The 144,179-nt window shown below is 43.8% G+C and overlaps 1 non-coding gene and 2 pseudogenes across 1 annotated transcript; all 3 read right to left on the minus strand.

Moving 5' to 3' along the window:
- Window positions 1–24,020: 24,020 nt before the first annotated feature.
- Window positions 24,021–38,043, minus strand: LOC143388968 (xaa-Arg dipeptidase pseudogene; annotated as a pseudogene).
- Window positions 29,277–29,373, minus strand: LOC143387601 (small nucleolar RNA U13). The gene has a single exon (XR_013155064.1). It is a non-coding gene; the product is annotated as a small nucleolar RNA U13 (small nucleolar RNA).
- A 22,522-nt stretch (window positions 38,044–60,565) lies between the features above and the next one.
- Window positions 60,566–117,062, minus strand: LOC143388812 (death-associated protein 1-like; annotated as a pseudogene).
- Window positions 117,063–144,179: the final 27,117 nt, after the last annotated feature.

The following is a 144,179-nucleotide window of genomic DNA, read 5'->3' on the forward strand; positions in this document are numbered from 1 at the left end:
TTAGGTTTCTGGAGTTTTTAGTATAGAGCTCTTTCAACTCTTTGGTAAAGTTGATTCCCAAGTATCATATTTTTTGAGAATATTGTAAATGGTGTAGTTTTCCTCATTTTCTTCTCAGAATATTTGTCACTGATATACAGAAATGCCTTTGATTTATGGGTGTTGATTTTATATTCTGCTACTTTGGTGAATTCATTTACTAGTCCTAGGAGTTTTCTGGTGGATCTTTTTGGCTTTTCTAGTTATAGAATCATATTGTTTGCAAATAGTGCTAATTTAAGTTCTTCTTTTCCAATACATATCCCTTTAATTTATTTTTTCTGTTTGATTGATCTGGCCAGTGTTTCAAGGACTATGTTGAATATAAGTGGTGAAAGTTTGCAATCCTACCCCTTTTCTCTATGAATACATATAAAACTGTTTATAATTATGTATTATATACAATATGCACATATATGATACATATAATACATAAACAAAACATTTTTATACACATGATTGGTTATAGGGCTCCCTTTTAAGTACCCAGTGAAGTCCTTGTTTAGTTTATAACAAAGAAGACACCAGCCAAAACTAATCTCAACCCTCCTTTACAAATGATTCTGAGGCTGGTATCAGACGTGTGGTCAGATTTCCATGTCATTTTATAAACACAGAAGAACATGAGCGATAGAGGGATTGGGCAGAGAACTATTTCATTGAGGACACAGAGTAAAAGGAGGACAAGGAGAAATATAATTAGTTGTGTCACTTTGCATTGTCAGAAAACTGGAATCTGAAATTCAGACAAGGAGGATTCAATCTGTTATACTTGGGCACGTGGATGACATGGGGCCTATAGTGAAATGGTTATTACAAGCTTTTGAAAAAAATCATATGAGTAGCACATAATGGCTAAATAATCAATATGTACACAGTGTCTTCCAAGTGGTTTGTGAGCTGTGGACCAAAGCACATACATGTATTAGGAGCCTTGATAAAATTACCCATCAGTGCCCTCTACAATTATTTGCATTTTAAAGGTGAGAAAATACAGATTTCTGGATAATAAATGGTAAGTCAGCAACACACAGAGAACTACACAGAGACAGAACTCTATAGAATCCCTTCAAAGGCTATTTTGTTCCTGATATAAGGAATGTCTGTCTGGAGAAATATTATTTTCTCCCCATTTTGAAGACAGTGCCTAGAGAAGACATCCCAGGAGCAACACAAATGTTTTTCCTTCTTTAATGTTAAGAAACTCTTCAAATAAAGTGCTGTTATCCCAGATGTGTTATGAGTATAAACACTTGGAAATTATACAGTGCAAAAGAGCATACCACAGGCCCAGATGCTAAGTATGACTCAGGAAAGAAATAAATCAAAAAGGCATATAAGACATTTAATAATTATGTAACTATTACTAAAAATAAATGTCCTTTTATTCAATAAACAATAAATTATGTATAGATATTTCAAGGATTTGCCAAATCTTATCCCATATGACTTTGTAATAAACTCCAAAATCAAGATAATAGAATGCATAATTCAGTGTCAAAAACTTTCAAGGGAGAAAAAAACAAGTCTTCAAGGAAGAGAAGTGTATATTTTAGTGAATGTCATTCAACAATTTATTTACTAAATGATTTTGAGGAAATAGATTTACTTTCCTGCAGCCTTAAGGAAGGGAGATTTTCCCCTATTTATTTTTCCTGTTGGAATTTCCCAAGATAAGCCCTAGAATTCTATCAGAAATGACCTATAAAATAAAACAGAGAAAAATACAATACATACTGAGGGAAAACAAAAGAGCAATTTGTTTTTATTAATTAGTAAAATGATTTTTTTCTTGAAATAAAACTATATTTGCCTTTTGGGGTTTAGTTTTTTAATCCTTGTAGCCAGGTACCACAACAGAAATGCAGGGAAGATCCTTGAACTTCCAATTAATACAGGAAATAATCTAAGTGTTCAATAATCATAAAAATTCAACATCTTTAGCATTTAGAGAAATATCAAATGAAATCCAATCATAGACAAAATTGAATAGTATTGATGAAAATACTAAATAAATGAATACTTGTAAACTCAAGAGCAGTTTAAGTTATTATTATCTATTTGTGGAAATTGTATTTCTATTGAAGATACATGACACTCCCCATCAATGAGAGTTACTTCTCAAATCACAGCATATGTGACCATGAAAACACAAAAGACCACAACAGTACTCTTCCAAACACTTGAAAGAGATAAATAATAATCTGTGGGGTAAATGGACACTAGGTTCCGGTCTCATTTTTGGTTATAGTATATCCACTTTAAAAATAGTGTAAAACACTATGTTTAAGGTTTGTATAGGTGTAATATTCATGTGGTAATTCACATGTACACAAGTTTAGAAAAAAATATTTAGGAATTGTGAGAAAATAAAAATTATCAGAAACAAATAAAAGACTCAATTACACATTCCGTATGTAGATGATAAAACTCGTCATTATAAAGATGAGAATTTTACCCAAATTAACCTACAATATATTACCACCAAAACTGCTTTGTACATATATGAATATATCACAGGCAATTGTACCTTTATGTGTATCTATAAAGCAGTAATTCTTTAAAAGTATAAATAAATGGAAAAGAGGAAAAGGTAGAAAAAGAGTGAAAGGGGAATTACTGGTAATGAAGTGGGGCAAATTATATTCCATGCTTATATGATTATGTCAAAATGAACTCAAATAATATGTAACTTAATGCAATGATTTTAAAAATCAACATGCGTTTCTTTTAATAAAATAAATAACCAAAGCATACATTCTTAAATATATATATATATATATATGTAATTAGACAATAAATTTTTCAATTGTAAGAGCAAAAGAAATACTTATCAACCCTGACATTCATGTATATTATGAAATTATGCTATTACAATAATCGAGGAATCACTATATGAACAAATCAGTATATGAATCCACATATAAGTAAAAATTACATACTTAATTGCAATTGAAAAGTCTAGATAAATCCAATCTTAACAAGACCAATCTCAGCAAATTAGCTAGAACCTATATCAAAATAAAAATTAAAAGTTCAAGTTGTATAGCTCAGTGGTAAGTATCCCTTGGTTCAATTCACAGTAATGTTTAAGAAAGTAAAAATGAAAACTAGCTAGCTGAGGAACAAGCAAGGTGCTATAGACCACAGGTCCTCTCCTGAAGGAAAAGGGCATGTAAAAATTTGATTATTATAACCATCCCACCTGTCTATAACCAGCATCTGGCAAGAGCCTAGGTTGCAGATGTACTCCTGCCAGATAGTATTTCAGAAAGGGACTGAGGATGCCCTGCAAGGATAAGGAAGTCTGTGAGAGGTCTCTGCCACGCATATGCTCCCCACCTGGATGAGCCAGTAGGATTGGGGGTGTACTGCCCCAGTGGAATGCTTAGGACTAAAGTCTAGAGAGACTGCCTGGAGTCCCCATTTGCCAGCACCTGTTCCTGCCACAGCCAGGCCCATCTCCCTTCCCCAGCTTCCAACAGTCTCCCTTCCCCAGCTTCCCTCCTAAGACTCATGATGTCATAGCACACTAACCATTTCCTTGTGCTCAGGAGCCAGGCCTGCTCCATAGGGATCTCCACCACCTGTACATCAGAGCAACCTAGGACTCCCAAGCATGAGAGTGAAGCCTGGAGTTGAATGCAGAAATGGCAGACTCAAGAGGAAAGGACCAGATTTCAGATTCATATATATTATGAAATTATAATTATTTATATAATGAATATTATGTATATTTACCAAATCATAATTTGATTAATAATTTGCTTCTGGGCTGCATGCAGGATTGGATAGTTCTCACTAAGTGCTCTTGATTGGAATATGGCTTCACACTGTTCCCTACCAGTCTGAGACCAGTGAGCCTTCTTTTTGAGTGACAGGAAATTGTATCCATTTCATGCATGAATAAGGTCAGTTTTAAACGTTCTTGGTTGCAGCTTTTTTTTTTTTTTGAGGTCTCAGATTGCACACCACAGCCTCAAGCTGCTGCTATTTTGGGGAGCAGGATAACTGAGATGGAACTCAAGGGCACTCAACCACTGAGCTATGTCTCCGGCCCTATTTTGTATTTTATTTAGAGATAGAGTCTCACTGGGTTTTTTGGCAGTTATCTATTGCTGAGAGTGGCTTTGAACTCATGATTCTTCTGTCCCAGATTCCCAAAATGCTGGGATTATAGACATGCATCAGGTGTGCCTAGTCAGGCTGCTGCTATTTTATGGCCAGATTTCCTTCCAGAAGTTGGATCTAGCCCAACAAGCAGAACAAACCTTGTATAATAAGTAATTTCAGTTTATGGATTATATATGCTGCATATTATTCATGAAGAAAACTAATATCATGACAATTATTACAAAATTTCACTTAACTCTTGTGCCCTCTCTTCTTCTTAGGGGACAGATTTCATGTTGAACTGGAAAGCAACCACCTAAAGCAACAATGTCCAATGTAAAATATGTAAGGCTCAGAGTAATTTAAATATTTCTAGTAATCCATTAACAAAATAAAAAGAAACAGTTGAAAGTAGTATTAATAACATAACTATCCTACCCAGAATATTATCTTTCTGTGACAGATAAAATACTACTAATGAAGTATGTGTGTTTTGGGAACTATAACCTCGAGTTTGACTTTCTCTGTCATCTCAGTTCACAGGAACCTCATTCCAGATTTTAGAGCTAGGGGTCCCTTAACATCAGGAACTTAAAGGACCTGATCATCTCTTTACATGATAGAGTCGAGGGATAGAGTTCCCTACTAATATTTCTCCTCATGCCCCCAAATTAGGAGAAACAATGTCCTGATTGTGAGCAGGAAGCTCCAATCCATAAGTGTCCAAAAGGAGATTATTTTTCCCACTTAATACTGATTACAAGTTCTTTCCCATTGCAGACATCAGGTGGAAAAAAAGATGGGATTCCAGGAGGTTAGGAACATATCACCTGCAGTCTTCCACAGCCTTAATTCTATTGTTTAAATACATGAAATACAAACTTTTTGGGCAATTTGGGCTTAGACCAAATGGCCAGGCTATAATATCTGTTTTCTCCTGTGGACAAATTCTCACAACTCATATGCAGGTGGACTGGGACTAAAGATGAGCTGTATCTGACTCCAAATCCAAAACACCTGCACAAGATCACATGACCCTTACAATATTGCTTATGTTTATCACACTTGGGAAGTAACAATTATTTTAAAATGCCAGAATTGTAGTGTATGCATATAAAATCCAGCCCTATCTATTACATAGTATAACACAAACAGAACATGCTCATATATCTGTGTCATCTCAGGGTTTCCATTTCAGGATCCAAGGAACCTTGTTTCAGTTTACATCAAAGGCAAACACCAGCTAGAATTTAACTCAACACTCCTTTCCCTATTAATATACAGGTTGATATTGAATATGTGGTAAGTTTAATCAGGGGTTACTGATTATGAAACAGGCTGATCTACAGGGGTGTTAGTGACCACCAAGTCCTATGCTTTTAAAACAAAGAGGGACATGGGCTATAGAGGTATGCAGCACAAGTTTGTTTTAATTGAGGCCAAGATAGGACATGTAATTAATGGCAGTACCATGAAACATCAGAGAATTGGAATGTGGATTTCAAACAAGGAAGTGTTCACATATTATATTTGGGTGTGTGGATGACCCAAGTGCCAATGATGAAAATTGTTAAAAGGTTATAAGCTTCTGAAAGAAAACTGGGCCAAAATTTTGTCTCAGTGGTAGAGTGCTTGCCTGGCATGTACGAGGCACTGAGTTCAATCACCAACTTCAACCATGCAGATGGCAACCTCACCTCAGAATAGCAATAAAGGGTATTTTCTGAGAAGCCTTTGGCTTTGACAGGTCCACCCATGCCTCCTGGACCTCCTTGAGCCCAGGAGGAGGCAAATCTATGGTGGAAAGGAGGAAGGAAGGATATCTCAGATACAGATTTTGACCAGAGGAAGCTATCACACGGCTCTCACTGTCAGGGTCTTTGGCACCTCCAGTTATAGAGCTAATGCCTCCTCCCACACTCTGATGCCTGCATCAAGGTCCAGCCAGGCTCAGAGGCCAGTCCAGCAGAGCAGGATGTACAGAAGAGTTGTGAGCTATGTCTCAGGAAACCCTTAACTCCAGCAGGACCCAAATCCAGACTACCAGAGACACAAGCACAGCTGGCCTGTGACAGGCTGGCCTCGCAGGAGGGGAAGGGGAAGGACTGGGAGTTGAGAGGCCAGAGATGGTAATGAGGATTGATAACCTGGGAACCTTTGCTTCCATACAGCATACATAAGGCAGGTTGCCATTTATACAGTCACATGACTGCTATAGCAGTCCCCTAAATTGCTGCCCATCTGCCCTCAAGGTCCTCCTAATCTAGCCTGAGACTTTGGCCAACACATGTAGGTACAGAAGGCTTCTTAACAGCAGAATTTACACTGTGGAAGGTGAGCTGATCCCAGGTCCCCAGAAATGAAAGAATGATAGACACCTGACATCACCTCTTCACACAGGTGTGTGTGCACAAGGAGGCTGCCATGACTGCCCTGCCCTCCCTGAATGTCAGCATGTGCACTTATGCATACCCATCAAGGTGCCACCAGGTAGCATGAATGTGGCCAGCAGGAGAGCCTATTGGGGTGGTTACAGAGAATTAGAAAGGCTGAGGGGAAAGCCTCTTTGGCATGGAGTGACCAAACTGAGCAAGGCCCTCAGCTTCCAGAAAACTCAGTCAACCTCCATACTTCACCACTGTCCTCACCCCCTCCCACACAGCCCCTGCTGCTCATGCCTAACCCAAGATGGCTGTGCTGGCTGCTATTGTGGATGGGGCTGTAATGCAGCCATGGGACAAATTGTAGCCTCTAGGAGAAAGGAGGGGTTGTCCCAGGTATACCAGTCCCACTCCCACTGCAGACTCCAATGCTTGGGGGTCCAACAGAAAGACTAAGATGCATAGACATGGGGTAATCCAGTGAGTTATAAGGGGGGTGTGGAGGGGTAGGAGATAGAAGGAGGAGGAAAGTCCAAAGCTATGGAAAGAACCAGTCAGGGGTCTGTGGTTGTGGTTCAGTGGTGCCTATCACATGTGGGGCCCTGGGTTTAACCTTCAAAACCACAAAAATACATAAATAAAATAAAGTTATTTTCTCCAATTATAGCTAAAAGATATTTACAAAAAGAACCAGTCAGTATTTCCTTTTGACTCCCCTTCTCTTGGGAGACGTTTATTACTTTGTTACCTTTTGCTCTTGCAATAAACATTCTGGGTTTTTGTTTGTTTGTTTGTTTAATTATTTGTGTCCTGTTCTTCAATTCTCTGCAGAGGGGAGAAAATGGACCCTTTAGTAACAGAGGAAGGAGGATCCTCTGAGCCTGGATTCTAGGTTCAGACTAAAGAACACAGCAACCACACTCTACATAAAGACAAAAAAATGAATGCAGCCTTTGGATCCCATAGGCAAGCAAAGTGGTGGAAGGCCTCTGGAAAAGTTCTTCCATATTGGTCAGAGAGAGAATGTGCAGGTAAAAGAAAAAAATGGAGATTTTGCCTCTTCCCTTTGAAGCCCAGCTCCAGGTGCCCAGGCCTCAGGCTTCTGAGCCACCCCATCCAACAGCTCTGGAGCATGCAGTCCCCTATACACCCCCTGCAGGGCGGTTCTCAAGTCTGCGTGGAGTGGGGAATCCACTGATGGCCTGCAAGAGGGCAGAAAGACCAGTCCAGCTTTGACTATACTTGTGGTGCCGAGGGCAGAGGTCGTTCAGATCACAGCTTCCTCCTTCTTCTCACCCCATCCTGGCCTGGATTTCCAGCGCCTAGTGGATTAGTTGTATCTTGGATACTTTGTAGCATTGTGCTGTCAATTCTGGCCTCTCTTCCTTGGTGGGTCTGGTTTGGGCCCACCAGTGGAAGCAGGTGGGGGGGGTCTCAAGGCACCATGGTTGAGTGGCATTCAGGCACCAGGGGCGGGGTAATAGGGATAGGACCTTGGAGCTTCAGAAGGGCAACTGGGTGGGGGTCTCCAGGGGCTTAGAGGTCAAACCTGAAAAGCAGAGAGCAGAACCTTCCAGGAAGTGAAAGTGTGGCTAGAGCCTCACCCTGGAGCTGCGTGCTCTGAAAGGTAGGAGAACCAGGTGGGGTCCACTACAGTCTGGAAGCCCAACAACCCACCTGTCTTCACAGCACCCCCTTCACCCCAGGCCAGCTTATAACAAGTAGCTCTTTTCTTTCCTTGCTTAAGGGTCCCATCTGAACTCCACCTAACCTGTCCTTCCCCACAGCTGATGGTGCAGTAGGGGAGGAAAATGGGATCCTGAGAGGGCTCAGTCCCTCTCCATGGAATGTCAGGAGCCTCCTTCAGTAAAAGGGACAGTGAGATTCTCACTATGTGTAAGCATTTGATGGATTGTATGTATATAATATCAATAAGATCAAATACAATGCATGTTTGTACTCGACCCAGACACATATTATTGAGACGTTTATAGATTGACCATGTTGGGTAGATTGACTTACTTCACGGAGCATAATAGTTTCTAGATTCATCCACTTACTGGCAAAAGACATAAAGTCACTATTTCATGTTTATTTATAAAGATATATTTTTAGTTGTTGATAGAACTTTCTGCTTATTTATTTATTTATATGTGGTGGTGAACCTAACCCAGTGCCTCACAAGTACTCTACCACTAAGCCACAACCACAGAGAACACTTGATTCAGTTTGATATTTTTCTGCCTATATTAACATGTTATCTTTAAATAACATTTTAATGTAGAACTATTACTTTTAGTCTTTTGCTCCTAGAAATTCATTGTAAATATCTCTCACACTTACTTGGAATGCACAGAACTATTTATTTTGTATTGCAAAGGGTGTTCTGTAAATATGATACTTTAAGTCTTTCATCAGAAATTATTAGTTAATCATCTGTTCATTGCAAACATGACAGTAAAACCATATGGGACAAAAATCATAAGTAGATAATTAAAGTTAGCATTGTACAGCTATGCAATGATATTTAAATTCATATAAAACATTGAATTCAGAAATTGTTGGTACTGGAGATGGAAACCAAGACCTCACACATCCTGTGCAGGTGTTCTACTATGAGCTATAAACCAACCTGCTCTATTCAAATTATTAATCTATTAGAATGGTTACCCCACTGATGGAAGTCAGGGCCCTTGTAATCCAGACTTTTCACCTCTTAAAACTTCAGCACTGCCACCTGAGCTTTGGGGAACATTCTACACCCAAACCATGACATTTATGAAAACAAAACTAAAGTAAATGGGGAAATCTTTAGAACCTATGGTTAAGCAAAGCATTCCCAGATTTGACAATGAAATGAAACATAGAAAAGTGAAGATGAATAAATTAATAAACTTCTGTTCAGTGGAAGCCCTGATTCAGTGGATAAAAATATAAGTTAAAGACTCAATGAACATGCAAGCTGCATGTGGTGGCCATGCCTGTCATTCCATAAACGTGGGAGGCTGAGACAGGAGGATGGCCTATGACTCAATTCAAGGGCAGCCTCCACAACTTCCTGAAACCTCATCTTAAAAATAAAAAAAAAAAATACTGGGGATGCAAATCATCCTAGGGTTCAATTCTCAATACCCCACCCACTAAAAGAAAAAAAGAAAAAATATATATAAACTCCACTTTGAGCAAAGTGGAGTTTATATATTTTGAATGTATAAGGTATTCTCCAAACTCAACATAGAACAAAAACAAACAATCCTAAAAAAAAGGCAAGACTCGAGGGCATTATGCTCAAAGAGAATACAGTCACAGGGAATGTGTTCAATGAACTTTGCCATAAGGATTCCTGAACTACGATGAGTGGGTCAATGGTCAAGGCATGAGATTGGTACATCCATGGACCAGGCTACCACTTAACAAAGAGAAAATACACTGCTGACACACAACAGCTTGGACAAGTCACCAGAGTCTCATGCTGAAACTCTCTGAAAGGAAACATACCACCTGAGTCCACTGAAGCAACACTGGTCAGATGACCAGGTCGCAGACACAGAAGACAACTTCAAGGCTGTCAGGGGTGAAGGATGTGCCAGGACTGGGAGGGACAGAGGTGAAAAGAAAGGGAGACAGGCCAGCTGCTCAACACCAGAGCCCTTCTGCACCCTGACTGTGCTGCTGTCAGCATCTGATAAGGCCACAACACAGGGTTTCAAGATGAGTTCACCCAGGAAGGCTGGGTAATGGGCAAGGGGTCTCCCCACCAATTCTGTCTCAATGTGCATCTGAAATTACCTCGGTATAAAACAATTAGCCCTTTTAAAGAGCTGAGGCTTCAGGATAAAACTAGAAGGCCCTGCTCACAGGACGAAAAATACTGAAATAACAAAGTTGAATGGTCGAAGCACAGGGCCAACAGCAGCTGTGAATCACTGGAGGTGATCCCAAGGGCATGGGCAAGAGGGCTGAACCCTGCTCCCTGCTGAAACTTCAGCCTGATCTTCCGTGGTATCTATGGCACCCAGCCCTGGAAATCCACACTTCGCCTCCAAAACCCTCAATGTGAACTTTGAAAGTGGCTGCGTTTCCAGGGAGACTGGCTGGGACGAGTCTGTAGAGAAAGCGCCTGGCCGCACCTACTGTCTGCCCATTTGCCAGCACCCCTGTACCTGCCTGTACTCACACAGAGTCGCAACTTCTTCTCTGGGGGTGATTTCCTCAGCCAGCCAGAATGCACTAATTGGCTGCTGTCCATGCTGCCCGCTGCCCGCGGTGATAGACCTGAGCGCAGAGTCAGTTGCAGAGGCTGGGAGAGGAGACCTGGGCATGCTTGTATGCTCACTAGCCAAGGAAGTCCTCAGCACCAGGACCCCCTGGCCAGCTGCCTTATGCACGTCTGACGACCTTCAGGACTGCCACAGAAATAACCCCTTCCCTCTGAGAAGGAGGGGGTGATGCTGAAGGCCCCCTGAGCCTCGAGGGGCGGGGTGGAGTGACTCTGCATTTTCTAAACCATCTGAATGTTAACATAGAATACCCGGTACAACATAAACACTATGTAACAGTTTAGAAATCTGCATGGTTTGGCTGGGGCGTTGGTGTGTGATGAAGTCAGGTGCACCCAATTCATCTTTCCCTAGAGGTTGGTCTTCTGCATACCTGTGGACATTTTTGCAACATTTTTGCCATCAAGACTGGCAGTTAGTTGGGGATAGGTCAGATTAATTCAGGAGCTCCTCTGGGTCTAAATTCCTTAAACAAAAAGTCCTGGATTGTTGGTTACAATTCCATGTGGAAACAGAGAGTCTTGGAGGGATAATGTGGCTCCATGTCTTCTGTGTACACATCCTCCTTCTCTTGCTCTCCTATCCCCAATGCTACTGTGAAATGAACCTTCATTTGCAATCTATTTTAGTATTTAGAGGATTGAAATGAAACTAAGAGTATTTTTTTTAACAGAGAGTCCCAGCCAATCATAGTAGGGAGGTCTGAATTGACCAAATGAGACAAACACCATGTGCAACCTGCAAAGCTGAGTTTGTAACCAGTTGAGTTGTTTTTGTACCTCACATATCTTTTCTGTTTGTAAATGCCTCCTGATCCTGTGGCCCTATTCTTCTACTTTTGTGCTGCTGGATTGTGAATTGTTCTTTTTTAAAAAAAAAAAAAGTTTATTCAATAAATTGCTTTGCTTCACTTGGTGAATTTTCTTCATTTAAAAATGACATTTGGATGTTTATTATTTTATTTTGCCAACCTTTCCCATCTCTCCCCCCTTCTTTCTGCAGCTTGTGGTAACTACTAGACTACTCTGAACTTCTGTTATTCTTCCTTCTTAGGTATTTTTAGAATTCTATTCATCTAAATGAACATTATAGTTTTACACAAAGTGCTCAATTTTTAAAGAAATCATGTTGGGATTTTAAAAGAACATGTATGAAGCTGTATAAATTAATTTGGAAAAATACATTGTAACAAAAATATATATTCCTTATTACTCAGCCATAAAGAAGAATGAAATTGTGGCATTTGCTGGAATGGATGTGTTATGGGAAGGCACTCCAGGAAACACTCTTAAGTTTGAATTTCAAATCAAAAGAGAGTTTTATTTACCTTGCCAGGGACTGTCACCTACCATAGAGACTCAACCTCTGTAGGAGGACAGCAGCTTCCTGGTCCATCCAAGAAGAATATAAGCACAAAACCTACAACTTAGTGACTTGCTGAAAATCATGTAAGCTAGACAATCAGAGAAATTAAAACATTAATATGAGGGACCTGTGGGCTCTAGGCAGGACTGGAAATTTCTAGTCAGCAAGCAAGTGATAAACAGAAGCACTAATGAGTAGTTGAATGAGAAATAAACATATAGAAATAAATGTGTTTTATATGTATTAATCATAACCAATTAGGAAAAAAACATATAGGTAAAAACATTGCCTTCATAATAGCTATAGCATAATTATAATACATTAAAATTTTATTGATCTGGAAGAAAATTATAAATCTTTTTACTGAGATGCTTAATAGACCGCAAGTCCTCATAGGAGGGAGGACACACGTCTGGAGAGAAATGCCATAAATATTTGGTTTTTGCTTAGTTGATACAGGGTCTATGTTGCCCAGGCTGGCCTTGAACTCCTGGGCTCAACTGATCCTTTTACCTCAGCCTCCCAAGCAGCTGGGACAACAGGCATGCAGCACCATGCCTGGTTAATAAACCTTTCATGGCCATGATTCTGTTTTATATTTTCTTTATAGATAACTTCTTACTTTTTATATGTTAAAAAATACTAGAAAGGTCAAGCAGCATAGGCCCTCTCTTCATTCCCTGACCCCAACTTAAGCCTCTGGAGATGGGGCTGCCCAGGGGACTCCGCTGCACAGCCAGATTTGGCAGTGACTCAGAAGCCACTTTTTGCAGAACAGAGACCTCTGAATTTCTTAGCATTCCTGCCAAGGAATAGATTTCAAATAAATACTTAATTTAAGATTTTTAATAATTCAAATTATTGAAGAAGCTGTACTTACACAATTTCAGCATTGTATTCACAAAATAGTTTTGTGCAATACTGTCTGAATTATTTTCCTCTATAGTGAAGCTGCATAAAAGATTCTACAGCAACCCAGATGCTTAAAAATGAAACAGAGATAGTTCCATTACAAATAAAAATTGTGCATAATATAGTCATTTAAAATGTACCTATATAATTATTATGCTTAATGTAAAACAAAACACATACAAATAATTGTTTCTAATGGCACTACTGCAGGCAAGGCAAAAGCTCTTTCTTGAAGAGTGACAAAAAATCTTTATTTTTATGTAAAAAGCACAAATATACATTTAGTACATAGATTGATGGTGATCTTATGTTGGTATGAAAATTTCAACAAAGAAGCCCAAAAATTTAAGAAAAAAAAAATGTTTCAATGAGGATTTCGTGGTTGAGACCTAATGAACAAATCTGTGAAGAAATTCTACGTATGATCTTTAAATATCAACATTGGTATAAGACCAGAATTACATGAAAGTTTCTGTAAATAGATGGATTTCACAATAATCAGTATTTGACAATTTTGCACGAAGAAGTAAAATACTGAGATTGGATAATAAGTTCAACATCAGACTGGGGGTGGGTATGCACCTCAGTGATAAAGTGCATGCGTGAGGCTGAGGATAGCATGCATCGGTTCAATACTACAAAACAAAACCAGTACCAAAAAAAGTACAATGTTTTTCTTCAGATTAAGGCAAATGACAGCTCACTCTACCAGATTATTTCAATGTGAACTGGTCTCTTCCCTGGATCCTCATCATGCCTGTATGTACATCATCTTTTGTCTCATAAAGTTTAGGAAAAGGTGATTGCCCATTTTCATCATATTATTCTCCTGCCTCAATAAACCTAGACCAAAACACCAAATGCAAAAAGAAAGTCCCCAAGAGCTCAAAACAAGTTATTTTTATAACAATTGTGGTTATAAACATGCAGAATTACAAGCTGGAAAAGGATCTACTTTTTCCTTAAGTACCAATAAATCCCCAATATCTGGAAATTCCTGCTGTCACATTGTTCTTTATATTTAGGAGACCCCCTCCTATTGCAACTGAAGTTTACTTGGTATTGCTCCTCCTTCAGTAGAAGAGTACTCATAGTTATTTATTAAACTGACAATCTCTTACTCTGAGAAGAAAACTAGAAACTTTATCACAATATGCTGAGACTGACTTGTTGCTCATGTTTTCTAGTAAATGTGACACGTGGCCCCAGAGTCAGTGAAGACTACCCAGTCACCACCCAGTTACCAGCTCATTATGATCTCTCTCTCTCCACCTTAAGCCACTTTGATAAGCAGGAGAATAAGGAACACACACTTGAGCACACAATCTGATCTCTGCAACCTGAGGCCGGACCAGCAACCTACCCTTCTGGGGAGATAAGTGTTCCTCTCTACTTCCTGTTACTGTCGTTCTTGCAGCAACCCTTCCCTAATGGATTTGCCCCATCACAGGAGCAAACTGAGGGAATGCAACAGAAAACAGCTGGTGAAGCCTCCAGGAGATGAAAAACAAAGTGCCCAAATCCATCTGCCCTTGCCAGGAAAGAAGGTGAAAAAGAGAGAGGCTGCCCTGCACCACCACACAAACCTACAAAAGAAAAAGGAAGATTTTGTTTTTATGTTTGATGTCAAGAATCTCTAGTCACATAATTGGACCAAAATTTCACTCTGGAAACCATCTCAGCCTACAATTTATCTTACAGAAGAGGAGAGATGTCACCATCTGGACCTGCTAAGCTAAACACAGTCTCCCAGTTAAAGAATTTCAGGAGGAATACAGGTCTCCCAGATTCTGTTCCACTGTTTTTCTTACTACAGCAGTCCCCTCATCCACAGTTTCAGTGCTCACTGGTTAAATAAAACTTGAACATATTAATAGGAAATTTCAGAAATAAACAATTCACAAGTTTTAAGTTATGCTCCATTCTGAGTATTTTGATGAAATCTCACTGTCTCCTTCCATCTCATTCCATCAAGCCCAGAACATGAAGTATTCCTTTGTATAGTATACCCATGCTGCATGTGCCATCTACCCATTAGTCACTCAGTAACCATATCCATTACAGAATTGGTATTGCAGTTGCTTATATTCAAGTAACCATTAATGGCCCCAAAGTGCAAACTATTAAAGTGTATTATTATTATTATTATTATTATTATTATTATTATTCATGTTATTATTAATCTTTTGCTGTGACTAATCTATAAAGTAAAGTATCATAAATATTAATGTACATGGAAAAACCCCGCCTATATACACAGGTTTTCACTTGGGGTTTTAGAACATATCACCCACAGGTTAGGGGGAGTACTATAAAATCATTCTGACTCCTTAACTAATAAAAATTTTTAGAAAGTAAAAATTTAAAAATACATTGCTTTAACTTCTGAAATCAGAAAGCTTACAAATGATTGTCAGTCATGTCATGTGTGAGATTGATATAAAACTGTAGCCACATGTCTTTTTCCACCCTCTAAGTTTGTTTACTTCCTGTCACAAATGGATTTTGGCTCTATGAAGATGTGTATTTTTATTTGTTTTGCTTACTGCCATATTTCCAGGACCCATCACAGTGCCTGGCACATAATAAGTCTTCAAAAACTAATTATTGGGTGGTTGAATGAATAAATGCGTGCAGCTTCTCTTAAGGGGAACCCCTTCCACTTAAGTGACATCCCTCGACATCGTGACTGAAACACAGGATCATCATACTCAACAGATAATCAAAAGCCTAGCAAATCGTGTGTGTGTGTGTGTGTGTGTGTGTGTGTGTGTGTGTGTTTATTTTTCACATCCCCCTTTGTCCATCACTGGAACCTACTACTTTGGCCATGCTGGTTGTGGCATTACACAGTGGATGATGGGCACTGATATTGCAAGAAGTCAAAAAGGGAGCAGGTCATAACATGGTGTAAGCAAAATACAGAAGCATGCATTGGGCCTAAGTCTAAAGCAACCAAAAGGAAGATGTCAGCACTAGACTGAAAACTCCAAGCCCTCTGCTGAAGTGTCTACACTGGCTGAGGATTTAAAATAATTTTCTCATTCCAATACCCAAGACTATGACTCTAATGCCTGGATTTGGATGTTGAGCCATTTCCAGTTTCCCCACATTGATCTTACGCAACCAGTCTTTGTATGGCTATCTTCCACCTTGTGCTGAAAATCCTAACACCAGTGATAATTATAAACAACTGGCATTACCCATAAAGCCTTCATCAGCTTAGGTGACAAAGTATGCTACACTGTGAGTAGTGTTCCAAGACAAAGTGATTAAAGCACATATAGAACATAACTGCCCCTCTTCCAGTATGCATGGCTTTATTTCTGTATCTAGACACTTGCTGTTATAAAAGTCTTTCACTGCAGTATTTAGTTGTGGATAGTCAAATTCACTTCCTTTAATAATAATCCAGAAGCAACCTGGATTTACAATCTGTAAAATTTTTAAAAGGCAGATAAACAATGCATAATTTAAAAGTAGAACCATAAAATTATAAACCTTACAATCATGATAACTACTTTTAGTATAAGTGAGCAAACAAATTCTTAACAAGTAATTTTGTCTTAAATTGTTAGACCAAAGGTAAATACCAGACTGTATAAGCAGCAATAAGTAAGTCATTTTCAATGATGTGCAGAGATGCCTTTTATCTCCATATTTTGAAAATATCCATAATTATATTTACAACAGGGCTCACAACTATATTTTAAGATTTTTTTAAAAAAAGGAAAAATAAGTAGGAATACAAGTAGGACCAGAGGAATACATATATTATACTCATATTAAAAAAGAAGTAATGATAAAAACCAAAATAAATATAAACTATTACCTATAATGGGACAGAGAATAAATTTAAAGAAACAGAATCAGAGTCAAACCTGTTGGAATATATCATGCTACATGTTATTGTTATTAGAAACCCAGATTCTCATTGTTGAGAGACAACATGAAAATATAAAAATTAAATTTGAATTGACATTCTAAGAATTTATGACTTTTCAAATGTATTTCCTTGTTTTGCCTAATGAAAGGTCTTAGAAGCAATGTTGTCCTAAATTTTGAGATCCTAAATGCCAAGAAGCAGGAACACAGGTATTTGTAGTCATATTATTCCTACTTTTCCAATTATTTAAACATTTTTATAATAAAAAAATGTAAAAAAGAATATTGGTGGGCTGGGGATGTGGCTCAAGTTGTAGTTTGCTCCCCTGGCATGCACAGGGCGCTGGGTTCATAACATAAAAAATAAAATAAAGATCTTATGTCCACCGAAATCTCAAAATAAATATTTAAAAATTCTCTCATATCTCTCTCTCTCTTTCTCTCTCTCTCTCTCTCTCTCTCAAAAAAAAAAAAAAGAACATTGGTCATTCTAATTCTAGTAATGATATCTTCAGGTAACAATTGTAAACCCTGGGGCAGGGGTAATGATCTGAAGTCACTGAAGTGGTGCTCAAAGCAGACAGGTCCTAAAAGACATTTGACTCCTCAAAGAAGGAAACCTCACGACAGGTTTTCGTAGCTTTTCCTAGAAGACCTCCCACTGCTCTGACTCCTTTTCTTAATGTTGGAGTGATGGAAGGGCTCTTCTTTTTTCTCTTTATCCCCATCTCCTGCTGGCTCACAATTGCCTCAGAGTCTATGTATAAGCTTTTCCTTTACTAGGATATTAGTTTCTGTCAACCCACCTCCAAAGTGTAATGAACATATAGACCTATGTGATTCCCAATGTTAATAGGATCTTCTGAGGGAGATATTTTCTGACGTCCCAAACTTTATCTGGTTCTGTTAAGATAAAGAAAGCTTATTAAAGAAATAAGGAAAACTATTGTAACACACGCTTCCCATACTACTGTTTACTTCCTCCTATTTTCTCGTGATAAAGGGATACACCAATTAATTTTAGGAGGGGAATATCTACCAAAATGTTCAATAAAATGTTTAATTAAATTTAGTTACATTAAGATAAGGTGGTTTTATTATCCTATGATTTGAATTTTCCCACCTACTTTTGAGAAAATGGAATAGACTTTCTGTTATACAAGAGTATAAAATATATGGATTGCATTTGTCTTGAAATGTGGTTACTGCTTGCTACATTGAAGTTTGATGTTAACATTATGTGTCAACGTGGCTTGAATAAATCTCAAAATTTTGATGAAATTCCCATACAGAGGTTGCTATGAAGATTTTTTTAGATGTGATTGATATTTAAAAAGACTTTCAGTAAGATAAAATACCTGTCATAATTTGATCCAATCATCTGAAGGCTTTATGAGAAAAGACTGACTTCTTCTAAGAAGCATGATTCTGCTGCCAGACTTCCTTTAGACTGAAAATACATCATCATCTCTTCTCTAGCCCACAGGAGTGCTCTGCAGATTTTAGAATCATCAATATCATCAAATGCCTAAAACTAAAGCTGTATCCCCACTACTCCCCCTCCCCCTCCCCCTCCTCTTCCTCCTCCTCCTCCTTCTTCTTCCTCTCTCTCTCTCTCTCTCTCTCTCTCTCTCTCTCTCTCTCTCACACACACACACACACACACATGCAAACAATCTATTGATTCTGTTTTTCTAATGAACCTTGACTAATACAGAGAGAACAGAGGGAAGTAAGAAAACTAATTTACCAAGTGCATGAATCACTCTTTCTACTTGTTATTTTAATTCCCCAAGAACCCTAGAAAGTAAGTTTAATTATTATTGTAATTCAATTTATTTATTTATTTATTTATTTATTTATTTATATTTTTTTATTATTGGTTGTTCAAAACGTTACAAAGCTCTTGAAATCATATTTCATACATTTGATTCAAGTGAGTTATGAACTCCCATTTTTAACCTGTATACAGATTGCAGAATCACATCGATTACACATCCATGTTTTTACATACTGCCATACTAGTGTCTGTTGTATTCTGTTGCCTTTCCTATCCTCTACTACACACCTCCCCTCCCCTCCCATCTTCTCTCTCTACCCCATCTATTGTAATTCATTTCTCTCCCTTGTTTTTTTTCTTCCCTTTTCCCTCACATCCTCTTATATGTAACTTTGTATAACAATGAGGGTCTCCTTCCATTTCCATGCAATTTCCCTTCTCTCTCCCTTTCCCTCCCACCTCTCATCCCTCTTTAATGTTAATCTTTTTCTCATGCTCTTCTTCCCTCCTCTGTTCTTAGTTGTCCTCCTTATATCAAAGAAGACATTTGGCATTTGTTTTTTAGGGATTTGCTAGCTTCACTTAGCATAATCTGCTCTAATGCCATCCATTTCCCTGCAAATGCCATGATTTTGTCATTTTTTAGTGCTGAGTAATACTCCATTGTGTATAAAATGCCACATTTTTTATCCATTCATCTATTGAAGCGCATCTAGGTTGGTTCCACAGTCTAGCTATTGTGAATTGTGCTGCTATGAACATCGATGTAGCAGTATCCCTGTAGTACGCTCTTTTAAGGTCTTCAGGGAATAGTCCGAGAAGGACAATAGCTGGGTCAAATGGTGGTTCCATTCCAAGCTTTCCCAGGAATCTCCATACTGCTTTCCAAATTGGCCGCATCAATTTGCAGTCCCACCAGCAATGTACAAGTGTACCCTTTTCCCCACATCCTCACCAGCACTTGTTGTTTGACTTTATAATGGCTGCCAATCTTACTGGAGTGAGATGGTATCTTAGGGTGGTTTTGATTTGCATTTCTCTGACTGCTAGAGATGGTGAGCATTTTTTCATGTACTTGTTGATTGATTGTATGTCATCCTCTGAGAAGTGTCTGTTCAGGTCCTTGGCCCATTTGTTGATTAGGTTATTTGTTTTCTTATTGTTTAATTTTTTCAGTTCTTTGTATACTCTGGATATTAGGGCTCTATTTGAAGTGTGAGGAGTAAGAATTTGTTCCCAGGATGTAGGCTCCCTATTTACCTCTCTTATTGTTTCTCTTGCTGAGGAAAAAACTTTTTAGTTTGCGTAAGTCCCATTTGTTGATTCTTGTTATTAACTCTTGTGCTATGGGTGTCCTATTAAGGAATTTGGAGCCCGACCCCACAATATGTAGATCAGAGCCAACTTTTTCTTCTATCAGACACAGAGTCTCTGATTTGATATCAAGCTCCTTGATCCATTTTGAGTTAACTTTTGTGCATGGTGAGAGAAAGGGATTCAGTTTCATTTTGTTGCATATGGATTTCCAGTTTTCCTAGCACCATTTGTTGAAGATGCTATCCTTCCTCCATTGCATGCTTTTAGCCCCTTTATCAAATATAAGATAATTGTAATTTTGTGGATTGATGTCTGTGTCCTCTATTCTGTACCATTGGTCCACTCACCTGTTTTGGTACCAGTACCATGCAGATTTTGTTACTATTGCTCTGTAGTACAGTTTGAAATCTGGTATCACTGTACCTCCTGAATCACACTTCCTCCTTAGAATTGCTTTTGGTATTCTGGATCTTTTATTTTTCCATATGAATTTCATGATTGATTTATCTATTTCTACAAGAAATGCCATTGGGATTTTGATTGGCATTGCATTAAACCTATAGAGAACTTTTGGTAATATCGCCATTTTGATGATGTTAATTCTGCCTATCCATGAACAGGGTATATTTTTCCATCTTCTAAGATCTTCTTCTATTTCTCTCTTTAGGGTTCTGTAGTTTTCATTGTATAAATCTTTCACCTATTTTGTTAGTTTGATTCCCAAGTATTTTATTTTTTTTTTTGAGGATATTGTGAATGGGGTGGTTTTCCTCATTTCCATTTCAGAAGATTTGTTGCAGATATACAGGAATGCCTTTGATTTATGCGTGTTGATTTTATATCCTACCACTTTGCTGAATTCATTTATTAGCTCTAGTAGTTTCTTTGTAGACCATTTGGGTCTGCTAGGTATAAGATCATGTCATCCACAAATAGTGATATTTTAAGTTCTTCTTTTCCTATCTTTATGCCTTAATTTTTTTTGTCTGTCTAATTATTCTGGCCAGTATTTCGAGAATTATATTGAATAGAATTGGTGAGAGAGGGCTTCCCTGTCTTGTTCCAGATTTTAGAGGGAATACCTTCAGTTTTTCTCCATTTCGAATGATGCTAGCCTGAGGCTTAGCATAGATAGCTTTTACAATGTTGAGGTAAGTTCCTATAATCCCTAGTTTTTCTAGTGTTTTGAACATAAAGGGATGCTGTACTTTGTCGAATGCTTTTTCTTCGTCTATCGAGATGATTATATGGTTCTTATCTTTAAGTCTATTGATGTGGTGAATAACGTTTATTGATTTCCATATATTGAATCAGCATTGCATCCCAGGGATGAATCCTACTTGATCATGGTGTACAATTTTTTGATATGCTTTTGTATCTGATTCACCAGAATTTTATTGAGGATTTTTGCATCTAGGTTCATTAGAGATATTGGTCTGTGATGTTGGCCTCATAGAATGAATTTGCAAGAGCTCCTTCTTTTTCTATTTCCTGAAATAACTTGAAAAGTATTGGTATTAACTCTTCTTTAAAGGTTTTGTAAAACTCTGTTGTATACCCATCCATTCCCAGGCTTTTCTTGGTTGGAAGTGTTTTGATGGCTTCTTCAATTCCTCCTTTGTTATTGGTCTGTTTAAATTGTGTGTATCTTTCTGACTCAATCTGGGCAAATCATATGACTTAAGAAATTTATCGATATCTTCACTATCTTCTATTTTATTGGAATATAGGGTTTCAAAATAATTTCTAATTATCTTCTGTATTTCTGTAGTGTTGTGATATTGCCTTTTTCATCCCGTATGTTGGTAATTTGAGTTCTGTCTCTTCTTCTTTTTGTTAGCATGGCTAAGGATCTGTCGATCTTATTTATTTTTTCGAAGAACCAACTTTTAGTTTTGTCAATTTTTTCCATGGTTTCTTTTGTTTCAATTTCATTGATTTCCACTCTGATTTTAATTATTTCTTGCCTTCTGCTACCTTTGCTGTTGTTTTACTCTTCCTTTTCTAAGGTTTTGAGATGAAGTGTGAGCTCATTTATTTTTTTTATTTTTATTTTTTTCTTTTTTGAGGAATGAACTCCAGGCTTTGAATTTCCCTCTTAAAACTGCTTTCATTTTGTCCTACAGATTTCAACATGTTGTGTCTGTATTGACCTTTATCTCTAAGAATTTTTTGATTTCCTACCTTATGTCTTCTGTAACCCATTGATCATTCAGTAACATATTGTTCATTTTCCAGGTGATGCAAGATTTTTCCTTCCTTCTTTTATCATTGTTTTCCAATTTCATTCCATTATGATCAGATAAGATGCATGGTATTATCTCCACATCTTTATATTTACTAAGGGTTGCCCTATGGCATAATATGTGGTCTATCTTTGAGAAGGATCCATGTGCTGCTGAGAAGAACGTATACCCACTTGATGATGGTTGATATATTCTATGTATGTCAGTTAAAGTCTAGGTTATTGATTGTGTTATTGAGTTCTATAGTTTCTTTATTCAGTTTTTGTTTGGAAGATCTGTAAATAATTTCAGATACAGCAGGAATTAGGTGTTCAAAAGACTGTAAGTGGAAGATCTAACTTTTCAAAAGCGAGTTGATAGCTCAGAGGGCCCAAGTGACTTGCTTATTATACCATAAAGGCCAAATGGACATTTTCTCTTCTTCCCCTTCCATTTCTGGAATGCTTGTTCAAAGCTGAGGACTTCCTTTAAAATAAAGTACATTGGAGATTTACTGCAGTCCCAGCTTAAAATATCTGTTTTACCAAATTTTTTTCACACATTCTTTTTTTTTAAAGAGAGAGAGAGAGAGAGAGAGAGAGAGAGAGAGAGAGAGAGAGAACTTTTTAATATTTATTTTTTAGTTTTTGGCAGACACAACATCTTTGTTTGTATGTGGTGCTGAGGATCGAACCCGGGCCGCACGCATGCCAGGTGAGCACGCTACCGCTTGAGCCACATCCCCAGCCCCGTCACACATTCTTTTTAGCATGTTCAAGAAATTCACACTAAAATAAGAATTATGGAAAACCTGTAATAATTTTTTTTAAAATATTGGGTTAGCAGGAGGCTTAAGAGACTCAGAATTCAGTGCAGCCAGGTGGGGCAAGCTGGCTTCTGAGTGGGAGTCTGAGCAGACTGCTGGCTAGAGGGGCAGTGGAGGACTCTGAAGTTCCAGAGTAGAGTAGGTGCCATGCAATGCTCCTCCCCGAGTTCTCCTAGAACACTCAAGGCTACCATGCAAATGCCTTAAAGGAAGAGTCCAATCCTGACCATCCAACATTTACCCTCTTACTGTAACATTGAATTACCAATTACTTTAATGCCACTTCCCAGAGTTTATCTTGTGTAAAAACTAGAACATTCTCATTTTTCTTCAAATGGTAAAACTAAAGTTATTCTTTGTATCTGAGTTTCTAGTTGTTACCCATAAGCATTTCTAATTAAAAGCTACTTTTATTATAAATAAAGAGATTTTTTGAAGCCAAAACAGAAATATTTGAAACAAACTTTACCTAAATTTAGACCATGAACTTTAAAACTACATTAAATAAGTTTACCACTCTGTACCACAAAACCATTTTGTGGGTGTCAATTCTGTATATAAGGTTTGAAACCTCTTGGACCTTTTAAAATATATAACATATAAATTTGTAAATTATTATACAGATTTTGTCAATATTATTTTGACAAATCATGTACCATCCATCTTAAGCAGCAGTATCACCTACCAACTCCTGAAATATCACAATTCCATCAAGTATAGATTCACCCAAAAATTTCATTTTAGATATGAGTGAATATGTTTTCACCATACCCTGTTCTTACATATCAGGTAAGAAGAATTCGATTCCTTTAAGATTAAAAACAAGCATGTTCTATTCATTAAAAAAGATTAAAGAAAAAAATCATCACTTCTTAATGATTCATAAACCACTCCTAAGTCTCCTTTTTATTCTACTGTATTTAAAAATTGTTCTTCCTGAAGTTTCAATTTAAAGTCCTCTCTGATTCTTTCCAGCAATTCTGGTTTAAAAATAACATCCAATGCAGTCATTGCCAGAGCCTTGGCTGTTCGCAAAGTGTAGAACTGAGCTTCTTGTGATCCTGTAGCTTTAGTGTACTCTTCAGTATGATTCAAGGCGTTGGATCCAATGTAAAAATATGGATGAATTCCAGGGACCACAAAAGAAACATTTCCAAAATCGGTAGATCCTGAAGTGTCATTCAGCATTGTATCTTCTGAAATGAACTCCATTCCCAGCTTTTCTCCATTCTCCATGTAAGCTTTCCATAGGCTCTTGTTGGGTAGAACATTGTAATAATCATGTGCTCCACCTTTAATTTCTACTGTGCACCCTGTAGCCAAAGCTGCATATCTGAAGCAATCTTCTGCCTTTTTGGTCAAAACTTGTAGTTCTTTCAATGAGGGTGCACGGAAGTAATAAATTAATTCAGAGTAAGATTATTTGGTTTTACACCACCATTTTTTATTATACCATGAACTCTCCAGGTTGGTTTGATTTGCTGTCTTAACACAGACAAATTGTTGTAGGCAAGAACAGTAGCATCTAAGGCATTGACTCCTTCCCAGGGGTAAGCAGCAGCATGAGATGCTTTTCCATAGTATTTCACAGTCACATCATGTCCGGCCACATCGGGTAGATAAGCAGCATTTTCTTGGGATGGATGGGCCATGAAAACAACATCGAGGTTTTTAAAAGCTCCTGCTTCAATTAGATCAATTTTGCCACCACCATCTTCTTCTGCAGGGATTCCCAGGACACTTACCTTTACGGAAGGAGGAGGGCCAGGGAGGCTCTCAAGGGCCCCCCTCAAGCCCAGAGTGGCCGCTGCCCCAACCTCGGCTGTGAGGTTGTGACCGAGGCGTGGCCGATGCCGGGCATTGCATCCTACTCGCAGAGGAAGCCCAAGTGCAGTGCGCACCGCGTGGCGCTCCGGGTCTCCCATTCCACACCAAAGGCGATCGGCAGCTTATAGTGCGGCTGCACCACCCAGGAGGCGGCCGGCGGCTCCTACTCGAAGAAGCCCATCAGCACACGGTGGGCACGGTGTTCCTCATAGGCCAGCTCAGGCTCGCTCCAGATAAGGCTTGGCTCAGGGCCCCCAGCCGCTCAGTCGCCTCGTCAATGCGCTCTGCCGCGCACAGTTTCAGCAGCTCCAGCTCTGAGAAGCCATCGCATGCACCCCCGACCTTCGGCCGCTCCCCTCCGGGTCTCAGCGTCCCCAGGTCCCGCAACCTTTCAGGACTCGGCCCGCTAGCTCAACCGCACAGAGCGTCCCGCCGCACTTGCTCACTTATTATTGTAATTTAAGAGGAGAAAAACTGAGTCCCAGAGAAGATAAGAGGTACTTTCCTGTGTAATGGGAAGCCATGCAAAGAACCTAGCATGACAGTCTTCATGCCTTCTGCCATTCTTAGATTACCTTTCCGTGAGAGGCACTGACTAGGGAAATTTGTATTAGCCAGAGACAGCACTATGCTCCAAAAATAAGAGAGACTCTTTGGATTAGAGAAGGGCAAAAATAAACCTGAGTTATTGTTGGTAAGCTGTGATTGTTGCTTTGGTTTTTTTCTGACATTGTGCTGGTTTTCAGAGATTATGAGATAGCCCCCCATTTTAAAAACAAAACACAAAAAATTATTTCTTCATTCCATTAGTGAACTGAGAATGGTTTTTTATTTTCTTTCAAGTTTTTTGCCCAATTTTCTTGATGCAGCCCCCCCTTAAGTTTCACTAAGGCTGGACTAGGCCAAACCTTTGTCCTCCAAATGGAGCATGTGTTTCTATTTCAAAGTCTGAGGCCCACATGTACCTTGGGTAAGAACAATGAATGGAAGAGTTGCCAAAATTATAGTGTCCTAGGGGAAAAGCAATGTAGACTAATTGTACTCTCTAAATAGTAAAATAAGGAATAGGCTTCTTTGCTCAAAGCCAAAATTATTTCTGTATATCTCTAGTATTTAAAAGTTTTCAAGAAAGCATCCCAAATTTATTCTTAGGACTATCAAATATGATGGCCTTAAGGCACCACACTAGAGATAGAAATGAATTTGAGTGGATGACATCTTATTAAATAGAGAGAAAGAGTTTTCTGATGTTAATATAAATGTACACTTTGATTGATTTTTTTGGAGACCCCTAAAATATTTTATTTTTTTTTAAATTAAATCAAGATTGTATCAAAATATTTTAGATGAAAACATGAGTTAGTTAAAATATTATAATAAAATCAAATCTTTTGTAAATATTTATGTCACTATATTTTTATTTTGGAACTGGTTTTAAGACTGAACTTAAATTTTATAGCAATGAGTTATCAATTTATTATTTCTGATTTTTTTCTCTTTTGTATTGATCACCAGCAAAACACAAGCTTGCAAAGGAAATGTCAATATTTCAGACTAAGCAGAATGGAGGCTTCCCCTAACTTTTCTGACCTTAAATTCAGAAGAAATATATTTGATAGGAGATATAGAAATCAAAAGCAAAAAAAGAAAAAGAAAATTACCTCAACTGGGCTTAAAACCTGAAAGTAGTATTTAGAGCTAAAAAATAAATTTGAGTTAAATGCATCTTAGAATAAAAGCAAAACCAATATTCCAGTAAAGAAACCAAACCATAAATGTAAGAAGGAAAAAATAAGACAGTTCATCGGAAAAGCTAAAATTCTAGTAGAAATGAGATTAGAAAGAAAAAGAAGATGCAAAATGGATGAAAATGAAAAGAGAAGATGTGTGAGATCTAAATGCTGTGAGAGTTTCATTTGGCAAGGCAGAGGCTCCACCATTGCCTTCAGGTTGGATGAGTCCCCAGGTCTTTCTAACGAAAGAGCAATATGTGACCAAGTAGCATATTGTGATTTCCTCATTTCTCTCTAATGATGATGCTTTCAAAAAGTTCCTCCTTAGTTCTGTTATTTGGAACTTTTTCCCAGTCACCAAACTCAAAATAATTATTAATTGGAGAAACTTTTTTTTATGAAAACAAATGCTGCTCTTTGATGATTTTCTCTATTCATGTTATTTTTAATGTTTTTACAACTTATTTCTATCTTTCCCCTTACTAAACATGAATAATTTGTTTTAATTAATTTTAGCATTCACATGAAAGAAAACTTTGTATAGATTTATTTATTCAGAGTTTTGACCTTAATAACACTCTCTGGGAATAAAGTTATTTTCCATCATTTTGTTATTGTTGTTGTTTTTTCAAATGAAATTATGCTCTTTTTATGCATGGTATTATATTTGAAGATTGCTAATGCAATAATGAAGCCATAATCAACCTAATTCATAGCCAAAAATGTTGTTTAAGCACCCACCAATATTGTGACAGTCTTTTAAGCTACATTTTTATGCACTTCCTTTTGTTTGCTGTTTTTTCTAGGGTCTTGAATTTCCAACTAGACTATAAAATCCTCCATGATAGGGACAGTATTTTAATGCTTTTATGACCTCCATTGATATTGGTATAGTGTTCAGTAAAGTGTGCATTTGAATGAGTGTGTGTTGAATTGATATAGTTCTTAAACATGCATATAATTGAGTCATGTGATGTCTCTGAGTTGCCAAGTTTTTGAGTTAAACAGTACTTAAATGAAAGTAGCTAGCTTACATAAAAATGATAAGATTCTTCTAAAATCTGATCATTCCTAATTCAATTTGTTAAAAAAGATGCATATTTCAAGAGCCAACAATTTTAGAATATCACTTATTCAATTGCATTTTTGCTATTTGACTTTAGAAATCTTAAATAAATTTTATTTTGTATACATCTTTTCTTTTTGGCAAAGAGTATACATGAAGAGTTAGAACTACATACATTCATTTTTGGCAAGAATTCTTACTATATTGGCAAGGTTCAGTTGTTTCTTTTAAGATATTTGTATTTCTTAAAAGCTTCACAACAAACAATAACAATATGTGAATTATGTGAAACTGAAGTTCATTCTGTATGTTGTGTATAGATTTATCTTTTTATATACTAAAATATTTGCTTTCCTCAGCACATTTGTACTGGATCTGCTGCAATGTAAACCTTTGGTAGCTCTCAGTTTTCCTAAACATTTTTTTAAAGTTTTTTTGTTGTTGTTGTTGTTGTTGTTGTTGTTGTTGTAGCTCAGAATTCTTTTTGTGTGTGTGAAAGTTCTTGATTTAGAATTAAAAAAATGTGTAAGAATTATAAAAAGTTTCAGATCCATGTTGTTTTAGAGATTTATTGGTTAAAAAATAACTTTTTAGTACTCAAAGCTACTCTTTTTTTTAATATTTACTTTCTAGGTGTACATTGACAGAACACAATGCCTTTATTTTTATGTGGTGCTGAGGATCAAACCCAGGTCCCACCTGCTCTAGGCGAGCAAATCCCAGCCCTCAAAGCTACTTTTTATGTGAAGTTGCCTGTGTGCTTCTCTCTTTCTCTCCTTCCCTCACTGAATCTTGATTTCTATGTTATCTATTTGTCAAAGCCATCAGACTTCCATCTGTTTAATAAAATAGGTAAATGAAACGTTAGTTTTGGTATAATTAGTTGGTACCTTAATAGTTTTAAAGAATTTTTTATCTATTTCTTTTAGTATTTATGCTTGTAATAAAAATTAACATTGACTTTCATACAGATACTATTAACATTCCGAAAATGGTGAATTCACATAATGAAAAATTTTGTGTTCACTTTTATGTGCAAAATACAATAATTAAACATTTTAGGGTAGTTTGTCAGGGCTATTCTGTAAATTTTCATCCAGGAGATGAGTCCTGAAGATATTGTGAAGCAACTGTGTTCAGGGAAGTGAAAATACAATATACTGGAATTATGTGTAGAGGGTAAAGAGATCAAGAAAGTTCATATCTATCATTATTTAGAGTTAGACTTCATCCTTTAGTTGGTATATAATTGTAAAAAAAATAAAAAATAAAAAAAATGAAAATTGAACAAGACAGTATGTTAAATTGAAAATTGAATAGGACAGTATGTGATATGTATTGGGAGGTAATAAGAAAGATAATTCTTTTTGTTCTTTTTAGACAATTTCTAGGGTGGCTCATGGGCCCCAGGAGGAGAGATCAGAGTAAGGTGGAATTATATCACTTATTAAAAAGAAATAAGAACTCAAGAGAGAAAGTAGGAGTTTAAATTTACCTAATAAAATACCTTCCTTAGCCTTTTTTTGACAACAGGTAAGTAATGTGCAGATGTAGTGACAAGGCACATCTCCCACACCAGTCACATGAACACCCAATAATCATAACACTTATGAACCAAAAGTATATTTATTCTATTTTTATAAGTTATAATAAAGATTGTTGTCATGATGAAATACATGATTAAAATTTAATTTTTTATATAGGTCATAAAATTCATGCAATTATATCTTGGTTAGTATAACAGATTGAATCATATCATAACTTTATCATAATCATATCATAACTTCATGATATACAAAGAAATTTGATGTCAGGAAAATAACTAAAAGAATGGTCTGAATACTTCTTTTCTGCTATTTTTTTCATTTTTTCTGAACTTTTCGTTCTGTTATAATTCAGTTATCAATTTCATTTATCAATGGACATGTATGAAGTTCTAACATATATTTCAAACTAAATGTACTTGAGAAGTTCACTTGAAGTATGCACTTTAGTGTAAAACAGGAAGTTATATAAACTTATCTATGTCCTTCTCGATTCTGACCATCCTTATTGCTATTCTCCTTTCAGTACTCAGAATCAAACTAAATATCTCTGCTCAGTCTTTGTCAGTACCAGATTTAGTATTTGTGCCATTTAGTATTTATGCCCTATCAAGTTTATTAACCTTTTTGAGGCCATAGATTCCTTCTATGAATTTTGCTTTAAAATATTTACATCATAAAGTAATTTTGAGACTTAGATAAAATAAAAAATTATTTAGAATATATAGTGCCTCAAAGAGATGCTAACACTCTATGTCAATAATATCTTGGTGTATCTTTAATATTACTTGTTTGCATTTTAAATCCTATCAGAAATATGTTTTAAAATTTATTTTTATAAAATAGAAAAAAATCTAGCACTGACAAAGATTGAGCATAGACGAATTTTAATAAATTTGAAATTTTTAATAAAAATTTCTGTGTTATCATCATAGGTTTTTTTCTCTATATGTTTTACCTTATCAAATTAAACAGCTAAAATTGATATTTCTAAATATGAAATTAAAACCAACTGTGGCTCTACAGTGATCTTTAAAGAATGTTATAATTAATGATGTTCTTATTAAGATAGTATGTCCAGATATCTATGCTAATTTTCGATTTTGAAAGCCAAGGTGAAGAGCATATGCATTAAATTTGACATTAGGATAGGATAATTTTTCCTCAGTTTGCCCTTGTTTTAAATAAACTATTCCCCTCCCACTGTGGCAAAAAATGTGTAGAATTTATTCATACTTTACTCTTCAAAAAGTTCTTAAGAGTAAAGGAAATGTCATTTAATATTTTATGACATAGTAGTTGAGGAAAAACTATGTGAATTCTCCTTTAACATCTAGATGAATTTTCCCTCTCCTTGCATCCCCTTAATATGTGGAAGAGCTAATTAAGGTGTGGAGCATTACAGAGTATTGTATGGATTGCTGCAATTAAGTGCACATCTCCAAGCAACATAGAGCCATTATGCAAAACCATTGTGAACAGATGATACATTAATAGCACAGTTCTGCTGTGTATCTAGTCCTTGATACTGAGAAATACTGCAGTTGAGATGGAATATGCAAATAGAAAATCCACACAAGGTCAGAGTGAGAAGGCCAAAATGCCACCCTTTGTTGGTTTCTAAATGAGAAATCCATTTCTGCTGCATAATCAAGTTAAAATAGAAAAAGAAATCAGTCAAAGAAAATTCAGATATTTCTCCTCCTTTTTGCTTCTTTGTAAAATAATTCCTTGACATTTGCCACTAGAGATAAATAGAAGAATTATTTTCACTGCGTATTATTCCTCTGGGATGATTTTATACTTTTATTAATTTCCTAACATTTTCCCTCTTGTATTTACTCTAATGAGAGAAAATGGTGATAAACCATTACTCAAGAAGTCATCCATGATCATTGTTCTATTTATGCTTTTCCACTACCTGAGTTACCTTGAGAAAGAGTCTTTTCGTTCTTTTCTTTCTCCATCTTAAGTACAACAATAATAATAAACAAATAAATGTATATACTTTATTTTCCTAACAAGATAAAATGATTAATAAATGGTGAAATGATTTTTATTTAGGTAAATAAATTTGTAGTTGTTTCTCTTTTGTGTTCATCTCAGGTGCACAGGGGTCATCTCATGATTTTCTGAATTTTGTCTCATGCTATTCTCCTAACTCACCTTTTTCTTATCCTTCATCCCTAATGCCCACTTCTCGGTTTATGCAGATTTCTAATGAGTTTTATGTATGTACTTGAATAAATATAAATATATCTCACTAAATAAGTCTTCTGTGCTTAATTCATATAGCTAAAATTCAATTTTATACATTTGAAATTGTACAAATCCAGTATAATTATCTTAACATTGTCTCCAACTTCTCCTGATTATCTCTAATTCTGGCATTTCTGTGAACAATGTCAAAATAAAGCAATCATGTCTATGTTTTTTCCAAACTTTTTCAAGAATTGCTCTAAACTTAAATCTATGAGTGAAATAACTGGAACAAAGGATATATTACATTTAACTTCATTTATAGTCAGAATAATTCAATGATCTAAATTTTCATTTAAGTATTAATTTTGTATACATAAATTTAGAGTATTCATATATTTAAAGATTTTCTGAGCAAGATGTAGGTACTATTTATTTTATGTCTTGAGATATATGGATCTCACTTTTTTAATTTTAAGAGAAAAAATTAGATTCATAGAAAAATTGAGGGAAGTTACAGAGACTTTTTATATACTCCTTGCCCCACATGAGCAGAGCTGCCTCAAGTTAACATTCTGTGCCACTAATAATATATTAGTATTTGTTATGAGTGTGTGTGTGTGTTATAGTCCTTGAAATTATACTGATATAATCAATATCCAAAATAGATAGTTTGTTGGAAAAGACAAAACTCTGAACATAGTAAAAAGATCAGAGATTGCCATCTATTATTGAGAAAGAAGTAAGCAAAGAAAAGAGGATTTGGTGGGGGATGTGTGGGTATGGTGTATTGAACTCAGGGGCTCCCAACCTCTGAACCATATCCCCAGGCCTATTTTGTATTTTTTATTTAGAGACAGACTCTCACTGAGTTGCTTAGCACCTCAACATTGTTGAGGCTGGCTTTGAAATTCTGATCCTCTTGTTATAGCCTTCCAAGCTTCTGGGATTCAGGTATGCACCCATACATCTGGCTGAGAGACAAGGATTTTGAGGGAATTGTAACTATTCTGTATGATATTCCCATGGTGGAACAATAGATTAATTCAAATTATAGTAGAAGCTTTAAAATAATAGTGGCTAGACAGAGCTTTTAATAAATAAATATTTTACCAAAACTGATATTGAAATGGTAAGAAACATACAAAAACATGCTGTCATTAGCATTATGAAAGTAAAAATTGAAAGCACAAATCAATACTGCAGAAATGGCTATCATCAAATGAAAATATTACTGAGTGTTGTCCAGAATGTGGAGAAACTGCATCACTTACTCATTGCTAGTGGAAGGCAAAATAATTCCAAAGCTTGGGGAAACAGTGATTGATTACAGCAAAAGCTGTGCCCTCTGAACCTGGCCCCAGGCAAATAAAACTGTTTCCTGCTGTCTTCAGTGCCTTACCTCTTCTGTACCTACAGCAGTAATAGTTTAAGATTTATATATTAGTCTGAAAACAATCAATAAATAATTAGAAAATTTGCATTTTCCACTTTATGCTAAAATGTACTGGGCATTTATTACATGCCAGACACTCTTCTAAGCCTTTAGCAACATTTTCTCATTTAATTTCCCTAAGTTATAAGTTTACCTATGAGAAAATTATGGCACATAAAGATTATAAATTTGCATCACTTATAAGTGGTGGAAGCAGATGTTGAATCCAAACTATATGACTTCAGAGTTCAGGCATTTTTAAAAAATCCTTATTTTGCTTATTTATTTTTATGTAGTGCTGAGGATCAAACCCAGTGCTTCACATGTGTGAGGCGAGTGCTTTGCCACTGAGCCACAACCCCAGCCCCAGAATTTATGCATGCAACTATTCTGCCTTACCTTTTGATAAGTCCAGGACATATATGACCCATAAGACATTGTTTAATGACCTTACAAATTACAGTGTCATAAATACTTGGGCTCCTTTAGTTCTCACATATGAAAATTGCTGAGACATTATTAGTCATTTTTCACATACAATCCCTAGCTTGTAAGGGATCCAGCCTAACTCCCTGCAAGATCTAATTGTCCATGTAAGATTAAAACATTTTTGAAAAAATGATGCCCTCTTCACCAATTCTCCCTACCTGCCTGTCTTCCTTTCTTTCTTCCTGCCTTCCTCCCTCTCTCCCTTCCTTTATGCATTTATTTTTTGATGTGGATACCAGAGATTGAACTCAGGGACATCCAAACACTCAGCCACATCCCACCTGTATTTTGTATTTTATTTAGAGACATGCTCTCACTGAGTTGCTTAGTGACCTGCCTTTGCTGAGGATGGCTTTGAACTTTCATCCTCCTGGGTTGGCCTCCCTAACCAAACCACTGGGTGACAGGCAAACACAACCACTCAGGCCATGTATTTATTTTTATTCTGACTTTTAATATCTGAAAAGATAAAACTTCAATGCATATACAAGACATGCATAATACCAATTGCAGGAGGGATATAACACAACGGTGCCAGTTAAATCTTTGACAAAGCATAAGCAATCTTAAGTTAGTGTGGACCTAATTAAACATCATCAAAATACATATGTGAAAACCAGACAGAATTAAAATGAAAAATGGACAAATCAGTTATCGTACGCTGATGAGAACATTCATTCAGGCCTGTGACAGTCATCAGTCTGGATGTACTGGTTGGATTGGGGGGAAGGGTCTCTTGGGAACTGGGTTGGAGCCAGGAGGCTCCAGCCAGGCCCAAGCACTCACAGACTGCAACCGCCTTAGGACCGTAGCCCCCACAGCTCACCTGGAAACTCCAGCACAGATGGCCTTGGGAACAAATCCCACAAATTTTCAGCTTTCCATTCCCAATCAGATCAGGCCTAAGTTGTGTTTTGATTTTCACGATTGCATTTTAGAATATGAAAATGGAACATAAACCAAATCTCAAAAATTCTAAAGAATGAATTCATGGCACATATCTTCTCTGAACACCATGAAAGCAAGCTAGAGGTGAGGCATGGTGGCCTCTGCCTGTATTTGGCCTGGGGCAAGCAGAAGGTTCCCATATTAAAAACCAGCCTGGGTAACCCAACAAGATCCCTATAAAAAAGTCTGTGGATACAGCTCACTCATAGAGGGCCTTTAGGTTCCATTCACCTCCAGCATCTTAAAAGTAAATAAATATTTAAATAAAAAATAATATGTGTCAAAGAAAAAAATCATAATGAAAATTAGACAACTTTTTTTAAAGGCAGTACAATAGTTTTAACTGAATGCTGAATACCTAATAATAATGAAAAATAAGGAAGTAGATACAACTGTGAGACTGAAATGTTAGAGCCCCAGAGCTTCAAATGGAAGCCTGGGGAATTAAGGAAGCAACTATTCATTTCAAGAAATAAGAGGGGGAAAACACAACTAATTAAACCTAAAGAAAGTATAAACTTGTAAATTCACATATTTAAGGGAGGAAATATTGGCATCCATCTTTCAGGAAGTCTTGAGCAGACTGGGCTCTGTGGGAATAGGAAAGAGGGGTAAGCTGAAGGAGCGTTGAAAAATTCTACCAAATAATGGCTGCATGCAAAGCACTGAGATGGGTGCTGTATCCACCTCTGCCTTGGTTCTGAGCCTCCCCACTCCTCTGCACTCATCCATAGGTCCACTCTGGGCATCAATTTTTTCCTTGTCCCTTCTGCTCCAGGTGCTTAGAACTTTCCTCTTACTCCTGGACTGGCCTCTGTTTCATCAGAGCCCCTGGGCTGCCAGATGATCAACAAGGGTCAACCTGACTTCAAACACATACAAACTTTCCACAGCAGGGACACAGCTTCTGCCAACTCAGGCACAACTAGTATGACAGACATGTTTGTTGAACAAATGCTCTTACTGCAGAGCACCCCACCAACGGAGGATCTCCACACCTGGGAGTTGGAGCAGCTTGTGGGTGATGGATTTTCAGACAGAACACTTTATCCACTGCCTAACTCAGTTCTGCAGAATACTCTCCTGAAAGTAAAGCCACAGACATGCCCTTCCAGAGGCAGGGAACTCTTCTGCCTGTGCTCTCTGGCAGTGAGTTTGGCTTGCTGATGTTCTCCCTGCTGAAACCTGAGTGTTCTCATTCACATCTGCCACTCAACTGAAGTGGGTTCCAGAGCTTCCAGGGAAGGAGACAGAACCTCTTATGTCCTCAGTTCACTTTATTCATTTTCCATCATTTTCCCTGGAAATACTTAATAATAGGTGAAGGACACAGGACTAAGAATATGAAATTCCATCTAATCAGGGAGTTAAAACAGTTCAATGCTGATAACAAAAATCTTTTACTGACTCTCTTACTAAACCATTTATCAGAATTTTGGTCATTGCTAAACTTTTTGTTTCCACATGTATTTGATTACTTGAAAAGGTAGGTAAGACAATATGTAACATTTTCTGTTTTTTTTTTTCCCCCAAACCTCAAAATACTTTCCCTTTGCTGACATTATTTCCTTTCTTCTAGGTAGCTAAATTGAATTATTATTTTTTCATGTTCTTTGTAGGGTATAATATGTGTTCCATTTTTGACACAAAGTATGTGAGAGCAGATAAAAGATGATTTAAAAATTAACTTGCATTGGAGTGGGGAGGTAGCTCAGTGGGATTGTACTTGCCTAGACATGTGAGGCCTGGGTTTTGTTTGCGAGCACTGTAAAACAGAACAGAACAGAACAAAACAAAAAACTTACCTCTTTTTATTAAAGAAAAACTAAAATTACTACCTTCCACAAATTCTTCTTAGCTTTAGATAAATTTTCCTATTTTTAACTTTATTAAATAATCCATGGAGATAAAAATGTTAAATGTATTCCCAACTTCACATGTAAGAAAGCCTAAACTGTACAGAGGCTGTGACTCAATGGTAAAGCAATTACCTAGCTTATATGAGGCACTGGATTTGAATCTCAGCACCACATATAAATTAATAAATAAATGAAGGTCCATCAACAATTTAAAAAATAAAAAAGCCTATTCACAAAGTTATTATAGAACATAATTAACACAAGAGTGAAGATTAAAACCAAGGTTTACTGATTTTAACCTAGTAGCTTTATTCTAGAAATTGTGTGAATTTTAGATTATATCATAAAAATATATGGTAAAAGTATACTCATTGGAAGAGGAGACAAAATGACAAAATATTTCACATGGAAATACAAGAAAATGAGGTCAAAATAATAGATATTTACTTCTACGATCATGGGAAAATGCTGTAATGTTTTATTTTGAAAATGTATTCTATATCTGATCATGAAATACTGGTGCCCAAGGTCAGGCTGGTTATTATGACTATGCAAACTTTTATTCAAGGACAATATTTTAAAGTCCTGTGGAGACCTATTGAGTTGGAATATTTAAAAGCTGAGAATTGAAATTTTTAAAAACATACATTAGGCAATTTGTGTTTGAAAACATCTGGTTTCATTACTATATAAAAGTAGCAGTTTTTCAAATTTTGATATACTAAAAATATAGTATTTAGAAATGTTATTAGTATGTATATATTTACACTTAATTGCTCACTTTAATGATTTTTTTTACATTGCATGGAACTAAGGATATGCATTAGATATATTATGAAGTTATATTTGTGATAAACTTATAAATATTTGTTGAAATGTATCAGAAAAAACCTATAGAAATACACCATATGGCCATGGGTTTTACACATTATTGTTAATTCTACAGACATGGCACGGAGATGCCACAATGCCAGGGACCCAGAAAAGACAACCTCCAAAGATAACTGAGGTCAGGGTTCACTGACTCCACAAATACTTCTTAAGCACCCACAGCATTCCCTGCACTGGGCTGGGAGCAGGCAGGGACCAGCCCGTAAAGGGCTCGCAGTCCAGGTCTGTCTCTGGTTATGACCCCCAAGGAGCTGTGAGCAGGCATCTGGGAAGAGGGGTCCTGAACCAGCAGGATTAGGAGGGCTTCCTGGAGGGTGGGCTGGAGGAGCAGAGAGCCAGAGGAGGCAGAGGACGCATGGGCACCCTGGGAAGAGACCAAAGACCAGGGCGACTGGCACACTGGCACGGGAAGTGGAGCAGGAGACGTGAAGCTGGGCGGCCGGCACCTGTGGCTCTCGCCAGGCTTCCTGGGCCGCCGTGAGGAGTCCAAATGCAGAATGATGGGCAACGGAGGGTCCACCTAGGAGTCCCCAATCAGGGCCATTCTGCTTCCCTTGAAGCTCCACCAACACCCGCTCCTGGAAGCTTCCAGGCCCAGGGGAGCTGCCCAGCAAGCACCGTCCTCTATTGGACCCTGGGCCCTGAGGAGGCGGTAGGTAGGAAATCAGCCCAGGGGCAGGCAGAGCATAGAAGACAGGCAACACATGCATGCCTGGGCACATGGCTCTTCTCAAGCCCCAGAAAGGTCCACAGTCTTGCTCCCCACAAGAGGGGCCCTGTCGCAAAGCTTGGGCACTGCAGGGGCTTGGGGAAGATGGACGCTCCAGATCTCCAGGCGATTCATGATGGCACGAGGAGTCATGAAGTGCTGCCCCCAGGCTTGATGTCCCTTTGACTTTGTACAAAGAGGATGACAATAAGCTACTCATGGGGCCGTTGTGGGGTCAAGTCCCACAGGGATCCTGCCTCTCTGCTCACTCAAGTCTTCCTTCTCCTGGAAACTTCCTAGGATTGAGCCCCTGGAGTTGAACTTGACTTTTCTGCTTCTCACTCTGGAGGGCAGATGTGTATGTTGTGGTGTGTGCATGCGCATGGGCTTTTGAGTGAAGCTGTGTGTTAATTCTTCAGAGCCGCCTTTTCCCTTGGATATGGCACAGTGCCTAGGGCCCATACGGACATAAGTGGCCCACAAAAATGGACAGGGTTCACGTGTGTAAAAATCAGAATGAGCTGGTGCAGTGGCAACTCAGGAGGCTGAGACAGGAGGACTGCAAGTTCAAGGCCAACCTCAGCAACTTAGTGAGACCCTAGGCAACTTAGTGAGATCCTGTCTCAGAATAAAAAATTAAAAGGGACGGGGATGTAGCTCAGTGGTAAAGCATTCCTGGTTAAATCCCCAGTATCTACCACCCCTCAATTATTTTAAAGTGAGGATGACTTTTTTTTTAAGCTCTGAACCAGTGTCTCACAAAATTGCTGAGGCTGGCCTCAAGCTTCTGATCCTCCTGGCTCAGCCTCGTGAGTCACTGGGATTATAGGCCACTATGCTGGCCAGGATGACTTCATCTTAATAACAAAATAAGAACACCACTATGCCAGAAACCTCACAGAATTCCCCACCAGCCCCATAAACTGGGGACTATTTCTGTCTTCTTTTCCCAGACAGGAAAACAGGCTCCAGATGTCACAAGCTCAAGTTCACCCAGCTGTGAAGTGGTAAAGCCAAAATGTGAGCTGAGGCCACCTGGCTTCCAGGTTTTTGAGGGGCAGAAGTAAATGCCCAGTGTCTGTGTGAGTGTGTGAGTGTGAGGCATGCAAACCCCTCCGTTTTCACATCTTAGTGTGAACAATAGTGCAAAGCACAGACTTTGGAGCCCCACACCCTGCATGCTTAGCCGAGCTCTGTCAGGCACTTGCTTTGTGACTGCAGGTCAGTGACCTCACCTCTCTGGGCTTCTGTTTCCTTGCTTCCCTCAATCAGTGTTATGAGAATTCAGGGGGTGAATAAAAGCACTTTGGAAGAATTGGCTCTTGTGATTGTTGAACCATTTGTGTGGGTGCTTCTGCCGGATGTGTATTATTTTTGGAAGGGGGGACTGAGGATTGACCTGGGGTCATTTAACCACTGAGCCCCATCCCCAGCCATTTTTATTTTTCATTTTGACCTTGAAATTGAGATCCTTCTGTCTCAGCCTCCCAATTCTGGATTTACAGGTGTGGGCCATTGCACAATGCTCAGGATGTGTAGCACTTGGCCTGAATGTTTGTATGTCACCATGATCTCGGCTCTTGCAGGTGGTGCTTGTGGTGTGTGTGAACATATGTATCCCTGTGCATCTGAAGTAAGGTTTAGCAGTCCCCGGGTGTTTTGGGGTCCATCCCTGTCCCTGTCATCTGTACATCTGAATTTGTCTCCTGTGTGTTTGGACACGTGCCGTGTATTCATCGCCACGTGATGGTGTGTTCTACATGCGGGTTTGCCTGTGAAGCAGTATCTGTGATCATGTGTGTGGCTGCTTGTGGGCAGATGTCCGAGTACCCTTGTGGCCCTGTGGACTTTGAGTACACACAGCAATGGCTTCGTGGAAGTTACACGCTGCCTGTGCTTGGTGTGAAGGTCTTGGGCAGCCATAGTAAGGATTTGTGTCTCCTTTATTCCATGGAAGAGAAGATAAGGGGCTTGGTACAGGAGCCTAAGGGGTCACTCCCTGTCTGATGCCAGTGCCGAGTCATTACCTGCTGGTGGCTGCTGTGTCATCTCCTAGTCCCTGTCTCCCCTTCCGGACTGGTAGCAGACAGAGGGTGCATGGGGAAACCAGGTGAGACTAGGCTTTAGTCTGGAAATCCCAACCACCCTTATCACCACCCCATGTCCTTCTAGCCTTCTATAGCTCCCAGTCTCCTCTCCCAGGAATTAAGACTCTCCTGGGAATTAGGAACCACTCCTTCCTCCTGTTTGGCATCAGAACTGTTGTGTGGCCAGGCACAGTGGTGCATGCCTGAAACCCTAGCAGCTGGGGAGGCTGAGGCAGGAGGATTTATGTTCAAACCCAGCCTCAGCAACAGCAAGGCGCTAAGCAACTCAGTGGGACCCTGTCTCTAAATAAAATATAAAATAGGGCTGGGGATGTGGCTCAGTGGTCAAGTGCCCCTGAGTTCAATCCCCGGTAGCCCCCCCCCCCCAAAAAAAAATGCTGTGTGGCCCTGAGCCAGGCATTTCTCCTCTCTGAGACTTTGAGAGTCAACATATTTAAGGTGCTCCTCCATCGGTGCCCAGGATCAGTCCAGGCAGTGCACTGGGAGTGCCAGGGTCTCTGGGACTCATGCAGCAGCTGGTGGCACCTTTCTTAGTGGTGCCTCAGAGTTGGGGACTCTGGCATCAGAAATACTTTAGCTAGACTCTTGAACCCTATTTGTTGACCAGGTTGCCTCAGGTAAGTTGCCTCTGAGCCCAAATTATGCACTGTGGGTGGTTCTGGCTGATTGCAAAGTTTATATATGCCCCACAGATGGAAGCTACAATGACACCAGTATCATTTACATCACCCCAGAGAGAGGGTTTTCAGGATATATTTCACTCAGCCAGGCAGGTGGCAAAAATCCTCCCACGCAGGGAGGAAACAGAGTTGGAGCGCTCAGCCTGCCTCTGAACTGCGTTTACACCTATAATTCCACTACTGAGGAGAGTATGGCAGGAAGATCTTTTGAGCACAGGAGTTTAAGGCCAGCCTGGGCAACATAGCAGAGACCCTGTCTCAAAAACATGAGTAGGTGGTCCAGAATTTGATAATTCTAGGTTTAAATTTCTTGTAATAGAGCCAGTTGTGGTAGGATAGGCCTGTAATCTTAGTGACTCAGGAGGCTGAGGCAGGAAGATGGCAAGATCAAAGACAGCCTCAGCAACTTAACCAGGCCCTGAGCAATTTAGCCAGACCCTGTCTCAAAATTAAAAAATGAAAAGGCCGGAGCATGTGGCTCAGTGATTAAGCAGCCCTGGGTTCAATCCCTGGTACCTAAATAAATAAATTTCTTACAATGAGATCTTAATCTCTCTAAGTATCATTTTTCTGTCTTATAAAATGAAGATTTTTTTCTCCCTTAACTTCCAAAGTTGTTTTAAGGATTATACGTCTAGTATTGGAAGACTTAGTTGAGGATCTGGTTCTTGCTAAGTGCTAAATATATTATTGTTGTTGTTGTTGTTGTTATTATTATTATTATTATTATCATCATCATCATCATAATTTTCACACCCACTCATTTTGGCTGTCTCCCGATAAGTCTATAAAGCAGGAAGGAGAAGACACCAACACCATCGGCCAGAGACTTCACCCAGTTTCGTCACTATTTACTCCAAACCTGCATGCCTTCCAAAAGTGGGACCCCAAACACACACCCTTCGCTGAGCAGGGAAAAGCACAGCTGAAGGTCAAGAGAGGGGAAATATTTACCAAGCTCAGCGAGTCAGGGCAGAAGCTGAGACTAGCCCCAGGACTTGAACCCCACCTCCACTTTCACCTGGAGCATCACAGCCCTTCCAATCCAGCTTGGGACTCAGTTTCCCCACCTACGTGGCTACACAACACTAATTAGGGTCTCCTTTTGGAGATCTTCTCTTCCTATCGAGTGGGGGTGCTGCATCAGCGGCAGACGGGAGGGTGGGGGAGCCAGAAGTAAAAAAGACCCTTAAGTTGGGGTAGAATCCACAGCTTCACCTAGCTTGCCACAAGCTCCTCCCTCATCAGCTGAGCACCCAGCCAGGCAGTGCCAAATGGCCTCTAATATGTGACTTTCAATACTGGGTGCCCTGAGGACCACCAGGCAGTTTGTCAACATTTCATGCCTTTACCCCTACTGCAGATGCTGGCAGTGTGTTCTTCTGGGGGAGAAGAACCCCAGTGTTTGAGTTCCCAGGAGAGTACACTGCAGCTTGTGTTGAGAACTGCAGCTTCTCCTCTCACTTGGGGGTTGCTCTTCCTGGACACCCACCCTGAGCTCCCACAAAAGGTTCTAACTTTGTAAGAATGTCAAATTGTCATTGGAACAGCCAGTGTTAGGCAGTGTCTGTTCTGGCTGATTTGGCATCTGCCTGCCACTGCATTGCCAAGTAATCCTGGTTGCTAACCACCGTGGGACCTATGCACTTGGGAATGGTATGGAGCCCCACATCCCGTCAAGCCGTGTCTCTACTGCTACCTGATCAGAAGTGCACATTCTTGGTCCCATCCGTCCCCCTACCTCACATGACCCATTGTCAGTGTCCAGTGATGGGTAGACTGTCAACAGCGTGACAGGTGATTTCTTCAGTTTCTGTTCTGGGGCCTCCTCTCCTGTTTGTTCCAGTCTTGACCAGCTGCACAGGACGCACCTGACCAGCATGGGACTTGGCCAGCAATACTGCTGGTGTCCACAAGACAGCTCTAGAGATACATGCGTTTAGAAAGTCTACTTTCTAAAAAGTAGACTTTTTTCAGAAAACTGGGGTCAGCCCAGCAGTTTCTTTGGCAGACATGAAGTTGAACTTGCCACATTCCCTGTTCCATAGGAGTGGCCATGACCTGGTGGGCTTCATGAAGTAAGAATGACAAATGCATGGGAGAGCTGACTGGCAGGAGGGGAGCTGAGGTGTACCCCCAGACAGAAGAACTTGTCTGTGAAGCCCAAAGGACTCAAGTGCAGGAAGTGTCCATTCAGAGCCTGGTGCAAACTCTCACCAGTCCCTCTCTCCAGAATCAAATCCCTGTGGGCTGCCTGGGGAGGCCCTTCTCTGGGATGTCCTCGGGTGGGGTCCAGGTGACTTCTGGACCAGGTGCCCAGCACTTGTCACTGTGGCTGTGTGGAAGCATATTTGCCAGCAGTGTTTTCCTACAAGGACAATGTCTCTCCCCTCTTTCCTCTCTCTAAGGAGGAGGCTTTTGCTCTTGTTTTCTTGGCCTCTTTGGAGTGGACTACACAACAGCCAGTGGACACTGTGCCCAGTCTTGGGTAGGCAGTGCAGGAGGTCAGGAAGAGAAGTCTGGATGCTTCTCAGCAGGTGGCCTTTGGAGTCTCTCAATTTGGGGATCTGTGGGAGCACAAGGACAGATATCCTCAAGTGGGACCCTCCTGCACAGGCTTGATAGTGTCACTGAGACAAGGGTGGGGGAGGCAGGTGGGGGCAGCAGCTGGGCTTGTGATTAGCTCCACCGAGAGAGTGAGTAAGCTGGATCACCTTGAGGAGGCTTGTGGGGCTCAGTGAGCCAGTCCCTTCTTAGGCAACATTGTTAGGGTGACCTTTTCTGGGTATGGCATTCGCAGAGAAGATATGATCGTCTGGTCCCTAAGGTGGAGAGAAACTGCCCCTGGTCTCCCTGACAGTCCAGCTGGCGTCATTTGTGTGTGTTTTTACTGCTTTGAAAAGTGGCACCTCAACACTGAGGCTCCGCCCTCCATTTATCATCAGGTGCTGATGGGCGAGGACCCACCACAAATGTACCCTCCAGCTTCCACATTCCTTCCCTGAAATCCTCTTTACCTTCTCTTTAGTTCCCCCTTCCTTTTCTTTCTTGGCCTGTTTTCTTCTCCCAGTTTGGTTAAACTCCTTGCTCATCTTTGGCACCAGCTGTCCTGAGGTCTAAAAAAATCAGAACAGAGGTTCCTGAGAAGCATTATGGTGGCTCTGCTGCATTGTCAGGTCAGGACCTCTGAGTCCCCAAGGATGAGTGAGCAGCAGGCGCCGCCTGCCACTCCTGCACTGGGATCCCGCCTCAGGACCCAACCCCTCCCACTTTTAGGAAGGGTGGCCTGGTCTGCTCTCCTGACATGGGACAGCACAGAGGGTGCAGGCTTGGGGCCTCTGCTTGCACCCAGGGTGTTTATTAACTGTAAATAGTAAATTTCAAGTTGACAGGTATCTTCTCAGGGATTTATATATAAATATAATTAGGAGAATGTTGAAGTATATTTTAATATATTTTAGAGCTTGAGTAAATTATGATTAAACTGGACAGAAGAAATATTTTGAAAACTTTGTTAATGCTGCTGATTTTAAGTGAGGTTTCTGGAACTTACCCTTCGGGAGAGATTTCCTTGGTTACTGGAGATTGAGGGACCCTGGCAGAGGAATTGGCTGTGGGGTGGCTGTGAAGTAGCTTCTGTGTGAGAAGAGGTGGCTACTTGACAACGCAGATGGGCTCTTCATGGCTTCTACCTCTAGAGCTAGCTACGCCAGGTCTGACACTGCAGATACAGAGTGATGCTGATGTGGTTTTTCCCATTTGCTGTATGCTTAAGCGTCCCGCAGGCGGCCTGGTACTAGCCTACCAAGAAGGAGCAGGGAGAGTCAGAGATGCTCCTCTCTGCTTGCTGTAGAGAAGTGCCCATGTCACATCATGGACATCCTGGGAATCACGGACATCATGGTTCAGCCTCTCGGGCTACCCTAGCAGATTCCCAGCAGCTAGATACCTCAGAATTGCAAGGCCATCACCACCTCCGCTTTGGGCACTCCTGAGATGACAGCTCATTCCGTGGCTCAGAAGAGTTTGTGACATGGGCTGGAAAATGGGATTTGTGATGCCTCTGTCCGTTCCTTCCCAGCTGTCAGCAGGAACCAGACCTCTGGAGTAGAGGCTGCTGTGGGTGAGACAGAGGCCCAGGAGGGGGCCAGATCGTGGCCCAAAGTGATGGAAGGGCTATCATCTCAGACAGTTGGAAAGCCACAGGACTCCCAACTTCCATGAAGAAATGACTCTTGGAGAGTGAGGGAGTGAGCCCAAAGCAAGGAGAGGGTAGGAAGTGCCCTGCATGCTCCCCCTGTCCACACTACCTAAAGCCAGAAGACCCTTTTTGTATAATTTGCCTTGACCTAAGTTTGTCCTGGGGAGTGAGTTACATCCTGATGCGAGTCTCCAGGTGTACCATTAACACTACGCTTGCTTCCCACTCAGGGGAGTGGTCAGGCACTACTGTGCCCTCCCAGCACAGTTGGTCTGTTATGTGATGAATTACTTTTTCTTTACAGTACTTGGGAAGTCACCTATCTTCCACGTGTTTGCTCAGGATCCCGGTCTTCCACAGCGGGTAGCTGTTTGAATTCTGGACCCTGCTGCCTTGTTCTTGGTTTGCTGCCCACAAGAAGCACACAAGCCCCCACCACATTTTGAGCCAGGCAGTCACCTGGAGGGCCTCTGTCTTCTAAGGAAAGAAAGGATGGAACATTGATCCTGTTCTTATTAAGATTCATAGGAAACAGAAAGTTTCTATCACAATAGATCCTTACAACAAGACAGTCATGGTTATTGAGGCACGTGGAACTTTCACTGCAGATGACATTAGCCACAAAGAACTTAGAACAAACCTAGTTCTTCCTAAAATGCTGATTGTTTAAGTTCCCACCTCTGGATGCATTTAGAACTTGTTTTATGCACCTATATAATAACTCTTGAGTCAGCGAGTTATTTCTGTGTCCTTGGGTTCACATTTCTTCATTAAGATTTTAAATAAGTGGCTAAAAAATCCCTCTGCTTTTTTTTAATTTAAAGAAATGGAAGAAAACAAAATAAAACAACTACCTGCATAGATTTGACTGATTTTCAAGGGCATTGAATACCAGTGCTCACACTCAATTTCCTCACTCTGCCTGCAATAAGACTTCTGTGCAAAGTGCACCCCTGTGTGCAGAGGTGACCAGGCACACACATGTACATGCACACCAGGTACACACAGATGACCTCAAGGGAGACCAGATTGCCTGGAAAGGTGACAGTGGCTCCCAGGGAGTGTCTAGTTGACCCGCTTGGTCAGAAGAATCATAAACCTGAGGGCTCCCTGGGAGTCCAGGTAACGTGTCTCTTTTTGAAAGATGACCCAGGCAGTTTGAACAGAACCACTTTGGCTGGTTCTGTGAGATCTCTCTGCCTTGATCAAGGCATCTGACCATCCGTTTTGAGGTCTAGAAGCTGGTTTGGAACCACTTAACTATGGTTACACTCAATGGGAACCAAGTGCATGATACCACACTCCCAAGAGTGGTTCCTAGCAATCCCAGGAACCCTCGGTGGATTCAGACTCTTGGTTTGAATCAGATTCTTCATTCAAATGAAGTGTCAGAGCTAATTTTACTGGGATTTTCTTTGCTCAGAAGACAGATGGCGTTTTCTGGGTGTCCCAGGATCTGTGTTTTTAAGCAGTGGTGTCTTTGTGATGGGTTAGGAATGGAACAGACTTTTGCATAGGGTGCTGGGTTTCAAATTTTGTCATTTTGGTATAAACGGGTCTTAGAACCTGTTTTCTGCATGTAAAGCTATTTTGTTTATTATTTCTGTAAACCCAGACTTGATAATGTAAAGCTATTGAATATGGATATAATTGTATACATTTCAGAGTGTTTTATTTTAAGGTGAGAGTTTCGTTACAGTTTATAAGAGATGTTTTCTTATTTAGATCTCAGGGCTATCTTGGAACCTTCAGATAAATGTGACCCCCCTCCCCAGCAACTTCAATTATTGATATTCAAAAGGTTCATGATTTTTAAGTTAAATGTGATATTTTCAGCAGAAAGAATGTTTTTTTTTTCCTTTTTAACTTATGACAAATTCTATTGAATATTTTAAGTCTAGAAAAAAGATGTGGTAGTGTAAAAACATGGGGAAACTGTAGCAAAAGAATTAAAACCACTTGCAAAATAAACATATTCTCATGTGATATTTGAATAAACTTGTGTGTATAAATTACAAAAGATATATATGGTATATTTCAGGTGATATTTTAATTGAACCAGATTTGTGCTTTCTTATTTCCACACTCTTTCACTTAATTTTTCCAAGGTAACTGTTTAAAATATGTCAATTCCCCATGAGTACTTTCTCATACAGTGAAATGATGGTGAATTGAGATGGTATTTCTCAGATGCTCCCATAGGCCGGAATTCACAACACACACAGAAGCAAAATAGAGCTTCCTTTTACCTATATGGCATGCTGGATGTGTTTTGGGGGACCTTTTAAAATAATTTAAAAAGTATTTTATTAACTTTTTGGGGAGTGGGTACCAGGGATTGAATCCAGGGGCGCTTAACAACTGATCCACAGCCCCAGCCTTTTTAATATTTTATTTAGAGACAGGGTCTTGCAGAAATGCTTAGGGCTTTGCTAAATTACTGAGGCTGGCTTTGAAATTATGATGCTCCTGCCTCAGCCTCCGAAGCTACTGGAATTACTGGCATCCACCAATATGCCTGACCTTTTATCTACTTTTTTTTCAATAATTTTACTAAACCCAGGGATGCTTTACCACTGAGGTATATCCATGGTCCTTTATACTTTTTTTTTTTTTTTAAATTTTGAGACAGGATTGCACTAAGTTGCTTAGCTGATGAGGCTGGCCTCAAACTTGCAATCCTCCTGCTTTAGCCTCACAGGTCCCTGGGATTATAGGCATGTGCCACCACACTCAGATGGAACCAAGTTTTTAATGTGATCTTCCCGCTCTTGTATAAACAAGATCCCAATGGACGAGCAGTTTTGTTCATTGTCTGTATTTTGGGAGAACATTTAGATCCCTTTCATTCAATTTCTGCATAGTATCCCCAGGAGAGGTGAAGCATAAATGTTCTTGGTTTTTACTGTTTATAAATAAGGAAGGTCCCCGTACCTATTTATTTGTACACACTAATGAGTGTTTTTAAAAGAGCAGAGTGTAGAAGCAAATTTTTCCTGGTAAAGGAAATATGCATGTTAATTTCTATAGTGATGTTACAAGCCTCTTTGCATAGGCTTGGCCTTGCACTCAGCCACCAGCAGGGGGCGAAAGGGCCTCTCCCCTTGCAGCATGAAGTTTTGGAAATCCAGTGGTGAATTAAGGCATCTCTCATTGCCTTAATTTTCATTTCCCCAGTTATTGGTGAGGTTGAGTATCTTTGCATGTTTCTCCAACAATTTTTATTTTCTGTTTCCTAAATTCCTTATTTATATTTATTCTTCATTTTTTACAGTTTAGCATCATTTTTGATGATTTTTTAAGGTTTGCAATGTATTTGGTGAATTAAACCAGGGGATACCTTTTGTATGTAAACTTAATTTAAATCAAATTTGTCAAGCTTTTTTTATATTTACATTTTGTGTTTCTCTAAGGAGGCCCTTTCTACCCCAAATCAGCAGTTTAATTTTTCTATAATTTCTTCTAATGATTTATAGGCATTTAGTTTTTTTTTCTTTTTAGCTCAAAGAATTAAAAATACTTCAGCATTTAGCTTAATTTTTAAATTTTTTGTTTTAATTAGTTATACATGACAGTAGAATGCATTTATGCTCTTTGATATATCACACATAAATGGGGTAAAATTTCTCACTTTTCTGATTGTGCATGTTGTAGAATCACATCAGTCATGCAGTCATGTGTATACATAGAGTAATAATGTCTGTTGCATTCTATTATTGTTCCTATTCCACACCCCCTCCCCTCCCTTCATTCCTCTCTACCTAAAGTCACTCTATTTTTCTCTAGTGCCCCACCCCATCTTATTGTGAATTAGTTTATTTTTGATAGGACTTGAAATAATTAGTTCCTATTTACTTGGAAGTTTAACTCTGATCTTAGGAAGTCTAAAGTCCAACTCATTAAACAACATAATAATACATGATTTTTAAGGAAAGACCCAAATAGGTGATTTCCTCTTTAACTTTAAACAAAACTTTGTCCTAGGGTAGAATCCTAATTGGAGGTAATTGGTGCTTGCTTATAAAATAGTCAATGATATATTTGGTGGGTGGAAATACTAAATGAGAAGTTAACAGACAAGGAATGGACCTTGTAAAGTAGTCTGAGAACTGGGACATGAAAAGAGAGAGCGAGAGGCAGGAGGAAGAAGATGGTGGTCTTGTCTCTGGTTTCTGGCTGGAATACTTGGGGGCCTGGAAGCACTAAGCTCCCCCCTGCAAGCTGGGAGTGTGGTGGGTAGAGATAGGCCAGAGCTTCCCTAAGGGTTCACCCTGTCCAGTGGCCTTGGGAGGAGTGTGTGCCTTCATAGTGTGGTCAGGAATGTCCATGGAGGCTTCTGCATGCAGGCGCCCTTGCCCCCTGATTCACCACAGAGCTTCTGTTGCCACTGGCTCACAGGTCACACCTGATGTGTGCCTCGGTGAGGACTGGGCAAGTTTCCAGCCAGGGCCATGAAAGGCAGTCCTGAGCCTCCAGTATGCCCACAGCTGTCAGTGAAAATTGCTCAGGTAGATTGCCAGTTTGCAGCCACTGGCTCCATGATCCTGAGGGGTCACTGCCCCTGCAACAGGGTTGGCCAGATGGGTCTCTGAGCAGGTGTGGAGAGTGCCCAGAGGGTCATGGGCAGGGCATGCACCGCTGCCCACCCACGTATGTTGCATGCTGCTTGTTGCCCTACTGTGTTCAACTCTGCCCTGCTCTCCTTAAAAAAATCAACAGAAACTGAACAAAAGTTGAATGTTTTCATAGCTAGAAAAAAATATGTGAATAAAACTCAAGTCCACCTTGATATTTCACAAGTGTGATTTTTAAAAAAACAAGAATATCAAGAAATTAGCTGCAAGGAGATAACTTTACCTTGTCTTTACCTCCTACTAAGACAGAAGCCTGGTCAGTGTCACAGCTGGGTGAGAGTCTGGATAGGGACTTGGTTCACAGACCATGGTGAGGAAGCCATTTCCCTATAGTGGAAAGGGGACTGTCCTCATTTCCAGGTCAAAGGAGTCCGTCAGGGAAGCCACTCAAAAGCCTGGCCTCCCTTTGTCCAATATGGATCCTGCAAAGGGATCTGCTCTGAACACCTGCTACCCTTTCTCCCCTATGGTGCAGCCCTGACCTCCAAACAGCCTTGGGTGATCAAGTGCAGTTGCAGATGAGAGGCCCTTTCTGTCTCCATCCTACTGGCATGGCCTCCCCATGCATGATGCATTCTCCTCCCTTGAATTAAATGCAGTGTCTTCTTGGGGTGACAGGAATACATCAGGGGCAGGAAATGCCACACATGTCCTCTTCCTATCCCTGGCTCTATAGGTCCTGGGTCTGAATGCCCCTATCCTCATACTGAGCCCTGAGAGCAGGACTCCACTCACTGTCCCAGTCCTGGACTCAGGACTAGGAAGCCCTTGAGACACTGTGGCAACCTCCACATTCTTGCAGATTAACCCCCAATACCTGAACCAGTGGTCTTCAAATGGTGATCCCAGCAGTATCAACAAACCCAGAAAATTGTCAGAAATGTGTGTTCTTGGGCCCCACCTGGATTACTTGGGTTGCTACAGCAAATCACTACAATTTGGATGACTTGTAACAACAGAAATGTATTTTATCACTGTTCTGGAGGCCAGAAGTTCAATGAGCTACATTCCCTCAGAAGCCCATGGAGAGGGTCCTTCCTTGCCTCTGCCAGCTTAAATGGCTACTCATAAACCTTAGCCTTCCTTCGCTTGTGGCAATATTGCTCCCATGTGTTCCTGTCACCACGTGGCCATCTTCTGTGTCTGTGTCTGAATTTCCCTTTTCTAGTCATTGGATTAGCATCACCCTATCTGAGTGGGATCATGTTTTAACTGTATTACATGTTTAAGGTCCCTATTTCCAAATAAGCTCACATGGATACCAGGGGTTAGGACTTGAATGAAATTTGTGGGGACACTGCCACCCGAGTATACTGACTCAGAGCCTGGAGACCTCTTGTCCACTTCATGCCCACTGGATGCAAATCTGAGTGCCTTCCTTGCCTGGACTAATTCTTGTCCACCTGTGGGTGAGGGAGGGATTCCTATCTGGGTTGTGAGTGGAGCACACAGCACTGGACAGATGAGAGCAGCAGATAGAACCACAAATGCTCACAGTCTGGGCGCGAAAGACCCTGCAGGCCACAATGGACCACATGGGGAGCCAGTGGCAGAGGGCATGCCAGGAGGTGGGCATCCCCTAGTTTCTGCAAGAAAATGTGACTGCATTTTGGGAAATTGCAGGGATTAGCAGGCCCTGTGTCTGGTTGTGGGACAGGAAGGCTGCTGGCTATTTGTCCACAAGCTGAGTGGGGGATGAAACTTGTGGTTGGACCATAATGGTCTCTCCTGATTCTATCAGCTGTCGAGGAGGCATGCGATATTAATTTTAGGTTCAGGTCTTACATCATATTAATTTGTAAAATGTACCTCAAATCCTTCACCTGTCATTGGCTGTCATCGGTGCCCAAGCTCCAGTCCTCCCACGCAGAAAACCATAAATCCGACCCTGATGCCCTCCAGCTCAAAACCTGCCACTCCTTTCTGCTGCACCTAGAGAAAGACCCAGCCTCCTTCCCTGGCCTTGAGGTGAGCAGGGAGCAGCCTGCTGTGCTCCCTGTGTCTGGGATGTCCTGAAGATGAGAGGGGATGAGAGGATGAGAAGGATCTCCCAGCAGATTTGTGCTTCTCCCTGTGACACAGGTCTGCCCGGCCCTAGCTCTGCTCTCCTTAGGTCCTCTCCTGGACACCCAGCTAAAGCTTGACTCAGTCTTTCTGCCATCTCACTTGTTCCCCAGTGGCACTCTGTGTGTTATCCTACCTGGTCTCCACCCCACACCTAGCAAAACCTCCTAGGGAGCTGGAGCCCCATCTTTCTCCTTCCCAGGTTCTAGAGCGGGGCTTGCACCATAAGAGTTGCTCCATTTAAACTATGTGTTGCTGGAGAGGTGTCCTGGCTTTCTGCTGAACTGGGGCCATGAGCTGAGTCCAGCTCCCATCCCCTAAAGGGCAGCTTGGACCGCAGAGGGCAGAGGCCATGGGTCAGATCTGCCCCCTACTAGCCATGGGGTCCCAAGGGCAAGTCACTGAACTTCTCAGGGTCCATTTCAGCATGGACTGTTCCCACTTTTAGGGTTTTCATGATGTAATTAATTGACATAGAGATCATAGTAAGGTCTTAACAAGTTGGTGGCCACTGATCGGTTGTGTCCTACCTTCTTCTGTCAGACTCCAGACTAAATAATGGACTTCCATAGACCCCAGGGATGACCACAGAGACATCCACCTCTTGAGTCAGGATCCCAGGTAAGTGAGTGGAGATTGAAACATGGTCCTCCACCTCCCACACCCACCCACTCACCTTCGTCAGCTCCAAAGGCTCCTTGACTGCACACAGGCCACATTCATGGCTTCCTGCATCTTTTTATCCCAAAATTAAAGATGGATAACAGCTTGTGCCTGCACCAAATGTACTTTGTGTCCTCAGGGCTAAAGCCCCTGCATCCCACAGCAGGGCAGGAGCAAGGAGAGGTCTTGTGACCCTTTGGGCTTCTACCTGGAAGCCTCTTGAAAGCCAGACAGGGCAGCACCCCCTCCCAGGTTGGGCTGGGTAGCTTCTTACCCACACTTTTGAGCTGTGTTCTTCCCAGGAGCAAGCCCCATTCAGGGAGGTAAGCAGAGGCTGCCCCTCTTTGGAGCAGTTACTGACCTCCCCACCTCTTCTGTTCAGGGGTCAGAAATGGCCTGCTACCTGTTGGTCTGGGCAGAGCAACTGTCCTACTAAACCCCTCTACAGACTTTGAAGATGAGGCCATGTTGATGGAGGTGCTTGCATTTGACTAAGGGGATGTTGAATGACATTGGAAATAAGCTAAATCATCTCTGAAAATATGGCAATGTAGAAAATACTAGCTTTATTAGACCCAACCTGGCTCTTTTCCCAGAAAAGCATTGGGGAAAGAAGATTCTTGTCTTGCTTAATTAAACCAGATGACAATGGACATATCCTAAGCTATGTGCAGAAAGTCTTTGGAGATAGACTGATGGGTTTGATCCTGGCTGCATGCTTTCCTTGTGATCCTGATTTGTGCATGAATCAGTGAACACTGAATGCCAGTACCTGTGCTACAGAGGGCTCACCTCAGCAGATTCTTTGCCTATTGCCTTGACTGACAGTCCTGGGGGTTCCCGATGTCTTCCCTGCCTCCCTGCCCTCCAGGTGATCAAGAGCATCTCTCAAGGCCCCCAGTGAAGCCTGATACAGAGTAGAGAAGCACAGTACTGGCTTCAGCAGGGTGACACATATTTTAAGACCTTCTGAGTTCTAAGGATGTCCATAAACATCTCCCCAGGGAGAATCAGGCCAATCTGCTCAGCTGGAGGCCATGTATGAACTCTGGTGAGCTGCTCTGAACTAAGCATGGTCTTCAGAAAGGTAGAGAGGGGTCCTTGGTTCCTTGCTCCTGGGTGCAATCATGTTCCCAAAGAATCTACGTTCCACCTTGCCATATGTGCTGTGGGGTCCTTCACACAGGGACAGTGTCCTGAATGGTCTGGACCAATAGCTTTCCAGTTTTGGTGAGAGGGAGGAAGGTGTCTGCCAGGAGGAGTCATCATCTCCCCGGAGCCCTGTGTGCAACCAGGAGTCTTGTCCTTGGTCCTCCCAGGAGAAGAAGGACAATTCTCTCACCTGCCCTCCCATAACCCACCACTTGGAACTGGGAGAAAAGCTTTAGACCTATTGCAAGAGTCTCTCCAGCTCCACAACCAGTGGTCCTGAGCTCTGGCCCTGCAGATCCTCAAGGGTGGAGCCTGCACTGGTATATAGACATGGAGGCTGCAGCCAACAGAACAAGTGTCTAATTTTTTTGATCTTTCTTTTCTCATTCATCGGAAAATAAAACTTATGCTACTTTCTTAAAGAAGTTGATTTTCTTAAAGAAGCATAGGCTGTTTTGGGGAAGCCAGGGCTAAAAATGCATGTTCAGTCTCACTAAGCCACAGACCACTGCCCTTGGTTTCCCTGTACCCTCCATCAACTAATTGGATCCCCCAAGAGGGAATCTAATGTGGGATCCCTTACCTAGACCAAGCACAGAGGGTGATGTTCTCCTGATCCTTGAGGGCCTGAGGTGGCCCATGGGGCCATCTGATACTCAGGTCTTTATTTCTGTTTTGTAAAAGGATTGGGGGTCCAAAGTTAGCCAAACTGCAAGGTGTGGGGGCACAGTCCCCAAGATATGCTCACTTCTGATGAAATAGCATCATCAGATGCTTGGCGGGGTGGGGGGTGTTCTCCAAACTGTCCTCAGCTCCAGTAATTTCCTAGAAGGACTCAAGAACTCAGGGAAATCCACATACTTATGGGTCACCCCTCAGTGCTGAGGGCTATGTACAGTCCCCACACTTGGACTCCACTACTGAGTGAGTGTGAGGAGGTGGGAGCACTCTCCCTGAGTCCCCCTGGCTCTGCACCCCTGGTGATGGCAGCAAGGACTTGTGTAGGGGACATATGGTCGGGATGGTGCCAGGAGACAGGATGGAGACCAGGCCACAGTCCCTGCCTGAAGACAACTCTCCCTGCATGAGCTTCTTTCACGCTGCTGTTCTACAGGGCGACACTCATTTTCCTCTGTAGCCATATGTCCCTTCACCACATGTCCTGATAACTTTAAGGTTAATCAGCTCAAGGCACTCACGGTTCATGGTAGAAAATAGGCTGCAATCATTTGGAAAGACGTTTCCAGACCTTTCTTTGAGAAAAATTTAAATGGCTGAAAGCCTGTATTCCCTGGATGGGTATGCGGGGGAAGCCACCAAGGACATTTATCTCTGCTCTTCTTTGTATCAATCTCTGAGAAAACAGTCATTATGCTGGGAACCACTGAACGCTCACCCGAAGGAACAGAACTGCTCCACCTAAAGTTTCCCACTGCATCCCACCTTTGTGTAAAACAGATTCCCCTCCATAAAGTCTGCATCTCAGTGATTTGCTGTTTTCTGCTCCAGGGACTGAAAACCCACAAAAGCTTGAGCTACTTCAGCCACCTCCACTGAGCGCGCACTCACCTCGGGAACATGTATTGCTTGTTTTCAAGATTCCAGGTTGAGGGCATTGGCCTTTGCTTGTTTACTTACATTACTATAAGCCACGGATGTCTAGAACAGGGCCCAAAGACTTGTTGGCCTTGGCATTCTGGACGTTTTGGATGCTATCATTCTGTGTAGAAGGACGTCCATGCATGTGGAGACATTGGGTAACACCTCTGCTCTCTGTGCATTAGATGCCACTAACTGGCCACCCTCCTTCCTGTGTCAACTAGTTCTGACAACTAAAATTGTCTCCAAACTTTGCCCAAATTTCCTGGGCACCAGCATCACCCCCAGATGATTACCACTGCTCCAGGAATGATGAACATTGACATTATCATTCCAATCATGTTCCGTGTTCTCTGTGAGAGGAATGCCTGCAGGTTTGGGGTAATTTGCACAGGAAACTGAGCCCTTATGCTATAAAATGTTGGACTTTCTCTTTGAAGTGACCATTGGCATAGCAGAATGACAATGTTGAGATGTAATCAAAAGACTTTTAGGTCTTCTGGGTTGAGTCCCAAATCCTTCAGATTATATTAGTTCATAACATCAGATAGTGTTGGGTCTTTTCTGGTTGACAAATTGGATTTTTTTTAAAGCAAGGAAGTTGGATATATAATATTTAGGATTAAAGGGGAGAATAAGGGGAAAATTATTTTCTCTTGCCCTTAACTGAATTTTAGAGAGTCTGTTTGCAAGAGCAAGGTCAATGTTAGGCAGAATGTGTGAAGACACCTCATTAGGACCGATGTAAAAACAGACTGATGCTTAAAGACTCAAAGAACAATGACCTGCAATGGACTCTTTAATACATTTTTTTAGTTGTAGATGGACAGAATACCTGTTTTTTATTTATTTTATGTGGCGTAGAGGATCAAACCCAGTACCTCACACATACAAGGCAAGCACATCACCACTGAGCCACAAACCCAGCCCTGCAATCAACTCTTTGCTTAATTTTATGAGTCAACTAGGCTGCTCCATAGAGCCCAGATATTTGGTTAAACATTGTTCTAGATGTTTCTGCAAGGATGTTTTTGGATGTGGTTTACATTTAAATTGAAGACCTTTGTAAAACAGATTCCCCTCCATAAAGTGGAGGACCTCCTCCAATCTTTTGAAGTTCTGAACAGAACAAAACCCACACCCGCTTCCTGAGCAACAGGGGATTCTGCAGAAGAGAGCCCCAAGACTTCACTGCAACATAGCTCTTCCAGGGCTGCCAGCCTGCCAGCTCACCCTGCAAATAGAGAATTTGCCCAGTCTCCATAAGTTCATGAGCCAATTCTTTAAAAATAGTTTGTGTGTGTGTGTGTGTGTGTGTGTGTGTGTGTGTAGTCACATGCCACTAAGGACAGGGATACGTTCTGAGAAATGCATCCTTCGGTGATTTTGTTATCTGCAAACACCTTAGACTGTACTACACAAACCAAGATGGCAGCCACATCCCTATGCAATAGAGGTTTATAGGCCTACCGCTGTATATGTGGCCTGTTGTGGAACAAAACATTGCTATGAGGTACATGACTGTCTATCTACAACATCTTATTGGTTCAGGTTCTCCAGAGAACCCTGACTAATATAACCATTCTGAGTACATTTCAGGTACTCAAAGTTTCATGGTTTGCCACCATCACCCACTAACCTCCCTGTTCTTCAGGAGCATGTGGTTATAGCGGCCTCCTGGGAAGGTTACAAAATGTCTGGGGTTTTGTTTTGTTTTGTTTTTATCCTGCAGAGGCCAGCAGAATGCCAAGTCTTGGGGGGAAAAACTTTACTTGAGTTTGTAAAAAGAAGCATTTAACCAGTGCAGCATCTGTGGAGTCAGGAAATCTGCAGAACAGTGGAAGAACACCATGGGCTGTCCAGGCAGGAGGCAGATGTTTTAAAAATAATTAATTCATTACAAACCTTCTAGGTCGACAATATCTGCCTTTCCCCACAGTCCCTGCTTGTTCTCTGGCTGTCTTAGCTCAAGGCTCCTCCCACCCAGGCTGTGCCCTCCACTTGGCTGGAAGTCACTCCCATGTCTCCATTGCCAGGTCTCTTGCAAATGGTGGACACATCTCACCCTGCAGCTTTGTGGCCGTGTGCACATGGGTGCTTACCTGACGCCTGAACCTGGGCTTAGGGAAGAGCCAGGACTGGTTGTATAGTTCTGTGCAATTGTTTGTGCCCTTCCAGTCAATATTCGAGTTTGTGACACAAGACTTAATCCTCTGGTCCATGACCTTGCACCAGCCCACCCTGGTAACCACGCCTAAGTAAAGTGGATTTTTTTTCCTCCAAGGTCTGTCCCCGGTCAGTGTTGGAGGAAGTCCTAAGATTGGCTGGAACAACTCAACTTGCGGTCCATTCTACTCTCAGTTCAGTCTTTCAAGGCTCAGATGGTTTTGAAACATCTTCAGCTGCCCTGTGTGGTGCACGCTCTCATCTTTTCCTTGCCTCTTCTGCAGAATGAGAGGCTTTGCTGAGAGCCTGAGTTTGTTCTTCTGCAATTGGTACCATTAGCTGTCCTCTTCCTGACCGCAACACCATTTCCCTGTGTCCACATCTGCTTATGTCCCACTCATTTTCTCCTCAAGGGTAGGCTCATGAACTATGGGAACCAGGGGCAGACAGCTGTCTGCAAAGGGGGGCATCTGCCCCTTTGCACCCCCTTCTAGTCTTTTCTCCCCACTCCTTCAGATGGCTCTGCTTGATGACCAGTGGCACTGCCATGAACTGAGCATGGCAGGTGCAGTGATTAAAAGGTGACTTACTAAAGGAACAATTAATGGACTGGTGTGGCCAGGAGTTTATCAAGAGGTTGGTGCCCTGGGTTGACTAGTGTCCCCCCAAAAAATATTCAAGCACTGACTCCCACTGCCTGTAGATATGACCTCATTTGGAAGTAGGGTTTTTTCATTTGTAATTGGTGAAGATGATGTCACATTAGACCAGAGGAGGCAAAAATCTAATGACTGGTGTCCTTTGGGACATTTGGACATAGATACACACAAAAGGGAATGGCCATGTGACTGCAGAGTCTGAGATGAGATTTATGTTGCTCTGAACCAAAAAATGGCAAAGGTGGTGGCTGCCTGAAGCTTGGTGGTGGGAAGGAGCCCCTCTTGTACCTTCCAAGGGAGGACAGATGTCCTGCCAGCACCTTGATTTTCAACTTCCAGACTCCAGAATGGGCAAAGGATGCAATTCTGTTGTTTGGAGCCACTCAGTTTGTGGCTCTATTATGGCAGCAGCAGGGAAGCTGCAGGGGACAATGGTATTTCTTAGTGACAGGGAAACCCCCAGGGTCAGTCCCATCCATGTCTGATGTTTGTGTGGTGCTTCCATCCACCACTGTGGATTGATGGAGAATATTGACTGCCCCATGACACAAAATAAGTAAGACCCTCAGCTCTGTCCCCAGGAGACAGGATACACACATACAAACAGCAGCTTCCAGAGGCAGCCGAATATGACAGAGAGGGCTATAGGGAGTTGCATTGTGTGCATAACGGTCACGCCCAAGCTTGGTCCATCCAAACCTTGCAGCTTCCAGGGAGAAAATTTCAGGGTTCCCTCCCAGCTCAAACTCAGATTTGGTCCTGCACCTCTGGGTTGTCTGCCTCCTGGTCTCCTCTGGGACGCCTTCTCATGCAGGCAGATGTTTGGCATATAACAAAGAACCAACTACCGACTACCACCCCTAGGCTTACTACAAATAATTCTCTTTAAAATCTTTTCCCAATGGGCCTGCTCAGCACAGAGCAAGCCCAGCTGCTGGGCCCAAGTAATACATTTCTACCAACTATATTAAGCTTTTTTTATTTTTTGCCAATCTCAGTAGATGATTATGCTCCAGGTGTTCAACTGTTCAGATCTGTGACTGGGAAATGATTTTTTGAAAATAATCATCATGTATGTACATTTGTATTTCTACTGAAACCACCTGGCATCCCCAGGAAAATGCAAAAGGGAATCTCTGAGATGTGAGAGAAACAAGCCATGAGAATTGATGCCGGAGCTTTATTAGAATTTCTATTATTCTTGCAGTAGGCAATTGATAGACTCATTCAGAAAAGCACTTGCTTTCAGGGATCTAGAGTCCACAGTCGCGTGTGCAATCTAGCTTGAAGTTTACAGAATGTGCCTCTGGAAAAACTGGCATGCCTCTGGCGGCAGGAGGTCCTTTCAACAAAACAGTGGCAGGCTACTCCTGTGGCGTGTTCCTTGGCAGTACTGCTAGCCTAGTCTGGGTCTCCAGAGACACCCTCTGTTCATACCTACATTTCAGCGATTAAGAAATATGAAACGTGGGCCTTGAGGGTTATGCCCTGGCATCCCAGGAAACCAATGCTACCCATCAATGTGGTGCTGGTCTTCTCCCTCAGGGAAGAGGACAAGCTGACCCTGACCAGCTTGCCTTGGTTTTTGCCACCTGGAACACATGCCTGGAGTAGGTACCAGAAAGGCTGGTCATATGAATGATGCCCACAGTGCCACCTGGACCTGCAGCAGACTCCACTGCTGGTGGGTGGGATGGTCACGCACACCCTCTCTTGAGCAGTGCTCCAGAAACTTCTAATTTGTCTGCTTTTTTGGAAAAGCAGAGCACACCATAGCCTCAAGACAAGGACTAATCTAGGGCATCTCGGGGCAGGAGACACATGTAGAAACTGCACAATCTGACGTGCCCAAGTGAGGGTGGGTGTGGGCAGATGTGTGCCTGGGTAGGAGGGATTCTGGTCACAGAGGGAGACAGACCACGCTCGGGTGGACATGGTGATCCCTGGGGAGGCAAAGGGCAGGCCTCAACCCCGTCTCTCATGCTTTCAACTCTTGTGTGAAGCACCCCAGAGCTAGCTGTGTCCTCCTTCACCCTGGGCAGTGGTCACCTCCAGAAGGCCAGAGCAGCCCTAGAGGTGACTGCTGAACCAAGGTCTGAGGTTTGTCTCCTTCTTCCCAGATCCTGGACTGAGACAATGCTGATCTCATTCTGAGACATGTTGCTGAGATGCTCCTGGGATCCCCTGCCCACGTCCTCAGCACAATGGCCTCTGAAAAGAAAGAGCCTTTTCAGAGCTGACCACATTCCTTTGCATCCTTTGATGCTTAGGAACCTGGTACTGAGACCCCTTGTTGCCCAGGGAGGGAATTTAGTGTAAAGTGACTGTTCAAAGACCCTCCCTGAGATCTGCCAGCCCAGACCTATGTCATACAATCACATGGCTGTGCAGACTGTTATGTTTTTACTAAAAAGCATGAAATGGTTGCACTTTTCCTTAACCTTATTGAATCTTGCCACACTGTGCCTTCTTGTTCTCAGGACCACAGGCAGGACTTCAGAACATTGTGGAGACAGAATTAGGCTAAAGGGTGAAGGACTTCATTTTACTTGGGTCTCAGCAAATTCTGCTAATGGCTCTTCTGGGGGAGGGTGTGAGGATCTTTCAATGACATCCCACCAAGACTCCTAGGACACATTTGGGGTTTGAATGTTTCTAATTTTAAATTTGGAAATTTAAGACAAAGGAAGGGGTGCTTGGCTTTGTCTTAGATTTACCAGATTGAGAAGCTCTTGGAGAAGGTGCTGGGTCTCTATGGGGGACATCACAGGGAAGTGAAGCCAGGACTGCCGGGGTGTCAGGGTGCAGGTGCTCCTTCACTTGCAAGGCTGCTGGATATGCTGGGTCCTGGGGGAAGGGTGCTTGTCTATGGAGGCATGAGGCTTCTGGTGAGCCACCTATGCAGCCACTGGGGGGAAGTCCTTGTCACTCTGTCAGGAGACACAAATGAGTCACTGTGAAAGGGTGGGCTAGGTGCCAGGCCCACACCCAGTGTCCACTGGTTTTTTGCAGGGAAAACAGGGACTGAGGGGCAATGGAGCTGTGACCTCTCCGCAGCGAGGAGCCCCTCTCCTGTGGCTTGGGGTGGAGGCTCTCAGGGGGCCTCAGGACCAGGAGCCGGTGGGGGGAGGGCAGCACAGGGACTGTGTTTGCTGGTTCTGCCCCAGGCCACAAGACAGTTTCACAGCAGGACTTGCTCTGCCCTGAGCTGGGTGCTAGCACCTTCCCCTGCTAGATCTTTGTGATCATAACCACATTAGGGGTGAAAGGACCAAAACCTGAGCCTCAGATTTGCCATCATGACTGTGGGCCTGGCCTGGGTGCTGGTGGGGAAGGAAAGGCACAGGAGAAGGGGCATGGCTGTTTTCCAGGGGGTGGGGGGGGTCAGTTGGCTTCTTGCACCAACAGTAGGCTGTGACGAGGTTGGGGTGGGCGAGAGCCCCGGTGTGCTTGGTGGAGCCATGGCCATAGGTGGCCTCACACTTGTGCTGGTGTGGCAGACATGTCTGTCTGTCCCAGGGTATCTGGATGACTGTGGCTACAGCTCCATCACAGAGCTGTCCTCACTAGTGGCCCTTTCTTCAGGCATGGAGTGATCAGGTCCTGGATGTGCGGAGAGCAGCAGAGCACAGGTGGTATTATGGAGAGAGCCTGCAGACAGGCAGAGTGTAGTCTCCCAAATGAGGGGGATTCAAAGGGTTAGGGTGCAACTAAACCATGGGTTTAACTCAGCAGAGGGCAGAAGAAAGAGCCATCACTAGGACATAGTGGACGGGCGTGGCTATGTGCTACTAAAGCTATTCATGGACACTAAGTTGTATTTCTTAAATTCTCTTGTGTCATGACATGATTCTTATGTTGATGTTTTAATTCATTTAAAAATGTGAGAACACATTTAGTTGAGGTCACTGAAGAGCGCCTGCCCCAGGGGATGGTTTGTGGAGCCCTGGCTGTCTGCAAAAGGCAGGGGCAGAGGCAGGTGTTCCTGACCATGGGGCAGCCAGGTCCCCTCTGCAGCAGAAACGGGCTCCATGAAGGAAACAGGACAAAAAAGAAAGTCACGGGCCCCAGGTGGGGGGGGGCAGGGGTGGGCAGCACTGCAGGTTAGTCTAGGAGGGGTTCCCAAGAACCGGCATTGGAAGGTGGCACGATGCTCCCATCTGATGTGGGAGCTGCAGGTGCCACAGGGCAGGTGGGCGGGCGAGCTTACCCAGGCGATGTCTCCGGAGATGTACACGGTCGGCTTAGGCAGGCTAGAAAACAAGGAGGGAAAGGCGGGTTTAACAGGCAGCCATGGAAGGCTGGAACGATGGAGGCTTCAGGCTTCGGGACTTAAGAGGCACAAGGAGTATGGGAGCAGACCCCTCCCTGGGTGCTGGTGTCCACAACCAGGCGGTGGGGCTCTAAGTCTGGAAAGGCCACTAGGAAGCTTTTCTCTGAAGTGAGTCCAAGCAAAGAGTGAGAGAGGAAAACAGGTGGCAGAAGACACAACCCCAAAGAACTTCTTTTGGCTTGTTTTTCCATCAGTCCTTAAATTCTCATTGTGAGGAAGCTGGGCAATTCTGATTTCATGGGATTGTGGAAATGGGGAAGTAGCTTCGCTCTGGGGTGAATTTCCCTTCCTCTCCACCAAGGGCTTCCCTGCCCAGTGTCCCCATGGACACCATGAGTTCCAGAAACTTCTAACCAGTGAGACCCCACAACCGATGCAAACTCCTGGCACCTGTGGACAAACAAGCATCATGGACTCAAGGTCCTTATGATGGCAGCTGTCACTTTTTCACCTGTAAATTAATACCCATCTTCCCAAACTGCCAACGGTACTGAGAGGGCAGAATACGGCACCTTAGTAGCATATGATCCTTCATGAAGAGGAGACAAACCAAAGCGTGTTGGTGATGATCACTGTTAACATGCAGTCCATGTCTGTGGACAGATGCACATGTTTTTCTTAATAATTTGAGCCTCCAGCTGCCCTGGGAGCCTCTCAATGAGATGGTCCCATCATGGCTGCTTAGTGGCCTTTAGACTTAGGGCTGAAGCAGAACTTAGCAGTAGGAATGACCCCAGTCCAGTCATTCCAGGGCTGTTCGTGGATTCTAAGCACCCACAGGAGGCCACTCCTTGGGCCTCTAGCCCAGCCAACATACCCCTGCTCACCTGCCGAGGTTTAGCTGCCTGTTGGCTCTTGCTCACTAAGGGAGACAGTCAGTGAAATGGGTAAGGAACTCAGAGTAAAGAACATGCTCTGACAACAATAGGGTGACAGTGGAGAGGGAGGCTCCATGGGGTGCAGGTGCGCTGGGTGTGGCCAGCTTTGTGTTATGTTCTGCACAATGTGGCTTTTTCGGCTTTGGGGGAGGGAATTTCTGGATAATTATACCTGAAATTGATGGACATTTGTGGGTTAGGGAAGAGAGGAGGGGACAGATAGCAGTGGCCTCCCACAGGGTGGGGATAGCCCTTTGGAAAGGAATCCAGAAATGGTAAATATTAAGCACCACAGAAGTAAATATCAAATTTTTATATTGAATTATCATTAAATATTTTTAAATGAGTAAATACTGATGAATAAAGAAGTGAAAATTCAAGTATCACCTTTCAAACCTACTTTGGTAATATATGTTTTAAAATGAACACTGCCTCTCTGTGCGCATCCAGATCACACATGATGGGTACCCATCAGTAGTGATGGGCATGCATCAAGAGCATCAGGCAAGCTCTCCCATCACCGGAGGCCACTGGGGCTCTAGGGAGTCAAATGGACTGGAGGGAGGGCAGATGTGTGCATGGTGTCTGCCACAGTGGCTCAGAAAGTGGCTGCGGCCACACCAACCCTGTGTTTCAGTGTTGCAGCCACAGCAGGCCCTGTTCGCCCTGTTGGGGTTGGTGTTTGAGACTGAGGAATGGTCGGCGTGACTCAGAATCTGATGGCCACAGTTGAAGGGACGAAGAACAGAAAGGGTGTGGACCTAACTTATGTGCTCCCCTGAGGGCTGATTCTGGCCTGTAGAAGGGACAGTGATGGGACTGGGGGATGAGCTGTGTGCAGAGCAGACTTTCGGTGCGATCTAAACACTGTGCATTCTATTAGACTAGCAGGCTCAAGGGTAGGGCATCAGTAACGCCTCAAAGGCTCCATCCTGCATTGCTCTTCTCCAGTGCCTCTGTTTGGTGCCAGTCAGAAATAAAATAGTAAAAGAAATGAGGCTAATTCCTGCATATGAGCCATGCTCGCAGGCCAGGCTTTTACTTTAAGATGATACTTCAAAAATTAAGAATCGTGCTTGCACGTGCAGAGCCTTCTAGCCACGAGGAGGAGACTGGGGGTTAGTTTAAACAAGGACCCCTGGTAAATAGTCGGGTGCACCACCATGCTTGGGAAACACTGGCACATTAGATTCCATCAGGGCCCATGCCCAGAGTAACCTACTTTCCAGGTTATATACAGTGTGAGAGCTGCTTTGAGGATTTATGTAATCTGATGAGATCATTCTGACAGGTGTTGTTTTAAAGATGCACCATTATTCTCTCTCAGGAAACGGAGACAAGGAAGACTATCCTCCCTTGTTTCCCTCACCCTCAGGTCTTCACAGTCTCATGCAACACACTTACTGAACTCCAAGGCACTGCAAGTCAGTCAGTCTGGATTGGAGTCCCGGGGACACTTCCCAACATCAGCAGGAACTGAAGCTGTGCCACAGTGGGGATGAGGCAGCTGCTGAACCTGGTCCCATGTTTCCACAGCTCACCTGATAATGATCACATTAAACCCTCAACAGGGTCACTGGTCTTGACAGAATTCCCTGTTCCTTATTCTCTAAATTTCCTTGGTGAGTAAAGCTTGGCATTTTATGGACCCACAGACAGACAGGATGAAGTGCCAGAAACAGTGCTTAGGGAGTGGCACCCTCCCACCCCAGAGAGCAGTTGACATCAAGACTGAGTGCAGGGACTCAGTTCCCCTAAAGCCCCAAAGGCTGAAAACCTGAATTCACATTCTTAAACTCCGCTGGACTTCAAGGCAGCAATGACTGAAGGCAATTCCAACACACTGTATTCATGCCCCATTTACCTCCCTCTCAACGTGTGATTAATAGATAAATAACCAAAAAGATGGGGCCCTTTTTGAGTGTTCTAGGACTTTGGGACTTCCTTGTCAGTAGGGGTCTCCAACAACATGGCATTTCTGCCCTGCCTCTGAGAGGTTCAAGCCACACCTCTGGCCTTAAGGGCCAGATGGGAACTTAGGGCTGACAGGGGTGCTCTTGTGCTTCTGCAGGCCAAGGGTCTCTGGTGACATGACTTAGGGCTCCTGTACTTTGCCCAGAGGCCCTTCCCAAGTCTACCCTCTTCAGTGGGACAGCCCTGCCAAATTTGGGGAAGTCTACCATGGCCTCTGGTACATCCCAGGCTCAGGGGTGGCTTCAAGTTCCTTCACACCTGCAGGCCCCTCCCTAACGCATTCCAGTGTGGTTTCCAGCATAGCCCAGAACCTCCCCATTGCCCCACAGGTACCCACGCAATCCTCACAGGGCACTGACTTTGACACTGCTCTCCCTGGGCAAATGATTTTGAAAGGACCCATGGCTGATAATTGTCACACAGCATGGCTACTGCTAGGCAGCTGTGCTCCAGACAACCTACTCGGTGCCCTCTTCCCCTCAGCCAGTGGTGTGAGGTCCTCCTTCACCCTGGGGTGTGCTGCACTGCCCTTGGAAAAATGCAAAGCCCTCGCCACCCCAAACAGGATTCTGCATAGCAGGGAGGGTTCACTGCCCTTCTGACTGGTCAGCCTGTCCTTCCCAAGCTTGCTGATAAGAACTGGGGTCAGGGTGCTACGGTGTAAGAGGATTTGGGGAGGGGGAGATGCATACCATGCATGCATGCACATCAGTAAACCTGGAAACCCAGGTGCAGCACAGGTCCTAGGGAAGGCCGAGATGGCGGCAGGGGCAGAACCATTTTCAGGTTAGTAGTTTTGACATGGATTTATTTTCTGCAAATGCTTTTTCATATTCACAGGAATACCTTCTAAAAGAGCCAGTGGAGGTGTTTCTATAGAAGACACAACAGACATCTTTACACCCTTTTCTTTCATTTTTTAAAAAAATTTTTCTTATGGCAGGAGCCTAGAGCATGCTAGGCATGCACTTTACTACTGAGCTACATCCCCAGTCCAACACGGAGCCTTAATGCATAGTTCTATAGTCTTTTCTCAAGGATAGGGAGATCTTAGGTGATAATAGCTACTACTTATTGATCATTTACTGTGGGCCAGGCTTAGAGTGAAGTGCATTATTTAGAATTATTGCATCTAAGATTCTCAGTTCAGTGGTGTGAGGTCCTCTTTCACTCTGGGGTGTGTTGCACCACCCTTGGAAAAATGCAAAGCCCTCCACCACCCCAAACAGGATTTTGCATAGCAGGGAGTGTTCACCTCTCCATTTTCCAGGTAAGGATGATAAATCAGAGATGGTCAATAATTTTTCCTGAAAGCTATACAATAGCTAAGTGCTGGGAGCCAGACTTGGGACAAAGGCCATCCAGGGTACATGAGTGTGGCCAGGAGCCCCACCCCCTCATTTAAAGGGACCTCAAATTATAGGTCGGTCTTCTATGAATTAGAGTGCATATATTCATCTAAATGCAATATAAGAGTGTCTTGTTCAACCAGCTAGTACATTAAGTCTATCTAAATTTTCATTTTCTAATGTGAAATGAAGTTTTTCTTAAAAACTATCATTTATGTCTATAGCACTTAATTGGAATGCAGAATACTTCTGCTCACCTGAGTCTCCTCAGCAGGTGTGATTTCTATTTAAAGGAGGAAACAGAGGGTCATAGGGCGTTGTAAATGTGTTCAAGATCCCAGGGGCAGAGCTTGGAGGACCTCAGGCCACACTCTACACACCTCATAGGTCTCCATTACCAGGCTTCAGGAATACAATACATTCCTAACTGACCAGTCAAGATGCAGTGGTCAGGTTCATGTGGAAGGACAGGAGGAAAGGTGGCAAACCCACACCTTCCAGGTGGGCTCTGCTATCAGACATCTATGTTCAAATATGAGTCTGCCAGGGACCAGCTGGTGGGCAGGTGCTTGGCCTTTCTGAGGCCAGGTTTCCTCCTCTGTGTAATGGGCTAGCAGCAGATCCTATCACACCAGGTGACTATATGCTTATGAGTACACACACACACACACACACACACACACACACTGCTTAGTACACAGAAAGCACTCCATCAATGTTAGCCGTGGATGGTGACAATGACAATGACAACACATCCCCACCCAGGCCACAGAACGAAGCCCTTGACTCTCAGGCTTTGAAGAATGACAGGGCAGAGGGACTTAAGTGGAGCAAAGCTGTCCCTTCTCTCACCAGTCATACTCGTTGTTGTTTTGGTGTCCAGAAAATTAAAAAGCCCAGTAAAGTAAGACCAGGTCAGGAAGATATATCAAGAGCTAAAATTAGCAGGAAAGCATTTGTCTTTCTTCCCTGGATGCAAAGAAGACAAATGATCACAGGATGTGTTCTGGTTACTTATCTTGCATCTCACAGATTTAATACACAGTGATGGTCCAGGGTCACTGTGGGCCTCTACCTCTAGCCCTACACAGAGGAGAGGATGTCCTGACAGGTGAGGGCATAAGGGCTTGTGCCCAGCAGTTCTGCTGCTGCCCCTGCAGAGCGCGGAGCATCTGAAGCACAGAGGAAAGCTCATATTTAGTGGCAATAACTGTATTAACAGACTGTATAAAGTCAGTCTAGAGCTGGGCATGGTGGTACATGCCTGTAATCCTAGCCACTTGGGGGCTGAGACAGAGGGATTCCAAGTTTTCTAAGGCCAGCCCTGGAAATTTAGCAAGATCCTTTCTCAAAAAATAAAATAAAATAAATCAAAAGGGCTGGTGAGGGAATTCAGTGGTATAGAGCCTCTTGGTTCAATTTCCAATATTGGAAAAAAAAGTCTTGAAGTTGCTAATTTTTCTTCTAAATTATAATTTGAGAATGATTTTTTTCTCCTTTCTTTTCTTTTCTTCCTTCCTACTTCCTCTTCTCCCTTCCTTTCTTTCTGGGGTGGCTAAAGAATTTTGGGTTTTCTTAGAGCATCTCTGAGGAATGCTAGGTTGCCCACATTGAGTTTTCTCTCTTTCGTTCTAAGCACCATGGGTACCACAGGGTAGGACTGGAGGTGTTACAGTCAGAAAAGATCCCCCAGTGCCACACAATGTGGATTCCTCTGTCTCCACCCCCATCCTGTGTATCCCTAACAATATATCCCCACTAGCACACAGCAACAGCATCAGTAAATGTGCCAGAGAGGATCATTTTTAATGAGCTGTTAGGGAGGCTAAGATCAAAGGCAAGGCACCTGTTTAAAAATGAAGCCATTTTGTTCATGTGTTTTATGAAGTGGCAGCACAGAAGGAAGACAGTAGATGCTGGGGGTGGGGTGGGGAGCCCCCTACTGCTCTGCTCCACTGCTAAGCTGCTGGAAGACCCCTGCCAGTGGCCACCAGCCCCCAGCCTGCAGGTGTCTGAGATGCTTGGAAAGGCTCTCAGGCCTGCCTGGGAATTACCTGCTCATCACACAGTGAGGAACAAGTTGTGTGGTTGTTGGAGAGTCTGTATGACCATGTTACATGTATTAAAACTTTACAATTTACTCAATTTCAGTAAGTACCACACTTAAAGCGATTCCATCTTTTATTCTGAACACATTGATGTTTTAGGCTCCTTCCTTTGAATTTCAGTTATGAGGAAGTGCCAGTGAGTAAGCTGTGCTTATTAGACAGCTGGTGAAAATCAGAGCATTAATCTTTCCATCTTGAAATGGGAGCTTCAGGTTCAAGGGTCATATTTTACAATGGTTTTGGGGAAGAGGGTAACCCCGGTTCAGAATGCAAAGTGTGTGGTTGGTACAAGACAGCTATTATGACTTAAAAATGAGAAGGATTATGTAAGTAGAAAAATTTCACAAGACAACTGCTAATAAAATTCCTATTAGAAAGGACATGATAATCAAATATAGACACTGAGAATCTTATTCTCTGCATCTCATCCCATCCCCAGAAGCACATGTGGCTGGCTTTAAATGGGACAGCTGTCACTAGGTTTTTGCACAGAACTCAGAAATAAAAGAAGAAAAAAGTGATTTCCCTGCTCTCGTGTGACTTCAGCTGCTCTCCTGGTGGCAGGAGTGTGCATCTAGCAAGGGTGAAGCTCAGCCGGGGAGGGTGAAGCTGAACTGGGCCAAAGCCCAGTACACTGAGAAATGGAGAGAGCTTTCTTGCTTTCCTGTTGCTGGATCCACGGTAACTGTACCTTAACCCCCCTTCCATGTGCCTGCGGTAGGGGCTTGGTGACCTGGGAGAGTAGGTCTGCCCAGCTGGCAGAAGAGCTGCTGACAGCAGTGGTCTCAGGATGTGCAAATCCAACAGCTGTCTGATTGGAAAGGCCAGTTCTGGGGACCACCTCAGACCACAGCCAGTGCTCAAGCCTTTTCTGGAATTAGCAGAAGGGGAGCAGAGTCAAATATGAAGGAAATCAAACACTACCAATTCTGCTTCCTTTCAACAGCAGCTGGTCGGGAGGATTTCTGTTTCATCCAGGAGCCCACGTGCCCTGGATGTTCAGAGCAAGCAGTGATGGCAGAGCATGGAGTACAGCAGCGTGGACTGCAGGCAGACTAGCACCAGGCCACTTCGGCTATGGGGTCTTAGTGTACTCGGAGCACTGAATAAAGTCCCTACCCCCTGATGCTCTGATGCTGAGTCAGCATGGGTCAGTTAGTACCTCTGTCCTCTGCACTAACAAGCGTTTGGTGATCACACACCATACAGGGTTCTGGGCTCAGGGCTGGTGTGAGGACATGGATTGGTCCTGAAAGGCCCTTTGAGAGGCCAATGGGACAGCTGTGAGGTTTGCCAGATGCTGGCGTGGGAAACAGGTCATCAGGATTTTCTGGGAACAGGGTTGTCCCTGTGTCAGTGTGGACAGCATCTGTCACAACCAAGAGGAAACTGTCCTTATGGGTGGGAAGAACTTCCACAAGTCTGAGCCTCTGTTGAGAGTTAATTCCCTCCAGTTCCCTGGGACATCCAGGGAACCACAGCATCTCTTTAAACTTCTCAAATGAGGGTTTCAGGGGAGGAGTGAAGGAGCGGGTCATGGGCAGAACAGGCGTCAAGCCATGCACCACTTGCAGGCTGTGGCCCAGGGCCTCAACCTTCCTGCTTTCCCACGCTCCCTGAGGGGATGCCTGGGGCCTCTCCATGCTTCCCAGAGGACAGCCAGGTCCCATCATACCCATGGGACAGTCAACCTGCCTTGTTATCTGCAAAATGAGGAGGCAGATGAGAGCTGGAGGGGCAGTCCCACAGGGGGACATGAGACCAGGGCTAGGAGACAAAAGACGAGTGTTCTCACCCAGATCCAGACTGGAACTCCTGGAACTTCAGTTTCCTTCCTGAATCAAGGAGCCAAGCAACTCCTCTGGAGCTTGCAGGAAGGAGTTTGGGGAAGGTCAAATGAGCTCCCAAACATTTGGTTTGTAGCACATGCAGTGTGATTCAGGAAGAGACCTGTTAGTAAGTGACATGTCAGTGGAAGCAGTTGTAGAGGTGGAATGAGAGTGTGGGGACAGCAGGACAGGATGAAGGCTACAAACATCAGAGTAGACAGGCACTGTCCTTAGGTGTTGAGGATGCTCTCAGTTTGCACTCAGGCTCTGGGACCACAGGGTGAAACTTCCCATCGCTTTGCAGGCAGGATGGGATGAGCAGTGCCCTGCAGGACACTCGAGGAGCTGAGATGCACCCTGCCACAGCACAGAAAGGGGACCTGGAGGCTGGACACGACTTGCTTCCAGGGAATGACAGGGCTAAGTATTCACTCAGAGTTAAGAAGTTGGAGGAGAACTTATATTTATAGATCTCACTTTGAGATCGTGTGTGTGTTGAGACCCCAACACTGGAAACTCTCCTGGTCATCAGGCATGGGCCAGAAGACTCACTGTCCCACTCCCAGCCTGGCTATTATAAGCAGGGGGGAGTACAAGAACAGTACAGCTGCTTTTCAGAGAAATTTGGGAACAACCACTGGCCATCACCAGCCAAGGCCACAAAGATGACTGACCTAGAATGTAAACTAAATTTGGGGCCAACAGAGGAGATGGAAGGAGGCAGGGGGTTGTGTTGGGGAAGGGCATTTTCAGTGGCATGCTCTACCTGGCATTGTGGAGTAGAGGACACAACAATCAGCATGAGAGGAACCTGTGCCTGCTATCACCTATGCTGTGCTTGCCAATCAGATACCGTCACCAAGCAGTCCTCAGGGCCTGCCACAGAGCTAGGTGCTGCAGGCTCAGTGGCTACCAACACAGATGGGCCTGCCCTCCTGGAGCCTAACTAGAACAGGGTGCTGGGCTCCACAGTGGTGTGGATTCAAGGCAGCCTTGACCTGCTCTGCCTACACACCCAAGGCCCCTGTGCCTCTGGATCACATGCTACTTTTCAGGTAATGTCACTGTCTTGTATTCTGCCATCCAGGACCAGAACACACTGCCTGCCATCTACCAGTCCTTGTGTAGACAACAGGACAGAATGCAGAGACTAGCACTGTCCCAGAAAACCTGCTGTGTGGCCTGAGCTCTGGAATAGTAGGCTGTGCCTGTGCTGCCCTGTTTTGAGCATCCAGGGAAGGATCCAGGGAGAGGCAACCCCAGGAGGAGAAGCAGGGAGTCTAGCTGGGGCACCTGGGTGCACAGCCAACACCTGAAGCATCTGTTTTTGATGAAGACTTTTTTTTCCAAGAAAATAAAGGGCATTGTGTCTAAAATGAGCTACCTGGGCAAAGCCCCCAGAGAAGCTGTTTATATCTCTGTTGCTTGTTCTGCAGGAAAGGTGAGGAGGGAACACAAGTACAAACATTTTTCTGCACTGTAGTTTCAGAATGATTGCAATGGCAGATGGCATTTGTATTTGTCTTCCACCCTTTTCTTAAAAAAAAAAAAAACCCAAAACCAAACAAACAAACAAAAAAATGGCAACAAATGACCTGCTGTTTCTTCTCTGACCAGTAGAGGAGACACTTCACTCAAGAAGACAGACATAGGCCTCAAGTGTTCTGCAGGTTGGTCATAGGATCCCAATTCCCAGAGTAGCTGGGTTCAGGTATCTGTCCTCTGTCCTGGTATAATTACTGATAGTGCCTTCTTTCTCCCTCAAAGGTATTCCAGACTACATATGCTGTTGCAGTCACTCCAGGTTGAGACAATTCCAGAATGATCTTCAACTTTACCAGGACTCTCAAGAGTTTCACTTCTGGTGGGAAAAATGTTGGCATTCCCTCTGCCTGGCACAATCTTAATGTTTGAGGCAGCCAGGGCACCAGCTTCAAAGGCTGGCTCACAGTCTCCCTTGACCCTCCCAGGGCAGACCTTTTCCAACTGTGTGGCTACAGTAACTTCCCACTGCCTGGCTCCGCTTCAAGGTCAAGGACAGGATAAAGTTTGCAGTATGCCTAGAATCCTGCCTGACAGATGCTCAACAAATGCTGTTAGCACCATGAGCATGGAAGGCCAGTGAGCCTTTGATTGGTATAAATTTGCAACAGAGGCCAGTGGGTGAATTCACCAGGATGGCTAACTTTGTAGCTCCCTTCTTAGAAATGAAACTCCTTGTGCACAGTGAGCCTGAAAGTGCTGCAAGAGAGTCATCAGATGTATGTGTATGAGGGTTTATTTCTGTTGACTACCAATCTGGCAGAGCTGGATCCACTGGTGATGGGGCACTGCCTTGGATTTCCCAAGCAAAAGGGCTCTTCCTGCAGCTTTTGCTGGACCTTGAAGATTTCCAACAGTTTTTCTCCCTCTTAAGAGGGAGCCCAGGCTAAGATGTACTTCTTCAAACAGTCTCAAGTTAAACTTGAGAATTATGATGGAACCAAGTTCAATCTTAACCAATGAGGTCGCTTAGCTGGGGGCAGGTAGGGAAAGAGGGTGTGTACCTTATCAAAGACCCCTTCCAAGAGACTGAATGAGTACATTTAAAGGGGGAAAAACTCCAACTGCTTTCCATGTGGCAACTCCAGGCAGTGGTGACAGCACAACATTCCTCAGCAGGACTCTCGCCATATTTCCCAAACATCTGGAATGGTCCCAAAGATACAGGGGCAGACTTAAAGTCAGCTCACCCTGTAAACAGCTCAATGTGTTCTCAGTGTGTGATGTCACTAATGACAAACAACAAAATTCAATGCAAAAGGGACCAAGCCCCCCGTGCATTCTCACAGGACTAAGACCTCCTGCCACAATTCTCACCCTTAGCCAGGACCACCTCAGCTTCTTCAGCCTGAAGGATGCACATCTTAGTTTTGAAAAGTTCTCCTTATCCAGGGCCAGCCAGGTCATCATGTGTAACTACTAGGAAACAGGTTATTTCCCTTGACTTCCTTTTCTCCATGAGCGCAGCTAACAGGAGCAAGGCACCCAGAGCCTGTGGGAATGACTCTGGAACTGAAGGCTACTTATGAAGGATACTCCCCAAGTAGAGGGCACACGTGGTGGACACAGTAGGGTTTTCCCAGGTCTCTAAGCTGCTGTAATTCACTGAATACAGGTGGCTATTAATTCTCAGGCTGAGACCTGAGACTGGCTGTCTTCCACAGAGCTGTGGCAGCCCTGGGGAGGGCAGGGGCCCCTCTGATTCCTGCGAGTAGGTTTATTTACTGTACACTGGGTGACTTCAACTCAGGGACAAATGTGCAGGATTCTATTTTAGAATTCTGGAAACATTATTTCAAGGGAGTAGCCCAGTGAACTTAGCTCCAAAAAGACTCTTTCCTTTGTCAATTAAAAGAAATAGACAAAAGAACCCACAAGGGATAAATAAATTATTAAACTATTAAGACATTGCTATAAATATGCAATGGTGATTCAATAATTCATAATGGACTAGTACAACAAGATTCTTAGGTTTCATAAAGCATCGCTGCTTTGGTGTTGCCAGCTTCCTGGGGCATGGGCCAACTGCTTCTCTACCCAGCAGCCTGGGTGCAGGGGTGCCAGGGAGCCTGTGGTGGGGGCAGAGCAAGGCCTTGCTTTGTGATGTTTCCTGTAGGGTATCGTGCACTCTACGAGCTTCTGCTAGATCCTGTTTCCTGTTTTGAAAGTGCTGATCTCTACTCACTAACCTGACTTCATGGACCGCCAGTGGGTGACAGCCTAGTTTGAAGGAACAGGTTAAAGGAGTTTCCATTTCCTATGTAACCACAAGCAGTGAGTGATGTCACTGTGACTCTGCAGGTCAGTTCCTATGCTGCAGGTCTCTTGCAGGAATGGGGTTTGGGACAATAGTCAACAGTGACCACCATCACAGGTTCTTAGAACCTGTGACCAGACACATTGGGAGCACAGGGGATCACATGTGCTTCTCAGTAGGGGAATCATTTCTCCAACAGACTCAAGCCTTATTTAGCTGAATTTCACCAATTTGAAGTTTGTGCTCATTGGTTAAGGGCCATAGACAACACAAACAAGATGGAAGAATATTAAAATCCCCCAAGAAAACAAGGTTGGGAAAACCCAGCAATATTCTGTAGTGAAATCTTGCACACAAATAATTGATGTACTTATTACAAATAATTATATTTGTACATTGAATCATGCATCCTGTAAGAGTAATTTACTGGGTCCCTCTGCTAGACAAGTCTGAGCCACAGTGTGATCTGAAAGTAACACCACATTTCCTTATAAATATTTTATAATTTGGATTTTTAGAAAGCAGATCAAACTGCCATTCACTACAATTAATACAAGATGGTGAGGTTCTATAGCACAAGGGCATACTTCATAAATGTTTCTATGTTTGCTATTCAGAATATGCATAAGTGTCCTATAAAGAGCCCTAGGAATCACCTGCCATGGAAGACAAACAGGAGCCCAATCCCAGCACCCAGTGGGCAAGGTGCAGCTCCGGCCTGTGCATAAGACCCCAACCCAGCACATGAGGGAAGCAGGAAAGAGGTAAATAAGCCCCACTGGAGAAGTTTGATGAGGGTCCTCTTGCCCAGGTGGGCTCATAAACATTCCACTGGGCTGCTTCATGGTCAGGCAAGTTTGCAAGGTGTGGGTTAAACAGGGTGTGCAGCTTTCTCTCAGGCAGGCACACCCCTTGGCTGGGTTCTAAGCTAGGATGGGCTGTGAATTCCCCAGAGGCAACACTCGGAGGATCTGTGTCTGTGACCACTGGCCAGAACTCTTCATCAGAGTGCTTGACATAAATGGCTAAGAAAGATGTCACACAACAAAGAACATGCCCACACTCCACAAGGCAGTGACAGGGCTGAGAGTCACCTGTGTGTACCATGTCCCAGGTGATGCCTCAAAGGGAACAATAAGGTCTGCTGCCCCAAATGCATCAGCTTTTCTCTCTTATTCATTAGGGCAGTAGGTCAAAGCAGAGTCCCAGGACTTAGGCATCAGCACTAATTCACCCAGGAAACTGAACTGCATATTCTGAAGCCACACCCAGGCACCTCCTTTGGAATCTTGGGGCCAGTGACCTGCTTTGAGCCAGCCCCTGGTGATGCTGGTGTGGCCCAAGGTTGAGAATCTGGCTCTGCTTGGAGGATCCAGTGCCCACAGGAAGGGGCATTCCTGGGCGGCCTCTACCAGTTCCACCTTTAGAAACAAATAAGGGAAAAGCCACTACCCAGGGCCAGGCAATGAGAAAAACAAGGAAGTGCTTTTCAGTTGTCCTCCCTCCCAGCCATTTCTAGAGAAATCCAGTCCTGAGGCCCTGGGTGGAGCTGAGCAAATGTGTTTCAGAGCCTTCTGCTGGCCAGGTGCCATTCACAGAGAGGCCTTGGACAGCCTCGATCATAGAAAATCCTATGGGAGGACATGACAAGGCTCAGAACATTGCAGACTCTCCAGGTAGAGTTTATTTGGCAAACACCACGCAGCAGCAATGGCAGACATGGGCAGGCCCCTGCTCTCACCCTACACTTACCCCACTGCATCAAGGTCCTCCTGGGAATCGGGTCCATGGTCACAACACCAGACAACACCGAAGGGACTGTGGGAGATTCTTAGGGGGATCAGGGTGGCCAATGGCTCTGTGTGGAGTCAGGCTGCCTTTGTCACTGGGTCTGGACACCTAGTTGGATAGTAGGGAGTACGGGAAAGCTCAGAGAGGAAGGGAGAGAGGGACCAACCTGGAGGACCGGCCAGTGGCCAGGCAGTATATAGAGAGTGAGGCCAGAGAGGCATCTCCAGGGAGGACAAATGCACGCAGCCTTCTGAGAACGATGGTGGCAGCGGGTGGGCTTATTCTGCAGCCTGAGCCTGGCTTGGCTGGGTATGGGCAGCTGGTGGCTTCCATGGGAGCCTGGGCCCTGCCCTGGGGAAAATGCCCAGGTTGGACAGCCAGTGTTCCAGCTCCAGCCCCTCCCAGGGTGACACACACGACCCCTGAGGACAGGTGGCCTGCTGCAGAGCACAGCCCTTGTCCACCCATCTCATGGCTTCCCCTGACCTACGCCAGAGCTGGCGAGGACTCTGTGGTGGGAACTCTGTGGTGAGGAGGTAGGTTAAAACACACCCGTCAGCACACCCAGGCTTAAAGGCTACTCAGTGCTTCAGGGAAGCCAGGAAGGGGCGTGTCACCCTGGTGGGCGCTCAGGCCCAGTGCTGTGTGATGAGGAGCTGGGGTCAGGAGGAGTTGGGGTCAGGAGGCGGGAAGGGGAAGGCTTGTGCATTTTACCCGTTGTGAAATGGCCCTGTGTCAGGGTTGGAGACACATGATGGCTGAGGCCCACTGAGGCCCCAGTGTCCCTAGTGGCTCCCACCCCACAGGGGCCCCAGAGTGCACACAGGCCGAAGAGGAACTGAAGATGAGCAACCAGCTCAGGAGTGGGGATTCCCACTAATGGAACTGCAGAGCACCTGCTGTGAGGCTTACTTGAGTCACCAGACTGTGACTTTGGCTACAAACATCTAGACTTTTTATCACAGGCACAATAATCCCCTACACACAGGGCTGCAGGCGCACACACACACAGTGTGTGTGTGTGTGTGTGTGTGTGTGTGTGTGTGTGTGTGCATGCGCATGAATGTGTGGGTTCATGTTGAGGAGACAGTGGAGCAAATGAGAAGTGGGTATGGAGGAGAGGCAAATGGAATTTGGTTTGGGACAATCCAAGCAAGATGTCTTGGGCATGCGTGTTGGAGTGTAGCCAACAATGTGCTGCCACAGGGCAGTAATGGGTGCGAGATGCACAGGGGCTCTCTACAGATGCACTGCCTGGAAAGCTGAAGTTGAAAGGAGATCCCACTGAGCATGTGTGAAAGGACAGGGGACAGAGAGGAAATGTCATGTGGCTGATCAGGAGCAACTGAGGGCGTTGGTTAAACATGAGTGAATGTGGGACTCAACCCCTTGAATATTCAAAATCTTTAAACATGAAAGAAATCCTACCATGGGTACATGCTTCCAGGCTTGAGGACAGGGCAGAGGACAGGGTTACACTCCTCTGCACATTGAAAGGCACAGTGAGGGCTGGGCAGAACCAGGACTCAGCATGGCCATGGTACCTACAGCTGCTCTGGGAGGTGGACGGTCTCCCACAGGAGTCGGTCTGGAGCCTTTAACTTCATCATCCACAGAGGCCTAAGGAAGGGTATCAGGGACCCCTCATCATCCAGGGAAAATCCCACTGGTCTTCATGTGTGTTTTCCCTCCCTATTTGCGATGGAAAACATTAATTTATACTGGCAGTGAACATATTTGCCAAGAGCCTCTTAAGTGAAGATGCAGGTTCTTTCCTCAGAGGAGGTACACACGGGACTCAGAACCATCAGAGCTCCACGGAAATCCAGACCTTAGGAAAGTTGTCTGATGTCACAGAAAATCAGAGGAGACCTGATAGGAGTTTAGACATGCATGCTTTATTATAAAATGTACCCAAGACATAAGGACAGATCACATCCAACACATCCAAAAGAGGAACCCAGGGCACCCAGGAACCAGGCAGGGGAACCAACTAACATCCAGTTGACCATCCCTACGTCTCTGCTTCCCCCAACATCTCATTGGTACTTGGCATTCCCTCTCACTAAGAGATAGTAGCCCAGTTCCTACTTTAGAAGAGAGGGAAAGGAGGGCCACACCTAAGACACTGCAGAGGCTGAAGAACTGTCATCAGACATCCCATGGAAGTGTGCTGCTGTACCCCAATCTGTGGCAAACTCCTGCAGTAACAGAAATGCTGGCTGAAGTCCAAGGCTCAGGATGGCAGTGGGAGTAACTCTCTAGCCTGTCCACTACTGACACTCACCCATGTCAAGGGCCACTCAAATGCCTGGCCACACCTGCTCCAATCCACCCACAGGGACACAGAGCAGAGGCTGGATCAGTCCTGGTTCCCAACTCAGTGCATGTTGACCTGGAGAGACCCCCACACACTGGCTTTAACAGGCAGCTCCTGAGGACCTAGCAAATGGCCTTCTAAAATAGCTGCTGTGAGACTTCTAGGTAAATAGCACCACTCCAAAGCAGCAGAAGGATGCTACAAGTAAACACAATGGTGGGAGGCGGTGGGTTAAGGAAGGCCTCAGGAAAACCAGGAAGTTCGGGCAGGTTGCTCTCAGTGGGTGGAAACCGGCAGCAGCCTTCACACTCCGCCTCAGGGCGGGAACGCATGGTGGAGTTTCAGCACCAGCTATTTATCACCTTCTTCACATGTCGGCTTGTAACATGTAACAATTAATTTGATGATCCCAAACTGGGCCTGACAGGATGCCTTGATGGTTCCCCGGGCCTAGATTTAGCAGAGATACACACCCTTGCTGATTTCTCCTGCAGAGGATGCTGGCATCAGCCCAGGACAGCTTTCCCTCATTGCCAGTCCTCTCGTCTGGGGACTGCCTCCTATGGACCTGCTCCCTGTTCCTAATCACATGGCCACTGTCAGGACACACAGGCTGTAATGGGCGTCTACTGACCACTTAACAGTTTAGAGGCAAAGAGGACATGTGGGGAAGAAATAGAAATTGAGTGCTGTCAATGGAGAATCAGAGGGAAACAGGCTCAAACTGTGGTTTGCAAGGAGCAAAGCAAATCTTCTCTGATATCTAGATACCTGTAGGGAGCAAGGAAAAATAATATTATCCAGCCCTTCTCCCCAGAATAACTCTAAACTGTTGATGGCTGCATGGTGGCTGGCCATTGTCTGCCATACCTCACCTGGACCCAGATGCCATGGGAACGCCACCCTAATGAAAACCACTGGGGTTGGTCCTCAGCTCCTTCCCCACAAATCCTTTAAGACCATCCTGGGGAGGATGACACAGCAGCCACCATCAGCAATGCCCTCCCCAAACCCGCCACCCAGTGAATGATGGCGCTTGCCAATTTTTTCCTAAAATTACTATTCCCCAGAATGCTTTAGGGAGTGCAGTTAGGAAGGAGCACACAGAAATGGGTATCAATAACAGGAGCCACTGATCCAGGCGCTCAGTGCTCCAAGTACCGAGAAATCCTCTTTACACGTCTTTGTGCTTCTGGCCATTGCGGCCACAAATTCCCAGCCATTAGATGGGACAGCTATCTTTCAGAGCCATGTTCCCTGGTGAAATGAAATGTCAAAGCCAAGGAAATCCAGACAGACACGCCTTGCTTATTTGCTCTCTCTCTTCCCTCTTGCCATCATGTTCTACCCCAAGAGTGTAAGTTATTAAAGATAATAAATATTAAAGCATTCTCCAAATATTTAGTTCCTCTAAAACAGCATTTGTGACAGACTTATGCTGACAGAGGGGGACATATATGGTATTAATAGCCCACCAGATTTAAAAAAAAAAAACTAGGAGAATGATAATAATCAGAGAAACTAATTCAACTCTCTCTCTACATATTTCTTTTTCTATCTTATAAATATAGTTTGATTCATGCAAGGACACTGGCCGGTGGTGGGATTACCCACCTCAGGTCTTTTATCAGGAGATCAGGAGTTTTATGGGGGTCTTGCACTTCATTCACCCCATGCCTCATAAGAAAAATGCAGCGTATGGAACTTTGCAAATAATGCCAGCTGCTGTGGTCAGTAAGTAGAGACCAGGACTCTGTTTGTGAGTGAGCACCTGGGGAAGGCATGGCAGAGAGGCGGAGAAACAAGCAGTAAGAGGACCAGGCAGGAGATCAAACAAAAGAGGTCCTGAACATTTTTAGTAAAGAAAAAGATAGCAGAATCTAGTCACTAATTAACACATAGCATTCTCCAAGGAGAGGCTCTAGCCCAGGTTGCAAGCCAGAAAGCAAGAGAATAAAAGTGTGAAATCCAGATCCCCTCACATCAAACACCCTCCGTCTACCTTGGCTATACATTTCATTATGGCCCTTATCTCCACCCTCAGCAGTTCCCACAGACAGCCCCGAATTGGCAGAGCTCCCAGGCTTCTGAAAACAGGCTGGTCCATCCAGCTGTGCATCACGGGGTTGTTTGTCATCCCCTGCATTTGCCAAGTGTCTATTTGGATGGTTATGGAAGCAAAGGTCAAAACACAAATGACGCGTTGTTTGGGTGCGGAAGAGAAAGAAAACATATGGCACAAAAGTGAACCATGAGACTGGTTCAGAGCTTCCTCTGGTGCCCAACAATTGTTTCACAATCATCTCTGGTAAAAACCTTAAATTAAAAACATTTAAAGCACAGCACCTCTAATCCTGCATGACTGAAATAATTTTTGAACACCTACCCAGGACCTACCCTCCCATGAAAGCTGAGCAGGACCAGCCAATCTCAGTGAGGACTAGCCAGGCTCTGGGGGTTTCTTGCAGGCTAACTTCTCTTTTCTTATCTTCTTCAGCGTCTAGTGAGGTTCACCCTCATTAACAGAAAACACACAAGAATGAGGCTGTTATTGATTCAGGCTGTGCTTTTAATTCTTTACATAACTTTTCATTTTTATCTCGTCTTGTTTTTATCATAAAAGCCCTAAAAGAGGAGCAGACACATGCATAAATTGGCTACAGCCATGAAAACAGGAGCCACAGCCCAGTGATTTACTTGAGCACCCCGTCTCCAACTACCTTCAGGCTTGTCCCAGGACCCTGGGGAGCCCAGGGCTCCTCCCCTAAGCTCAGGATGCTCCCAGACAAAAAGTGTGAAATGCACATTTCAGGAGGACAAGAGCAGACTCTTTTAGGGACTGTGTGCACCTAATTTGCTTAATTCAGGGTCATAACCAAGGTCTCTGATTAAAAAAAAAAAAAGAAGTTAGAAAGACCAACAGAGGAAGGGCAGAGCTGTCTGGGTTGCTTCAAGGTCATGCCCCTGGCAAACACTTTCCTTTTCTGGTTCCATTCCCTCAGGGATGTGGGCGGGCAAGCTCAGGGACTCCAAGGAGGCAGGGCCCTTCTGCTCCCTGGGGCCTGGGTTTTCAGTGCCTGTCACCCAGGAAGTGGGCACAGCCAAGCTCTGTAGGGCTGGTTTCTCCTTCCAGGAGAAGAAGGATCTCACAGAGCTCATAGGACCTGCTTTTCTCCTGTCCCAAGGGGGGTCCCTCACCCAGCACCTGGCTCTGCCTTACCACAGCTGGTCTGGTTTCTTCTATCCACCCCCACATTTGGACCCCTGCAAAAGGAAACACAGTTTTCCAATTCCTTAGCAGCTCTTGTTGGGGCCCAGAGGTGCCACCCTTTCCATTTAAGGGTAGGGACCCGCACGCCACTAAAAGTCATCATGAATTCATTAGCAGGGACTCATTAGTAGGTTGTACTAACTCCAACTTCATTTTTGTACTTTCCCCTCCAGATTTCCTTTCTTGGAAGGTTCCTTGGGGAACTCCACTTTCTGGCCTTGAAATCGAGGTGGGGGTGTCGCTGTGCCCGCAGGCAGGGCCAGGCATTCCTCTGGGATGGTCCTTTTGCTGGCTTTGGGACTCCTGGTGTGGCGGGTGCTGGGGAGGGGGCAGTTCCACAGAAGTGATGCCCCTGCACAGCATCCTGCACTGTCCTGGTACCTTGTCAAATCACAAGCCCAAGCTGATGATCAGAGATAGAAAATAACAGAAACTCCTGCATCTTAACTGAGCTTGGGTGGAAGCCGGTGCCTAGTAGTGTACTCTACTAGCAAAAAGACCTCTGAATTTAAAATAGCAGGTAGAATTGCAGGTGTTCTTCTTAAGAACCACACCCCCCAGTGCTTTAGAAAAGGACTACCAGCTGCTAGAAGAGAAATGGTGGGCGGAGGAGTGGCCAGAGCCTCTGCAATCCACACATTCAGACTTAAATATTACTTCTGACAGTTCACTGGATGACAATGGGCACATCCTCAGCTTTCCACAGCAGATCTCCTTGACCATCCAGTAAGGTTGTGTCCACACCCCTGTAGGATGTGAAGACAAAGGAAGGCTAAGGATGAAAGCATTTGCCATTATTTGGCTTCTAGACTTTCAGAATGATGCTAAATTGATTGTTTAACACTCAGGACAATATTCTAACCTCCTCTTCCCCAAGGTGACACGAAGATGAGACCTAAGCATAAATTCAACAGGCTGAATGTCACACATTTCCAAAATACAAAAAGTCCCATGGGGGGAAAAAATCCAGTTCTGCTCTACGAGCAGCTCTCACTCACACTGTCTCCCAGTTCCCCTCCAGAGCACCTGTAAACATGGGGGTCGATCAGAAGTGTAATTTCTCAGGCACAACTAACAGGTAAGTTATTCACAAAGCATTTCTTCTTTCTACAGCGTGTGCATTACAGAGACTGGGGCGTAGGCCTTTAAGTTTTGCTGCTAGTGTGGGTGGGGGAGGCCCAGACAGCACCACCATGGCCAGGCTGGACAGAAGTAGCCCCAGGCCCTGCCCAGAGCTGCTAGTGCAGAGCCTGAGTTTTGACCTGGCTCCCAAGTGATTTGCAATGAGAAGCTCTGCTCACTCCTCAGTCACACAGAGGAGGCAGCTCATGCAGAGGTCATGGTGCTGGCCAAGAACTCAGAAGACCAGGATTCTGATTGTTTAGCCTCTGAACTTGCCACAGTGTGTGTGTGTGTGTGTGTGTGTGTGTGTGTGAGAGAGAGAGAGAGAGAGAGAGAGAGAGAGAGAGAGAGAGAGAGAGAGACTGGGTGGGGGAAGTCAGAGAAAAGGAACATTTATCACTCACAGCAAAAATAGACAAACCAAACCCCCAGATACAAGTGGTGGGCTGGCATTTGTTCCTGGAGCACTGGTTCCCACAGTGAGAGTGACAGGGGATCACCTGTGCATGCAGGGCACCCTCACAGGAGAGGGATCTGAAATTAGGGAACCCTCATCTTACCCAGGGCTCTGCTGACCTCCCTCCCTCTTGTGTGGAGAGACATGGACTAGAAGGGGCAGAAAGTATGCAGTTGTCCTGGGAGGTGGCAGTGGGAGGGTTACTGCTCTGGGTCATCTCTGGGGAGGGAAGGCTCTCTGAGCTTCCCTGGTCTGAAATGTCCCCTTACAGGAACACTATTAACCCAGCTGCATCTCTCTTTGCTCAAAGAATCCGGAGTGCAGGAACAAGAGATGTCTGTGGAGAACTGATGCCTGGTGTGTCTGTGTCCAGATGACAGGTGGCTGGAACACAGCAGGGGACAACACTGCTCTGCCCCAGGAGCTAGTAGCAGAGGGTGCCACAATCAAGTGGCCCTGCTGGGAGAGGGGAAGTCCCAGGTGTCCTTGGGAACACCAGGCCACCAAAGCCTGCCTCCCCCACCCTCAGTCCAGGGAGGTGGGAGAGATGCTATTTGGGAAGGGTCCCCAGGGCTGCTGACTCCCAGCTGAGCTCAGTGTTCAGAATGGCAGGACAGACAGGTGTGAGAGGTACATGGGAGGGGGCTGCAGCCTCTTTCTTGATACCCAAGGACCTGGTTTATTCTGAGGTTCTGGTCATGGGGGACTGGGGAGAAGGAGAAATAAACACCAATTTCCTGATCCTGGTGTGGTTAACTCAGAAGTGAGGACCCAATAAGACTCTGAAAAGCCAGGAGGAGAGAGAAGGAAGAGGGAGAAATGGCAGGGCTTATCGATTGAGAGCAGATCTGACTATGATTATTAAGAACAAGATACAACATCAAGGAGGTAAACTCTTTTTATAGATGCAAGGGAGAGTGAAGTTTTATTTATCTTTTGTTTATTCACTAATAGTATTTATTGACAAATATTTACTCTTGTTAATTGTTTGTGTTCTTTTTAATCTGTTGGGAGTTTGATTTATTTATTATTCATTTTTATAAATTTCCCATTCATTCAGACAGTCTGTATTGGGTTTTAATTATCATGCTTACTTTTAAGTATGGAGCTACTTAAAACCCTGGGGAAAGACTTAGACTTACCCAGGTACAAGCAAGAAAGATACAGTGGGGACCCTGGTGGCCCACAACATAGTCTTCTGCCCTACTCTTCAGAACTTCAGGGAAAGGAGATACAGATAGATGTACAGAGCCGCAGATCCTGGGGTTAAGGAGGTAAAGCAGTGATACAGATTTATGATCTTACCGATTCTGAGTGTTCTTTAGAAACTTGGACTGCCAGTTAAGTCTAGGTGTGGAGAGTCACTAAACTCCTACATTCCAATTCATGGCAAATCAGGAAAACCTATCTTGTCCCCCAAATGCAACTGTTTGACTGTGGCCCACACAGCACTTGGGCCAGGAGCCCCTAACAGACACTGAAACCTTGGAGAGAAATATGCCCTCATGATACCCTTATGAGAAAGGGGGAGGGGGAGGGAGAGAGAGAAAGAGGGAGGAAGGGAGATAGAGGGGAGAAAGAGAGGAGGGAAGGAGGGAGAGAGGGAGAAAGGGAGGGAGGGGGAGGGAGAAAAGGAGGGAGCTAGGGAGAGAGGGAGGGAGGGGGAAGGAGAAAAAGAGAGAAAGAGGGAAGGAGAGAGAAAGGGAGGGAGGGAGAGAGAAAGAAGGAGGAGGGAGGGAGAGAGGGGGGAGGGGGAGAGAGAGAAAGGGAGATGAGAGAGAGATGAGAGGGGAAGGGAAGGAGGCAGCCCCGTCCTCTCTCCAGTATCAGCACCAAAGATTCTGCCTTTTTCAAAATGTCCATGGATGCGCTGCCTCCTTACTAGCACAGACTGCCTGTGTAGCAACCTACCAAAATTCTACGTGTGCTTCTAGGTTCAGAGAGAATCACTTTTCCCATATAAGTTAAATCTCTTATTCGTTAGTGACTAATGTTAACTGTCTGAGTTTTTCTCTCAACGCACAAAACTTACTTAATATTCCAGGTGCTGTGGTTGGATATGGTTGGCGTGTGTCTCCAAAGGGTCATGTGTTGAACTCTAGTTGCCACCTTGAGGTTTTAGAGGGTCGAGACTTCATCACACCACGGTGGTGCCTCTGGACGATTAGGGATAGATAAGGTCAGTGTGGTGGGGGCACCATGACTGAATCCTGGTGGCTTTATAAAGAGAGGGGCATAGACCAGAAAAGTCACACACACACATGTACACTCCTGGTTCTTGCCATGTGATACCATGCACAGCCTTGGCATTCTGCTTGCAAGAAGGATATCACCGGATATGGCCCCTTGGCCTTGAATCTTTGGAACCATGAGACAAAATAAAACTTTTTTCATTTATCCAACCCCAGGTAATTAGTGAAAGTAATGCAAAACGGCTTAATACAGCAGGATCTCAACAGTGTTTTTCCCACAAAGAATATAGATTTCAAAACTTTCAAAACAATCCCCTCATGTCTGCTTTCTGCTCAATCCCTGTGTAGCTGCAAGTTAATCTTCCCTACAGAGGTCAGGCTGTTGCTAATCCATAGGTGGGAATGCTAGATGAAAAGAATGAGTTAGTGCTTGTAAGTGAAATAAACTTTACTCTGGACCATCATCTTTCAAAATAGGCCCAGACCTCAAAATGTGTGATTTCTGCTGCATCGTCTTGGCATTTCTTCCTCTCCCTTCTCTTCCCTTCCTCTCCTTTCTTGCTGTCCTGACCCTCAATGAGTGAGCATCCATTATTTTTCTCAGTTAGTCAGGCTGCCTGAAGTTGCCTGAATGCCTTCATCATCACTCTGGGAGGAACTGCTACAAAGGAACACCTAGCAGATGTCACTCACAATCTTCTTATTCTCCGCGTGAATAAATTCCAAGTTATCTAGTTAGTGGTGGGAGTCCAGGTTTTTTGACAAATTCTTGGCACACTGAAGATGGTACTCTTTCTCTGGTGCTCTGTGGTTTTCCATTTGGGGATCTGTTTTATAGAATACCAGGAAGGTGGCAGCCAACCAAACTCGGACCAGAACAACTCTGATGTGACTATGTGCTATTGGCAAAATCCTTAGCCTCCGACCTGCCATCGGTCTTGAAGCCACACCCATAAGATTGCATTCTGGCTTTCTGTTAGCAGAAAACTCATCTTTGTGGTGTCCAAGTCAACAGCAGTGTGGAAGCGCGCTGTCATTCTGGCACACAGCAAGAGCATAGCTCAGAGAGCTCCCGCAGGCTCCTGGGCCCACAGACACTGCCTGCCCAGCCACATCTGGGACATTTGCTCAGCATCCGTCTTTATTTCTCTCTTCCCACATGCCATCTGCACATGCCTTGGCTGTCACCACAGTGGTTAAGAGCACTAGATCAGGCTGTCTTCCTGTGCAGTTTTCTTAGGAGTTGAAGCACCCAGTGCTCTCTGCCTGCTCTGGTTTCTTTGTAGCACTGATAACTTCACTTGCCATGGCACAAATTTGATCATCTGTATGCGTATCACCCCCACTGGACTTTAAGGTCTGGGAAAAGAGGGATGGGTTTTATTTTGTCCACAAACATGTTCCCACTGTGTAGAAGAGTGCCTAGTGGATAGCAGGTGTGTACAGGGGCCAGGGGACAAGCGTATGGTCAAGGACCGTGGAGAGGGCCACGTGGATGTGTGCACCTTTGGAAATAGGTAATGGCTGCTGCTGAGAAATTAGTGACCTGACCTCTCTGTCCCATGCCTGTCTACTGGACATTGGGGAACAGAGGATTCTAGGAATGCACCCATGCATCTCTATTCTGTGCCGATGGTGCATGCAGGGACTGAACTTTAAAATGATTTGGCTTTCCTCAGAAGCCCCAGTTTTCCACTCTGTGTGCCTGGGCACTGCTGTGTCAACCTCTGGGTTCAAGTGTGTGTATTCTGGAGACAGGTCTGACTTTCTTCGGGACTCTACTGGGGACACTGGGAAGGGAATCTTTCTGCAGCTTTTGCTGGAAGTCAGTTGTTCTCAGGGCCCGGGATGAGATGCTGACCTCCTGCTGCCAGCCACACAGGGTAGGATCCTGAGCCCTGGTCTGGAACCCTGTTCCCACGTTCTTTTTCTAGGCTCTGATGCACGACTCAGCTGCCCTCCCTGGACTTCACTCCTTGTCTGCTTATCTGGAGCACCTGCTCATCCCATAGGTCCACGTAACGTTCCTGGCCTGGCCTCTGCCTGATGCCTGGCCTATGGGACTGGTCTTTGTGTCTAACTTCCCCCCCATGCTCTCCAATGAACATTGTGGGCCTAAGCCTGTCAGCCTCATTGGACTTAGGGAGTCACGTGACCCAATCGTGGCTGATGGCTTTGCCAGGGAGGTTCCAGAAAAACTTGTCTTGCTCCTAAACAGAGATGCAAGAGATGCCTGTTTTGTCTTTTGGATCCCACTTGTCTGGGTGTGAGCCTGGACTGTCTGTGGCAAGCCCCCTGTAGCTGGGAAGCAACTCAAGGAGGAGCCCCAGGGACCCCACCTCTGCTGCAGCCAATGCCATGCTGGCCCTTCTTCACAGAAGCCGGCATGCCCGCACTACCTGACCATCCGCCCTTGCTGCACAAGGATGCCTGGCTTCCCATCTCCCCCAAGAGCACCGTGGTATTTTGGGGACTGTGGCCATGGCCCCCCAAAAGCCATGTCCCCCAGAAGTGAGCTTCCACTTTCCCAGCTTAAAAACTTGGGCTAGACCAAAGACTCTTTATACATAAAGCCTTTTGTTTGGGGAGGAAACATTCATAGGACATGGTATTCACCATTTTAACCATCTTAAATTTTGCATTCACTATTAGATAGTGACTGGTCATCACTATCTGATCCTGGACACTTTCTCTGCTCTCAGAAGGAGCCATACACAGGCACTACCCAGCCATTGGCAACTACTGATCTGCTTTCTGTTTTTATAGATTTGCTTCTTCTGGACATTTAACATAAGTGGAATCAATTAACGTGTAAGCAGTTGGGTCTACCTTCTTTTACTTAGCCTAATGTTTTTCAAGGTCCATCTGAGGCTGTGACAGCAGTCACCACTTCATTCCTTTTTATGGCTGAATAATATTCCACTGCATGGATAGATCATTTGCTTACCCATTTATCAGTTGATGGATGTGTGGCTTGTTTCCATTTTCTGGCTATTGTCAATAGTAAGATGATAAACATTCAAGAACACATTTGTTTTGAACACTTAGTTTCAATTCTCTTGGGTAAAACCTAGAGGTAGAATTATTGGTCATATGTGAATGCTCTTTAGCTTTTTTAGGAGCCATTTACAATAGCAGCCAGTGCTTCTTTGTTGTCTTTTAAAATTATTTTTTAAATAATTTAAAATTATTTTTAAAGTGATAAAAATACATAATAATACTTATCATCTTAAACACTTTTAAAGTATACACTTCTGTAGTGCCAGGTCTATTGACATGGTTATGAAACTGAGCACCAAAAGTTCTCGGTCTTGTGAATCTGGAACTCTGGATATATAAAATGCTAACTCCCCACCCCTTGCCCAGCCCTCGGTAGTCACTGCCCTACTTCCTAATCTATGATGTGGCCACTTTATATGTCTCATAAGGGGAATTATACAGTATTTGTTGCTTGGTGACTGGCTTCTCTCAATCAGCTCCATATCTTCATAGCTCACCCATGCCGCAGCCTGTGGCACGATTTCCTTTGTTTACCCCCATCTGTCAATGGACATCGGGCTGCTCCCTACTCTTGGCTATGCACACAGTGCATCTGTGAATGTAGGAGACCTTGCATTAGGATACCTACTCAGAAGTGGGTGGGGGTTTGCTTTTAGCATGAAAGAACTCTGTGGGTCCTTACTGTTATGGTTTAGATGTGGTGTCCCCCAAAAGCATATGTGTGAGACAATGCAAGGTTTAGCGGAGAAACGATTGGATTATAAGAACTTAATCCAATCAGTGGATTAATCTCCTGATAGGGACTGTGTGGTAGCTGAAGGCAGGTGTGGCTGGTGGAGGCAGGTCCCTAGAGGTGTGGTTTACTTTTCATCTGTTGAATGGAGTGTCTCTGCTTACTGATCATTATCTGAGCTGCTTTACCCTGTCCCACTCTGCTGCCATGATGTCCTGCCTCATCTTGAGCCCTGAGGAATGGAATCTGCTGTCTATGGACTGAGACCTCTGAAACTGTGAACCCCCAAAGAAACTTTTCCTCTTCCACAATTGTGCTGGTTGGGTCTTTTAGTTGCAGCCATGAAGAAAGCTGACAAGACACTTACCTGGCACATATTTTGCTTTTGGTGTCTGAATCCTTATGGATCTTCAGCAAAGTCTTGGATTTTGCCCCGTGGAGGTCCCATTTGAGAATGCTAGGTCTGGGGATCCCTCAGGTGGGTCCAGCTCTAAATCTGATGAATCTACGAGCAGTCTCTGGGTACAGCTCCACCTGCAGCCTTCCACATTACCTCCTTCAGTCCACATCATTTCTATATTCATGACTGTAGCCCAGTCTGATGTACACAACCAAAAATCAAGTAAACACACTGCCTAGAGAGAGCAGAGAACCTGCAAAATGTGGCTACAAAGACTAAGAATTTTCTTCACCAACACTGACACTGCCCCATTCACCCATTTTCACCAGCTGGAAAGTAAGAAGTAATTATGCTATTAAGTTACATAACTTTCAAAGAATCAAAGTCTAAGCTAATTGTCACTGATGTGCCAAGTATCTTCAGAGTGCTGTGTGTTTCTACACAGTTGAAGTCAATGGAGTTTGCTTAGATGCTTAAGTTTCAAGCAAAGTAATTTTGATGTAATAAGCTCAATAGAGGGCTCTTGTTTCTATGTTGTTATTATGTATTTCATCCCATAAAATCCAGTTGCTAGACTGCAGATTTAAATTTGGCTCACACCTTTACATAGAACATTTCTGATAGCCACCATACAACAGAATCAGAGAAGCATCACTTTTTGGGCGAGGCTGACTCCAGCACAGATGTGCAGATCAGGGTCTGGGAGGAAAAGCCCCAGGCTGCATCTCCTATCTGTCTCTTCCCATCTGACAAGAAGGGCTCTCCTAGTGTGAGGAGGCTCAGAAGGTAGTAAGTCACACCTGGTTTCCACACCTGTCATGCAACCAGATGTTGTACAAACACTGCCACAAAGCCTCTTGCCAGCACCAGGGTGAGAAAGAAGCCGACCTGCTGGGCTTTCCTTCCCCCAGATGCGAGGAGTCCAGCCCAGATCCTGGGACATATGGGTGCCCATATGCTACACGGCTGCAGAGCACTGGAACATGCCAGACCTGGGCCTTCCTCTGTTGCCCATCCAGCAAGAGGACGAATCAGAGACGGAGATCCTGACAGCACAGAAGCCATGATTTCTAGTACATGGTGACATGTTAGAGGAGAAATAAGTGTCTGCATCCCGCACATCCTGATCTGCCCTCACAGGTGATGCTGGGCAAAGCTTCTTAAAACACACATATCACACTCCTGTTGATTGTGCTAAAACACATGTGTCTGCAGGTTTTGGAATGAAATGTTTAATTTCTACCATGCACAACAATGAAACTGTATTGGGATCACCAGGAGGCAAGCAATGGCTAAGGCAATTCCTCCTACTTAAGAAGGCTATGATTTAGATGGTAAATTGAGATTAACATGAAAATATGTTCTGTTCACATTTTTTTAATCAAAGAAACAAAACAAATTGTGTTTTGTCACTGTTTACTATGTCACTGTAAAAATTGTCCACAGACAACCTGTTTCTCAGCTGGCCCCATGGTCCTAAAGGCTCCTGAGGAAGATCTGGGGTCACCACCCTCAGGCTGTGTCCCAATACTTATTCTCAGTGTCTTGAAACTCACACGGGACCATGTCTGAGGGATAGAGTGATTGAATTCTCTGGTTCTATCTTCAATGTATCCCAAGTACAAGAATTATGCCCAAATGTTACATTATGAATGAATTTAAACTAACTTTTATAAAATAGACAAGTGGATTAAGAAAATTCCTGAAAGCCAGGTGTGGTGGCACACGCTGGTAATCCCAGCAGCTTCAGAGGCTGAGGCAGGAGGATTAAAGCCAGCCTCAGCAACTCAGTGAGGACCTAAGCCACTTAGTGAACCCTGCCTCTAAATAAAATATACAAAAGAACTGGGAATGTTGCTCAGTGGTTAAGCACCCTTGGGTTCATTCCGTGGTACCAAAAAAAAAAAAAAAAAAAAAAAGAAAGAAAAGAAAAAGAAAAAGGAAAAAAAAGAAAGGAAAATTCTTGCAAAAAGACACTCTGGATGCTGAAGTTGATCTGTATACAGCACAGCAAACAGTACAAGAGGAATGAGCTCACACCTCCTCTCATCAACAGCAGCACAGATACCAGGGATCTAATCAGACCTGACAAGGAGCACCCTTCCCTACAAAACCCGGAATTACCCGGAAGGTCGTTAGCAATTCAGATTCATATCCTGAATCATTAATGAGAAACTTCACCTCAAGGGTATTTGGACTTTATGATCTTAGTTAAGGAGAGTGTGAAGTCACAGTGCTTAGCAACACATTTAAAATACTGCTTATTTCTCCTGTAACATGTCACCATCCATTTTTTATACATATTACAACCTACACATGTGTAATTTACATACGCATGTATGTTGGAGATGAATGCGGAGCACATTCCTTTTAACTTGAAAGGCAGGCTAATGGATCGGCAGAGCGTCTGCCTGATTTGGAAAGCAGGCTGCCACATTGCTCAACGGAAAGTGCTGGCCCAGGAGGAAGAGGGACTTGTTTGCCAAGTAGACCTCAGTTAATAAATTATTGTGCAGCCATTCATTACCCTTGGGATGTTAAAGGACCGGGGGAGCAGGGCACTGCCAACCAATGCCTATAGCAGGATTGTGCCCTAAAGGAAAAAAAAAGTATGTCAGAAGTCCTAACCCCCAGAACCTCAAAATGTGACTGTATTTGGAAAAAAGGTTGTTGCACATGTAATTAGTTAGGAGGAGAGGATTCTGAAGTAGGGTATATGCAATAGGCCAGCTCTCCTTCTGAAAAGGGGCATTTGAAACAGACATGTGCACAGGGAGAAACGGAAGACTAGAGTTCTGTGGCCACATTCAAGGAACTAAGGTGGCTAAGAGAGGTCCCTGGAGCAGACCCTCCCCAGCATCTCCAGGAGGAGCGCAGTCCTGCTGCTACCTTCAAACATAAGGCCTCCAGAACTGAGAATCAACAAATTTTATTTAAACCACCCAGTTTGTGGCACTTTACTAGGGTAGCCCCAGGAAGCCCACTGCGGCCTGCTGGCAATGAGACTGAGTCAGGGCAATGGAGAGATGTGGCTCCTAGGGCAGACTGTGGGGATAAGGCAGACGCCACCAAACCTCCCTCCATGGCCTCTGGTGATGCCACCTCAGAGGTACGTAGTGTGCAGTTGATGCTCTCAGCGGAGCTGGGCTCTGGCGAGGGATGCAGGGCCTGAGCTGGCTCTGCCCACCTTTCACTGCCCAGGTTACCACAGGCAAATGATGACCTGCACTGCTCCCTGGCTGGTATGAAAACTGTTCACTTCAGCAATGCCCCCTTTGCCTACAGAGTTAGAGCATTAATTCTGAGGCTCACATAGACCATCCCAATGGAAGAGCCACCTAATAGCCACTACTTTTCCCATTTTTATTACCAGGGCAGACAGGATATTTACTACCATTTTGTGCTGCTATAAAATTTACCTTTCAAATGCTTTGATTCTGAGCATCTCGCTGTGCCTTCTGAGACCTTCATTACTGAGGCATGTAAGTCCACAAGCAGGGGACAACCAATTAGCTACCTCATAAGGACATGGTATGTCATACAAGACACTGAATACATGGAAAGGCTGCCTTTGGCAGGACAGGGCTCTATGGCCCCTATACACCACACCTGGGCTGGCTGTTGCTGCCTTGTTGTAGGGGATCCAAAGCAACCCTGGACTTGGTGCTGACTGGCGCTTAGTATCCTTGCTCAACTGACATCTCTGCAGATACCATAGGGAGAAGGATGTACTCTTTAAAAAGGCAGCCAACAACTAGCCTTTATACAAAATATGACATTGGGACTTGTGGGTGATATGGACATTGGTTCGCCACAAGGAGCCATTAAAGTCACACCTGTAGACCACAGCATTCCCAGGAAGGTAGGCCATGAGATCCCAGCTGGCTCATAGCAGTGCCACTTTTCAGCTTCAGAGATCTAAATATTTTATTTCTTAACTATTAATTTTATCGAGAGAACCTTTAAAAACTGCCATGGATCACAACATGGCATCTGTTTTGGGTTCACTTGTATCTTCCAAAAAAAAAAACATATTGAAGTCCTAAACCTCCAGGCCATCAAAATATGACCTTACTTGGAAATAGGGACTTCTCAGATGTAATCAGTTAAAACGAAGTCATCAGAGTGGGACCTGATCCACTAAAAAGGGAAAATTTGGACACAGAGACACACAGAGGGAAAATGTTGAGAAAGACAGAGGAAGAGCACCGGGTATAGGCAGAGAATCCTAGGGATGCATCTCCAGGCCAAGCAACGCCCGACAGCCAGTAAGTCCCCAGAAACCAGGGTGATGAAGGACACAACCAAGTTAAGATGGCGCCTGGCAGTATGCCAAAAGGAGTGGTTTGTGAAGTAATGCCAGCAAGCCAATAAGATGATGAGGATTCCTTAATGACTGACTGCTGTGTCAAGATGATGTCAATTAAGTTAAGCTGTGTGTAATTAGTTGGGTATATGTACCTCTGCAGTCTGGCAGAGAGGCGGCTCCTGCTACCCTGGGTGCCCGCTACTTTGAGTTATCAGTTCCTGCTGAGTTCACTGGCAATAAAGTAGTTCCTGCTTCAACCTTCAAGTTGCTTGTCACCTATCGGTTATTTTGCCTAGCCAGACTTGGGCAGCCTTGCCGGACTACAGCACCAGGGAGAGGCCAGGAATTGGTCCCTCCAAGCCTTCAGATGGAATGACCCTGTTGATACCTCCATTTCAGACTTCCAGCCCCAAGAATATTGAAATACTATCCAGTTTAAGGTATTTTGTTAAGGCAGCCCCAAAAATCTAAAAAGCATACCCTGACAGTAATAATTGTTTCAGGCAAAATCATTAGTAAATGCTAACGTAGCAGGTCAAAGTTTGATGAGAATTAGAACATTTAAATAGCCTCAGAGTTATTTCCCCACAAGGCAAATATTGATAACAAAGGGAAAAATAGAAAGTTTACAGAGGAGAATCTTGGCAGAGACCACCTTACTTAGGTTGATGAAGTGGACACTGCCAGGAGAGGGACATGAAGACATCATGTGCCTTCTGATTTGATGCATCCTATAGATGTGGTAACCCTGCTGAACACGCCTGGACACCATCATGGAGAAATATCAGAGAAGTCAAGTTGAGGGACATTCTACAAAATAAATGACTTGCACTCTTCAAACACACTGAGGTAATGAAAGGTTGAAAAAAGGCTGGAGGACCGCTCTAGATTGGAAAAGACTAAACAGATATAACTAAGTGAAGTTTTTATCCTGGATAGAAATCTGAGCCGGGGACATTAATCAAATCTTAAAAGTCTGCAGATTAGATAATTACTGTTTTGATGCTAATTTTCTGATTTTAATGCTCATGGGATACTTGTTTTAAGTAAGGCAGTTGAAGCATTCAAAAGTAAAAGGCTTTATATCTGGAATTCACTTTGAAATGATTCAGGGGAGAGTTCATGTAGACATATGAAGATCTGGATGTATACAATAGTAAGAAACAGAAGCAAACAAGGTAAAAATCTTATCATGCAGGAAGTGTGGTGAGGAGTAGATGATATTTTTTTTGGTACTTTTTTTTGCAACTTTTCTGTAGGTCTAAAATTATTTCAAAATAATAAATAATGATTATCTGGGCTGGGGACATGGCTCAAGTGGCAGCACGCTCACCTGGCATGTGTGCAGCCCAGGTTTGATCCTCAGCACCACATACGAACAAAGATATTGTGTCCACCGAGAATGAAAAAAAAAAAAACAAATATTAAAAATTCTCTCTCTCTCTTTCTCTCTCTCTAAAATAATGATGAAAATAATAATGATTATTCTTTGTTGAATACCTGAAATGGCTTGAAGCCTTAATATATATTTCAAATATAATTCCTGCCAGCACTCCAAACCTCACCCAGAGTACTATGTAGAGAGGCCTGGCAAGGTAGGAGAGGCAGGGGAGCAGAGAACCTTCCACTGCATGTCAGTATCACACAAGGGGCCTGCTGATGTCTGAGACCAGGACAGGAAAACAGAGACAAATCTCAGCACTCAAAATCTAGATCATAAGTAGTGGGAAGGTTATGATTCCACCTTCAAATCTTAACTTGAAATTTGTGGCCACTTGAATCCAACTAGACAAATGACACAGCCCTGGCCCATTAGAGACACTATATTGGCTCAGTGCGTGCATGTGCGTGTGGGCACACACACACACACACACACAAATGAGCTTAATCAGAAAGGCATACTATTTTCTGGACTACAGTAAAAATCATTTACATCAGTCTCCAGTGTTCTTACTTCTGCCACTGCCATTCTTTCACATATGAGTTATTACTTCAACTAAAAGTTATTGGACACATGAAAAGATGATGTGATCCACTGTAAAGAAATAAACAGTAAGTTTATTTCTTTAGAAAACAGACCTGAAAACAGAACCAGAAAACATAGCCCAGATGTTGGATTCATCAAGTATAAATCTAAAAATAACTATGATAAAAGTTTTAAAAGATAGGAAATTTCAGCAGAGAAATGGAAATGATATAATTTTTAAATTATATTTTTAAATTTTAATTTTAGGAATTTAAAAAAATTTAGTATACAACCAGAGATATGAAAAATTGTGCTCTATATGTATAATAAGAATTGTAATGCATTCTGCTGTCATGTATAAATAAAATAGAATAATGGAAAAGGAAAAAAAATAAGTTAACTCTGAATTTTTAACTCTGAATTATTTTAAAGAATTTTTTAAAAATTTAAATGTTAGAAATGAAAAACAGGATATCAGAAATGATGAATCTTTTTGAGGGACTTAGAATGAGACTGAGTACAACAGAGGAGTGAATTGGTAGTCATGAATACAGGCTAATGAAAATTAATCAGAAATACAAAGATGAAAAAGAATCAGGGCACAGGAAAAGGACAGAGCATCTGAGAACTGAGGGCACACTATTGGTTTAATGAAGCAACTGGAGTCTTAGAAAAGGAAAGTGAAGCAGAAGCAATTTTTAAAAAGTTAATGGCTAACAATTTTTCTAAATGGATAATATTAAATTATAAACCCAAGAAGCTCAGAGAACTTTAAATAAGACAAATACAAAGAAAATCATGCCTCTTGTATCACAAACTATTGAAAAACAAAAACAAGGAGAAAATCTTGAAAGGTAACAAAGGTAAACAATAGGAACAATGATAAGAAATTCCACTGATTTCTCACTGTATACAAAGGGGTCCAGAAGACAATGGAAAATCACATTTAAAGTATTAGAAGAAAAAAACATAATTGGGAATTTAATAGTGAAAACATCTTTTCAAGGTTAAAGTAAAATAAATTCATTTTAGGAGACAAGCAGAAAGAATTCATCCCTAGCAGATGAGTACCTTCTTACACTGTATTGGTACATTTTCTGTTACTATAATGCAATCTAAGGCAGAATAACTTTAACGCAAAGAGGTTTCATTTTGGCTCATGGTTCTATCTAAGGTCCTGGGTCTTCATCCTATATAGATGTTCCTGCTGGCAGAGTTCCAAGGTGGTGCAGGGCAGCAAATGGCAAGAACAGAGTGCAGATGTATGGGGGTCTCCTCTGGTCTCCCTCCCCCTTCTTAAAAAACCACCAGAATCAATTATGGAGGTTTCACCCTCATGACCTTATCTACTCCTAATTGCCTCCTAGAAGCCTCACCTCTAAACACCATAGTCATATTAACTTATCACCCTCCTAAGACCTCACACTGGAAATTAAATCTCAACACATGAACTCTTGGGAGACACACTCAAGCCACAGCCAAATCAGAGTGCCTACACTATGAGATGTTTTTGTGGAAATACATAACGAACCTTTACAAATACTTCACATATTTCTTTAAATCTGCTTAAAAAGACAATTGATCTTTAAAATAAAAAAATGATAACTGGTTGTAGCCACTAGTGTGCCAGAGCTGACTGGAAGCATCTCTTCACAAGTTCATGTTTAGTAACATCATGTTGCTCACTTAAAACTGGCCATGGTGGGAGGTTTTACACCATAAAGATAGTAACTGCCACAGATTAGGGCTTTTGTGCTGCTGTAGAGTGAGTGGTGAAGTAGTTATCTGCACATTATTTCTTGGAGTATAGGTAGAAGTAAAGAATCTGACAACAGCACAAAGTGGGGAAGAGGAAATTAGAAGTATACAGTTGTAAGGTTCTTAATTGTTTATGAAGTAGAATATTTTTTGAAGGTAGACTAAATTAAAATAGGGGCTGGCAAACTTTTCTAAAAGGGCCATATTGTAAGTGAGTAGTCCATCTTCTCTGCTCACAGATCACTGTTGCTATGCACTTGCCTACTTGCGAACCCTGGAGGTGCTCACAAGGTCGCTCACAGATGTTCACACAAGCAGCAGAACTCAGTCTCAATATGCACTTCCCCAGCTGGGGTCGCACAGGTAACCCTTGCCTTCTTCATCCCGTAAACACATGTCCTGTTCATGGTTTCTACTGTAAAGGCACTCTCTCTGTGTTGTCTTGTAACTAATAAATATATTGAGGAATACACTTTGAGACCATGCAAATATTCTTGTCATTCTCAAATTTACACCCACAAATCCTAATTTCCACTGGTGAATTTTGCTTATAAAATAACTATACTGGGCTGGGGTTGTGGGTCAGTGGTAGAGCACTTGCTTAGCATGTGTGAGGCACTGGGTTTGATCCTTGGCACCATATAAAAATAAATAAATGAACAAAAATACTGTGTCCATCAACAACTACAAAAATATTTTTAAAAATTACTGTAATGTTTGCCTACTGTGGATATTCTACTTCCCTCCTTCTTTTTTTATTAATTGGAATTATTCAGTAAAGAAGAGTTGTATTATCCCTTCCTTCATTGTTCATGTTAGCATGGACTTGTGGATATTAATTTTGCTGTGGCAGCTGTATATTTTTTGGCAGATTGTTTCAACTTTGGCATTAAGAAACCCTGTGAGTGGGCCTCTGTGTGTTCTGCCACACCTGGGCCTTTCTGAAGCACTTCCTTATGTTCTGGCATTATAAATGCTCTGGCTTATTCTAGTCCTTTCCTTGCTGTGATCCTGGAATCCACAACTTCTCCAAGGTACCTGTTCCCATGACTGTAGAAACCATGTAGAAAACAAGATGTCAGCCCTAGGTGCTTATGGCTGCATGGGTGTTGGTTTTTAGGTCCCCTCAGTGAAGAGAGGCAGGGCATAGAAGCAGGAAATACTCATATGTATATTAACCCCTCATCTTCATTTATTTTGGTGCCTATGTATGTATATAAATGCATCTTCCATCCACCCACCCATCTAAAACCATCAGTTCTGACAGTTACCTCTACCCTCCATCAATCAGCACAAAGTCCATTTCAGTCCTCCCTCTATTTGTGACCCCTTGTTCTGGCAGTGAGAAACTTGATCTACAACATATTTATCAACTTGTTCAATTCTAGTATATACTTAGAGCTACCCCAACCCCCTGTGGCAAAACTGTTTACTAACTGTAGTACGACATTGGGGTGTGATGCTTTTTTATCTTCAGCCTTACAGTATCCAACCAAAATGTTGTTTTACAAAGTTACTTAGGTAACCTCCTACTCCCTTCTATGTGGTCATATTAATCAATTATAGTACAGTCAGCCTCATCTGTTACTGTTTGTATGCAGGTTGGATCCCCCACTCCTGCATTTGGTTAATGTCAATGGTTTGCTTATTTCTTGGCTGTGTGGAACAATACCATGGTTCAAGCACAGAGGGACGGGAAAATCGAAGATTAGTGAGGAGCTGCTTGCTCCCTCCTGATCCTGACTGCTCATCCCATGCAATCCTTCTTACTACTCTTTATCCTCCCAATCTTGGTAGCAACAAAATACATTCATTTGCTGCACATGGTAGCCCACACCTGTAATCCCAGTGACTGGGGAGGCTAAAGCAGGAGGATCACAAGTTTAAAGCCAACCTCAGCAACTTAGAGAGGCCCTAAGCAACTTAGTGAGAAAAAATTTAAAAAGGGCTGGGGATGTGACTCAGTGGTAAAGTGGCCCTGGGTTCAGTCTCTGAACCCAAACCCAAAACAACAACAAAGTCAACAGTGCATTCATTTCTGGTTTACTCTTTCTGACACTCATTGCTTTTTAATGTCTTGTATTAAGCCTGGTTCATAGTAGGTCTTCCATAATACTCAACATTAATCGTTTCCTTCAGTGAATCCTGACTCTTGGAGCCCATCCCACACCTGCAGTTTCTCCTGTTCACAGTGAAGCTGGGCACATCATTTTATTATGCCCAACAAAAGGCTCTGAGGACAACCTCTGCTTTTCTCAATTGGGTCATTTATGAGATGGAATCTAGCAGCCAGCCACTCAGGAGAGCACAAGTACTCTCCTTGGATGTGAAGACTCATAGATGGCTAGAATGCAGCCTGATGGGAATTCTTGGACAACATTTTCATATTCCGGCCACTCAAAACAACTTAGCAACATGAGATTATTTTTAAATTTCTGGAAAATTACAAGATTAAAGGGAGCAAGAATTGCACAAATATTTGCAAAACAAAAGTAATTACTAGTAAAGGTCTTGGGATTTCTATTGGTCACATAATAACCTTTTCAATGCTCCAAGTTTTCATTTTCTCTGTAATCAGTGTATGATTTCTTAATGAGTGGGGAAGAAAGCCACCAGAAATGAGTTGGTAAATTAAGAACAGTTGTAAATATTTGGGAAAGAAAACAAAGAGTTTCTAAATGTAGATCTATGTTGAAAGAGGAAATTGGCACCCAACACAATGCACTTATCATGATATCTGAAGAACTTTGCATCAAAACACAAAACTTTAGGATTGGGATATGACTGAGTCATAGGCCATATGACATTTCCAAGAGGATCATTTCATGTTTTACAAATTCTGCAAATAAAAAGATCTTCCCATATGTAAAATAAAACCAACCCCCTGAAACCTTGTTGTAAGCTGACAATTAGACCATCTCTGGATGTGGAGGCTGAAGATGGGTAGGACTATGGGTTTGAGAAGCACAGACAATGTCATAGGTAACCTCAGAATGATGAGGTTGAGAAAGGATCCAGACAGCAGGCTATGTTGATCAGGGGCTTCTGTAATAACTTGAGATTTGGCTTCTGTTATAGTTTAGTTCTGGAGCCCAAAGGCTCATGTGTTGAAGGCTGGGTCCCCAGTGCAGTAGTGTTCAGATCAAGGCCTTTGGTAAGTGATTAATCACCTATGTGTTCATAATTTCATGGCATTTGGGGAGGTTGTCGATGGGGTGGGGCCCTCTTGTCTTGGCCCCTTCCTCACAATGCCCCCCACCCCCACCTGCTTCCTGGCTGTCATGAGATGAGCATCATCCTTCTGCGGTGCTCTTCTGCCACAGTGTTCTGCCTCACCTTAGGCCAAGAGCAACAGAACCAGCTGCCCATGTATTGAAAAGTCAGAAACTATGAGCCAAATAAGTCTTTCCTCTTTTGAGTTGTTTCTCTCAGGTAGTTTTTCACAGTGGAAAGTTGACTAACAAAGCTTCTAAGTCAAGACTGACTCAGGGATCAATCCTGGCCAGGCCACTGACCGGCTACCTATCACGGTGTTACATAACTACCCTAAGCCTTCTTCTTCATCTCTACAAGAGGCATATTAACACCAAGGTGTAAGTGGCATTAAACCTGTTGTGAAATGGGAATCGGCAGGCATAGCTTCATGGCTAAGAGTGAAGAATCTGGACCCAGCTGCCAGCACTCTGCTACTTACTTGCTGTGTGACCTTAGAAAACTCACTTAACTCTCTGAGCCACCAAAAAGAGAATAGAATCTAAAATGAAGATAATAATCACTAATCATCTTTGAAATAGTGAAAATAACAGAGCAGTTATGAGAATTCAATGAATTAAGGGGGACAGAGCACTTAGAACTGGCAGATTCCCTGCTCTCCATAAGAGCTAGCAATGATTACCAATTATTCAACTACCAACAGGAAAATAGAGTGGGAGTGGTGGTAGAAGTAAACGGTTATGCAGGGTCCGCGGCCTGATGTGGGGTATTAGGAGCTGTGTTGACGACACAGGTCAGAAGCTCCCTGCACTCCGTGTGTTCTGTGTCATGTGGTTTAACCCATGCTAGACAGGGTGAAGAGGACAAGAGTGACACACTGCAGCTTAGCTGCAGAGACTGATAAGCAAAGTCTCCAACTGTGTCTGCAGGCTCAACACAGCAGCTAAGTCAAGACAGACCCGGGAGGAGGTCCTGGTCAGGACAGTGACGGGCCACCAGTCACTGGATTGGATAACCAGCAGTCACCTGTGGCCTGTACTATGTAGTCAGCTTGCTTTAAAATCTCAGGTCTACACAGAGAGAGAGAGTGATCTTTCTGGTGAAGGAGATAGATCTGAAGTGCTGGGGAGAGCCACCTTTTCCATTTCCACTGTTCATCCTCTGGCACGGTTATTTAAACTGCTCATCTTCCATATATGCTGTATTTGATTTCAGGGAAAAATCAGTAGAAAGAAAACTGACAAACCATTCTGCCCTTATTTCTAAGCATGCATATCTGGCTTCTTGGCACTTGACTGGGCAGGGGACGAGCCATGTGTTCTTGCCCCAGGGACACTCAGAAAGGCACCTTCCCTACCCATGCAGGACCTCACTCCAGCAGCACCTTCTCTCTCTTAACCTCTTCCTGCATCTTGAGGAAGGACGACAGCAGCAGGTGTCCCGGAGGAGGAAACCGCTGCAGGCCAGATCCTCTTGCCCTCTATTCTGGAATGTTCTGAAATTGTGAGTTTCCCTAGGTCCCCTATGGAGACACTATTTACAGGTCCCTACAGGTGAGCATTCACCCACCTGGCTGAAGGTCAGTGAGCAGCTTGTGACAGGTGCATGTGCCCTGGCAGCTGGATGGTGTGTGCAATACTGCATCACATGTGCATCACTCTCTAAAACCCCAACCTTTATGGAGCCTGAGACATCCTGGGCCCCAGGGTGTGGACCTGGAGGAGTTACTGCTTCCCCTGCAACCCATATGCAGCTCTGGAAAACTGTCAGTGAGAAATAATTGTGGAATTTTCAACTACTTTCTTCTTTTAAAACCACAATTCGGGTATACGCTGAACATGTGCAGGGCTCAGAGTTCAACCCCAGCATCAAACAAATGGACAAAAAGAGTTAAAAAAAAATAAAACCAGGACTTAGGCTGACCTTTCTTTGACATTGCTGACTCAATTCAAAATGGGAAATGATTGCACAGAAACTTCATGCAGATGTCTTCCCCTCAAGTAGCACTTGATTGGGTCTGTACTCTGTGGTCAGCTTGCTTCAAAACCTTAGTTCTACACAGAGAGAGCGCAATTTTTTGGGTGAACAAGAGGCTAGAATCTGAAGCACCCATACAAGGCTTATGGAAAATGCCCAGCGGGGGATACCTGCGACCAGACACATGGTACCAAGTATACCTGCCTTCCTGTTTGTATACACTCCCAGGAGTCCCCTTTTGGAAACTTGGCCTTCTCTGAACCCCACTAGACTGCATTTAAATGACTGCTCTATTAACTGGGAAGGAGCATGATGTGGGATCCCATTTCCTTGTGTGTAAATTGGGGAGAATACTACCTGCTGCTCAGCACTACAGGAGTGAAATGAAGTCAGATCATGTACCTGGCCCACAGGAGCAAGAGCTCACTGCTACCACATCCTCCTACTCTCCCACCCTTTGTTTCCTCCTCGGCTGTCTGGAGACAAGTTATAAGCAGAAAATTGGATGTTCACATTCTTCCTTGTGGACACCTAGAGAGGTGCATGTGTCTGTGGTGCCTGCTTATACATAGCAAGGTCAAGCACAGCAAAAGACGAGGCCCTTGAGCCAAGCTTGAACTCAGAACCTCCAAAGAAAAGAGGTGCCCAACAGAAAGGTAAGCAGACAGGTTCCAAGACCCAAAGGGGTGTCACGTAAGGTTTTCCCATAAACATTTCTTAAACCAGAAATTCTCCATCCCAGCTGCGCAGATGGCCAAGATTCAACTAGTGTAGTTTCTCAGGGTTCCCAGGGGTTTCAGAACTGTAGCTCCAGTGGAGAACTGCAGTCCACAGATTATTAGTACACACTTCTATGGAATAGTAAATGGAAACCTAGAGTGTAAAGAACCTGCAGTCCCAAGAATTAACCTATTTCCTCCACTCGGGCCTGGAGGGAAATGATGGTGTCTTTGTGCCCCCCACCCCCAGAGACCCAGGAGCCACAGTAAGCTTCTCCAGGGTCTCCTGCTCCTGCTGGCACAGCCCCTTGGCTTGCAGGAAGGGAGGGGGCCCTGACTTACCCAGGGCACAGACAGGCTGCCTGTGCCTGCCAACATCAGTGCAATCCCTGCACCTGCCTGGGCTCATGAGTTGTCAACAGAGAAAATGGTACACTTTACATGCCCTGTCTCCTGCCCAAGTGGCAAAGAATTCTACCTCATTGACAGGGAAAGCAAGAATACACAGCACAGGTTCAGCTGCCCAGGAGTTATCAGAACAGAGTAAGGACAAACATTAATGTTTAACAGAATGATTGTTATTTGCAAAGTTTGTTAAGAGTCACCAGAGGGGGGCTGGGGATGTGGCTCAAGCGGTAGCACGCTCGCCTGGCATGCGTGCGGCCCGGGTTCGATCCTCAGCACCATATACAAACAAAGATGTTGTGTCTGCCGATAACTAAAAAATAAATATTAAAAATTCTCTCTCTCTCTCTCTCTCTCTCTCTCTCTCTCTCTCTCTCTCTCTCACTTTCTCTTAAAAAAAAAAAAGAGCCACCAGAGGTCTCCCACCTGGGGCTTTCCCATTCCTGGTCATCCTTGTCTCTTTCTTCCTTGGTGTCCTAGCATGTGGGAGTTTCTGCACAATCCACATTCCACCAGCTTTCACTGAAATGAAAACAAAAGGCAAGTATGATTAGTACAGATGGGAAACTGCCTCGGAGGTTTGCCCAGTGGCCACAAGTCAGTTTGGAGACCCTGGCAGTAAAAATCATTAACCGGGGGTAGGGGGTAGTGTGGTTTGGAGGAGATTCAATGTGTTACCTGTGCAATGCTATCTCTTACTCCAGATGTTAGAAACTTTCCAAGACTCTGGGGTCCCTTTTTGGTTACCTTGGTGTGAAGCATGCGGAGCAGTGGCTGCTTAGTTCTGCATATCTTATTGATATAGGAGCTCCCTAAACCCTGTCCTACTCTGTGAGCATTATTTTCTCAAATACCAGTGATGCTTCTGATAGGTGACATAGCTACAGGTGACACAGAACAGCTACTATATTAGTCACAGAGCCTGGTCAGGAGTGGCAAAGATGTCCAGAGCAGCCCTTCCCAGGCTGTGCTATGAAACCCTCCTATTGGCAGATGTTCATTCTGTTTTCAGGAAAACAGCCTAATTGCAGTTGGGTATGGTGGCACACGCGTGTAATCCAGCAGGCCGGGAAGCTGAGGCAGGAGGATAGTGAGTTCAAGCCAGCCTCTGGAACTTGGAAAGGCCCTAAGAAACTTAGTGAGACCCTGTCTCTAAATAAAACATAAAAAATGGATGGGGATGTGGCTCTGTGGTTAAGTGCCCTTGGGTTCACATTCTTCACATTGGGTTCAATCTCCCCCACCAAAGCTTCATCAAGATCTAATTTATGTACAATTCATTCATGTAAATTATATAATTCAGTGGTTTGAATGAATTCAAAGTTATGCAACCATCACTACAATAAATTTATGTCACTCAAGCAGAAAATCCCACACCTATGAACAGTTGTTCCATTTTCACCTGTCCCCCAGCTCCCAGCAACCAGTTACAACAGTTACTTGGGCTGGTCTCTTCTGAACACTTGGAATAGAAATGGAATCATAAAACACATGGGCTTGGGTGGCTGGCTCCTTCCTTCTCAAGGACAAAACACTCCATCGCACAGACTCACTGCGTTCCATTCCTCTGTTCCTCACATGGTGGATATATGGGTTGTTTCAACTTTTCAGCTGTTATGGATAATAAGCTTTGAACACATTTATGTGACTTTTTCTGTGTACATATTTTTATTTTCTTAGGTTTGTACCTAGGAATGAATGACTGGGTCACATATTGACTCTGCTTTACACTTGTGAGGAACCAGGATTGCTTTTCAGTTGTGCGCCATTTTCCATTCTCACCGGTGTGAGGACTTCTGCACATGTGTCCATGCTTGTTATTGTCTATTTAATTATACCTGTTCAAGTGGGTGTGATGTGCTATTTCATAGTAGTTTGATTCACATTTGCCAAACACTAACATGTTAATACTATCTTACAAGGAGAAAGAGATTGGGACACGGGACCCAGGATCTAATGGGTGTAGGAAATACTAGGCTGAACAAAAGCAAATGGGCTTCTTGTAGAGAGATTTTGGGGCCCTTTAGCACACTAATGTGCAACATGAAGCTTTATGAGGGGCATGGAGCATGCAGTCTCCCCCAGATGTTTCTTTTTTTTTTTCTCTGTGTGTGTGTGTGTGTACGGACGCACTGGGGATTGAACCCAGGGGAGCTTTACTATTGAGCAACATTCCCAACCCTTTTTTTAAATTTTGAGACAGGATCTCACTAAATTGTCCAGGCTGGCCTCAAACTTGTGATCCCCCTGCCTCAGCCTACCAGGTTGCTAGGATTACTGGTATGCCTGGCCCCAGATGCATTTGACTCAGTTTTTGTTTTGATCTATTTTGGGTTTTTGCAGTAATGATGTTATCATCTTTTAGCACCATAGTGTCCCATGAAATAGAGTTTGAAAATACTAGCCATATATCCAAAAAGCTGACCTCACATGGTGGTATAGAGCTGAGGGTCTCTGAAGAAGCTGCAGCCATATAGAAGATCTTGCAGACTGCTTGACTGGCTGAGCAAGAGAACTGCAACTGTGGAGAGATGGAAGATTTCAGATCGGGATCCCAAGCATCTTGGTATTTCTTAGGCTCTTTAGTAGCCACTTAATTTCAACTCCTTTATCTGCCATTATAACTTCAGATAAAACTCTCAGAATAAACCACTAAGCTTTGCAGACCTATAAGCATCCACCAAGCTAAGCATGTTTAAGGTAATGGCTAAAACTACAGGAAAGATTTTCTCCCTCTGCTTATAGCCAGCCTACCTGATGACCTACCAAATGTTTGCTAAATGTATTGATTAGGACTTCCCTTGTTTTGTGGCTGTAAAAGTTGCATGGTGAAATATGTCATGCAATGCCACTTCCCAGACCACAGTGACTCTTGTTTGGCTTAGGATAAACTATTTTCTTGTTTCATTTAAAGCACAATTGTTATTTTACATGGAGAGTGGTTGCTTCATCAGCATAAAGGGAAGAAAACTCCAAGATGGAGACATTCAAAAGAGGGAACAGCAGTTTACACCACGGGCCTCATTTACCAACTCTCAAGGAAGGGAGTGCTTGATGGAAAGAAGGGCTGTTTTTTTTGTTGTTGTTGTTTGCATTTACCCCAGGTTCTTGATGCAGGACTTAGGGAGTCCCACCCTTGCCCTACTCAGGGCAGCTGCTGGGTCTTCGGTCATGAAGCAGTCACATCCCACAGTATCGTACATTTGTCACTCCAGGTCTCTGGAGTCCCAAATCTGGGTGGACCTTGCTGGTTTACAAAAGTCCAGGGCAAGTTGATGATGCTGATAAACAGGAAGAGACTGTGAAGTCACATTCGCCTCAAATGCTCCAAGTTGATTAGTCTTAAATTTCTCAGACTTCAGGAAGACGATGACGCTTGCTTCTCAGGGACAATGGTACCGTAGCAGCTGTCCCTCAAATGAGGGCAAAACAGGCATCAAGTAAAATAAAGGGTTGTGTTTAAACAGTTTAAACAGTTCCCATGCTGGTCTGGGATTGGAACCACAATCTCCCTGTGCCCCACCACTTCTTTCATGGAGTGGGTGCATTCTACTTTGGAAAGAAAGAAATAGGATCCTGTTTAGTTATCCGCTTTTTATCCTAGGAATTCAGTTCTAATCATTTTGCATCTGACTGCGAGAGCTTATGCCTTGTGGTCTCCAACTCATCAGGTCTTTACTTGATATGCTCTGCTTCTTTTCTCATGTTTCCCATTATAATAAACTTAACCATTTGGGCACACTTGTATGTGCACTTAGAGCTGTATATGCACATATTTTGTCACATGGGGCCCTAGGAGTCAGTCCTCCTGTTGGTTTTTGTCTGCTCCTTCTTGCTCTCATGCAGGCAACTATGGATCACACACTTGACTTCACCAGGCCGGTCAGGAAGATCTTATGGGGCCCATGGTGTAGACAGCAATTCTTTCAAGAAATGCTGCTTGTGTTTCTACTAGATCAAGAGAAAGGTGCCTGAAAGTCCTTACCAAGGATTTCTGAGACTGGAACAGCCAGACCAGACAGTGTAATCTGAACCCCACGCATAGAAGCCAGCCTCATTTACCAATTCTCAAGGAGATTTGTGCCTCCATTCAGAGCCCATGCTGACATCCAAGGCTGCAGGGGCCCTTCCTTGCCATTCCAGTGTGTTGCTGGGGAGGGTCTCCTCTGTCATATCTCCCCCAGGGTTTGGCTTCTGAGCATGAAACATTATGCTGGAGTCTGGGGTCTGTGAGCCAACTATCATGCTGTCTGAATTTCAGTTCCTTGTTTTTGATTTCTAAGGACTTTCCTCACTTTAAACTCAGATTTTAAAAAAAAAGATAGTTGAGTATAGGAGGCTGAGGAAAGAGGATCACAAATTCAAAGCCAGCCTCAGCAACTTAGTGAGATGCTAAGCAACTTAGTGACACTCTGTCTCAAAATAAAATACAATAAAAGGGTTGGGAGTGTGGCTCAGCGGTTAAGTTCCTCTGAGTTTAATATTTGATAAAGAGAGAGAGAGAGAGAGAAATCTACTATTAGTGGACAGCTTTTAAATTTAAGATTTCCCAGCCTGTATAGTACTCCATTAGAAATGGAGTTTGAAAATAAAATTCTGCAGTACAGTAAATGACTTTCCACTCTCTTGAAATGTGGAATTTGAGAATTATGTTTTTGACCAAAAGAGAAGCTAGAACTGTCCCCTGAATTTTTTTTTCTTTTTAAAATTCTTTTCATAGTTGTACACAGAGAGCATGCCTTTTATTTTATTTACTTATTTTTATGTGGTGCTGAGGATTGAACCCAGTGCCTCACACAAGCTAGGCAAGTGCTCTTCCACTGAGCTATAGCCCCAGCCCCCATGAAATGTTTTTCACAATATATTTTCCTTTTCTCACACCTTGATTCCATGCCCTTCAGAAATTGATTAGAGATTTTGTCATGTTACACCAAAATGCATATGTTGAAGTCTTAACACCTTAAATAGTGTGTCTTTAAAGAGGTAATTAAGTTAAAACTAGGTCAGATCCTGATCCAATAACACTGATGTCCTCATAAGAAGCGGGTACAGTGGTGCACGCCTATAATCCCAGTAACTTATGAGGCCGAGGCAGGAGGATTGTGAGTTCAGAGCCAGCCTCAGCAACTTAATGAGGCCCTAAGCAACTCAGCAAGACTTTGTCTCTAAATAAAAACATAAAAAGGGCTGGGGATGTGGCTCCGTGATTAAACACTCCTAATCCCCAGTATCCCTCTCCCAAAAAGGAAGAGATGCAGGGAATGCATGTGCACAGAAAAAAGGCAGAGAGAAGAGCCAACTGCCAGCCAAAAAGAGGCCTCAGGAGAAACCCACACCTACTCACACCTTGATCCTGGACTTGCAACCTCCAGAACTGTGAGAAAAAAAGGTCTTGGTATTCTGTTATGGCATCCCTAGCAAACTCATTCAGGTGCCCATTTAAAAATAATCTCTGAATCATTTCTACTTGGCAGACATAAAACCTTTGAACTGTAACTCACAGATGTATTCCATAAACTAACTAAAAGTAAAAAGGGCTGTGAAACCAACTACAAAGAAAATTGATACTGAGCATCAAGGTGACATTTGAAACAATCAAGTCTCTGGAAGCACTGTGAAAAGGCCTGTCCATTCTTCCATTGAAATAAGGGCACAGTGTCAGGGCCAGTCACCCAGCATTAGCACTTGCATTTAATTCTGTTTCTAAAAACAATTAACTTCATTAATCTCTCTCAGTATGTTTGGTGATTAATGCAGCAATAAGAAGTGACAATAATAATAATCCAAGGCTGAGACAGACTAATTTTAACTTGCAATACTGCCCCAATATATGACAGCACAAATTTATTTTGATTGTTGTATCCATGTCTCAAGAACTTTCCATTGGTAAAACTATAATGGCAGAATTATTTTCTCAGAAATCTTTGCAGAATTATTTGTCAATCTAGATATTTTTGTGAGACATTAGGAAAAAAACTCGAATTTTTGTAGTGGTGGTTGTTATTCAAACAAGAGCTTCTAATTTAAGGAAGAACGACATATCCCTCAGCATAAGTGCTATGCAGAGGAGAAGCACGTGATCCTGGGGCCAGACCCTCGGGCTCACTTCTGCCCCTGCCTGCGTGTTTGTGTGCATGTATGTCAAAGGTCTCTGTGCCTCAAGATCCCCCTCTGTGAAGAGAGTGTCAGTATTCCTCCTCCCACAGACAGCTGAGGACTATGTGAACTGACACCCTGGAAATACCTCCAGCAGGCCTGGTACACAGAGGTGCATAGCTGTTAGCTAGTCTCACCACGTGGGCTCTCAGTCAGCTTTTCACTCCTGTGACCAAAGCACCTGACAAGAACACGTTTAGAGGAGGAAAAGTTTATCTGAGGCTCAAAGTTTTAGAGGTCTCAGTCCCTAGATGGCCAACTCCATTCCTCAGTGCCCTCAGGGCCCAGGGCAAGGCAGCACACCATGGCAGATGGGTGTTGTGGAAAAGAGCAGGTTAGGACATGAACAGCAAGGAGGAGGGGGGCAGGGGGTGGAGAGAGAGAGAGAGAGTGAACATGTGTGCTCCCCCCTCATGGACAAAATATAGTCCCCAAAGGCACACCCTCCAGCCACCCACCTCCTCCAGCCATACCCTACCTGCCTGCAGTCAACACCTAGTTAATCTCTATTAGGGGGTTGATGCTTTGTCATTTCACCTCTAAACTTTTTGCATTACCTCACACGAGCTTTTGGGGGAAACCTCCCAACTAAACCATGACAGGTAGGTTTTACAAATTAGAATTTTGTGCTTAGAGACCTCTACAGTGCTCAAATCCTTGGTGTCTGAATGTCTCCTCCCTGTGGTGACAGCATCAACCTATGACCTCTGGGTCATTGAGGAATAAAGGAGAGGCCTGCAAAGTGCTTGGCCACTGTGCTGCTGCTGATCATGTAGCCAGCTGACCATCACCAGGTAGTTACCACTACCTCACGACCTAAGCAGGGAAGCTTCCAGAGACTCTGGGATCCTGGACAATCCTCCCACTTTCTGCTTTCTTTGCTGTCACTGTGTGGGCACTGCCCTGGGCACTCCTGTACATGGTCCCACTTCATCAGCTCCCCGTGGGGCAGGGCCTGAAACAGCAGCCACCATGCACAGGCAGCCAGCAGCAAAGCAGGATGAGACCCAGGATCTGCTCCCCAATCAGATCTTCCTACGCTGGGGATCCTTCCAAGATGCAGAGCATGGAGGCTCTTCAGTGATGTAGGCTAGGGCCTACAGGTAGGTCCAGAGTACTCTATCCCTTCCAGGAGGGAACTGTGAGAGGAAGTCACTGGCAGCTAGCTATTGACAATGCTCAATAGCTGGCTAGAAAAATCTATAGCAGGAAGATGGAGCAGGGAAAGAGAAGAGTCTTTTCAGGGTCACTCAGTACCTGAGTAGCCCTGTGAGCCCCAGTGTGCTGCCCAGAAGGGAAGAGGAAGGGCTGTGGATGCACACAAATGTCCCAAAGCACTTACTGTGGAGACTGGAGTGTGACTTAGAAGTGTTGCTGCCTTTGTTCTTGCCTGAGAAGGACTATTGAAACATTATTCAAAGGGACGCTAATCCACTACAAGAAATGAAGATTCTGAGGATCATTCTGGTAGGAAGAACAAAAGAAAACAAAATAGAAAACAGGCAGAGTGTGTAGGTTAGGATTAAACCTGATGGCTAGGGCATTGTGGGGGCAGATAAGTACATGGAATCGGACCTCTCCTCTGGTATGTGAGATTGGAGAGTGAGCCTCTTGAGAGGCACGGGGCAAGGGATGCCATCTATTTTAGTCAAGAGAAATGGCTCTACAAGGAGAGAACCACTTGGCAAGAAAAAGAACCCCCTTCAATGGAAGCTCATCACTCCAGAGCAGGAAACCTGTAAAGACAAAGTGAAAAGGATAAGAGGCCAGAGGCAGAGAGAAGCTGTGGGGCACTGGGTTCTGACATCTGGACTGAGAGCACACCAGCTGTGGGGGACCCCAGACTGTAGGGAAGGGCAGGGGCTTTCTGGTACGTACATACACACAGGTGGAAGTGCTAAAACTTGAGCCCCCCAATACGCTGCTAAACTTCCACCCCAGATGGAAGGAAGGGAAGGAAAATGCTTCTCGGCACCGAGAATCCACTGTGAAGGTGCTAAGGCACTCACATCACAGAGGGCCACTCCTTTCACTTTCCAGAGACATAGTGTGGCCCACAGGCCCTGAGGGCTTTGTCTCAGCTAGAAGGGCTGGGTGTGTCTTCCATAGCTCTGTACTCCATTCAGGATACAGCTTTGACCTCAAGGACAAACTGGGTGGGGAACTGGAAGGAGACCCTGGTGGGCAGATAACCATGTCCCCTTCAAGCTGAGAAGTGTGAAGGTCAGCAGTGTAGGAAACCTTGAATTTAGGGAAAGAAATTAGTTCTAAAAATGCCAGGGGAAAGTAGGATCCATTGCCTGGAGGTGCTCAGGAGAAGCCCGGCAGTGAGGATTGTTGGTTGAGGCAGGGACTGTCAGGTGTTTGCCTATCCAACTCCCAGTGTCCCTTGCAGTTGGTTTGGGGCCATTTAACTGGGTCTTAAACAAAGGAATGGGAAAAGTGACTGGTGGGCAGCATAGTGTTGTTCATCTCAGGGCCTTAGATGTGCTATGTGGCAAGGGGGAATCAAGGCTGGGAGTAAGAGGCTGATCAGCTGATTTGAACATGAGGAGATTGCCTGCATTATCCACATGGCCCATGTGATCACAAGGGTCTTCAAACATGCAAGAAGTAGAGAAAGAGTCAGGTTTGGGGGCTGTGATGGAAGAAAGATGTAAGCAGCCACTGTGGCCTCTGCAGATTGAGTGGGTGCCTCTGGACTCTGGGAATGGCAGGGGAACCATTCTCCCCAAAGCCTCCAGAAGGACCAGACCAGCTGACACCTTGACTCCTTTTGGACTTCTCACCTCCAGAATCATAAGATAATAAAGAAGTGAATTATTTTGCAGTTACTAAAACAAACACAGTGACCTGTTTCCCATTTGACTTTAAATAAATACACTCATGTGTAATGATTTTAAGTTTACAGTGGTTTTAAACTACCAAGGTTATTGTGTTTTGCTATAGTAGTCATAGAAAACTAACCTAGTGAAGCATGCCGCTTGCGGGCCCCAAGCATGCTGACCCACACTTATCCCCCTCTGTAGTGGCTTTGCCTTGAAACAGCAATGTCCTGCAGCAGGAGGGGTCTGGGCCTCTGTACTGTTTCTTGTAGAGGGTCGTCCAGGAAACAAATAAACCTTAATTTGTTCAGCTCACTTACTGTACTTTTTACAAAAGTGAATATCCTTTATATAAATACAAAGACTTCTGAGGTTGAGAAGGGGAAACTATTCATAAAACCAAGTCAGAACGCACAGAGCATTGGCTGAAATGAAAAGGACACACATACAAGATATTAGAAGTGTAAAATAACCAAGGTGGCTAGGGAACAACAGCAAAATTTAGAAAGGCTGTGATCCAGCCTGACCAGAAGCTTCTTAAAAAAACAAACAAAACAACAACAACAACAACAACAACAAAACAACTGCACAATAAATGAAGGATATTTTCCCCTTGGCATGCTGGAACCAAAAGCACACCTTTGACCTGCATCTAGCTGAGAACATGAGGATGCTGTTGGACTGTCTGTGACTATATGCTTAATACAATAAAAGACAATGAAGCTTCGCATTTCTACCAGTAGAATGGCCTGGATAACATGAAAACCCTCCTACAGGAAGATAATTCAGGGAGAAATGTTACCCACAACCTTATAAATTCTCCCTTAACTCATGAATTACCAACTGGTTCATATTCATATTTTCACTTGACTTAGTTCTATGCTGGGGGGGGTGCCACCTACTTTTTGAAGAAAACTATATAACATTAGTAACATTCAATGCTATCATATCAGACTTAAGAGACCTCACTGACACATCGTTTTGGCTCCTCTGAAAAATGGGGGCAGGGGAATGTGGCCAGCAACATGTGTTTATTCACATCACTGCCAAAACCCACAGAGACTGGCAGAGGTAAGTAAGAGTATGGCTTGTAATCATGTCCTCCTTCCTGCTATGGAAGGCTATTGCTGCTGTTGGGGGAAATGGCAAGGAATCTCACTACTTTTAACTTTGCTAATCCAGTTTTGCAAAACTTCTCATAAAATAAGCATTCTTCACCCCATTTCTCTGCAAATATTTTGTAGTGGAGAACAGTGGTGGGGTCTCCAGTCACTAAATGGATTTCTTCTGCAAAGAGTTGGCAGAATGTGGTGTAGGTCATCCATCACTCTCAAGTGATGATACTTTGTATCTGCACAGAACCTTCCTTTCACACTAACCAGAAGCCTTTACAAACTATCCCAATAATATCACACCTTCAGAGGCAGCACCTGGAAAGTAACAGGATCCCCTGTCTGGCTGTAAGCAGCAAAGGCCCTTCAGGCTAGTCCCCTGGTCAATGGCTCAGAGGAATCAGCAAGACATACTCCAAACAGTTTAGACAGTTTTTTTAAATGGCACTGTCCTCAGGGTCCCAATGTTAAGGTGACTACTAATTTAATGACATTGCCAAGTGCTTAGAACTATGCTGGCACAGTATTACACCCAACAAATTACAATTGCCGTTTCCTCATTCCAAAACCTAAATGAGGGAAGGGGACCACTTGCACCATTAGCACACAATGGAGAGGTCTCACACAGGGAAGTTGGAGGCTTACCATTCTTTGGGGAATAGAAGGTGAGAAAGGGCCTGAAGTAAGTCCCAGGAGAAAGCTGTTTGTGGAGTATCTCATGCCAGGCACAGTGAGACCCCTAGGATTTAAAAATATCAATAAGACCCAGTCCTGGAAGCCAGGAGAAGAGAGGCAGACAGGGGGAGGCAAGTGCAATAAAGAAAATGGGACTACTGTGGGGAGAGGGAAGAGGGGGACCTGATCCAGAGAGCAATAAAGAGAAAACACAAAAAAGAACAGCAAGACAGTCACTGTAAGAGAATTTTATTATTTCTGATTAAGGATTTAAGCACAAGATTGTTATACAACTTAAGCACTTAATAAAAGTGTTCCCAAAGTTTTTAAGGCAATTATTTTAATTTATGACTTATGCTCTTGGCTATCTTTGATGATTATTATAGTGGCTGGCAGAATGGCTTACTCTCTGGCAACACCAGACTGAAGAACATTGGGAGCTTCCTGGGAAAAGAGGCTTGCACACAGGTCCTCTGTAAACTGGGAAAGCATGCCTCCCAGGAGTACTGCAGAGCTAATACTGCAATTTCCAACTACTGTACCTTCCAAGTACCTGTCTACCTAGGCCGCTGGGCTCAGAGCGCAGGGCCTTTCCTTCAACTCTGGCCAAGTCTTATTGGCCTTGAAAATACTGTGTGACAGTGACAGCTACCCAAAGCACTCCTGCTAAACTTGGGCCCCACAGTTAAGAGGTGTGCCCTGAAATCATTGGAGTTTACCGTGGTTAACTGACCTGGGGGATTTGATCCTGAGGAGGGCAGCTGAGAGCTTGGAAGAGTCACACCAGCAAAGGCTGTGTGCTGGGATTTATCCAGAGGAAGATCTTCATGCCATCCTGGGATTTCACACTCCAGAGAAATGGAGTGGCGGGTCTCCAAACTTGGAACCCAAGTTCACTGATACATAGGTGCAAATAAATTGCCTCTTTTTGTTAGGCATAAATAAATCATTTTTTTAAATTCAAAAGCCTTGTAGTTTACAATTCAAGCAAAATTAGAATTCTGCATAAAAATTTCTCCCAGAGTTAACATGTACAGTTGATAATTCTGATCTTAAAAATCTCCATATGGGTATGTCTATATATGCAATTTTATTACTGCTACTTTGATTTGGTAATATTCCAGCAAATATACTTGAATGAATTCACTACCCTGGGGGGGTAGACAGTCTCAGGAAGACTGCTGCTGCAAGGTTCTGGGGTGTCAACCCTGCCATGAGGGTAAATGAAGGTGTTCCTCCCAACACAGAAGCACAGAGCTACAGGCAGCTGGGCAGGGACACCTTGCTGTAGGAATTAAAGATCAGAGCTACCCTTAAAGGAAATCTCTTCGAGGGTGGTTTTGCTTGGGTGTTGTATTTTGTTTTTCTGTGCTACTGATAGCACTCAGGGCACCAGGTACTCTATCACTTAGTAACACCTTAGCTCTTTGTTTTTGTTGTTATGAGCAAAATCTCCCAAAGCCATTTCCATCACAGTGGGACACTTTTCTAACACAGGTCCTGATAAGTCCTCTTGGAACAGTCAGCCATTTTTTTCACTCTAGTGCAAGTTGTTGCTGTTGGGAGGCTGTCACTAGTGAAGTATATTCCTCCTCTGCAGTGTAACATATTTAAAGAATTGTCCCTATTCCCTGTAATGAGGCAGAGAATTTGTGTCCTACAGTGGGAGACAGATTACACATTCTTCACTATTAGATGGCATAGATGTGCCACAAAAATAAGCCTCAGTCCTCCGAGGATTTGTCAGCGAAAGATTGTGTTCTAGTACTGACGTTTGCAATTAAAACCCTAAAAGAACCCCAAACCGCAATGTGACCTGTCTTCTGTCACCTAAGTACTTTGATCTGCTCACCAAGTGTCTTTCCATATGGATCCACTGTCCCTTGAAAGGACAGCAGAAATGGAAATCGACCAGTCTGGACAACATCAGAGCAAACAGTACTGTGAGCAGAGAGAGAAGGCCCCAGTGAACCCAAAGGCTGCTTAAATTCCTGTAATCTAAGAAAGATGGCTCTTTTCTGGATTTAGCTTGTTTGGCTCAGAAGTTTAGCATTTTCTTTCTTTTTTTTAAAGCACCTTTGAAAAAAAGCTGAACGTGAAAGAAAGTGGGGTAAGAGAAGTCATATTGAGTGATTAATGATGAAAATGATTTCCGCCCCTTTGGTTCTTTTATCAGTACCCAATGCTGTTGGGCTACAATTAATCATCCGGATATTAAAAACACAGACTCTTGTTACTCTTTAAAAAAGAAAGAAAGAAAAAAGCCCTGTACATTCTTAGTAAACAATAACAGCTCAGACTGTCTTTTGTAAAGTTGTGCAACTGGGCTTAGGCTGTTGTCATTAGCAAGCAACGGTCACAGGTAGACTACGTGTTGCTCTCGTCATGAGAGCGGGTCTCCGCGGGCGCGGGACCAGGTCTGCCAACCGCAGCGGGTGGGGCAGCGGTGGAATCCCACACAGTCCGGCGGACCGCGCGCCCCGGAGCCCGCACTCCCCTGCGCCCTGCGCTCGGGCATCAAGGCACACGGTTCCTCAGGGGCCTCCCCGCCCGGCGCCCCCGAGAGTAAGCGGAAACGAGTCAGTACCTGCGGGCGGGTGTCCAGCTTTAGTCTCTAGTTTCCCTTCGGGAGGCGAAGACATCGTGCGACTAGAGTTCCGCGGGGCTGGGTGGGGGAGGCAGCACCGCCGCCGCGGCTGGCGGACCTGAAGAGAGTGCGCATGCGAGAGCGAGAGTACGCGCAGGGGGCGAGCCAGCCAGGATGGCGAGGAGCGTCGACGTGGCACGCTCCGCCCTCCGGCACCGGGCGCGCCTACGTCATTGTGGCCGCCCCTGCCCGCCAGCCTCCTGCGCGCGCTTACACGTTGGGGATCTTGGGGAGCAGTGAAAGGGAAGGAGGGCGTGTGGCTTTCAGTTTTAGAGGAAGTAGGGGTCTTGGCTGGCTGAGGACGGGGAGAGTAGCAGGTGACTAAAAAGGGCCCAGCTTGAGAACACTCCCTCCTCCACGAAACCGCTCCGCCCGCCAGTGTCCCCACATGGACGGCCACGTGGTGGGGAGCTGAGGTCTCGTCTTGAAGTCCTCAGCTAGACCCCCGATGGGACCGGGGGTCGGATTTTGTTAAGAGAGGACGCAAAGGATGAGCCTGCTCCCAGGAAGAGAAAGGCAGCGCCAGAAACGGCAAGTTCCCTAGCAGCTGCGTGGGTGCCGCCTCAGAGCAGTGTTCTCCCTGCTGCGCTCGCTCGCGGGTCTCCCCAGTGCCCTGAAGCTCCAGGGACTCCAGGGCCACCGTCTCCGTGGCTGGATTAGCATTCAGACATGCCCAAGACCTTGGAAGGAAACACCATCACCTCTCTTGGCTGTATGTTTGTCTGTAAAGACAGAAGTGTTCAAAGTGGTCGGCACTTCGCACCTTCTTACCAGCAGTCAACCTGGTTTTCAGTCAGCTCCCCTGCGGCTTTCCCTCAATTGCAGGGAAATCCCTTAGACAAGGTCACACATGACCTCCATGCTGCCAAATCCAGTGATCACTCTTCCATTGATTCTACTTGACCTCTTAGCAGTACTTTGAAGAAGCCATCCATCCTCCTCTTCAGCTTCAGGGATGCCATGTTAGTGCCTCGTCTTGCAGGTTGGGGGCCATCCTGGCTGCAGTCTAGATTTCTAAATATTTGAGTGTCCCAAGTCTCAACATTGCCTCCCGCCCCTGCCGCCCCTTTCCCTAGGCTTAGATGGTGTCTTTGTCTGTGTTCTGCTGCTACAACAAAATCTGAGAAGGGGTTAAAGAGCAGAGATTTCTTTGGCTACTGGTTCTGGAGGCTGAGAAGTTCAAAGGCACAATGATGGCACATTGGTGAGGCTTTGATGCAGCAACACCTCAGAGTGAAAAGTAAAAGGGTGAGGAAGAGGGCTGAACTCTTCTAATGAATTCACTGTAAGGGTGACCCCGTAAAAGCAAACTTGACTCATGGGGGCAGAACTCTCATGACGTAATCACTTCCTATTAAGCCCCCATCTCCTGCATTGTTGCATTCAGGATTAAGTTCAACACTTGAACCTTGGAGGAACGTGTCAAACCATAGAACATATTGGATGCCTTCTATCACAGGCAAGCCCACGAGTATGACTTTCATTCACATGCTTACAGATCCCAGGCCTGAAAACCTATTTCAGTATCCTTGATCTCTTGACTGATACATTCCATTGGCTCTGAAACTCCATCAAAGAAGATGCCTCCTTCAGGGCTGCCCAGTTCTTTGTGTCAGGCCACACACACTGATACTGGCCATACACTGATCTTGCACTCACCCTCCATGTTTCACTACCACTAATGGCTGTGGGCCACCTGATGGTTGTGATACATTGTCATTGTCTTGCATTCACATCAGAAATTGCAAACCAGTAAGAACAGCTTAGAAGGAAATCCTGGAATAACAGTGAAGCACTTTTCTCCTCTGTAGTATTGGGGATCGAATCCAAGGCCTCGCATATACTAGACAGGCATTCTACCAATCCAGCCCCAAAGTCCTCTTTTCACTAACACCTTTGAAGGAACAGAGAGAATCCGAAGACAGTGCTTTGGATTTTGAACTGAGAAGCTTTAAGAATACCTAACCAATTAATTTTATAAATATTTTCCTTTTTCTGTATATGACTAAAAATTCAAGTCTTAACAACTGTAAAATAATTATTTCTAAGAAATACAAAATAAAAACTTGAATTTGAAAGAAAACATTGTATTAAAGTTCAATTGGCAATGTTTTCCCCTTTTTGGCACATAAAATAGCAGGCATAAGCTGTGGCATCTCAGACTCAATAACAAACAGGATTGTTAGGGAATGCTGGGGTAAAAGGAGGAGCTTTCTGAGGAAAGAGTGGAGTGACCCAAGGGTCTGGGGGTCACAGACACCAATGGGATGGCCTGAGGTCTGAGAGGACTAGATTGATGGGGCCCTCTAGTGTAACAGCATGTACAGTGCCACATGTTCAGAGCAGAGTTCCTGGTCACCTACTTACCCACCAATAGCTTCCTCTATGGAGCAGAGGCTAAGCTACTCCAGCAGTGTGCCAACTGGGCAGCATTCCTGCTGAAGAAGACACTGTCATTTAAGGAGAAATTGAACTTAGCTTTAAAAACACAGATGTTCAACCTCCCTTGCAGGGGGGTGGTGAAGTGTTGCATTTCTGACCACTGAAATGTACCTGGGATCTGTGGGGGGAAAGCAGAGGGCAGTGTCCTGGTTTGGATCTGGAATGCCTCCCATGATTTAAGAGATAAGGCTTTTGGGAAGTGACCTCATCAGAGCCATTGAAGCCAAGTGGACCATAGGGAGGTGGGACCTTGTTGGAGGAAGAAGGTCACTGGGGCCTTCCCTGGAGTGGTCTTTCTTCCCTCCTGTGTGCATCACTGTTCTAACTTCTAAGTAGGTTTTTCTCTGGTCTTATGTTGTTTTGAAACAATGGCATCCAATCTGATGCTCCTTAATGGGAGTACTGTAAGCATTGGAAAGAGTGTTTGAAGAAGACACAGAATTACAGATTCTCTTTTCCATGTGGATACTTTGTAACCTTGGTGATATCAAGACATGAACTTGAATATCTCTTGTGCTAGTCAGCTTTCCACAACTACAACAAACACCTGTGATAAGTTAATTTATACATATATAAAAAAGGTTGGGCTTTGGGAGAGAACACTTACCAGCATGCCTGAGGCCTTGAGTTTGATGTCCAGCACTGTAAAAATCAATCAATCAATAATAAAAAGTTTAAAAAATTGAGAAAAATCTTCATTTTGGCTCATATTTTTGGAGGTTCTAGTTCATGATGGATTGACTTCATTGCTTTAGGGTCGGTGGTGAAGCAGCACATCATGGTGGGGGTGCATGGTGGAGTGAAACCATTCACACTGTGTTCTGAGGTTCCATCATCTCTAAGGACATGCCCCCAGTGTCCTGAAAGCCTCTCACCAGAACCCACCTGTTAAAGTTTTGATCACCTCCCAATAGCCCCCAACTTGGCACCAAGCCTTTACCACATGGGCTTTTGTGGACATTCCAGATGAAACTGTAGGACCTCCCCAGGAATGGAGAGTTCAGGGCTTTGGATCAATGCACCTATTTCTGTGTTATCCCATTACTGCCCATGGATTCCTGAGGCATGGTGACATCTCTGGCCTTCTTGAAGAAGAAAATAAGCCTGTGAAGGGCAGTATTGGTACCTTAGTGGGAAGGCCCTAGAGAGTCTGCTTTTGCCACCATTCCCACCTCATGCTGCAAACCATACTGTCCTAGAGAACATCCTGTTAGTACTGCAGTGGGAGTTTTTCACCAGTCTTCATAAAACGCATGAATTGTCACATGTCATATTATAATGACCGCATGCATCAAACAGTTCCATGAACCTTGCATTCCTATTCCAGGTTAGACCCACTTTCTGTCTTCTAGTGCTGCTGTCTGGTGGATGAGAACTTTTACAGTGTTAGTCCTTACACAGAATCTCTTCCATTATTGATTTTTCTCATAAAGCGAGGGCAACAGTCATTTTCGACTTTGCTTTGTAAAATCCAGAATGATGTTATTTTTCTTTTTTCCCCCTCCTCCTCCTCCTCCTCCTCCTCCTTCTTTTTTTGTGATGGGGATTGAACCCAGGGCCTTGTGCATATTAAGCAAGTGCTTTACCATTGAGCAACATTCCAGTCTGACCGGCAGGATATTTTTTATAATATGTTACAGAGGCTTTAAATAAATATCAATTTAAATATAATGTATTTGGCATATGCACATCTACACTAGAATACTTGAAGAGGATACACACCTTCTGTCCCAAAGTCAAATAAAAACGATAGAGCATCACATATCACATATCTTGCGCTCCCCCCCCCCACATGAGGAATCTCTGGAGGTTTCATTGTCATTTAGTCACAGGGTAATTGAGAAACACTTTGGGGAAATTTTCAAAAGAAGTTCATCAGCTAATAAAGAACACAGAGATCAATTTTAGTCATATATGAGGTTTTATATTAGTAAAAGATATTTGAAGGAAAAAAATATCCAATCTGAACCTTGGCAAAATTTCCCTCTTATATTTATTTGGAAGTTAGAAAATAGAAACTGAAAAAAGATGATAGTAATGCAACCTTGAATACTGATTTCCTACCGAATTTCCAAATGCTTGAGAGTTATTTATGAAAAGTGTGTCTTAGCGAGAAACTAGGAAAGGGAAGAGGAGGGATAAATTGTATTTCTGGCTCTTCCTCTGAGTCATTCTTTGACCCTGTGCAAGCTCCTTACATATTCTGTGATTATAATTCTGCACTGGAGGCAATAATACTTATCTTACTTAGGGATTCAAATAGTTATTCAATATTATGTCTTAGCATTTATCTCCTTGTATGAAATTTCTTACAAGGGTATATGAATTTCTATAAGTTAAAAAATAAACATGACAAAGATATCAAAAATAAAAAGGCTTTCAGCAAGACAAAATTATCTCCAGGGAGCCTGAAATTTGAAATTGAAGAATAACATGTTTATTACCTACTCCCCTTTTAAAAAAGATTCTATCTAGGAAGAAGCAGCATGGGGACATTTTTTTCTAATCCCTCCTTCCTTAAACAAAACAAAACATGAAATGTTTCAAAAGGCTTTTGAGGGGTCAGTATGTCATATCCGGGGGCACCATAAAAACAGCAGAAGGGCCGCTTATCAGCCTTCTCAAGCCCGAGAGGCTCTCCTCAGACTTTTCTCATGGGCTCGGTCTGGAAAGAGAGCCTGCAAGTGACTGACCTAGGTGTCTGGACATAAGGCTGAGACTCAGCCTTCCAGAATACTCCATCCTCTCCAAGTCTCAGAGCTGCTGTCTCCATGCAGGGAGAGTAATGCCCCCCTAGGATGTTTACAAGAGGCACAGGTGATAGTGCTCAGGATTCTTTGTCAACCTGAAGGAAATAAACAAATCTACTAGAAGCACATTGCTTGTTGGTGAGAGATTATAGAGAAACAGCAAAGTGAAATAGAATTAGAATAGATATTCTAGGAAGGGTCTCACTGGTGTTGTGTGGGGAGGAAGGGTGAGGATGAGCAGATGCCACAGCAGGAAATGGACCTGAGACTTTCCCCTTGGCAGGAGATGGGGGTATTCAGATGAAGGAGAGCAGAGGGAAGGCATGAAGGTGGGGACGGAACCTGCAGGCAGCAGAGTTCCTTCTGGGTCAGTCTGAAGGGAAGGCAGGGGCCCCTCACCTGTGTGGCCTTCATTTTCTTGCCTGGAACCACAGGACTATTCCACTGCACACTGGAGAGAGAAGAGTGGGAAGCAACAAATAATATTCAAAAACATAATTACGACTTCAGTTTGGTGCAGCCACTCTGGAAAGCAGTATGGAGATGCCTCAGAAAACTTGGAATGGTGCCACCATTTGACCCAGCTATCCCACTTCTTGGTTTATACCCAAAGGACTTAAAATCAGCATGCTACAATGATGCATCCACATCAGTGTTTATCAAAGCTCAATTCATAAAAGCTAATCTATGTAACCAACCTAGGTGCCCTTCAATAGATGAATGGGATAAAAAAATGTGGTTTATATAGACAATGGAATATTACTCAGCCTTAAAGAAGAATGAAATTATGGCATTGGCTGCTAAATGGATGGAACTGGAGACATGCATGCTAGGCAAAATAAGCCAATCCTCCAAAACCAAAGGCTGCAAATCTCTGATATGCAGATGCTAACTTACAATAAGGGGGGTGCAGCTAGGGAAGAATAGAGGTACTTTGGATTAGGCAGAGGGGAGTGAAGGAAGGGGAAGGGGTATGGGAGATGTTAGGATAGTAGAATCAATCAGACATTATTACCCTATGAGCATATATGATTACATGACTGGTGTGATTCTACACCAGGTACAATCAGAAAAATGAGAAGTTATACTGCATTTATGCATGATGTGTCAAAGAGCATTCTACTGTCATGCATATCTATTACAACAATAGCAGGACAAAAAAAAAAACACATAATTTGAACCTCCCAGATCCCCTGAATGGGCTTAGGGAACCTCCAGTGTTCCTCCTAACACACTTTGAGAACTGCTGTTCTAGACATTCCTTAGATACTTATTGATAGAAAATAAAAAAAATTTAAAAATCTGGATTAGTAATGTGACCACCACAGTGGAAGGGGTGGGGTCATCAGCACCATGACAGCATGACAGGCTGGTCCTGCAGTGTGAGCTGGTGCAGCCCCAGTGGCCTGGTCAGCGGGTGGGGCTTGGGCTCCCCTTTCCTGGACACCCACAGATGCTGGGGGGCACCTGGGCCTTGACCCCCAGAGAAAGGCTTCCCTACACCACAGCGTCTCTGGACCCATGGGGCCCCCATTCTGTGCTGTTCTGCCTCAGGGTCAGTGGCTTGGGCAACCTCAGGGTCTACAGTGTTAAGGGCTCCGTTTCCCCAAGGGCTGTTTCCACAGGCCCCTGAGTGTGGGATGGAGTCTGCCAGACGTGTTTCCTCCACAGCGCCCTCTTGTGCTTTCTCTCAGTGGGACACGTGGTGTTTGGGCTAAGGAAGAGCTTTTTATGAGCACACTTTCACAGGAAAATGCAAAATCAATGACCTTTTGTTGGTCACTTTCCATGGCTGTGAACAAACACCTGAGACAAACCCCTCAAAAGGAGGGAGATTGATTTCCACTCACAGTTTCAGAGGCTTTAGTCTGTGATTGCTTGGCCCAGCGGCTCTTGGCCCCAAAGTGAAGCCACTCATGTTGGAAGAAGCCTTGGCCGAGGGAAGGTGTCCAGGAAGCAGAGAGAGAGGGAGGGAGGAAGGGACCAGGGACACAATATACACTTCATCGCCACATCTCCAATGACCTATTTCCTCAGGTAGGCCCCACATCCCATTTCCCACCACCAGCTGGGGACAAGCCTTCACCCTGTGAGCTCTTGGGGGCACATCCCAGATCTAGACCAAGACAACTTTCAAAAACCCAAATAGGGCTGGGAATGTGGCTCAAGTGGTAGCAGTCTCACCTGGCATGCACAGGGCACTGGGTTTGATCCTCAGCACCACATAAAAATAAAATAAAGATGTTGTGTCCACTGAAAACTGAAAAATAAATATTAAAAAAATTCTCTCTCTCTCTCTTCTCTCTCTCTCTCTCTCTTAAAAAAATGAATAACAGTAATGCCAAGGGGGAAAAGCCCGGCAGCATTGCCCACAGCCTGCTCATGTGTGGAATGGGCCACTGACCACATCCTGTGGCATGTTGCTCGGCTTCCAGGAAGCCAGACAAGGACCCTTCTCAGCTGTCTGTCTCTGTGGACTGTCCCTGGGATCCTGGCTGGTGTGTTTCCCAGGGTTCAGCAGCAGCTGGTTTGTGGGAGTCCCCTGTGCCACTTGAATCACAGTGTGTGGTGGGCTGGGGGGGAGTGTCGGCACTGCTTGTCAGAGGTCATTGGCCTGGTGATCGCCTTGCTGGTGGAGGGTTGTCCAACAGCAAGGTGGACAAGACTTAAGCTGTACAAGACTTGTTGAGTTCAGTTCTTTATTAGGAATCAGTGTGAACACGGGCTTAATTCCTTGTATTGAGATGGTATAAGTGTCCCCCAAGACTTCATGTGTTGAAATGGAATCTCACTGTGAGGTGTTGAGAAGGTGGAAACTTAATCCAGCCATAGTGTGTAGAGGTGGGGTTTGGGGAAGGGATTAAAGTCTTTGGCGTGGAGCCCTCATCATTGATCCTGATGTAAGAAGAGGGAGAGAGACCAGAAAGGACACACATACAATGAGTGCTCCCTTTCTTGCCATGTGTTGCTTTGAGGCTGTGCCAGCAAGAAGGCCATCATGGGATGAGGCCTCTAGATGTTACACCTCCAGAACTTAGGGCCAAAATAACCTTTTCTCTTTATAAAGTAGCCCACTCCAAGTATTTTGTTGTGGCAATGCAAATGGGCTATATCAGTAAACTTAGACTTTCTTAATAATTCCTAAGAGTCTATATTAACTAGCATATATCTGGGCATAATTCTGGAAGATACTTTTAGGCTCTTCCCCTCTTTCCTTTATTCTTTCTGTCTATTCTATGTTAGAGATGGCTGGTAATATCCCTAACACATTCACAGGCTTTTTTCCAGCTGAAATTACTTGAGTTTATTTTTAAACCATTTTTCTTATCAGAAAGGACTTTCCCATCATTGATTAATTATTCCAATCAGGCTGAAGTATCTGCGTGTGACTTTGTAGGCTGGAGAAGGTTGTAAATAATTACTTCTGTCAAATCCCAGTCCTCAGTGTTTGCAAAAAAAAAATCAGTTTTATTCTTGTTCAATATTAGAAAAGGTTCAAACTTGGGAAATATGATTGCTATTAAATCCAGAGAAGAAATCTCAAAGAAGAACAAATCTCAAACCCATCCTTTAAGTTTTAAGGGACCCTCTGGGGCACCCTCCAGGAGCTTCTCACGGGTGTGAATTAATAAACTACCTTTGTCCATGGGGGGTGGGGAGAAAGAAAATACACAATTTCAGCAGCTCACTGGAGACTTACAACATGACTATTCTTCACCTTAAGCAAGAGCCATGGGATATCTGGGTAAAGGTGGCTACACTGAAGCCCTCTGCCCAGGCTGTGGGAGAGGAACCCTGGGCATGGCGGGCCTCAGTGGCAGCACTGAGGACTGGCTCATGAGCAGGCTGGGCTGGGCTTATTTGCGGTTCCTTTGTCCCTAAAGGCTACTTGTTGTCATTCCCCCTTTCTCTTTCCCTCTGAGTAAAGTAGATGACCCTTTGTAATGTGAGTGGGCTTCACCTGATCAGTTGAGGACCTTTAAAAAATATGTAACAATTACAGCTTCCACAATTCCACGAAACCAATTTCTTACAATCAATCATTCTTTCTCTCTGTCGATCTGTGTCCCCATAGCTTCCTCTCCTTACCCAAAAACACCCACAGCAGTTGTTTCTCTGGAGAACCCTGGCTACTGCACTCTGATGTGCCTGTCCTCCTCTCTGGGTGGCCATTCTGATTCAGAGAACATGTCATGTGCTGGCCTCGACTGCTGGAGCACAGAGGCCATGCTGTGAATGACCTTGCCGGGTGCTGATCAACAAGCCAACGTGGGTAGAACACTTAGAACCCAGGGATCAGAAAGAGGAGCCCCTCTCCCTGGAAGTCTCAAGCCACACTGAATCTATCCAGATGCCCCTAAGTCATGGATCCTGCCTATCAGGTTTTCCTGGAATCTAATGTCAATAGATAAGGATGCTCCTGTTCTCCAACCCTGTCTTACTGGTCAAGAAGGGAACCCTTTGCCTCCGCTTGTGCAATCCCATGCCTCCCCTAGCCCTTGGCCACCAGCTTCTTGCGCCTGTAAAATACCGAGTTGATAAGATCTCAGCTTTCTTGTTGGAGGCCCACACTGTGCTTGGTGACAAGTGACAGATGCAGGCTCTGTTATTTTCCCATTATACAAGCTATACAGCTGAATAATGCCCCGATTTCTGAGACTCTGCAATGATAACATGCTGTATTGTTTCTAGACAAATATTGGCTCCTGTTCCTGGGACGCATTTTCAAAGCCAAGCCGGGCATCATGGCACTTCTGCTTCAGTCAGGGTGGCGGGGACTGTGGGGGCTGGCACGTACACCCCTTATCCCTTCCAGTTGCTCAAGCCAGGGCGAGCCTTTTGAAGAGACTCCTTCATCCTCTCTAGAGGAGTCAGTAAACCATGGCTCAAGACCAAATCCAGCTGCCTGCCTGTGTTTGTCCCTCGCTCCAAGAGCACTGCCACCCACTCTGCACGTGACAGGATGCTGCTCTCCCTAGCTGGAGCAAGGCTGGAGCTTGCAGTGAGGTGGTGCAGCTGTGCAGCCAGGTTTGTCCATTTGGCTTTTTATGGGAGGATTGTGGACTCCTCTGTAGAGCAGGGTTTCCAGAGTGTGGTCCCTGGAACAGTAACATCAGCTTCACTGAAGGCTGGTAAAGAAATCCAAGTTCTCACTCTGGCACACTAAATCAGAAACTCGGGTTGTGGGCCCTGCTGGTGAATCTGACCCACACTGAAGGTTGAGAACCACCGGGTATCACGTGACCCTGGTTTCAAGGCAACACCAGCCTACCAGGAAGTTAGAAACCTGTGGCAGTTTTCAATTCCTAGTATGTCCTTATTTTTTCACGATTGCTTAGAAAATGAATGTTGTGTGTTGTGGCGTGTTGGATGAGGAATTTCAAGAGGCTGTTTGTATTGGCGTTAATGATTAAGAATTGCGCTTCCTGCAGAAGAGATCATTAGCTGACTTCATAACACTTATGAGGGCTGATATTTAGTTCATTGATTTATGCACAATGCATTGATGTCCTTTCTTGAAGTTAAATCTCTTTAAATTAATTTTTGATCACACTTGAGCATGAGACACTGATTGACGATGTGCACTAGTGGGCTGCGATAGTGAACAACTCCCACGCTGTCCCAGGGGCCGCCGATGAGCCTGATTTAACACGTCCATGAAAGGCACAGAAAGGCATGACTATGGGGGTGTCCCTCTGTTCGGGGTGTCACGATGCTGCCTCTGATTGCCCTTGTCTGTTTGTTTTGTGCTCTGTGATGGAATGCCGCAGACTGGGTGGTTCATGAAGAACAAACAGTTATTTCTCACAGTTTCAGAGACTGGAAAGACAAGGTGGTTTGACTTTAACCTTTATTTCCAGTTTTGCTTTATTCTCCTGCCTGTGTCTGGGGAGCGCCCACTCCCTGTGTGACCTGGCAGAAGGTGCCACGTGGTGATGGGGAGGGAGGCACACGCAGGGGGAGGGCAACAAATCCACTCCTGCAGTGATGTCCACTCTCCAGGAGCTCAGGCCTGGTGACTCAGCTGCCTCTTACAGGTCCCACCTCTCAACCCTCTTGCTTGGAAGTCAGTAGTAACCCATGGACTTTGATGGAGGCCTTCAAACCATGGCAAGTTCCTCCTCTGCTGGGGAGAGTGCACACAAGGGTCACACACTGAACTGCATTTCAACGTTTGGGATGTCTGAGAAGCAAAGGGAGGGATGACATGGGAGGGGGAGCCCTGGGCGCCAGCTGCTGTCATCTCCATCTGTGGCTGGACAAGGAGCGAGGAGATTCCACCAGGCTTCTCTGGACTTTGGCCTCCTGACTCTTGTTTCTAGGCACTCAGACTTGAAAAGGCTTAACCAAGTCTCTTCCTTTGCCTTTTGTTTAGGGCTTAGTAATTATTAGCACCCGGATTTTCTTTCTCTTACCTGTATCCCTCATGCAGATGGGATTTTCATGGGCCACCCAGTAATTTTGGTGTCATAAAATCAGCCAAAAGAAATGAACAGCACCCGCATTCCAGGTGCTTAGGTAGAGATTCACCGTTAGGACGACAGGGAGAGATTTCAACTCTGACCACACTCACCTCACTGGTTCCACAGCTTCACACAACTTTTAAAAATTATTATAGACAGCAGGAGTGTTCACAGATCACAGTTTCCATACTTGGATGGTGATGGCTATTACAGTCTCCAAAAAAAACCTGCATATTTACGCTAAAGTGTTGTGCACACATGTCACCCTAATGTTTGTCTGAAATAGTAGCACACTGGTTTGACTTTAACCTTCGTTTCCAGTTTTGCTTTATTCTCCAGTAGAAGGATTCAGGTGCTTCTCTACTGTGGAGTTGGTAAACTACAACCTGTGGTCCAAGTCCTGCCTGTTTGTGCAAATAAAATTTTATTGGAACTCAGCCATGCCCAATGGTTTACAAATTGTTTATGACTATTTTTTGTGCCTCAATAACTGTGTTGAGTTACTGTGACTGAGGCCATGTGGCCTTCAAAGAAAACCACCTTAAATGTCCCTTATGGAAAGATTGACAGCCTCTGCTCCTCTGTGTCACCAACCAAGACAGCTTTTCAGGGCTAGAGATGGATTTATTGGAAGACACTAAATCAGATGGCGGATGTGTTCCTCTCAGTGTTGGCTTTGCCTTAGGTATCAGTGCAGAAGCAGAGGCAGAGCACTTGGTACTCAATGTTTAGAAAAATGGGCCATGGTGAGTTTTCCATTATTTATTTTTAACCCTTATTCTTATTTAAACGTGATAGAAAAGGATCCTTCCAGAGAGTGCTATCTATCCTATTTGTCATAGAACCCTAAGCATAAACTCTATAAGAGAATATCCTGGCGAAATGGGCTCATGCTGTGTGGAAGCTCCTCTTACCAGAATGTGGGAGGCAGCCTCTAAAATAAGCCCCAGTGGCCCTGCTCCTGTGTTCACATCATCACATAATCTCCCTGCCTGTGGGCTGGATCTGGCTGGATCTGGCTTCTAATAAACAGAGTAAAGTAAAAGTGGTGCAGCATCACAGCTGAGGGTGGGCTGTGAAAGACTGCTGTGACTTCATCTTGGGTCCACTCTCTCTACCTTTGCTCACCTTGGGGGATGCCGGGGCAGTCATAAAGCAACCCTGCTCCTATGGTTTGGGTCTGTCTCCTGCCAAGTGTGAGTTGGAAACTCAAACCCTAGTTCAAAAGTGCTGGGCATTGGAGCCTAATGAGAGGTGTCCATGCCACAGGGTAGAGAGAATGGATCAATGATATCATCATGGGACTGGGCTCATTAGCAAGGAATGGATTTCATGTGGAAGGATGAGTTTAGTAGTTTCCTACCCACTTTCTCTCCTTCCCTTTGGCTTTCAGCATTGGATGGTGCAACAAAACGGCCCTTGCCAGATGTGGCCTTTCCTTCCTGGACTTCTCGGCTTCCAGAGCTTGGAGCTGATACATTTTTGTTCATTACAATTGCCCAGTCTGCAGTAGTCTGTTACAGCAGCACAAACAGACTGAAACACTGTGAAAAGGCCCATGTGGCAAGAGACCAACCCATGCCTATGACCACACAAGTGGTCTTGGAAGCAAATCCACACCCACCACTCTAGGCTGAGCCTCAGATGAGACCACAGCCCTGGTTGACAGCTGACTGCCACCTCACAAGAAACAGCCCAGCCATGCCTGCACTCTTCACCCAGAGACTGTGAGATTAAAAATGTTGGTTGTTGTAAGCCACCGAATTTTAGGGTCCTTTGTTCCCCAAGAGGGAAAAACTCAGCTGAACTAGGGAATGATGCCATTTTCAGGCAATGTAACTTACCCAGTCCACTTTATTAGTTAATAGTAATTGACAAGTGTTGCAAAGGGGAAGGTAAGTCAGCACCCTCTTTAAGTGCAGTTGTCCCTTCGTATTCAGGGGGAGTAGGTTCAGGGACATACCAAAATCCCAGGTACTTGATCACTTGTAAAATGGCACAGAACTGGGCAGAGTGGCTCTGGACAGTGAGGCAAGAGTATCCTGAGTTCAAAGCCAGTCGCAGAAACTTAGGAAGACCTAAGCAACCTAGAGACACCCTGATTCTAAAAAAAAAAAATGCTGGGGATGTAGCTCAGTAGTTAAGTGCTCCTGGGATCAATCCCTGGTACCAAAACAAATGAATAAATGAATAGTGTTTTCAGGTAGCCTATGCACATCCTCCCTGCATTTTTAATTATCTCCAGATTACTTATAACACTGAATACAATTGTAAATGCTATGTAAGTAGATGTTACATTTTAAAATTTATATATTTTAAATTTAAAACAGTTTTAAATATTTTATATCTGTGGTTGGTTGAGCCCATGAAAGTGGAGCTCACAGATAGAGAGTCAGAGTGATCTGTTATTCCACGGGGTTCACATGTCCCCAACTACTGTCAACATGCCCAAGGCCTCGCTCCCGTCTCCAGGGTTGCACACTTTTCTAGGATTGGCAGATTCCGCGGTGGGTCTCCACTCCTCTTTATGTACAATCATTACGTCATAGCTCAAATGGCAAGCTATGATATATATAAGAGTGGGCTAATTTTATGGGAAATGAAAGGCCAGAAATTGCCCACTTTTAAGAGCTATCTATTTTTTTGAAAGTGAAGCCATGGCACCTTGCAGGTGCCAACAACTGTACTTTGTAAAATGCAAGATTTGACCTATCTCCACTGTAGGGCCAGCCTCGTGCTCCCGCATCCCCCAGCTACTGCAGCTGCCTGGCATAGAAACTGTGAACAGCCAGGCCTAAGCAACTGCAACTGTCCTAGCATCCCCCAGTCCATGTCCTACTGGCCTTTGCTGGTCATCAGAGCCCTGACAGATGTCAGGTGGCTAGCATAGGCGGGGGAAGCTCTGTGGCCATCAGGCAAGTTGTGAAGGCAGGACAGGTAGAGCTCGCCAGTTGCTGACACAGCCTGGAGGCTAATTTGGTGAAGACAAACCAGCTCAATTTGTTCTTTACCTTTCTTCTCTCACGTACATATGTGGGATCTCGAAGATCCTCTATGCATATGGACACGTATTTAGGGGCATTTGAAGACTATAGCGGCATGACGGCTTTCTCTGAGGGAGAATCTGCTCCAGATATCTTCAAGGCTTGTCAGGGTCCATCTTCTTTTTGTGCTTATTCTTGTTGACTTCCTTCAATGCATGTCTGTATCCAAATTCTCCCGTTTTATGAGGATACCAGTCATATTGAATGGGGCTTCTGCCTCAGTGACGCACTTTCAGGCTTAATTACCTCTGTAAGGACTCTATTTGCAATTAAGCTCACATTATGAGGCCCGAGAAGTCAGGACTCCAACATACTTTTTTAGAGGAGGACACAGTTCTACTTGTATAACAGGGCCTTAACCCAAAAGATATTAAAGTATTCCATAATTTTTAAATGGCTATAGCTAAGATTTGTGGGGTGCTTACTAGTCAAGATAAGTGTTTTATGTGCATTTTAAAATTTAAACCTTTACAACAACCTTGGAAAAAGTTGTGTTATTATTATTTCTAATTTAGAGATGATGAAAGTGAGGATTAAAGAGATTATGTAACTTATCCAAGATCTCACAACCTGGAGATGGCAGGGTGGGACTGTAGTCCAGGTTGGAATGGTTGCAGAGACCACAATTTTCATATCACGATTTCAAATATCAGAGTGTTCTCCTTGTTAGGCAAGTACCCACTGTGCTTAGTCAATGCTTTTTTTCTCTATGTTATCAAGCTAACCTTTCCTGCTTCTTTTGCAGCCAGATTGACTGCATTCCTTGGTCAAAGTCAGGTGTGTGTGAAAGGTTCCCATGCCCTTTGAAAGCTTCCCTCTTCCAGGAAACCTATGCCTGACTTCCCCTCAGATGATATAACCCTGCATCCTCTGATCATAGGGCCCATCTATCCAGAGCCTTCATGTTTGCTGATGAACATCTTGAAGTGTTGTCCCCAGATCAGACGGGAGCTGCTCCAAACACACTGGCTTGTTGTGTTCCTGGTAAATGAAACCTCCCAGTCCCTTTAAGCCAGACCACAGGCAGGTCCTTCTCCTTCTCCAGAAGTGTATCAGAATGTAGGTCAAGCAAATGCCATATACTGAAACAAGAAGAGAGCTTCTGTATCTATATGTGGTTAGAAGGAAGATCAGGATCAGGAGTGTTGGCCTAGGATTTTTGACCCAGAAGTAAACATGGGGCATTATTTTGTAGCTTCAACAGTTAGCGTCCTCTAGAACCTTGAGTCTGGCCACCCAAGTGGCAGGTCTGGGATCCTGACAGGTCACCACATGAGGAAAGAGGAGCTTCCAGGCCAGTCCCCCAACATCAGTGAGGTGTGGAGGCAGCTAACATCAGGATACACAACACAGTATATGTTGTCACACTGGGAAAATCCATCTGTGGGGAACAGAGGGCCCTCAACCCTGGGAAAGAAAGGAAGTTCTAAGAAGGTCCCTGTTTTCCTGAGGCTCAGCTGGAAAGATGTCCCCAGAGTCTTCCAGACAACTGTCCTAAGCCAAAATGGAGGTAAAAATTCTAGCAAGCTATTGTTTTGGTTTGTTCTTATTTTAAACATGGTAGGTAATTTATGTGGAATAGAAGTCTCTGGATTCTATACATGATCTCTCTTTCTGTTGTTTCTTTTTATTAACATGTATTAGTTGTACATAATAGTGGGGCTCAATGTGACACCTCACAAATGCACACGGTATGCACTGGTCAAATCCAGACTTCCTTTGTCTGCCCTTCCCCACCCCAAGACACATCCTAAACCCTGTCAATTACTATTTTATATTCAAGGTGACTTTTTCAGCTTCTACATATGAGAGACAGCATGCAGAGCTCGTCCCCTGTGTCTGGCTTATTTCACTTAAATGTCCTTGAGCTTCATTCATCTTGCTGAAAACGATGGGATTATACTTTTCCTTGTGTGTATATGGACATGCAGGCTGATTTCCAGTCTTAACTATTTCAAATTGTGATGGGATAGATACATTTTGGTTCTGTATATAAACCCAGCAGTGGGATTGTAGGATATGGTTGTTCTGTTTTCAACTTCTTGAGGAACCTCCCCTTATGCTTTCATAGTGGTTTTACTAGGCCCACCCCACCAGCAGTTCACATGATCTTTCACACATCCAGCTAAACAGTCTAGTTTCTGAGCAGTCGGGTGTGGTGGGGGAGCTGCTCAGTCTGGCCTCTGGTCCACTCTGAAATCCTACTCAGGGTAGAGAAGTCCCCAAGGAATACTGCCAGCCTACTCCAGAGTGGCAAGGGGATAGGGAATTATAACAAGAAGTGTGGGCCACAGAGGCCATGCCAGGTTACTGATCACATGGCCCCCAGCTCAGCTAGGCAAGCAGGGTCTCCCTGTTGCAGCTCCAGGACAGAGTACACCATGTCCTCAGAGTTCTGCCCTGCAAGGTGGCTGCTTCCTTCCCATCTTTCCTCACCCTTTGTTTTCTCTTTTTTTTTTCTCCTATTGTGCAATTTTCCAGCTTGGTAAAGCTCACTTCCTGGGTGCCTTGGCCTGTCATCTGGAGCAAGCCACTTCCTGGCTTTCCCCCCAGTGTACTCTGAGTAGAGACCCCACACCTTGGCCAGGAGCCCATCCTTCCTGTTACTATGGACTCTCAGAGCCAAAAGCTAGAAGCAGGAAGTGGGAAGCAGGAAGCAGAAAGCAGAAAACCACACAGCTATCGGTGCTTTTTCAGGAGTCCTTCCTCTGGGCCCTGGTCTGTGAGACTAGGGAATCTGACCTTGGGGTTTGCCATAGTTTGGATCTGGACTGTCTCCCAAAGGTACACAGAGTAAAGGCTTGGTTCCCAGTGAAGTTGCTGGACATGGGAAACCTTTAAGGAGGGGCCAGTTGGTTGTGCTGAGGTCACTGAGAGTGTGCCCTTGAGGGGGATACTAGAACCTCCGATTTCCTTCTTCCTTTCTTTCACTTCCTGGCTGAGTTGAGCAGTTTTACTCTGACCCTCATTTCTTCCATCATGAGCTGCTTTGCCACAGGCCCAAAACAGGGCTAATTGATCATGGACTGAAACCTCCAACACTGTGAGCCAAAAAGAAGCCTTAAATAAGTTGGTTTATCTCAGGTATCTGTTAGAGTGATGGAAAAGTCACTGACATAGGGTAAAATTATACAGAATACTTGAGGAAATTATTGATTGGGATGTTGATTTCAGCTAATAGGAGGAAAACAATGTGAGAAAGAAAAAATATTGGAGAGATATTGGAAAAATAATGTTAATAATGATTATTTGAATGCACTATTGGAGTAACCTGTTACACACATTAAAAAAGTGCCTACAATTTTCTTCAATTACAGAAATTAAGCATGGCTTAGATGTGTCCCACTTTCCTGGTATATGACTCTGGTAGTATGATATAAAAATAACAAGACAGAATTACCCTGTAACAAACATGAGTTTGGACACCTCACTGAGACATATCATATCAAATACCATATTTGTGCAACTTCCTATTCATGGCTGGTTTTTCATGGAAACACTGAGTACAAATTAAATTGTCTTGAGTCACATAGTATTTTAAATATCCTTTAAAATCTGTATCTATTTCAGTCATTCTCAAAGGAGAGAGATTGCACATGGGGTGAAAATTTAGGGGATACATGTGTGCAAAACATAATATTCTTTTTTTCATTTTCAAAAAAATTTATATATGACAGTGGAATGCATTATAATTCTTATTACACATAGAGAGTACAATTTTTTTATATATCTGGTTGTATACAAAGTATATTCACACCAATTCGTGTCTACATGAATGTGCTTTGGATAATAAGGTCCATCACATTCCACCATCATTTCTAGCCCTGTGCCCCTTCCCTTTCCCTCTAATCCCTCTGCCCTATGTAGAGTCTGTCTATTCCTCCCATGCTCCTTCTCCCTATAATACTATGAATCAACCTCCTTATGTCAAATAAAACATTTGGCATTTTGGGGAGGGGATTGGTTAACTTCACTTAGCATTATAATCTCCAACTCCATCCATTTACCTGCAAATTTCATAATTTTATTATTTTTATTGCTCAATAATATTCCATTGTGTATATATGCCACATTTTTTTTGTCCATTCAGCTATTGAAGGACATCTAGGTTGGCTCCACAGTTTAGCCATAGTGAATTGTGCTGCTATAAACATTGATGTGGCTGTGTCCCTGTAGTATGCTGTTTTTAAGTCCTTTGGATATAGACTGAGGAGAGAGATAGCTGGGTCAAATGGTGGTTCCATTCCCAATTTTCCAAGAAATCTCCATACTGCTTTCCATATTGGCTGCACCACTTTGCAGTCTCACCAGCAATGTATGAGTGTACCTTTTTCCCCACATTCTTGACAACACTTATTGTTGTTTGAATGCATAATAGCTGCCATTCTGATTGGAGTGAGATGAAATCTTAGAGTGGTTTTCATTTTCGTTTCTCTAATTGCTAGTGATAATGAGCATTTTTTTCATATATTTGTTGATTGTTTATCATCTTCTGAGAAGTGTCTGTTCAGGTCCTTTTATTGACTGGATTATTTATTTATTTATTTATTTATTTGTTTATTTTTTGGTGCTTAGCTTTTGAGTTCTTTATATAAGAGATTAGTGCTCTATCTGATGTGTGAGGGGTAAAGATTTGCTCCCAAGATATTAGGCTCTCTATTCACATCACATATTGTTTCTTTTGCTGAGAAGAAACTTTTTAGTTTGAGACCATCCAATTTATGGATTCTTGATTTTAATTCTTGCACCACTGTCCAGAAAGCTGACCTGGGGCTTCACAGACAGATGCGGATGATTGCCCAAAGCTGACCGTGGCTACTGCCACAGCCTGTGCCACCACACAGCTGAGATCGTAGCTGCTCCCATGTGTGAGTGTGCCTGTGTGTTTTTGTATGTAGGAGCTTGTGTGTGCCCATGCTTGAGTGTGCAGTCATGCAACGACCTGTGTACCTTTACATGTACATGTGTCTCTAAGCATGTATATTTGTGTGTACACATATGAATACATGCATGTCTCTGTGCATCTGTCTGTAGTTCTCTGTGCATTCACATATGTTCCTTTGCACATATTTGTGCTCCTGTGTACCTATGGGTATGCACATTTGCCTGTGTGTATCTATGTGCAGGCATATGTATGCATGGCTATGCCTGTGTGCACGTGTGTATGCCTATGTATGCATGGGTGTACATCTGTGCATGCATGCAGGTATGCCCTGCCTGTGGGAATAGATGTGTCTGTGTGTGCTGTGTGTGCTCATGTGTGTGCATGTATGTGTGCCCAGAGCCCAACATGCAGTGAGAGATGAGGAATGATGTTCTCTAGGATATGAAGATCTGGGGTAACTCCCCAGATCTCTTCCCTTGTCTATTACTCCTTATTTACCACTCAAATTAATATGTAGGAACATTCAACAAGGAAAACATGTCCAGTTGGGTGGCTAGTGAGAATGAGGAAGGATTCCTGAGTGCACACTGTAAATCTGTCATCATAGATGAATGTGGCCAGTTTGCCTGGAAATGCTGGAGAGTCTGAGGATTGGCTGAGGTGTCAGATCCTCTGGGCTTCTTTCACGGGGCCTCTGCCTTCTGACCAGTGAAAATGTAGTCTGACCTCAAGGACCTACAAGTTTGTCCGGCTTGTAGATTTTGTGTAGCCTCTGCAGCCATTGCTCAGACTTAGGGGTGGAGGCCTAAGTCACCACCCAAAGTTAGAATATGGGCTGGAGCCCTAGCTTCCTCTTTGTGACCTGAGACTGACCTGGGCTGGACCTGACACATGCTCACAGTTTTCCTGCCCTGCTTACTGCTGCACAGGCTTTATACACAATGGCCACTTTAAACTTCACAGGGACCTACAAAGCCAGGCCTCTTGGGAGACTGAGGCCCCAGGAAGAAAAGTAACTTGCCCCAAATCTAATGGCCAGCAAGTGGCAGAGACAGAGTGGGAGGCCTAAGTTCCAGGCTCACAGCTAAATTCTATTCAAGGACAGAAGGGACTTTCCAGTTTAGTTGGGAGTTTTTGTCCTCTTCAGTGTGGATCTCTCTTCAATCATCAATGAATCCAATTAGGCAGGCAGAAATCCTACCTTCCCAGGAAAAGGCCAGGGTTGGCATGGAATGCATTACTGTGGGGCCTGCTCTGCTCTGGGGCCTTTGACACCAGCCCCAGCTCCTGCCTGAACTTGTGGCACCCAGAAGCCAGTCCCTGGTGCAGACTCAACAGGTTAGTGGTGGAGGACTATGTCCTTCTGCTGACCTGGGCCCTTGCTCCACTCTAGGGAAAGTAAAGCCATGAGGGTGAGAGGTGTGCCCGGGGTAGAGTACTGGACTTCAGCTCAGCCAGGCCAGCTCAGGCCTGTCCTGTTCTCTTCCTGCCACCTGAGGGTGCAGACTGTGCTTTGCTTCTGGGTGGAGGTGGGTGCATGGGGGACCCTCCACAAGGTACAGGAGGTAATGGCCATGACCACCAGGAAACATTGCAGCAAGAATCGAGGAGCATGTCAGAAAAGATCTAAAAATATCCTGGGGGCACATTAGGGCTGCAGATACCATGTAGGTGTGAAGGAATGAGGAGAGGAGAGGCAGGTAACCACTAGGCCCGGGCTCTTTGCACCACTGAGACCCTGACCTCAAAGAACATCATGGACCTGGAGGAAGATTATTTCTTAACCTCTGAGGTGATGCTGTGTGCAAAGCGGGTGCTCAAACTGTATGCTAATGGCTGAATAAATCGGCAGAGAGACGACACTAGCAGTGCCGAGGCCTTGCTTTTTGGGCTGTCTTGGTTGGCTTCTGTGTCCAGAGTGTGCATTTTGATGAGACAAGAATGGGACTCTAATGAGCCACTTGCTGGTTCTAGTGAGGCTGTCATCTCAGTGCATGGCAGTGAAAGGGAATGTGCTTGAATTCTACAAGTTTATAAATTTCATAGAGTTTGATTTTTAACAGGTGCCTAAGGCTAACTCCACACCTTCCTCCCAGTGAAAGGAGAAGTTCTGATTTAATAATAGAGAAAACCGCTCTTCACAGTCAACAAAGGCACTCACATGATTAGATTTATTGAGGGATGTCCATTTCTTTCCCACTTATTTACTGTTGCTAAGGTATTCGATCAAGTCTGACCTTTAGCATTCCATCAAAGACCATTAAATATTTTTAATTAGATACTTATAAATAAATTTGAGCAATCTATTTCAAAATGTATGTGTTTTGCTGACAGTTCTTTCAGTTTTAAATAGGAACATGTCAAACCTTAAAATATCCTAAAGCTCAGCACCTGGCTGGAAATGATGATGTTCTTTTTCAGCACCACAAAGTTTAGGGGATTTAAAAAAAATCTGTAGAAGAGGTGTTCTTACAAAACACATGTCAGAGGCACCTGAAATCTCCTTTTTTTTGTCAGAATACTCAAAAATATATTGAGCTGGGTGTGGTGGCACATGACTGTAATCTCAGCAGTTTGGGAGGCTGAGGCAGGAGGACTGCAAGTTCAAAGCCAGCCTCAGCACTGGCGAGGTGCTAAGCAACTCAGTGAGACCCTGTCACTAAATAAAATACAAAAGAGGCCTGAGGACATGGCTTGAGTGCCCCTGAGTTCAGTCTCTGATACTCCCCTCCCCGAAAATATGTTGAATAGAACTCAACAACAAATCCCAGAATATTTCTTATTTTTAGGGAATTTGGAGACAGAACATTAATTACCCTGTGTGCAGGGCCCTTTTCACATGGAGGCAGCGATGGTTAATGGGGGTTGTCAGGTTAGCTGGATTAAGAGATGCCCAGGTGTGTTGATAAGGAGGTTTCCAGAGGCGACTGGCACATGGGACAGAAAACTGAGTGGGACACCCACCCTGAATATGGGTGACACCATCCAATGAGCTGGGGACCCTGATGGGAAGAAGGTGGCAGAAGGAGGAAGACACAAGCTCCGTTCTTTCTGAGTGGGCGCTTGGGTTGCTTCTGCAATCAACCAGAGGATGTGGGACTCCAGCTCTTTGATTCTTCCAAAGCAGACTGACCAGCGAGTCTTCAGGGAGTTTCTGGACTTCAGACCGGGGCTCTGTCATTGATCTCCTTCCTTCTGGAGCTGCAGCTTCTAGGACTGAGCAGCTACTGGTCCCTCTGTCTCTTCAGCCTATTGTGGAGTATCTGTCTTGTGGTTTTGAAAGTCACTCTAATGAATCCCTTTTTCAAACACACACACACACACATATGATTATATCACACATATGTATATAAACATACATAAACATATATATAATATATATATATATATATATATATATATATATATATATATATAATATGTGAATATATATAACCTGTTGGTTTTGTTCCAAAGCATTGCCCAGGAGGTGCTAATAACCTTGACCTTGATGGGAAGTCCTATGCAAAATTATTCCCTTGATCTCTTAATCATCAAAGAAGTCTCAATGGTGCTTTTCTAGAGGTCCTACTCGGTGCATACTAATAGGCTGTAGGAGGACCTATAGTTATTTCTCACAATCAAACCAGGGCAATCTTACACACAGTTTTCTCTCAGGGCTCAAAATTCTACACAGGCAATGGATAGCCATTCTCTACCCTTCCTTCTTTCCCTTTGGGACTCAGCAGCTCTGCTTATCAAAAAGTGGCATCTGGTTTCCTTGTTTCTGGGTGTGGCCTGGCTTGTGACATGCACTGGCTCTAAGAGCGCAGCAGGTGTGCAGTGCAGCAGGCCTGGGCCTGGGCCTGCATAGACCAGCAGATGTCTGTCACTCGTGCTCCCCCACTTCACCACAGGGCCAGGACCAGGAGAGCCTGTTGCAGGTGAGAGACCATGAGAACTAGAGCCGAACCGTCCCAGCCCAGGCCAGCTGAGACTGCCCTTCCCCAGCCACCCTGCCAGCGGACTGCAGGCTCCTCAGCCAGCCAAAGGGAGAACACTGGGCCTGGCCCATCAGAGTGCCACGCGCCTAAAAATGAATGGTGTGTTGTTAAGGCGCTGGATTTGGGGCATTTTGTTATCAACAACTAATTGATACAATACACATTTGGTAAATGTAGCTAATACTCTGTTGAATTTTCTATTCAGCTACCCAAGGAAGGCTGGGATTCTCCAGTGTGCATCCCTGTCCCTTCCTGTGTGACTGTCCTCTCTAGTCCCTGATAGGCCCTGCTCTCTGCTTAGCAAGGGCATTGATGACTTCATAAGCACCAAACATCAAACATCAAACATCATCTGCTTTCTGCTCTTCATTACCAATATAGAAAAAAAATTCGAGGAGAGTCTTCCTAGTGGAAGAAAGAATGGAACATAGCAAGTTCCCAGAGCCACACCAACCCCACACAGCAGACACAACGTGAGAGGTGACTCCACCCCAGGAACACTGTGTGGCATGAACATGAGTCCTCATCCTCACAGTTGTCCAAGGCAAGCCCTGAAGTGCCAAGCACAGGGGAGCACAGGCTAAATGTGTGTGGAATGGAGCCGGATTAGAAGAGGAGACGCTCCTGCTAATTCTGGACTTGCTTCCTACGCATGTGACCTCCCTGCTGTTGGACCTTGGCCCCGCCAGTCCTCCCCTCTGAATGTGTCTCTTCTTCTGTGAAATAGGAATAATCATGTGCTCTTCTTACCTCATATATCATTGCAAGGATTAAACTAGATGGCACGTGTGAAAATGCTTGTACACTCTGAAGAACCACGTGAGGCAATGTAAAGCGCTGTGAGGATTGCTACAATTTCAAGTCCACAGTGGGAGACTGAACCTGGGAAAAATGGCAGATGGCTCAGGGTTGTGGGGCAGGAGGCTGACTTGTTTGCTTATCAGTGGAAAACACACTCTGACTCATACCAGAAAAAGAAGCCTAAATTTAAAAAAAAAAAAAAAGAAGCAAACATTAAAAAAAAAAATTGGAGAAAGCCGATGAGCCCACAGTTGGAATTTTGGACTGGGGTATAGAAACATGAGTACCAGGAGGCTGACAACATTGGATGGAGTCCAGGGAGAAGCAGCAGTCCCTCCAGAGCAGAAGGTCCCACTCACAAAGGAGTCAGCACAAAATATGTGTCTGGCTCCCAGGACGTTGTGCTTGTTTGCCAAAGTTCTTCTGTAACCAAATGCACTAGGTTCCCTCCTGATGAGCATAAGGCTGAAAGCACAACCAGGAGACCAGAGTGAAGGTAGGCTTACTGCCCCTCAGAGGAAGCAAGAGACTCTTTACTGGGGAGGTCATACATATTCATGTGGGACAACCCATCATCACCCATAGGGCAGGCACAGTCATGAGCATGCTCAGTGGAGGTCACTCGTCACACGTTCAAAAATAAATGGTGGGTGGAAGCAACGCTGTGTGGAGAGTTTTATATTGTAAAGAGCAAACTTTACTCTTGGTCACCTGAAGAGAGTGAATCAGAGTGATGAGGCAATTTTGGCTGGTTCTTTGGATTTCTCTCTGGAATAGTGGTCTTCCAGAGAGACAAAACAGCACAAATTAGAACAGCAATGACAATCATTTAAAAGGGCAGTAGCTTTCCACCCCACATGCACAGAGGATTATCCCTAAAGCACGTGTCCAAAAGGAATATGCTTCAGGACTATGTGACATGTTCTGGTGGGTAAAGTTCACAGGGCCCTGAACAGGACCCCCAAACTCTACCCCAAGTCTGGGTGAAGAAAACAGTAAGAAATACACCAGACAAAGAGGAGCCCAAAATTTTCATGTAAGTCAGTATTTCTAGCAGTTAGGATGCTTTGGGCTGTAAGTATCAGACAAGCAAACAAAGAACTGTTCAGGATGAGGTCATTCATTCTTCCCTTATGAGAATTCCTGAGGCAGCACTAGGATTGCTAATTCATCAGTTAAACAAAATCATCTAGGTCCGAATCCATTCTGTCTCCCCTTTCTGTGGTGCTGGATGGGTGATTTAGTTTAACCTTTTAGGCTGGCTACAGCCTACATAGGTGGCTGCTACAATTCCAGACATACCAGGCAGATGACAACATCATCAGTCCCTTTTTAAGGGATGATTTCCCTGATGTTTCACAGTGGATTTCCTCCCCTTGTATTTATGCACAACTGCATCTCTTCCTAAGCTGGATTAGTCAGAATATATATCACAAAGAATTGGCTCACACAATTATGGAGGCTGAGATGTCCCAAGATCTGCAGTTCTAAGGCCTATGATCCAGGAGAGTTAATGGTGTAATTTCTAGTGCAAGTGATTTCTAGGCAGGGAAGACCACTATCCCAGCTTAAAAACATACTCTCTCTTGTACAACCTGTTTTTCTAGCTAGGCATCAGCAGATTGCACGAGGTCCATCTGCATTGGGAGGGGCCATCTGCTTCATTCAATCTACAGATTCAGATGCTAACCTTACCCAGAAACACCCTTGTAGACATACCCAGAAATGATGATTAACCAAACATCTGGACACCCCTTGACCTATTTAAGTTGATGCATAAAATTAACTATCACACAAGACTAAATCAGTCACAAGTGACTTTCAGACTAATCAAGATCCATGCTGGGACTTGAGATTGATGCCAGCCTCTGGAAACACAGGCCTTCCAATCCCTGAACACAGCTGGGATTCTGCTGTCAGGTAAAGAAGGGAAGAACTGCTTATTATAATAAGGGTAGCTGCATCCCTCTGGCCCTTATGACTCTTACATGAGGTACCCCAAATGCAATACATAACAGATACTATTAGTGCCATTGTCGTAGCTGACACTTGTTGGGCAGTTATGTCTACTCTTGGTGTGGAGGTAACGTCCAGGAAGATGACACTGGAGAACTGTCATCTCATTCAATCTTCTCAGCTGCCTGGAGCTCCAAGTCATTGGCTTTTCTTGTTCAGGGAGGAGAGAGGAAAGTTTAGTAACTGAATGTCCTTGGAATAATCCAAGGTGAATCTTCCTTATACCAAACTTCTCTGTATAAATAACTGTTTTGCTATGCTTCTGTTGAATTCCTGTCTTTCTTTTCTTCTAGTTGTTAACCTCACCTTTCACTACCATGATTTCTACCTGGGTTGGTTTCTTAGATTGTGTCTTTAGCATAGGTGCCTAGAACTTCGGGAGTCAAGTGATGTGAAAACCAGCCCAGAGGGAAAACCCTTTGAAGCTTATGGTTATTATTTATTTATTTATTTATTTATTTTGATTTTTTGAATTGGAACACATAGTTCTGCAACAAAGTTTCAAGAAATACTGAAATTATGTGAAATACAAGTTTGCTTTCTACTCTGGACCCTGCCCAGATCAACTCACCCATTAATCCCTTCCTGTTTATTTATGAGCTATTAGTATGCCAAGGTGCAGGCTAGTTTCAGGCTGGCTCTTGGAGTACCATGCAGTTGTCTCTGGTTCCTTCCATCTCACACCCCCAACACCACTAGCAGCTGAGTGCCAACCAGCTGCCTTCAC

Source organism: Callospermophilus lateralis, unplaced genomic scaffold (assembly GCF_048772815.1).
Source record: "Callospermophilus lateralis isolate mCalLat2 unplaced genomic scaffold, mCalLat2.hap1 Scaffold_45, whole genome shotgun sequence".
Taxonomy (NCBI): Eukaryota; Metazoa; Chordata; class Mammalia; order Rodentia; family Sciuridae; genus Callospermophilus; species Callospermophilus lateralis.